General features: G+C 45.9%; 1 protein-coding gene across 3 annotated transcripts; it reads left to right on the top strand.

Annotated features, from left to right (window-relative positions):
- The first annotated feature begins 37578 nt into the window (after positions 1 to 37578).
- FNDC1 (fibronectin type III domain containing 1) lies at positions 37579 to 137038 on the top strand. 3 transcript variants are annotated; one of them, XM_060114998.1, is made up of 23 exons: positions 37579 to 37868; positions 63860 to 64054; positions 66385 to 66471; positions 66897 to 66965; positions 82921 to 83127; positions 87723 to 87821; positions 89330 to 89447; positions 91393 to 91580; positions 92300 to 92407; positions 95370 to 95558; positions 97004 to 99550; positions 101326 to 101426; positions 103578 to 103689; positions 105028 to 105414; positions 112950 to 113018; positions 114460 to 114603; positions 117448 to 117678; positions 122971 to 123079; positions 127903 to 127982; positions 130490 to 130519; positions 131290 to 131451; positions 132806 to 132928; positions 136282 to 137038. In XM_060114998.1, exons 1-23 carry the CDS (start codon positions 37760 to 37762, stop codon positions 136395 to 136397), a joined length of 5580 nt encoding a protein of 1859 aa, XP_059970981.1. In that variant the 5' UTR covers positions 37579 to 37759; the 3' UTR covers positions 136398 to 137038. The 3 variants fall into 3 exon arrangements, with proteins under 3 accessions (XP_059970981.1, XP_059970982.1, XP_059970983.1); XM_060114999.1 differs by lacking the exon at positions 66897 to 66965; XM_060115000.1 differs by lacking the exons at positions 63860 to 64054; positions 66385 to 66471; positions 66897 to 66965.
- Positions 137039 to 144179: the final 7141 nt, after the last annotated feature.

The raw sequence follows: 144179 nt of genomic DNA, 5'->3' as shown, positions 1-144179 counted from the left end.
GATTTTTCTCATCCTTCCCTGCTGTGGATATTAGCTTATGACAGATAGAGTCCTTATATTCTTTGAAACCTTTATATTGAGTTTTAACCACTAAAGATGATGGTCAAGATCATGGCACGTGGATTCAGGTATTTGGCTGCCGGCTAGCAAATTTCAACCATCTCCAACTACACCCTCAAAGGGGTGACCTCACCCCTTTGCTGACCTCATCTATCCTGTCATGTACGGGCACCTTCTTCCACGTGGAGGGATGAGGAGTGGCCTTCCCAGGCACCAAATGCAGTGTGGGATGCCGTGTCCCCCGGGCACGCTTGCTCTCCTGTACGCCAAGTGCGTTACCTACGTTTTCAGTCAACTTTCCCTCACGTTTGGAGAGCCTGAGAAAGTCGTCTTCATCTGCCTGATGAAGAAAATGAGCTCCGGTAACTTTCCCAGAGGATCTGCCATCACCCGTCCTGTCTCCTCCTGCACCCGTGTGCTGTGGCTGAGGGTTGCTGACGCAGCTTAATGACCCTCAAGCGAGCCCCCTCACTGTCCTGCTCTGTTCCCGGCCCCTTCTCCGCACCCTCCTCTCCCCTCCTCGGATCCTGATCACACCATACCCGGCTCTATTGCCAGGGCCACTTTCTGGGTACCAGCACCTCCTGTGGGTGATGCTGAGTCAGTGGAGATGGGGGCTGTGTCTGCAATGTCCCGTCAGGCCTTTTCTGAACTCCCATCTCCCCCCATCCTTTCACACAAGTCATGATATCAAACCTACGACACCCATCAGGATGACAGCTGTATGACCTTCATTCTCAAATGACAGGAGATAGTGAGGGAAGATCCTGTCTGCCATCAAGTGCTGTGGCTTCCTTCGAAATGCTTCCAGCACATGTGTAAAAGCAGAAACTACCTGTCTGCAGGAGCTGAGCTTTCACATTTAGGAAGGCGGCCTGCCGGCTCCGAGGGAGGAAGCACTCTACAGGGAACCCGTGGGCTCATGCAGCAGCCCGGCCTCCAGCACGAGTTGGGGACGCTCTCCATGTGTCTGAGTGGACACGAGTTCTGTGTGTCCACGGTGTCCTGGAATGGGGGCCTTGTGCCCAAGTGTGGGGTCTGGGGGTAAGGGAGGGACCACCGCGTAATCACAGGGGTGGCCTCCTTTCGCAGAGCGCGCTCTGGCTTTGCCACATACTGTCCACTGCCTGGAGCGGCCTCTGTTTGGTCATCCTCCCAGGGTCCTTGCCATGCTGCTTTAGGTCCCTCTAACCCCACTTTGTGCAAAGACTTTTAGGTAAGCCTGGAGACTTTGGCATCACTCAGATCTGAACTGGAGTCCCAGTCCTTGTCATCTTGTGACAAGTTACCCAACCGCTCCCAGTCCTGCTGGGATAATAACTGGGTCCACTTTCCTAGGCGAGTTGGAGGGTAAACGATGCAGTGTGGCGATGCGGGGGCGGCGGCGTATGGGAAATGCCCAAGAACGGGCAACTGCTGCACACCCTTTTTCTGCCCCTAACTTCCTGGGGTGAGTGGGAGCCCAGGGAGGGACATGGACACTCCTCCAATATGGACCAATTCAGCAAAGAAAAGATTAAATTTAAACATCAGTCTTAGACCTACTTTTCACTTTTGTGAACTGTTTCTTTCCTGCTCTTTGGCTCTTTTTGGAGCGTAGCCACATGATGCCAAAATGCCCAGGTGAACCAGTGAGCAGCCTGATGTTCTGCCCCGGGGGCGGCCAGTGCCTGGGGGTAAGCTGAGGCTTCCTCCGTCCGGTTCACCTTCGCAGCACAACCTGTCCTCCTGCAGGATGGAAGGTGCCCCAGAGACACAGACCCTTGAGTGATGGGCGATGAAATGAGAAGGGACCCATGTGGCACCTCCGCTCGGAGAGGCTCCCTGCCTGGCTCCATGGGTTCCCTGCAGGGGTGGGGGGGGTGTCTTCACCTACCTGGTGGCTGGCCACACCTTGCTTGAAACCTTGCCCAGTCCAGCCGCTGGTGCTGAGGGGCAGTGCTGGGCCAGGCTCCTGAGCTGCGGAAACAAAGCAGAGCGGGGCTGTCTTGGTCTGTCCCTTTGCAGGGAAAGCATCATTCTCAGGAAATGCCAAGTCCCTTGGAAGGAGGGAAAGCAAGGGGAGGCTCGCACGTCCACACCCAGACCGTCGGGTGGACCTGGCCTTAGTGCCCTCTCATGTGACACAGCAGGGAAAGGGGGCTTCTCACCAGCACCCCTACACACACACCAACCCCTCAGTGCAGCTGGGTCGGGTCCCTGAGTCCCTACTTAGGCTCTGCCCACGATGTGCTCTCCAGACCCCTCCTGCCCATTCGGTATAGTCAGGAGCCTTGATTTCTGGGCCCATTTTAGTGGCTCTAATGCTTAACTGAAGTTATTTGTACTTGCAGCCCCTTTCGTGTGTGGCAATTTGATAATAAGTAGCACTTTGGCTTTATTTGTGCAAAATACTGATCGCCAGTGTTTTCCCAGGTGTGCCCGGCTGGGTGTGCTTTAATGAGCTTTGTTTTGCATTTTACTGAGAAAGGCCACAGACCTCTGGCATATGTCCTGCTTTGATGGGCGGGGTAGGGGGGGAATCTATTCCGCTCCACTGTGCTTTGTCGACATCCCACACCCTCTATTTACTCCCACTTTGCAGGCAGTAAGGAACCCCTGTCAGGGGATGGGGCAATTGCCGGTTCCCAGACGAGGCAGCTACTGCAGGAGCGGAGGGGACTGAGCGTCTTCCTGGCACCCAGTGAGCCAGGCCTTCCGAGTCTGTGGTCCTCGTAATTTAGTGATCTGGTTCTTTCTAGGCGTATCATGAGATCTCACTGCAAGCAGAAATCCCTAAATATCGGACCCTCTGATAATCAAATGCAAAAACTCATTCCAAGGTCAAACAGAAATAAAGTTCATTGTCAACAATCATGTTGACCTTGCAGGATAAAGGGTGACGAGGAGGGGGTATGGTTTCTAGCCTCAGGTGAACTTACAGGGAAAATGAGGAGTCAGGATACATATGAACAAAAGGAGGCAGATGGCAACATCGAGGGGAATGGTCCCCAGGCAGGATGTGCTGGTGGGCTGGGTCACCTCTCCCTACAGCACCAGGTGCCCGGTCCATGAAGAACCCGTGTGATTGAACTGGAAAAAGGACAGAGGAAGTGGCTTCTAACCAGCCTGGTACTGGGAGTGAAGAATGAACCTCTCTCCTCTAAGTCACCCCGTCTGTGTCCCAGCTATGCCTAAATGCTACCCTTGTAGAGTCATTCCTTTCCAAAAGGTTTCCTGCCCCTGATAAAAGACAAATAACATTGCAAGATGCTCTTATTCATTTATGCCTCCAGGCTATGACTTTTCCCTGTCCCACAAGCAGGTTTTCATCAGAGGGGAAAGGAGGTGGATTTGAAGATGCAGGAAATGCGCTCTGAAGCTGAGTAGGTCCGACTTCACATCTTTGTATGGTCCGTTCAGCTCTGAGGTTCAGGTGAGGGTTTTTGGAAGATTCACCAAAATCTCATCATTCTTTTCCTGCTGCCCTTTCCAAAAAGGCAAACCAGTAGCGGAGGGAAATCCAGCTTTGTTAAGGAAGCTGTGAGCGTGAGAACGCGCTCACGCTGGGCCTGGCGGGACCTGGAGAGGCCCGTGGGCAGCCTCTGAGCTGTCCTGGGCACACTCCATGCCACTGCTGGGCCAGCCATCGCCCCCTGTGGGCGGGTCTCCCTTCGGAGTCATCAGCCAGATAGAGATCGCATTCTTTGTTTCACTCGGCCGAGCTCCCTGGCTGCAGAGGCGGTGGTGGTGTGGCTTCCAGCTGTGTCTGGAGGAGCACGGGTTGGCTCAGTGCACCAGCGGGCCAGGTGCTGGCCGGGCCCTGGGCGTCTGCGTGGAGGCGGCCTCACGCCTGTTTTCCACCCCAGCCTTTCTCCACCTGGCTTCATGACAGTCAATCCTGCTGGGATCCCACAAGGCCTCAGAGGGCCCGAAATATCCTGTAACTCGTGCCCTGGGCTGGCACGTAGGGTGAAATGAACAGGAGAGAGGGATGCTTGAGCCTGGGAGGCCTGGGCTGGAGCGTTCCCACCTGCCCTGACTCACCCTGTGAGCCCAGCCAAACTGTGAACCTTCCGAATGGAGCCTCAGCCTCCTCATCTGTAAAATGGGCATGCCCCAGGGTTTCTCCTGCTTTTCCTTGCCCCCATCAGGAATAGGATATTCGTTTAGGTCAGTTTTCTAAGCCTCATTTCTTGTGACGTGAAATACATTATTTTCTTATGAAAGGAAATGAAAATATCAGAGACCAGGTAGGAGATTCGGGGAGGTGTGGGTGAAGAGTTACTGTTCCTTTCTTTGCCCTCAAAATATTCCTACAACTTTGCTCTTTAAAATGTAAAGTATTCTTGTCTCAGGAACAGTATTTGGGTAAGTCTATTCTCTAAGACCTTCATCAGATAATCTGAGAAGGTGATGACCTGACTGCCTTGAACATGGCTTAGTTGTGTCCCCCATTGGATAATACATCCCCAAGGCAGGAACCGTGTCCTCTTATTCCATTTTCTCTCCCCAGAGACTACCAGCTCAGGGCCAGGCATGTATAAGTGCAAGAAGTTGTGGTTTAGTGAGCTGAATAGTTGGACTGTAAGCCCCCGAGGGCAGGGGCATGTCTGCCCCCCTCACTGTCTTCCCAGCACAGGGCTGACGGCAGAGTGGGCGACCAGCAATTTAACCTCTAATGAGTTTACTCACCAAACGCTAAACGCACAAAGCCAACCACAAGTGAAAAAATTTAGATACATACTGCTAGAGAGAGTGGAAGGGACCCAGACCCAGATAATGTACAGTATCTACATCAGACATAACTGTAGTGGCTTTCACGTGTCATACTTTGACTACAGTGTTGGAGAAAATGGGAGTTTTTCTGTTTGTGGTAGAGATTAAGGAGCCATCCATTCATTCTCACATACCTGCAAAACACCTGGCCCTTCCCTAGTCATTCCAGTCAACACCTGTGGAGCTCCATGCAGGATCCTGCACTGACTACTGGCAGGGGACAAAGGAGGTGTGTCCTGTCCTCAGGGAACTATATAAAAAGGCAAGTACCTGACAAGCAGCAGTGGGGAAAGTGCCTGACTGTGGAAAGGCCAGTGGGAGCTGCTCAGCAGAGGAGGAGTTTGTTGAACTAGAGCAGTCAGGGCAGACTTCCTGGAGGAGGTGGCTTATGAGCTAGAACTAGAAATACCAGCAGGATTGGGGCAGACCAGGCCACGCTCAGGCCCAGGGAATGGATTAACAATCTGGCTGGAGAATGAAATGGAGGAACAAGCTGCTAGGTAGGCGATTTCACGTGGACTGTATCCCACATTCAGGAGGCGACCGCACGAGCTAGGCTGGGTGGATACATTTTAGCTAATCCTGGAAGAAATCGTGGTATCAAAACCAATATATGTGCCACTGCCTTCAGACCCAGCTTCTTCCTCGTGTGTCCCAGGGCCCGCCCTCCTGCTCTCTCGTCCCACACTTCAGCACCACTGCCCTTTCTAAACAGGTGGTGGGCGGAGAAGGAGGTGCAGCGGAATGTCCTTGTGGTGACCTTTAAAACCTGAGGGTTTCTTCATGTTTCTAAACACACCTCTGCCTCCACCCCCAAACGGAAATCTCTATTCCAGATGTCCATCTGGAAGCTAAATCACCACAGCCCTGGAGGCTGGGCGCCTCCTTCTGGTCAGAGTTGGTAACTACAGCACCTAAATGGCCGTTTTCCAGACTTCTCTAGGGAAAGACCCCGGTGGAAGTTGCCCTTGCTGAAGCCTTCCTGCATGTCATGAACCTTCCTAGGGGATTATGTAGACTGTCTCGTGGTTTTCTTCATAGAAACCCTGAGGTTGGTACTGTTATTATCCCCATTTTAACCAAGAGGACAACAGAACACTGAGAATTCAGAATGTGCCTGAGTTTACATAACCAGGAATCAACCAAGTTGTGCCTGCTGACACAGAGCTGACTCTTAACAATAGAATGCAGGACTTACAGTTCTTATTGATACAGATTTGTACCATGGTGATGCTAGTTATTTAAGGACATAATGTGGAAACTCCATTGTTTGTTTGTTTGCTTGTTTGTTTGTTTTGCGGTACACGGGCCTCTCACTGTTGTGGCCTCTCCCGTTGCAGAGCACAGGCTCTGGACGCGCAGGCTCAGCGGCCATGGCTCACGGGCCCAGCCGCTCCGCGGCATGTGGGATCTTCCCGCACCGGGGCACGAGTCCGTGTCCCCTGCATCGGCAGGCGGACTCTCAACCACTGTGCCACCAGGGAAGCCCCAACTCCACTGTTTTGAAGGGTGCAAATCGTGCAACTCAACAAACTTTAAATACCTACTATCTGCAAGCCCCTGGTGATGCTACAGCATGAAGGACAATATTATAATAACAAAGTGACAATAACCCACAGTGTGGTATCAGTAATAAAACAAGTATTCAAATAACCACAATACAGAGAGAATGTTCTAGAAGAATGCTATGAATGCTATGGGAACACAGGGAGGAAACATGATTTCTGGCATGGAGCTGGGACCGTTGGAAGATCTGATGGAACTTGCTGGAAGCGTGGCCTTTAAGCTGGGCTGATGTTGGAGTCGATGATGCCGATGTGGCAGGAGTTGGGAGGAGGCGTGTGTTGGTGGAGTGAGCAGTCCTAGCAAAGGCAGGAGAGCAGAGGGTGTTCGGGAGGCCAGTGGATGAGTGAGACTGCTTGGAGCTTAAGTGAGGGAAAGTAAGTAAGAATGGAAAGTAAGGATGGGCCAGATCACTAAGGGGTTAAGGGTTTCAAATGATATTAGAAACATGGAAAGTTTGGGATCAGGAAAGTGATGGAAGCAATAAATATTTTTGTTAGGACAACAAAGCTGTGAGCAAAACCAGCTTTAGGGAGAGGCAGAATGTACCTAACTAGCAGGTAACATTTGCAAAGACCCTCAAAAGGCTCTATAAATAGAACATCTACCTACCTGCCTGTGCTGACTGGCACACCTGTCTCCCAGTCTCCCCCACCAACCTGACTCCGTGGGTGGCATTTCCACCTGGTGTACTTGGTGAGACAAAGACCTCTCAAGAAGGCCCCAATTAAGTTGCATGTAGTTGCTTTGGAGGGTTGAAAAGACAGGCGCCACGAGCACATTCATATGATAATAACAAAAGTATCAGCTAAGAGGAATTCAGCACTTACTCTGTGCGGGGCATGTTCTGGGTGTGGTACAGAGCCTAGTGCATCCTCCCCATAACCCTTTGCTGTAGGTACTATTATCCTCCCTGTGGTACCCGAGGAGGAAACCACAGCCCGGAGGGTCCATGCAGCCAGTAGGTGGAAGAGCTGGAGTTCATTCTCCCGCCTCCTCTGGGTGTAACTACCACTTAGCAGAAGCCTTGGCTCTAACTCTGGACCAGCAGGGGAAGCAGGGCCGAGGTGAACAGCACAAGCAGCCACATTAGGAAAGGATGTGGATGGAACATCCAGAGTAGGATGGCTCTCTGAAGGGAGAGAATGTCCTGCAGAGAGCAGAGGGGAGCCCGGATGGTCTGGTCTTGGGCGAACTTCCGGTGAGTGTGGCCAGACCCGGCCTGTCAGTGAACTTGTGTGTACAGTGTGCGTGCAGCGTGTGGGTGTGTAAACTTAGGTCAAGGTCACAAACCTCCGGACTGTGAGCTCCAGCGGGCAGCTGTGTTGGTCCTTGCTGGGTCCTCGGTGCGTTGCTCCAATCAACAGGTCTTGGATTTAAATTTGATTTGGTCTAGTTCAATTTGAAATTATATTTTTCTTAAAAACTTTCCCCCTCCTAAAGGTCTCATTGTATTAGTCCAGTTAATGGACAGCAGATCTGTAAGTAAACATTTTGGGCGTCCAGTGAGCTTGCGTTCACGTCAACGTGCACCAGGACAATGGCCTCATGAACACATTAGTGAGCAGCTCTAAGAGGGCATTTCCACCTGACAAGTGTTTCCTTAGGTGAGATAATGTGCAGGATGCATTCTAAGTCCAGGCAGGGTGGCTGGTCATCTGAATGGCGTGACGTAAGGGGAATTAGGAAGGGCTCTGGCAAGACCCATCACCCACTCTGACTTCTGTCTGTGCTCGGAATTCCCACATGAAAGATATATTTCTCCTCCTAATCACCTTGCCAGCTAACTCATTAAGGCATAATCACACCTGGAGCCTTTCGTGAGGTCAATTTTTTTGTTTGTTTTTTTTTGTGTGGTACGCGGGCCTCTCACTGTTGTGGCCTCTCCCATTGCGGAGCACAGGCTCTGGACGCGCAGGCTCAGCGGCCATGGCTCACGGGCCCAGCCGCTCCGCGGCATGTGGGATCCTTCCGGACCGGGGCACGAACCTGCGTCCCCTGCATCGGCAGGCGGACTCTCAACCACTGTGCCACCAGGGAAGCCCATGAGGTCAGTTTTTAGCTATGCCACTGGCTGGGGAGGACATGGACTCTCTGGGCAGAGCCTGGGCTGCACGGGGGCAGGGGTGGTGGTCCCACTATTGGGGAAGGGAAATTTCCCCCTTGCCCCTCTTCAGTTCTTGTGGCTGGATGATAATAAAATTGACACAAGACAGATTAGCAGGAGGAAAAAAAAACACATTTTAATTCATGGGCATGGAGGTCCCATAGAAATGAGAGCAGTCAGCTTTTATACTTTTTAGACAAAGAAACAGTAAATTTGTAAGGAACTGACAGGACAAAGAAACGTAGGTTTGGGTGTCCAATTAGTGGAGAATCTAAACAGAGTTTGGGCTTGGGGTACTAAATTAAAGAAGTAATGGGGTTTGTTTATATATATATAAACAAACCTATATGTATTTATAGGCTTCTCAGCCTATATATATATATATAGGCTTCTCAGCCCTGAATTCCTTAGCTTTGGTGATAAGGATGTCCTTCTATATCTGCATGCAGGGAGAGCACCTTTCACATAAGAGATCTATTTCTTGCTTTCAGGGACACAGAAAGGACGGTCAGAGCATCCCTCTTGCATTGGCCGTTTCTTAAGTAACTTCAGTTTCAAAATAACCAATATGCCATTGAGGCACACTTTGGGGCGGCCTGCCCTGGGCCCCAACACCAGCATATGGGATGGTCCATGTGAATGACCTCCCTGCCCGACATGGGATGCAACGACAGTAGCTCAGGAATCTGACACTGCATTGTTTATAAACACTTTTATGTATATTATCTTAGTTTATTCATACAACTGAGAGGCAAATGTTTTAAGACATTTAACATACAAAAACAACAATAACAGTAAAAACAAAACAAAACAAAAACTCCCTGAAATTCAGAGAGGTCACTTGGTTTTCCTGAGGTTACACAGCTGTAAGTAGTAGGATGGCTGTAGGCAGTCACCTACCTGCTATGATTTAATGGGTTCTTCTAAATTTTCCATATTAAATACTACATTCCATTAGAACATGATCCAGCAATTCCACTCCTAGGTGTCTACACAACAGAAATGAAAATACATGTCCACACAAAAACTTGTATATGCATGTTCATAGTAGCATTATTGACAATCACTCAAAAATGGAAACAACCCAAATGTCCACCAACTGGTGAGTGGATACACACAATGAGGTCTATCCCTACAATGAAATATTATTCAGCCATAAAAAGGAACAAAGTACCGATGCTAGCTGCAACAAGCGTGGAAAACATTATGCTAAGTGAAAGAAGCCAGTCACGAAAGGTCGCATATTAGGGGCTTCCCTGGTGGCGCAGTGGTTGAGAATCTGCCTGCTAATGCAGGGGACACGGGTTCGAGCCCTGGTCTGGGAGGATGCCACATGCCGCGGAGCAACTATGCCCGTGAGCCACAACTACTGAGCCTGTGCGTCTGGAGCCTGTGCTCCGCAACAAGAGAGGCCGCGATAGTGAGAGGCCCGTGCACCACGATGAAGAGTGGCCCCCGCTTGCCACAACTAGAGAAAGCCCTCGCACAGAAACGAAGACCCAACACAGCAAAAATAAATGAATAAACTCCTACCCCCAACATCTAAAAAAAAAAAAAAAAAGGTCACATATTACATGATTCCATTTATATGAAATGTCCAGAATAGGCAAATCTATAGAGGCAGAAAGTAGATAAGTGGTTGCCAGGAGGTGGGGAAAATGGGGGAGTTACTCCTAATGGGTCTGGGGATTCTGTTTGGGGTGATGGAAATATCCTGGAATTAGTGGTGATGGTTGAACAACTTCATATGTGAATGATAACTCAATTTAAAAATATCTGTTTTAAAACTATGTCCCTCATTGAATTCTTTATTCTCTGCCACATTGCCTGTATTTCTACCCATCAGAGAAGCTCCTCTTTAAAACGGCAAACACTTAACCACAGCCATCTGTCAGTGGCGCCTTAGAGAGATTCCTCTAACCTCCCACAAGAGGGTCAACACGGAGAGCACGACTGCTTGGAAAAGGAGTCAGGGCACCAGAAAAGTAACTCTGAGGATGGAGCTGTGGATTTGGCTGACGTGGAAACCTCGAGGCAGGCCGGCGCCCGGAAGGCCGGGGTCAGGGCCGCGAGACGGGATGAACAGTCGGGACCCTTACTGACCGTGTTCCATGGGGGTCCTTCCAGAGGACGTTGGCCGAGACGTTTTGAGCTGCCTCTGCTGAGTCACAAAGTTATCTACAATAGACACTTCTTTTGTTATTTGCCGTTAGAAGAGGACCAGGATAGCTGAGCCTAGCCTGTGCTTTGAGAGGTTTATAGCCAGTCTGCCACAGACCAGCCATGACCTCGGACAAGTTACTTCACCTCCATGCCTCCGTCTCTTCTTTGTAAAATGGTAATAACGACAGTATTTTGCCCATAGAGTTATTATGACTATTGTCTGTGTTCTGTAACCGGAGCACTCAGGACAGTGCCCGGCACTTAGTGAGGGCTCTATACGTACTTGAGATTTTATAGACTCTGAACAGTAGGTGCATGTTGTTGAAAAGCTTACTGATGGAAAGATTCCATTCTGTTGTCTTTCAGATTGCTTCTCATTTCGCATTTCCCCTATATTTGTCTCTCTGTTAAATTTGTTACAAGTTAACAAAAAGGAATGTTATACTTTGAATTATATCTTAATTCTGTGCCCCACTGGAAATAAAGTTTCCAAATGAGAGGCATTTTTGTCATTTTAAATACATTTTAAGGAAATCAGTTGTATGGGTGGAGGGTACAGAGATGTGATTTCGCTGAGCAAGGCTGGGGTTCTCCATAGCCTGTTTCTGTGAAGTTACAGTTTTGGAACGAGAAGCTGGTTGACCCTTAGATTTGAACATATGGCTTCTTTTCTAAGACACAGCCCAAGGGGTCTTCCCCTTTCGGATTTGCAGAACGATCCGTGTAAAGCACCAGAGCCTGGCTCGGAGTTTCCACCAGCAATGCTTGGATTTCAGACAACCACCCAGCTACAGCGCTCATTGCAATTTCAAGCCTTCTCTCACATGGAAGTGATCTTTCAGCGCTGTGATGTGTGCTAACAAGGAGTCAGGTCCCGGCAGGATTGCCACCATAAATCTGTAGGTGATCGTCACTGACACATGGAAGCAGGAGTCAGGGGGTGGGCAGGGTGTCCCCAAACATCAGAGTTGGTGATGGAGGTGCTGGATCTGGGTGTCACTGTGGACTGACTCTTCATTCCCCAAATGACTACACACTCAGGGTCACAGTGAGCCAGTTCCTGGAGTCAGGCCGGCTGTGTGGCTACGAGAAGCAGAAGAAGATGGCTGATATCAAGCCCTCGTTGGTGGAATGCTGGCTGATGAAATTACAGGCCCTAGACTACTTTTGCTTTTACAAGATGATTTTAAAAGTTGAATTCTAACCAGTCTTTTTCTTCTTGCAAATGAGTAGTTCGTTACTAGTTCGTAATCAATTTATTGACCTTTTCCCCAAAAAGGCTTGTGCAAGTATCATGGCCCATTTCCCTCACCCACTCTTCCTCACCTGACAGCAAACCTTGTTGATTTCTGCCTCCAAAATATCTCACAAAGCACCCCATCCTCTGGGCCACCATCCAGGCCCGCTGAATCTGGGCCAAGATCAAATCTGGGCCCCTCTGAATTTGGCTGAGGTGGTAAATTTAAACCTCTCATTCCTTCTCCTTCCTTTGCTCCAAGATATATCATTTCACATAAAATACTACAGGACTGTTTTTAAGAAAGAGATCCACTCCTTAAATGAACTGAAGTTTCATTTAACAAGTGTTAAATTAATTTAAGGTCAACAAACACTGTGGATTTCAATTTAACATCATTTGTAAATGAATTAACAAATCACAGTCATTTAACATCATATGTACTGGGCTGGTGCTCTGTATGCAGAACTATGATCATTCTTGACCATAAGCTAAGTTCAGAGATTTATGTTCCTGAAAATATGAAGACTTGTTTTTTCTCATCTATGCTAAATGTTTCTTTTTTTTTTTTTTTTTTTTTTTGGCGATATGCAGGCCTCTCACTGCTGTGGCCTCTCCCGTTGCGGAGCACAGGCTCCGGACGCGCAGGCTCAGCGGCCATGGCTCACGGGCCCAGCCACTCCGCGGCATGTGGGATCCTCCCGGACCTGGGCACGAACCCGTGTCCCCTGCATCGGCAGGCAGACTCTCAACCACTGCGCCACCAGGGAAGCCCTAAATGTTTCTTTTTAAGTGAACTTTAAAAATCACTTTGAGAGCACTGTATCACAATATTCAGTGTGATCTTCCCCCAGTACTTAGAGGAAGAGGGAAAAACAATAAACTAGGAAAGGGGCAGAAGACACCAACATATGGCGGAGAGGTTTAGATTTGGGGTTAGGATATGCAATACTAACTCTTAGCCTCAATAAATGTTCCCCTCCTCCCCATATAGCTTTAGTTTGAGATTTCTAATTAAATATTTCTTTAAAAACTTTAAAAAATAAGAAATATATGCTCATTGTAGAAAAATATAAAATATGGATAATACATAAATAGTGAAAATGCAAAACTGACAAAAATTCCTACTTCTAAGCTAATCATGGTTAACATTCCAGTAGAGATTATTCCAGACCTTCATATGAACATATTCCAGATATCTACATAAACCCATATTGGGTCAACCAATATATACCGTTATGAACAATGGTCTTTAAGTTGGAAGCTATCTTTAGGTCCCTCTGGGCAGGAGACTTGCCCTGCTCGATCTCCTTAGTATTTGAGGGCCCAGCGGACTTCACACTGAAGTCTCCCTGCTCACCATGCTCATTGGAGTGGGGACCACATCACGGCTTTTCCCTGGGGATGCTCTTGGAGACTGGGGGCCAGGCATGCTGGGGCTGCTCCAGGACAGCGAGGAGCTGAGTTTAGAGTCTCATGACCCAACTGGACCTGGGCAGCCAGAACACATGTGGGCCGCTCGGGCTGGGGTGCTGTGAGAAGCGCTGTTCTAAGCGGACTGCTCAGGCTGTACGCGCATGCGCCTGCCCTCGGTCTCCCTCACTTGCTCTCTCTCACTCTTTCTCTATCTGCAACTGGCTAGAAAGTAGTGAGTTCTCATTCCTTCCTTCGATCTCTTTGTCTCTTTCCCCCTCAACTTGGTTTGACCTGCCGAGTTCTAAAGAACTTCATGCCACAAGGGTCTATTTTCAGCAAATGTGACTTACAGGCTTATTCCTGAACAAAACAGGTCATCCAGCCCCTCTCACTGCAGAAGTTTCAATCAATTGTTGGACACTCTTACCCAAAAGAACAATGTGGGCCAGTGAGTGAAAAGCTGTGCACGGTTCCCCTTAGTGTCCAATAGAAAGTGGCTCCCCGAGCAATTGCTTTTTATAGCGCACACAGGTGGCCGTACAAGCCCCCCTCGTGAAGGCAGAGGGCTCGGCTCCCTGCCTTTGCCGAGAGCAAAATTTTCAGAGAGAAGAGAAGCTCTAATAAATGACTTGCTTTCTTCTGGTAACTTGAGAGCCTTAATTTAAAAAATTTGTTTTTTGGTGACTATCAGCTTTTTGACCGACTCAGTTCTAACTGGCAATCAACAGAAAGCATGTATTTCTTAAGAATTTTCTATCAGTAACTGTTGTAGTCGTTCAGGAGATCCTTCAGAATTTTAGATTTAGCTGCAACTTGACAGATAATCTGGCCCCAACTCCCAATTTTCTAAATAAAGAAACTAAGATTCAAAATCAGTAATTTCTTCAAGATCTCCAAACAGCCTGATTTGGTTTCGGCTTCCAGCATATTACAGCATAGTCTCTGCTACTGGATTTATCATTTGCATTTGGTAAAAAGACAGCATTCCATGCCAAGATGCACGTTCTAGATGACTTTAGTTTGCGTGCTGCACGTAAGGACAGGCATGGACCGCACATAGAAACCACTATGTTCATCTTTGTATAGACTTACACTCATGGTAGTTTCCAAGTACAGAGAATCTGTTAAATATTAAAAAATGAAGCCCCTGTCTTAAGGTCGCATATCAAAAAAATTATGTCTCATTCGTCTCTAACTTTCTTTAAATAATGTGGGAGGAAAAGAGCAATTTCAGGGCAGGAAAAGGGAAACTGAAATGAACTGGGACAGGTTCTCAGTTCTGAGAGTTAAAGACCTCTTGCAGACTTTTCTGCAAGGCAGTATTTCTGAGATTATCAATTGAAAGGTGAGGTCTTCTGAAATAAATGTAGCCTCTGGCCAATCAGTCTATGCAGGAGTCTATTCTGTGATAGCATTTCCATCCCTTTCTCTGGGGCCTGTCCTGCAGCTTGGGGAGAGCAGCTGTTTTACGACCTGACTGCCGCTGGCTGCTTGGGTCTGGCCGGGCCAATAGTTTTCCACACAGCTCCCGGCCACAGTCAATTCTTGCTCCAGGAATAACCCAAAATAGGACAGAGTTGTTTCCGAGGCATTTTGCAACTGGAATGAGGAGAAGAAACCGCCTCCTGGGCATTGGAATTGTGAGAGGAAAGGCTGGGGATGCCTCGAGGGACGACTTACCCCCATGTGTTCTGGGGAAGAGGAGGGAGTCAGTCTGCAAAGGGGAAAAGCAGAGCGAGGCGGACAGGGGGGACGGAGCGGGAGGTGGAGGGGCCCTCACGGCAGCCACTGGGTCCCATGGGGCCACGTGTTTTCTTTCTTTCTTTCTTTTTTTTTTTTGCAGTACGCGGGCCTCTCACTGTTGTGGCCTCTCCCGTTGCAGAGCACAGGCTCCGGACGCGCAGGCTCAGCGGCCATGGCTCACGGGCCCAGCCGCTCCACGGCATGTGGGATTCTCCCGGACCGGGGCACGAACCCACGTCCCCTGCATCGGCAGGCAGACTCTCAACCACTGCGCCACCCAGGGAAGCCCAGGCCATGTGTTTTCTGATTTTGATTTTTGTGAGTCTCTCCAGAATCCTCCTGGCAAATGTACATCTCTGACTCCTATAAATCAGTTCATGGTAAGTGGAGCAGTTAGGGCTGATTTCTATAAAATTACCCCAAATGTTCTCATTTACCTAGTTTGTCTGAGTAATTTTCTGCGAAAGGAGGTCTGGAAGACAAAGCAAATAAAAAACTATTCTTTGTGAGTTTAAACAAAAAAAATGGCATAAGCTACCAATAGCCTTGCTTCCTCAGCTTCCTCAGGCACCGTAGCCATTATTCATACCTCATCTGTGTGTGGTCCTCCGGTCTCTCATCCATCTGTGAACGTTTCTTATCCAAGCCCACAAGGTGGTGGCTCCATCTCTAGTGGCCCCTAGCTGTCTTTAATCTGGTGGTATGAAATAAAAATAGCCGGTACAGTGAAAACTGCATGTCAAGTCTCTAACTGTGGTTTATTTTACACATGTATATGCACACGTTCACATACACACGCATGCGTGTGTGAAGCCTTCAGCTGAATTATGATTTGCGGGTGTACCTGTCTCCTCAACGCACTGCGTTTTCCAGGTTGCAGATCACGTTGTGTTTCTCTCTGTAGCTCTAGGCTCAGCAGGATGCCTGGTATTTTGTAGATATACAGCCTTTTTTTGTTGTTTTTGAAAGAATGGATGGATGTATACTCATGAGGAAATCGAAATTCCAAGTTTATAGGAGCAACACCATAATTTCTGACAATTTAAACATTACCAAACTTGCCTACCCGAAGGGCAGGGTTTATCTCTCAATGTAAAACTCTGTGAGTAAACTAGATTTGAAGCGACTCTTGGAGCAGGCTTTGCTCTACACACGGATTTTGATTCTTCACCCTGGTCTCTCTGCTTGGCTCCTTTCACAGGGCATACACTGCTGTCAGGGTCCGAGTCACTCACAGTATCCAGGATCAGCCAACTCTCTGAGGGTCACACGGAAGAACAAGTTAGCTCGCGACTCCTTGTGTGCCAACAGGAGATGAGGTTTTCTTTTGCAGCTGAAGAGAAGAGAGAAGGTTTGGGCAGAGAAGTCTGGGTTGAGAGGGGAGACAGGCAGCAGCAGGATGGCTCTGGGGACTGTTCTAGAGAGAGCTCTGCAGGCTGATGCTGGTGGTGGGTCAAAGGAGCTGCTTCTTGAGACCTGCAGCCCAGGTGATGTGGTTTGGGGGCACAGAAGCACAGTCCCCCAAAGAATTTAGGGGGCATTCTCTTCCCTTCTGACCTGGTGCCCAGCCCAGCAGCAGGAAGCACAGGGCACAGGAAGTGGGAGGTCGTGCTGATGTTGCTGTCATGTACTTATGGGCAGAACAGGCTGGGGCGGGGGTGGCGGTGGGATGGGGCTGTCCCGAAGCCTGGGTCCTGATGCCCACAAGCCTCGCTGCTCACTGCAGGCAAGCGAGGCCTTGGGACACTTCCCCTCCACAGAGGATATCATTTTTTGGTTTGTTTTTCAGGAAGGTCAAATAGTCATAGAGATACATCTGATAAAGCCACATCGCCTCACACCATCATGAGATGAGTGCGTTTCAGGTATGATTGTCCCCATTTCTCCTTTCCTCCCGTGCCTTCTCCAAGGGTCCCTTCACTCATAATTAACAATGGCGTCTTTCCCTTCCTCCTTTCGTTTATTTTTCCCACCACTCAGTTTAGTACTTATTTCTCTCTTGTCTCGCATATTAGTCTGGTTTACTCATCTAGGTTATATAGGCAGCTCTTTGAGGATGGCGACCTGGTCTCACTTTTCTTTTCAATACCCAAACCATCTACCACATTCTGAGTACACAGCTGATATTCCAGAATTGTCTGTTACCTGAATGAATGGCTGGAAGCAGAGTGATTTTCTACAGGGATGAGCCCAGGAGGCAGTAAAGCAGTGCGCTTCCTTCTATCCGAGCACAGCCACCCGTGGTACCCATACCTCTTTGCTTTTTTCAAACGATGCCTCCTTTTCTCCTTCTACCGTACACTCTGTGTGCTCTGTGAAGATCCTAACTAGTGAGTTTTGGAGAGAGAATCTCTGAGAACTGTCAACTCAGTTTAGCTTAGAAATGTATTTAGAATTCTGTGAACAACTTTTTCTTTTCACATGTCTTTTTCTTGCACGCAGTAGGCATCCAGTGAAAGTTTTTTCAGTAGATGCAGATAAATAGAAAGAAACTGATAAAAAGAGAACACTCCTCTTATTTGAGTAAAAGAATGAATTCATATTATTGGTACCCCTATCACACTTAGCTTGGTTAAACTATAGCTTTAGGACCCGCGGGAAGACAAGGAGGAACAGTTGCCAGCAAGCTCTTTGCTTGGCAAGTGAAGGAGGAAGTGACTCCACGTCAGCCGCATCTTTACTGTGATGGCTCTCTATTTCCCTCTGGTGGCAGATCTGTGCACTGCAATGGATGTTTCTGAGGCTACCATGAGGTTAGATTTGAACAGAATGGACTTGAAGGGTTTTAGAGGTTTTTGATTCCAGTATTTCTCCAGCTGGAGTGTTGTGACAGATTCTGGAAATGCCTCTGAGTTCTCTACAAGATTAAACCTTTGTTTGGATTTCGGTGATAATCTGAAACAGGTGTGTATTCTGGGTTATGTGGATGGCCCCCTTCTAAGCGCTGCCCTGCTGCTCTGTTTTCTCATTTGTGTTTGTGCTCATGGTCAGGCTGGTGCCACGTATTCCTACTTCAATTGCCAAGGGAGGCCCAGTGAGGTTCGGGCTCCCTGTAACAATACAGGTTTTGCACGAAGCCACTACAGTAGAAGCAAGCCCCGTGCAAAAGACTCACACGGTCAATACTGCATTTGGAGGTGAGGGGGGAGGTGAGGCGCAGTGTTGTTTAGAAACGTGACATTCTCTCTCATGTCGGTTTTGCCGGTTGAGTCCCGTTGACTTGTGGTGTTGCTACTATTTATTTTTTAAATGTTTTAAACAGGTGTTTTAGTGATACCTAAGAGCTATAAGCCTAAATGGTTCACACCTTACTTTATCATTGTGTAAATTTATGTGTTACTCCAGAAAATGAAGTAATCCAACTGTGGGGTGGAGGGAGAAAATTTTCCCTTTAAAAGTCGTCCAAATGATACAATGTGGGTCCCAGGTGAGTGACGTCATTCTCCCAGCATCAAGCAGTAGTCGGGGGCGGAACCGGAAATGCCCAGAAGGGATGAGGCTTTCAGACCCACAGCCCTGTGTGCTCCCCACCACCCACCTGCACTATCTGGATTTTTTTTTTTTTTTTTTTTTTTTTTTTTTTTTTTGCGGTACGCGGGCCTCTCACTGTTGTGGCCTCTCCCGTTTTGGATCTTCGGATCACAGGCTCCGGACGTGCAGGCTCAGCGGCCATGGCTCACAGGCCTAGCCTCTCCGCGGCATGTGGGATCTTCCCGGACTGGGGCCCGAACCCGTGTCCCCTGCATCGGCAGGCGGACTCTCAACCACTGCACCAGGGAAGCCCGCTTCACTTTGTCAGTGGAGACCTGATCTGTAATCATTTAAAAATAATAGACATTGGGGTATGTTCCTCCTTTTCATGTTGATTAAAGTCAAAGTGTATTTCCCATTGTTCATAACACTTTTCTTAGTACTTTTAAAAAGTATAACATGTGATTCTTGCCCAAGAACAGTTTAAAATTAAATTTTGGGGGAAGACATATGTGGGATTTTAAAATATTTAATGATAGTGCCGCAAAGTAAGACAGTCAAGGAGCGACACTGTCCCCTTGGTCCAGCCTGCCAGGTGGCCCTTGACACTGCTTTCCTTCCTTGCATCCCCACAGTAACATTTTGTAAAGTCTCCTGGGAAGTCGAGAAGGAAACCCCCAACTCCCTCAGTACCTCAGGCGCATCTGCCGAGGGCTCTGGAGCCTCACTCTTGTCATCCGGAAGTGGCCCGGGAGCGGTCCTCAGGTCCACCCGTGGGAAGACGGCAGGATGGCCTACAGGGGGAGTTCAGTCTCCACTGAACCCGCTGCTCCCGAGGTCTGATCGCGTTCTAGGCTCCTCGGGAAGAACCCAGGCCCCTGCAGCCGGGGTCTCCTTCTGTCAGCAGCGTCTCTGCTATCGCATGGCCCAGTCTGCCAGGCTAAGAAAGCAGCAGCCTCCCGCCAAGGTGGGCCCATGGCCTTTGTCGCCAGTGTCTGCACGTGCGCTAATGTGTTGGCGCAGGTGTGCCTGTGCGTGCACAAGTACGGGCTCGTGGGAGGCGTGGCCGGGGTCCGGCCCTCCTGGGGAGAGGATGGGTTTTTCAGCCTGTGAGGAAGGGTTCATCGGGGACCCCGAGTCCCGACTTCGGTATTCCTGACTCCAGAGGTTATGTGACTCTAACCCAAATCCCCAAACACAGGCTTGTGGTGTTTCCTAATCCCAGGCTGATTAGCTCGAAAGCCAGTGAGTGACCTTTGAAAGTGCGGCTCTATCTCTCCAGGACCTACAGACACAGGTCCTCTATCTACAACATAAGGAAGTATGTAAGCAGAGGTTCCAGAGTCTGTGAAAACTAGGACAGTCCCCGTTCCTTTCATGTGTAAACTAGCCACTGTTCCTCACCCAGGGGCATTTTATGAGTTCTCACCTCTCTGCCGCTAGTCTAGGGTAGCCTCCCTCCTGGGTCGCTCGCTGGATGATGTCAGATCTTGTTCTCTGTCAGACTGGCCTGGCTCCTTCCTGGGGTACCTGTCACTTCTGCTGATGTCCCATTAGCCCAGACACTACATGGCCAAGCCCAGCGTCAAGCGGGTGGGAAGTAGACTCCACCTGGCAGGGCAGGAAGAAACTGCAAACTCACAGCCCAAAGGGGTGTGGGTCCAGGGATTGAGGCTTTGGGGGGAATCTCCCCCACATCCAAAGAGCAAGGATGAAGACACTGGCCCCATCTTCACAGGACTCAAGAGTCTGGGTGGGGGGCAGGCAGGGAGATATACAGTTCCCACGACCCAGTGTCAGAATGGAGCAAACCCAACAGTGGCCCACAGTGGGCTCCATGCGGTGGGTGGAAGCCCAGCAGGCAGCACCGGGAAGGAGACTCTACAAGGTGGAGCCAATGGCAAGAGAGAGGGGCTGGGTCTGCAGCCCCGGCAGCTGCACAGTGAGGTGTCTGGGATGGGGGGCTGGCTGCAGGGGATCCTGGTGGGTAGCCAGGAGGAGAGGTGGAAGATGAGGCCACCAGCTACAGCTAACTGACATCATTACAGACAGGGTGGTACCATATTATTATTTTTAGTCAGTCTCACATTCTTGCTCAGGTGACTCTTGAAATTTTAAATACTTATAATAACTCCAGCAAGTTTACTGGAAAGTTGTGTAGTTGGCATTTACTGGTGCAAGTGACACAGTAGGATGGAAAAGATGTGGATGAATTTATATCACTAGCCTAAGGATGAGTTTTTAATCCTTTTTCCATTTCAGATGCACGTTAGTATTTCCGTGGGAGTTACCTTTCTTATGCCAATTATATGGTCAAAGGGAAAACACATTTAAAATTTTGTAGCCGAGGAGGTTGCAACTTCAGCTTTTTGGATTAAATTCGGCACAAGAACTCTGCCAACATTAGGGGCTGAAATTGCTGGAGATGTGTTTATTATGGCCCGCAGCCACTTTAGCAGAAATGGAATTTTGTTTGAGGTTGTAAAGAAAAAAATGCTGCAGGATTTATGGAAGCACAAGTTGCCTGGGTATCTCTGGAAAGGGTGTGTAATGGGTGCTCGGGTGATGAGGGGCACCAGGCAGCAGCTTTGCTTTGCTCTGCACTTAATGACACAAGCCTGTGAAAAGTTCCCCCCTCTCTTCCACCCCCTTTCACTCTCTGCTGCTCCACTGTCTTCAATGTCCCTCTCTGTTCCTTTTCCTCTCTTCTTCCTTGCTTTACCCTAAAAGAGGAAGTAGCCGTTTCTGCCCCCTTGGGAGTCCCGTCCATAAACTTTAAACAGAAATGGACAAGATCTGCCTTGCGGTTCAGTTCAGGAAACATTATGGGCTACTTTTCCAGAGAGGCAGGCAGGATTTTTCCACAGGTGGTAAAAAGAACATGCAAGGAGATGGATCAAAAACTAGAGTTCTTCATATGATCTTTGAAATGAGAGTTTTTAATACAATCTTATTTTTGTGTTCCCCTCCCGCCCGAGTCCCCAGCAGGTATTCTGGGCTTTGTCACAGAGTGAGTGAGAGAGGGAGAAAGAAGCTGAGGCAGGGTAGTTTCCTCATTCTTAAGCTTCTGTTTGAGAGAGACAAAGAGGAGGGAGAGAGAGGTGCAGAGAGAGAGAGGTGCAGAGAGAGGAGATTTACAAAATATCTACTTGACTGCACAAAGGTTCTAGTACAAGGATGTTCACTGCAGCACTTTTTATAACAGTGAAATGCTGGAAACAACTTATAGATCCACTAATAAGACACTAGTTTAAAATTATCGTGGGGTGTGACAGCTTCCCAGCCCCCAGAATTTCTGACTCCGTCTGGGACGGGGCCCGAGAACCTGCATTTTAAACAAGCTTTCAGGTGGGCTGATGCGACTGACCTGGAACCACCCTTATATCACTCTGAGAACCATTGTTCTAAATAAGGAAAAAGGTGCTTCAAAGTTAGAAGTAATAATCTTTCCAACTTTTCCATATTTTCTAGAATGAGTGCTCCTTTAAAATATCCTATGCAAAATATTATAAAAGAATTCTGGAATTTTTATGAGACCAGTTTTTTCTTAAACTGAATAACACATCTGCATGAATAAATATTATTTACATACTACCTCCCAATACCTGTAAATTGAATTTCAGATAAAATTCATTCTCTACTCTGTGTCCTAGCACTTGCCAGCTGACGTTTGTGTATGTTGATGACCACTATGTGCATTGTGTGATATTTTGCAGTTCGAGTTGATAACTTCTTGGCCCAAAGCCATGGCTCAAAAAGTCACAGTACTGCTGATATTACACATGAAAGGATCTCAGTGAACCAGAGGGGTGCACACCCCTGTTTGAAGAGTTTTTAAACATTTTCTTCTCTTCCCTCTGTTTTTTTTTACACTCACAGCCACTGAATCGTGGTGTGTTTCGGCGTCCGCACTTGCCTTCAGGAGTTCTTGTCCACCTGTCAGGTCAGTGGGGCTGCTATACTGGTCAGTGCCCAGGATCTGCTCACATCCTCTGGGACCCTCTCCCTCCATGTCTGTGGGCTCCCCAACCTTTTTTATTATTTATTTATTTTTTGCAGTACGCGGGCCTCTCACCGCTGTGGCCTCTCCCGTTGCGGAGCACAGGCTCCGGACGTGCAGGCTCAGCGGCCATGGCTCATGGGCCCAGCCGCTCCGTGGCATGTGGGATCTTCCCGGACCGGGGCACGAACCCGTGTCCCCTGCATCGGCAGGTGGACTCTCAACCACTGCGCCACCAGGGAAGCCCATATTATTTTTATTATATTACACAACTGGTATTTGTTTATATTTACCTACATATTTCCAGAGTCCTTTGCTCACCTTCCGCCTTTGCATCTCAGACCTTTATTCTAAGCTCATTCTTTTAGAAGTTCCTGTAGTAAAGGTTTATAGGTAGTAGGTACTCTCAAATTTTATTTATCTGAAAAACCCTTTATTTTATTTGATTCTTAAAAGATAATTTTGCTGGACACACAATTCTACATCTGAGGTTATTTTCTCTCAAAGTCTGAAGATATTATTCCACCATCTTCAACCTCCTGTTGTTGAGAAGATTGCTGTTCAACTTAGTCCTTTTGTAGGTGTTCTCTCATTTATTTCTGGCTGCTTTTAATCATCTCATTACATTCTGTGTTTTCAACATCACAACAATGTACTTAGGTGTGTATTTTTTGGTATTTATCCAGGTTGGTGTTTGATATGCTTCATACATTGATTGGTTTATATCTTTCATTAATTTTAGCCATTATTTCTTTGAATATTGCTTCTTCTCTATTCCGTTTTTTTTCTTCTGGGACTCTTTTTTCCATATCTCTTTTTAAAATATATTTCCCTCTCTTTGTATCTATGTGCTGCAATTTTAGTAATTTCTTCTGACCAGTCTTCCAGTTCTCTAATTGTCCCTTCTGCCATGTCTAATCTGCTATTTAACTATTCACTCAGCTTTTATTATTCATGATAGTATTTTTCATTTATGACTTATTTTGGCTATTGTTCAAACCATTATTTATTTTTGATTCTGTTTTTATTCAATCATATAATGTATAATTATTTTATTTCTTTATTTATTTAACACAGACTTTATTGAAGCCTAATACTAACACAGAAAAGTACACAAATTATAAATGTATAAGTCAATAAATGTTCACAAAGTGAGCACATTTATATAGTCAGGACTAGATGAAGAAACAGACCATTACCCCAGAAACCCTCATGTCCCCCTTCTAATCAAGGGTAACCAATATCCTGACTTCTTACAACACCATAGGTGAGTTCTATGTATCTTTGAAATTTAATAAATGGAATCATTTAGTAAATACTTTTTGTGTGTCTAGCTTCTTTTGCCCAGTATTATATTTGTGAGATGAATTCAGTGTAAGCGTGTAATTTAAGTTTTTTAAAAATTTAACTTTTTTTTTTTTTTTTTTTTTCCTTTTTTGCGGTATGCGGGCCTCTCACTGTTGTGGCCTCTCCCGTTGCGGAGCACAGGCTCCGGACGCGCAGGCCCAACGGCCATGGCTCACGGGCCCAGCCGCTCCGCGGCATATGGGATCCTCCCAGACCGGGGCACAAACCCGTATCCCCTGCATCGGCAGGCGGACTCTCAACCACTGCGCCACCAGGGAGGCCCAAAAAAATTTAACTTATTTTTTTATACAGCAGGTTCTTATTAGTCATCCATTTTATACACATCATATACATGTCAATCCCAATCTCCCAATTCATCACACGCCCACCCCCACCCCCTGCTGCTTTCCCCCCTTGGTGTCCATACGTTTGTTCTCTACATCTGTGTCTCAATTTCTGCCCTGCAAACCAGTTCATCTGTACCATTTTTCTAGGGTCCACATATATGCATTAATATACGATGTTTGTTTTTCTCTTTCTGACTTACTTCACTCTGTATGACACTCTCTAGATCCATCCATGTCTCTACAAATGACCCAATTTCGTTCCTTTTTATGGCTGAGTAATATTCCATTGTATATATGTACCACATCTTCTTTTTCCATTCGTCTGTCAGTGGGCATTTAGGTTGCTTCCATGACCTGGCTATTGTAAATAGTGCTGCAATGAACATTCGGGTGCATGTGTCTTTTTAAATTATGGTTTTCTCTGGGTATATGCCCAGTAGTGGGATTGCTGGGTCATATGGTAATTCTATTTTTAGTTTTTTAAGGAACCTCCATACTGTTCTCCATAGTGGCTGTATCAGTTTACATTCCCACCGACAGTGCAAGGGGTTTCCCTTTTCTCCACACCCTCTCCAGCATTTGTTGTTTGTAGATTTTCTGATGATGCCCATTCTAACTGGTGTGAGGTGATACCTCATTGTAGTTTTGATTTGCATTTCTCTAATAATTAGTGTTGCTGAGCAGCTTTTCATGTACTTCTTGGCCATCTGTATGTCTTCTTTGGAGAAATGTCTATTTAGGTCTTCTGCCCATTTTTGGATTGGGTTGTTTGTTTTTTTAATATTGAGCTGCATGAGCTGTTTATATATTTTGGAGATTAATCCTTTGTCCGTTGATTTGTTTGCAAATATCTTCTCCCATTATGAGGGTTGTCTTTTCGTCTGGTTTGTAGTTTCCTTTGCTGTGCAAAAGCTTTTAAGTTTCATTAGGTCCCATTTGTTTATTTTCGTTTTTATTTCCATTACTCTAAGAGGTGGATCAAAAAAGATCTTGCTGTGATTTATGTCAGAGAGTGTTCTTCCTATGTTTTCCTCTAAGAGTTTTATAGTGTCCAGTCTTACATTTAGGTCTCTAATCCATTTTGAGTTTATTTTTGTATATGGTGTTAGGGAGTGTTCTAATTTCATTCTTTTACATGTAGCTGTCCAGTTTTCCCAGCACCACTTATTGAAGAGACTGTCTTTTCTCCATTGTATATCCTTGCCTCCTTTGTCATAGATTAGTTGACCATAGGTGCGTGGGTTTATCTCTGGGCCTTCTATCCTGTACCATTGATCTAGAGTTCTGTTTTTGTGCCAGTATCATATTGTCTTGATTACTGTAGCTTTGTAGTATAGTGTGAAGTCAGGGAGTCTGATTCCTCCAGCTCCATTTTTTTCCCTCAAGACTGCTTTAGCTATTTGGGGTCTTTTGTGTCTCCATACAAATTTTAAGATTTTTTGTTCTAGGTCTGTAAAAATTGCCATTGGTAATTTGATAGGGATTGCATTGAATCTGTAGATTGCTTTGGGTAGTATAGTCATTTTCACAATATTGATTCTTCCAATCCAAGAACATGGTATATCTCTCCATCTGTTTATATCATCTTTAATTTCTTTCATCAGTGTCTTATAGTTTTCTGCATACAGGTCTTTTGTCTCCCTAGGTAGGTTTATTCCTAGGTATTTTATTCTGTTTGTTGCAGTGGTAAATGGGAGTGTTTCCTTAATTTCTCTTTCAGAGTTTTCATCATTAGTATATAGGAATGCAAGAGATTTCTGTGCATTAATTTTGTATCCTGCAACTTTACCAAATTCATTGATTAGCTCTAGTAGTTTTCTGGTGGGATCTTTAGGATTCTCTGTGATAGCATCATGTCATCTGCAAACAGTGACAGTTTCACTTCCTCTTTACCAATTTGTATTCTTATTTCTTTTTGTTCTCTGATTGCCATGGCTAGGACTTCCAAAACTATGTTGAATAATAGTGGTGAGAGTGGACATCCTTGTCTTGTTCCTGATCTTAGGGGAAATGCTTTCAGTTTTTCACCATTCACAACGATGTTTGCTGTGGGTTTGTCATATATGGCCTTTATTATGTTGAGGTAGGTTCCCTCTATGCCCACTTTCTGGAGAGTTTTTTTTTATCATAAATGGGTGTTGAATCTTGTCAAAGCTTTTTCTGCATCTATTGAGATGATCACATGGTTTTTATTCTTCAATTTGTTAATATGGTGTATCACATTGATTGATTTGCGTATATTGAAGAATCCTTTCATCCCTGGGATAAATCCCACTTGATTATGGTGTATGATCCTTTTAATGTGTTGTTGGATTCTGTTTGCTAGTATTTTGTTGAGGATTTTTTGCATATATATTCGTCAGTGATATTGGTCTGTAATTTTCTTTTTTTGTACTATCTTTGTCTGGTTTTGGTATCAGGGTGATGGCGGCCTCATAGAATGAGTTTGGGAGTGTTCCTGCCTCTGAAATGTTTCGGAAGAGTTTGAGAAGGATGAGTGTTAGCTCTTCTCTAGATGTTTGATAGAATTCACCTGTGAAGCCATCTGGTACTGGACTTTTGTTTGTTGGAAGATTTTTAATCACAGTTTCAGTTTCATTACTTGTGATTGGTCTGTTCATATTTTCTGTTTCTTCCTGGTTCAGTCTTGGAAGGCTATACCTTTCTAAGAATTTTCCCATTTCTTCTAGGTTGTCCATTTTATTGGCATAGAGTTGCTTGTAGTAGTCTCTTAGGATGCTTTGTATTTCTATGGTGTGTGTTGTAACTTCTCCTTTTTCGTTTCTAAATTTATTGATTTGAGACCTCTCCCTGTTTTTCTTGATGAGTCTGGTTAATGGTTTATCAAATTTGTTTATCTTCTCAAAGAACCAGCTTTTAGTTTTATTGATCTTTGCTATTGTTTTCTTTGTTTCTATTTCATTTATTTATGCTCTCATCTTTATGATTTCCTTCCTTCTGGTAACTTGGGGTTTTGCTTGTTCTTCTTTCTCTAGTTCCTTTAGGTATAAGCTTAGATTGTTTATTTGAGATTTTTCTTGTTTCTTGAGGTAGGCTTGTATAGCTATAAACTTCCCTCATAGAACTGCTTTTGCTGCATACCATGGGTTTTGGATCGTTGTGTTTTCATTGTCATTTGTCTCTAGGTATTTTTTGATTTTCTCTTTGATTTCTTCAGTGATTGCTTGGTTATTTAGTAACGTATTGTTTAGCCTCCATGTGTTTGTGCTTTTTATGTTTTTTTCCCTGTAATTGATTTCTAATCTCATAGTGTTGTGGTCAGAAAAGATGCTTGATATGATTTCAATTTTTAAATTTACTGAGGCTTGATTTGTGACCCAAGATGTGATCTATCCTGGAGAATGTTCCATGCACAGTTGAGAAGAAAGTGTAATCTGCTGTTTTTGGATTGAATGTCCTATAAATATCAATTAAATCTATCCGGTCTGTTGTGTCATTTAAAGCTTGTGTTTCCTTATTAATTTTCATTTTGGATGATCTGTCCATTGGTGTACATGAGGTGTTAAATTCCCCCACTATTATTGTGTCACTGTCGATTTCCTCTTTTATAGCTGTTAGCAGTTGCCTTATGTATTGAGGTGCATGCACCTATGTTGGGTGCATATATATTTATAATTGTTATTTCTTCTTCTTGGATAGATCCCTTGACCATTATGTAGTGTCCTCCCTTGTCTCTTGTAACATTCTTTATTTTAAAGTCTATTTTATCTGATATGAGTATTGCTACTCCAGCTTTCTTTTGATTTCCATTTGCCTGGAATAACTTTTTCCATCCCCTCACTTTCAGTCTGTATGTGTCCCTAGGTCTGAAGTGGGTCTCTTGTAGACAGTGTATGGGTCTTGTTTTTGTATCCATTCAGCAAGCCTGTGTCTTTTGGTTGGAGCATTGAATCCATTCATGCTTAAGGTAATTATGGATATGTATGTTCCTATGACCATTTTCTTAATTGTTTTGGGTTTTTTTGTTTTGTTTTGTTTTGTTTTTTTTTTTTTTTGCTGTACGCGGGCCTCTCACTGTTGTGGCCTCTCCCGTTGCGGAGCACAGGCTCCGGACGTGCAGGCCCAGCAGCCATGGCTCACAGACCCAGCTGCTCCGTGGCATGTGGGATCCTCCCGGACCAGGGCATGAACCCGTGTCCCCTGCATCGGCAGGTGGACTCTCAACCACTGCGCCACCAGGGAAGCCCTTGGGTTTGTTTTTGTCAGTCCTTTTCTTCTCTTGTGTTTCCCACTTAGAGAAGTTCCTTTAGCATTTGTTGTAGAGCTGGTTTGGTGGTGCTGAATTCTCTTAGCTTTTGCTTGTCTGCAAAGCTTTTGATTTCTCCATCAAATGAATGAGATCCTTGTGGGTAGAGTAATCTTGGTTGTAGGTTTTCCCCTTTCATCATTTTAAGTATATCATGCCACTCCCTTCTGGCTCATAGAGTTTCTGCTGAGAAATCAGCTGTTAACCTTATGGGAGTTCCCTTGTATGTTATTTGTCATTTTTCCCTTGCTGCTTTCAATAATTTTTCTTTGTCTTTAATTTCTGCCAATTTGATTACTATGTGTCTTGGTGTGTTTCTCCTTGGGTTTATCCTGTATGGGACTCTCTGTGCTTCCTGGACTTGGGTGGCTATTTCCTTTCCCATGTTAGGGAAGTTTTCGACTATAATCTCTTCAAATATTTTCTCGGGTCCTTTCTCTCTCTCTTCTTCTGGGACCCCTATAACGCAAATGTTGTTGCATTTAATGTTGTCCCAGAGGTCTCTTAGGCTGTCTTCATTTCTTTTCATTCTTTTTTCTTTATTCTGTTCCTCAGCAGTGAATTCCACCATTCTGTCTTCCAGGTCACTTATCGGTTCTTCTGCCTCAGTATTTCTGCTATTGATTCCTTCTAGTGTAGTTTTCATTTCAGTTATCGTGTTGCTCATTTCTGTTTGTTTGTTCTTTAATTCTTCTAGGTCTTTGTTAAACATTTCTGGCATCTTCTCGATCTTTGCCTCCATTCTTTTTCTGAGGTCCTGGATCATCTTCACTATCATTATTCTGAATTCTTTTTCTGGAAGGTTGCCTATCTCCACTTCATTTAGTTGTTTTTCTGGGGTTTTATCTTGTTCCTTCATCTGGTACATAGACCTCTGCCTTTTCATCTTGTCTATCTTCCTATGAATGTGTTTTTTTCCCACAGGCTGCAGGATTGTAGTTCTTCTTGCTTCTTCTGTCTGTCCTCTGCCATTTTATATTTTGAATCTAATAATTCTAATATCTAAAGTATTTGTGAACCAAAGTCTTTTTTCTGTCTACACTTCTTATGGTGTGTGTTTCTTTGGAGATTTATGATCTCATATTTGATTGATCGTAAATTGTGGGTCTAGAAGTGGGATGTGTTCAGCAGATGACTCCAGGGGACTTACTTCTGAAAAACCAGGGCTAAACAGGCTTTCTACTGATTTGTGTTTTATATGAAAAAGGAGAAAATAAACCCAGAGATACAATCTTGAATGGACGATTCACTCTTGAATGAATGAATAGAACACAGGTCTGGTAGCGGCATCCACATCCAAGGGGTATCTTAGCCAAGGCCAATGTAGATAGTGAGAGCAGTGGGCCCTCGGTCCACCTGCCAGAGGATGTGTTTGCCAAGGTGATGCTCCTCCCTCAGGTGAGAAGCCCTGGCAGTCTCTTTTCCTGGAGAACCTTTAACAGTTCTCCAGTTGGTTGGCTCAGCAGTTTCAAGTTTTCCTTGTGATCTCTGAAACTTTGCATATTTTCTTTTTTGCTAAAAGTTAAAATCAGGCATCTTGCTTTTAAAAGTACATTCTAATGACATTTTCATGTTAGGCTCTACAAACCAAGCTAGCAAAGGCATAAAGAGAATCTCCAGCTTGATTAATTAACCTAATTAACCTGTTCAGGAGTTTGCTAACTATCACAATATGCAAAGCGACCACAATTTGATTGCTACATTTGAATCTCTGTTTGATATAAAGTTAATTAAACCATGCAGATAAATCACATTAAAGTGAATGATACATGATTGGATCTTGTACTTTCTTGCTACCAAAATATCTTTTTTCTGAAAGATAATTCCATACACTGTGTCTTACTCATGTTTGTGCCTCCAGTGTTTATCATAGTGCTTGACACATCGTAGGTACTCCATGAACGTTTGTTGAAGAAATGAATTATTTAAAAATGATCCTCTAGGGCCTACTGTGTTCTCCACATTCTTCATGGTTTTATGGGATATCAAATAAGAAGGGGAGCTTGCCATGAAGTCAGGAACAAGAACACATGATGATAAACTGTGTGATGCAGACTATAAGTGCTAAGAAATTTGCAGGGAGAAATTCTTTGAGGAGCTAGTCAGGAAAGGCTTCCAGGAGGAGGTGGCATAAGATTTGAATCCAAGCTGCAAAAAACATTTGTTGAAGTGATGGTTAGATGAAGGGAAAATGGGTTGGGGCTTCTAGGTTCAAGGAGGAACATGAGAGGGCACAGAGGAGGGGTGGCCTAGGTGGGTGGCCTAGTAGAGCACCGAAGGGGGAAACCCTGCATCATTTCCATCCATGGGATGCTATACAGGCCCGCTACATGCAGTGAGGCTGCAAATGGAATCCATCCTGGAAGGGCCCACTCATAGAATTTAGGAGCTGCAATATATATCATATTTATGAGCACACAAGAAGGATACTTGTCATGAAAGCAAACCAGAAGATTATAATCTAGTTTAAAAACATGCCCAAGGACACAGGATAGTGAGATACACTGACAGAGGCAATGGCATAAATAAGAAGGGGAGGCAGTGGAGGGTAGAACGTCATGTTTGGTGACCCTGTAGAGTAGGCATTCTGGGGCCTGTTCAGGTGGCATGTCCTCCCAGCAACATGGCCTCAGCTGGAACAAAGGTGAGTGAGCTTGGAGGAAAGATTCAAAGAGAAACAAATCATTGGTCAGTGAACCTGGGGATTTGCATGAAATCAGGGATGCTGCTACGGTATCAACCCATGGTAGCTGGCCTTCAGGTCGGCCCTTCATGATCTGAACCTCCTGGTATTCATGTCTTTGTGTAGTCCCCTCCCACGTTAAATCAAAGTTGGTCTGTGCCACCAACAGGATATGTTGCAAGTGACTGTGGGTGACTTCCAAGGCTGGTGGTAAAAGGATTGCTACTTCTGCCTTGGACTTCTGCATTGCCTGCTCCATGGAATACCAACTGCAGACTCTCAGCTCTCTGGGAGGCCCAGTCGGAGAGGAGCTGAGGTCCCCATCCAATAGCCAGCATGGACTTGCCAGCCACATGAGTGAGGCTCCTCGGAAGTGCATCCTCCAGCCCAGTCCAACCTTCAGATGATGGCAGTCCCAGCAGACATTCTGACTGCAACTCACAAGAGACCTCCAGCAGCCCCACCAAGGTGCTTCCAAATTCCTGACCCACAGACACTATGAAGAATAGTCTATGAGTATTGCTTTCAGCCACTAATATTTGGAATAATTGGAACACAATCCTTCTGGAAAATAAGCGAAAACACAAAAAACCAAGCCTGTCTCATCTCTGGGTAACCGTTCAATCATGGACATGAGACGGGGTCAGAGAAAGGCAGGTGGAAGGCGGCCAGATGTGCTTTCTTAGCACGATGCCTGGGCCAACGTCTGAAACTGCCAACTGCAACTTGAAGACCGACCTTCCTGAGCTCTTGTTCCATTCCAATTGATTAACGCCTCCCCCAGCCCCAACTGGGCTCTTTTAATTCCACAGGATTACAGTGGATGCACTTGATGTCCCCCTATGGAAAGCACACATAGGGTTAAAGCCTCCTTGGGGAAAAAAGAGAACAAGGGAAGGGCAGAGAGAGGTAATACTGAGAACAAGTCCTGTAAGCTTCAAGGGCTGACATCGCAGCCCTCTGGGTTGTAATTCATTTCTCTCTGACCTGGAGTGTGAGCTGGGTGAGGTAAGGGCTGCCTGACTCTCAGCCACATGTATATCCCCAGATCCTAACACATCACTTGACACAAAAATATCTGTTCAATGAAGGTTCTAGAAAGGAATAGATTCATGAATGATTTCCCTATAGCCCAAGCCCTAAGCCCATTGACAAGAGGTAGATGATAGAATTGGAGTATCTAGCTGCTTCCATGTACAGTATGTGTGACTTATGGTCCCAGGATACAGGTCTGTGGGCTTGTATATCATGGCAAGAGAAACATTCTCAGAATCCCTAACAGTTACTGTGCTAGACTGGATATCTGACATCTTAATCCTTTATGTTTCACTAATTCCCAGGATATCTGTACAAAAGAGAACTTGCCTTGGCACTGCCTTGCAGGGGGAACAAGTTAGAACTTCTGTGCAAAGAAAGTACGTTTCAGGCAGTGATGGATTTACAGCAGTTTGTTTAAGGAGTACCTTCCAAACCCTGAGAAGACGCATGATGTAATATTCAGGTCTTGGTGATGGTTGGCTCAGAAGGATCTCTCACCATTTAGGTGATAAGGAGGTGTCTCTGATAAATCTGTAGTGGACATGGGGCAGGCCGGGCAAAACATATTTTTATTTGCACTTTCTGCCTTGGTCCTGATGCTTTTATTGAAAATCTGATAGAGAGGGGGCTTTTGGAGATGCATGATATCGTGGCAAAGACATGCATTTGGGGTCAGACGTGTTGGACTCTCACCCTCACAGGTCACTAGTGTGGGTGGACAAGGCATGTGACCTCTCGGGGCCTTGGTTTTCTCTCTGTAAAATCAGAGTGATGCCTCTGAGGTTTTTGTGGGACGTGGAACAAAATGGTTACCACTCAAGAAAATTTGATGAAGCGTTATTTTATTTCATTGCTGGTTAGAAGCAACCAGCTTTTTTCTCCCATGTCAAGGTGGAATCTACCTCCCTATATCGATTTGCTCTTTTCTTTTCCCTTTCCCCTCTGTTGATGGAAACCTAGAGACTGATGTTTTCCTCCAGGTCTGTTGTGCCTGAATTAATGCTCTCCTCCCATCACTCCAAGCACTATGGGCATGCCATCTCTTTCATTCTACTTCTATGTAGAGTCTTTAAAAAGTTTTGTGCACATCACCACTGTGTAATGGGTATTGTACAATGTCCTGCTGTTGTCATGGCACAAAGACACATTCAAATATGGTGCTTAAAAAGGAATTCAAGGGGGCTTCCCTGGTGGCACAGTGGTTGAGAGTCTGCCTGCCGATGCAGGGGACACGGGTTCGTGCCCCGGTCCGGGAAGATCCCACATGCCGCGGAGCGGCTGGGCCCGTGAGCCGTGGCCGCTGAGCCTGCGCATCCGGAACCTGCGCGTCCGGAGCCTGTGCTCTGCAACAGGGGAGGCCACTACAGTGAGAGGCCCGCGTACCACAAAAAAAAAAAAAAAAAAAAAAAAAAAATGGAATTCAAGAGTCAAGAGCCAGACTGAAGCCTGAACAATATTTGATGTCAGATGACAGTATGAGACATGCACTGTAGTTGGTACTGGATGGCCATCCGAACTAGGTTTCTATTTCTCCACATGAAACAGGAAAACAGCATTTTAATCTATTTTGCTACCTAGGAATGCCATGACAACGTGTATGGAGAGTGCTGAACTCTCTGAATGTATGGTTATTTAAAAATTAACTAGAACCAGAGATAGCGTGCCTGGACACAGACTGATTTGTAAAGCTAGGAATAAGCCATAGAAATAACTTGGAGGCAGGCTAGTAAAGGATTGCAATTAAATAGCTGATGATCCGCCTGGTCCAAAGATGACATCGCTCTGTTTTGTTCTGACAAACAAAATAGAAGCAACAACCCCGAGCTTAAGAAATTATGTGAAAAAATAATAAAGTCTATCAGGACAAGTGCAACGATAGAGTAGACAAAGAAATGACCAGAAGGAAGGACACTTCAGAGCTTATATATATATATATATATATATATATATATATATATATATATATATATATTTTTTTTTTTTTTTTGGTATGCGGGCCTCTCACTGTTGTGGCCTCCCCCGTTGCGGAGCACAGGCTCCGGACGCGCAGGCTCCGGACGCGCAGGCTCAGCGGCATGGCTCACGGGCCCAGCCGCTCCGCGGCATATGGGATCCTCCCAGACCGGGGCGCGAACCCGTATCCCCTGCATCGGCAGGCGGACTCTCAACCACTGCGCCACCAGGGAGGCCCACAGAGCTTATATTTTTGAGATGATGACATTCAGGACAGATGACCATAGCTCTCAGGTCAGGTGTTTTGAGATCTTTTCAAAGGTTTTACAAACCTTTACAATTTCTCTTAGGACTTTTAAGATTAAACACACTCTTAAGTTTGTAACCAAATCACAATCCAGAGTCATAAATGTTAGGTATTTCATTTACTATCGAACAGCCCACGGCCAGTTGTTCTGATCTCGTCATCAAAACTCTAAAGTTGGAGGTGATCTTGCATGGTACTTTACTCTGAGATGTGCAAAGCAGAAAGTGGCTCTAATAACGAGCATGCTGGGGAGGTGGGTGAATGCACGTGTATTTCACGAGGAAGGAAGGAAACTACCCTCGATGAGCCTTCCCTGTGAGCTTCTGCACGCTATGCCATGTACTCATTTTCTTAAAACTAAACTGAAGAGTGAAATCCTGAAATTACAAAAGTCTTAATGGAGAGTCGATGACCAGGGTAAGAACAGTGTGACTTCTTGTGTTGCCAGTTCTCTTTCTCTGTTCCCTCTCCTCCAGTTTGTCAGAAAACCATCCTACCTGTACCTTCAAGCTGTACCGAGAGTCTCATTAGTTCTCATCCCCTCCATGGCTATCCTTCCAGTCCAAGCACCATCTTCCCTCACCTTGATGATCAAGCCTGCTTACTGGCCTTTCTGCTTCCACATAAACCTTGTCATGTCACTCTTCTGATCAGAGTCCTCCAATGCACTCCCCTGCCCCACCATTGTGGGATAAAAGCCTAAATCCTAATGTAGCCTGCATTGTCCTTACTACAATGTCCCCCGTCTTTTAAAACTTATCTCCTGCTAACATTCAATCACTGCTGTTTTTAGTGTTTTAGATCCCCAGTGCCCACAGCAGTGTCAGGCACGAAGTAGATACACAATAAATATTGGTTGAGTGAGCCAATGAATGGCAACTGATCTATCAGTATTTCCTGGAATTTACTGCGTGCTTGGTACTGTGATGGCCTTTTTGGGTGGCAGACAGGACATAAAGGTAGATCTTGATTCTCATACTCCTGAGGACAGGGGGAAGGTACTGGTTAGAACTCATGGGTTGCGAGGTAGAAATCCCACTCCAACTTAGCCAAAGAAAACTTTTGTCTCCCGGAAGCCATCTTCAGGAAGGGCAGAGCTGGGGCTGGAGCCCAGGACTTGCCCACGTGCGCGATTCTTTCTCCCTGATTGGTTGTTTTCCATGTTTTGACTTCAGTGTCTCTGGATGGTACCCTCGAGGCTGGAGCCAGACACACAGGCCCCTCTTGGCTACTGTATCAATTTCTTGTGACTGTTGTAACAATTACCAGTGTGTGGGCTTAAAACAACCAAAACTTATTCTCTCAGCTCTGGAGGCCAAAAGCCTGAAATTCTTTCCACTGGACTGAAATCAAGATGCTGGCAGGACTGTGCTCCCTGCAGAAGCTCTAGGGGAGAATCTGGTCCTTGCCTCTAACAGCTGCTCATGGCTGCTTGTGTGCCTTGGCTTGTGGCTGCATCACTCCCATCTCTACCTCTGTGCACACACTGTGGCCTCTTCTATACATCTCAGATCTCCTTCTCCTTCTTATAAGGACACATGTGATAGTATTTAGGGCCCACCAGATAATCCAGGATAACCTCTCCATCTCAAGATGCTTCACTTAATCACATCTGCAAAGACTTTTTCCCCTGCTCTGTATAAGGTAACATTCACGGGTTCCAGGGATTAAGACATGGACATCTTTGGCGGGGGGGTGGGGGGGCATATTTCAGCTTACCTCAGCTACCATCCTTCAGCATCCATGAATGACTGGAGGAAAAAAACTTTTTCACCAGCTCCAACGAGAAAAGTCCTGACTCTGACTGACCCTGCTTGGGCCACTGGCGATCCTTGGACCAACTGGGTGGGAAAGAGGGTGGCTGGGAGGGGACAGGCCCCACTGGAGCCGCTTGGTTGCAGTAGAGGAGGGGCTATTATTCCCGGAATAAGAGCAGGGAGGGAGGGTGCTCGGCAGACCAAGGCCATAGCTCCATTAAATGGCGGTGGGGAAACATTGCAAAACTGGAGAGTAATTAAACATTAAAATGGTTGCAAACTGCAAGAAGAGTTCCGGGAGCTCATAGACCTTGCAGGATGAACGAAGAACTGGGACCCAGGGGAATGTTTTCCCGAAAGGAAGGCCATAGAATTCTGCCTTTCCTGGGTGCTCACTGGGCAAGCGGCGCCTGCCAGGGCTTAACGGCGCGGATGTGGTGTTTCCGTTCAGAAAAGAGATGCTGTGTTTCTACTTCGTCAGTCGAGAATTCGTCTTGCAATCTTTTCCTCTGTGCAGAAGGACACAAGTCTGGTCAAGTTGGGGCCTGTCACGACGGAGGGCTGACTCGACCTTAGGCTGTGAGCTGCAGTCCGATGAGGTCTGCGAGGACGCTGCTGGGCGACGGCGGCACCTGCGCGCAGAGCGCGGACCTGCCCGGGCGCAGGCGTCCTGGTCGCCTCCGGGGGCTCTCCCAGTCCGCTCCGGCGGGCGGCGAGGCTTCCAAGGCGGGGAGCCGACCACAGATAGGTGGGAATCGGGAGGGAGCCCTAGGCCGTGTTAGCATCATAGAGACCGGAGGAAGCGAGGCCAGGCGAGTGCTCGGCCTTGAGAGCTCCGCGCTTACAGAACGCCGCCTTTGAAGCCAGTTCAGGCGCTCCGCAGAAACCACAGCCGGGAGCAGCAGTATCTGAGGACCTTAAACCCCCCTTTCCCGGGCGCGGGGTGTGGGAAGACCGGGGAGGGCTGCAGGAACGACCGCAACAGGCTGGTAGAGGTGAAGGGGCCTGGCTCGGGTCCCAAGCGTTGAAGCCAGAGGTATTTATTTAAAGTGACAGAGGGCATGCCTGGGCTTGGCAAGGATTGGACGTGATGGGCCATTCCCGCAGCCGGAAAGCCGGAGAGGTTAGACAGCGGGAGCGCCCTCCCGCACAGCAATCACCGCGTTTCTAGACCCGCCCAGCGGTTTTCCCGGGCGCTTGGGCACCCTGAGCCGCGACCCTGAGCCGCGGCCCTGCGCCCCGCCCGCCTCGGGCCATCACCCCGCCACCCTCGCCACCCCCTCAGCCCGCACGCCGGCAGGGGGCGCCCGCGCGCGGCTAAAAGGCGCGGCCGGCGGCCGGCGGCCTCAGTGCGGAGCGCGGCGGCCGCAGCGTGGGCAGGGAGCGAGCGGCGCGGGGCCTGGGCGCGCGGGCGCAGCGCAGAGCGCTCCGACGCACACCGACGGCGAGGACCCGACAGCGGCCCCTCTGCGCTCCCAGGCTCCAGCCCAGTGCCCACCCGGCAGCCGCCCGGCCCAGCCCGCCGCGCACGCCGGGCTCCCGATGGCGTCCGAGGTCGGGGCGTCCCCGCGGGCTCGGCTCCCGCTGCCCTGGGCGGCGCTGCTGCTCCTGGCCGCGCTGCTGCCAGTCGTCTCCTCGGCGAGGGCTCCAGGTATGCTCAGTCCCGGCCTCGGCCGCCCGGCTCTCCGCGCCTCCTCACCGCTTCCCTGTCCGCCTTCCGTGCGCCGCTCACCCGCCTGTCGCTCGGGGGACCGCCGGCCTGCTCTGTACTGGCTGCATGTCCTGTCACTAACCTGTGCGTCCTCATCGCTCGCGGGTCGGGGCGGCTGGGGACGCGGGTCCGGGCGTTCGGAGCCTCGCGCGCTGGAGGCGGGCCCGGGGACACGGTTGGCGGCAGGGGACCTCAGCGCAAAGCGGTTTCATCTTTGCCGTCGAACGCCTGGAGTCGGGAGACTCAGCAGTCTAACATTCCGGGAACATTCCGGCAAAGAAAAGAAGGGGGGAAAAAAGAAAAGAAAGGCGACCTCTCGGCGCTGCGGTGGGGGGAGGGGTGACGCTTTCCTTTGCCCAGAATTTCCCCGTGGGCACCTTCTTTCCTCCAGTTCACGTGCCCCGAGGCAGGGATGCCTGGTGAAGGACGGCACTCGGGAGACCAGAGGGAGGCAGAGAGGCAGGACTGTTCTAGAAGGGCACGGGGAAAGCTGTGGGCCGCCGCGGGGCGGTCGGGTACCTCGGTGCCCAAGGAGAAGCCGCGCTCTTACTTTGCATCTCGGTGGGAAGTTTGGAGCTGGGAAGGGGACATCTGTCTTGAGAGGAGGGAGAGGGGAGAGGGAGGGTCAGTTCGGGAGAAGCTCACCATTCCCCGAAGGATGAGGCTGGAGACGGGGTGGATGATTTCTTTGGGGTCCGAAATGTGAGCAACGCTTTTCAGAAAATGCAAGCGCGCTGTTTTCAGATTTCTTGTACGTTTCCCGCAGAGCAAGACAAATTTTTCATCCCTAAGCCGTTGGTGGCCCTTGTTTCCACCTCCTGTGCAGGCATTTTCACACTTGACACTGCGTGGCTTTTATTTATGTCATCGGTTTGTAGGAATCCAAGAAGTCGACATTTTTGTTGATACTGCTCACTCGCAGCTGGCTTATAAAAATTCAGATGCGATTCTAAGGAGGGCTACTTGCTTTATGATGCTATTTAGTGTCTCGATTGCCCTCCTACTACAAGGGAAAGGGGAAAAGGTGGGGGTCACATTGCCTTCTGAGTCTTTTTGGTGGGTGCATCATGCATAACGCTTGTCTCAGGATTATGCCAAGCGCTGGGATGCTAAATGCCACTTTTTCATAAAACGAGGGTCCAGCTGTAGGTTGTTTTCGTCTCTGTTAGCTACTTCTAGGAAAGCATTCACTGAATATTTGTATAGTACTTATCAAGAATGAAACTATTTTAAAGACTTTCAACTTCCCCACCTACAACCCGTGGCTTTTCTTTTTTTTCTAAATTAAAATTCTCTGAATTTGAAAGAGTTTTTATATCAAAAACAGACTGAAAGTGGAACCAGTGCCACACTGGCATTTTACAGCCTTGAACCTGTTAGGTTCCACTGCCACCTGCCCGATGGGTTTACATTTGAGTGGGTCTGAAGTCTGGGTGGCTTGTGATCGCTCCCGGAATCCTGCTGTCTTCTGCGTGCTGCTCCTTGGCTCGCCTTCTGCTCTGTAAATCACTGAGCTGTGGAATGTGGGAGCGGGAACGCTTGCTGGCACTTCTCTCTACTGTGTTGACGTGGGATTTGCAATAAAATGATGACCAGACTAGAAGCAGACAAAGGAGGACAAACACATTTTGAAATGCATTTCTACTGCATTTAAATGATAGAAGGAAAGGAAGCGACGTCACCTGCAGAGAGCTCCATGTGCTGGGGAAGAAATCAGGGGGCACGTAATTTATTCATCTGCTTCTCTGGAAGGCTTCCTGCCTGTCTTGCTGTAACAGCTGCAGTCACTGCTCCAGACTTGTACTCTGGTACTTACAGCAGGGCTGTGGGCACACTGCTTCCTCTCTCACTGAATGAATGCATGGGCTTAGCAAGCTGCTCGGGTCAGGCCCTCTCCTATCCCTCAGACCTTTGGTATCAGAATCCCTGTCATGAAATCACCCAGAGCCACCTTCCTAGTGGCTGATCCATCAGAGCTCAGAGGAGCTTTCCTTAAAACAGAGGTGATTTGCAGGGCAGGCTGAAGATCTAAATAAACCCTTCAACTTGGTGGTCAATTAAAATGTCAAACAAAATAAGCAAGTGATGCATGCTCCCCCGCTATCCCTACAATAAAATACTACGCAACAGTTAAAATTGTGACTGCACCTGCAAGTCTGATATGTTTTTCTAAAAACACGTGAGGACACACATACTCTCATACATTTATAATGGTTATCTTAGGATGGTTTTGGGTGATTTAAAAGCTTTTTTCTTTAAAGCTTGAGGAACCTTTCAGGGAATCTGCAAGGTCAAAGCGATTTTCAAAGTAATACTAAGATACTATTTGCCTTTTTCACAGTGTTGACGTCTGTAGTGAGGGTACAAAAGGTTAGTGAGAAAACTTCAACTGCGGGCGCTGTAGTGTGACTCTTAGCATTGGTGCCGTCGTGAGCTGGTAGCCACTGCATTTTTCAGGCTTTTGAAGTTAAGAAAGGATATGCCAGTTTCAATGAAGAATGTCCTTGGTGCAACGGTAAAAATTATTCATTTAACCAAATCTCTACCCTTGTATGCATGTCTTTTTAATATTCCGTGTGAGGAAAAGGGAAAGGCACGTAAAGCACTTCTGCTGAGTGCCCGAGGTCATCAGGAATCCTGCAGAAAAGCAGTTGTGTGATAGTTTGAGTTGTGAGCTGAACTAGCTGCTTTTTTTCATGGAACGCCACCTTTACCGGAAAGAATGGCTTCAGACAGACCAGTTATTTTGACTTGAGTATTTGGCAGACATCTCAAAAAATGAACAAAGGCGGTCTGCCACTTCTGGTAAAATAACTGCTAGTATGTCTTGCCAGTGAGGAAATTGAGCTCTCAAGTGAAAATTAGAATTTTGCCATGTCACCTCCAACGTCCTAAGCTTGAAAGCTTCCCAATACTTAGAAACTTTTCTAACAAGATAGGTGGTGGTATAAAAGAATGTGGTTTTGAAATACCGTGTTATAAAATGTGTCAACATTTAGATGCTCTGCATAAGCAAGTGAACTGGTAAATCCAAGTGACCGATGCACAGTGTTACAAAATCTTGCCTGGCTAAAAGGTCCATCAAAGTGCAAAATAGCCCAGTGGATTTTTAATGTAACAAAATGTGAAAAATTCTTTTTATGGTTTCAGATTGTACATTGCAACTAACCTTTAAGAAACTGCTACTTGATGAGTTTTGGTGTAGTATCAAAGATTTTCCAAAATTATCTGTAAGGCTATTAAAATACCTTTCCCATATCTGTATGAGGTCAGATTGTCTTCAGGTACTTCAGCCAAAACAACATACTGCAATAGGTTGAAGGCATAATTGGATAGGAGATCCCGCTGTCTTCTATGAAAGAGATTTGCCAAAATGCCAAAAAATGCCATTCTTCTCATTTTCTTTGTGTTTTGGAAAACAGTTATTTTTCATAAAATACAGTTTGTTGTGTCAGTTTGTAATGGTTTACTATTGCTATTTTTTTTTTTTTTTTTTGCGGTATGCGGGCCTCTCACTGTTGTGGCCTCCCCCGTTGCGGAGCACAGGCTCCGGACGCGCAGGCTCAGCGGCCATGGCTCACGGGCCCAGCCGCTCCGCGGCATATGGGATCCTCCCAGACCGGGGCACGAACCCGTATCCCCTGCATCGGCAGGCGGACTCTCAACCACTTGCGCCACCAGGGAAGCCCTACTATTGCTATTTTAACATGAATTAATAAGTACGTAGTTTAACCTCTTCCTAGATTTAATTTCTGGTCAGTAGATATGGATAGATAAAATCCACAAAAACACAAACTGTGAGATCCTCATTAATTTAAGAGTAGATAGGAATCTGAGAAAAGGAAGTTTGATAACCACTGCCGTATAGAAAGGATGTAGGTTCAACATCAAGGCGCCTGGGTTTGAGTCTCAGCACTGCCATTCACCTGCTGTGTGGCTTCGGGCCAGTTAGTCAATCCCCACTGGACCAAGCAAATGGAAAGATTCCTTCCACCTCTAGAAGCCCTCACAGATTTTCCTGTGGCCCAACCTACATGTAGCTCTGTAGGGTTCCCCTCCTATTTCTGTCCTCTTTGAGAGGAGGGGGTGAATACACCCTTTCCTTTTATCTTGTACATTGGAGCCCCTCCGCCCCCAGATGAAAGAACTGTTTTATTTGTCAACTGAGCACACAATTCATTAGTAGGAATTAGAGGTTGTAATAGAATTGCAGAGTGATAATTTATGTCCTTGGAAAGTTATCACTGGTCAGTTCCAGAGCATCATCTTACCAAGACCATTCATAGCTCTGTTTAAGACACAAAGGCCCGTTCCCTGAAAACCGGCCCTGTTGGGGGTGAGGGGTGGAGGGGTGTATTAGTTTCCTGTTGCTGTTATAACAAATGACCACAAACTTAGTGGCTTAAAATAACACAAATGTATTATCTTATAGTTCTGGAGGTTAGAAGTCTGCAATGGGTCTCAATGGCCTAACATCAAAGGTTTTGTTCCTCCTGGGGCTCTAGGGAGAATCTGGTTCTCGACTTTTTCAGCTTCTAGAGGTGTCCGCGATCCTCACCTGGTGACCTCTCCAGCAATGGCATCACTGCACTTCCATCCATGCCTCACCTTCTCTGACTCTGACGTTCCTTCTCCCTCTTCCACTTAGAAGCCCCCTTGTGATTACATCGGACCACCTCCCATCTCTGGATCGTTAACTGAATCACATGTGCAAAGTCTGTTTTGCTGTGTGAGATCACACATTCACAGGTTCTGGGGTTAGGACATGCACATCTTTGGGGGCCATTATTTTGCTACTGCAAGGGGTGAGGGTGTGGGTAAAGGGAGCCTAGATGCAAGCCTTTCAGGAAAGGCCCCATCATGATTTGCTGATTAAGGAGCAGAGAGCGCTCTTCATTGGTCCCTATGGAATTTAGGAATTTCTTGAGTTCTAATAAAACTTCTATTCAGAAGCTTTTATTTCAGTTAGAAAATATGGACGTGAGTATTTAAATGTATAAAGATAAAGGAGAGAAAAGAATATATATGTATGTGTATTCACGTGTTTAACCATAGAATATTTATGTTAGGATACATCTGACTCAATTGAGACCTTGGCTGCCTTTGGGGAGAACTGGGTAGCTAAGGGCAGGGAATGGATATTATTTCATTATTTTAAATAATTTTTAAAAATATTTATGTATTTATTTGGTTGCACTGGGGCTTAGATGCATCAGGCGGGCTCCTTAGTTGCAGCATGCGAACTCTTAGTTGCGGCACGCACTTGGGATCTAGTTCCCTGACCAGGGATGGAACTTGGGCCCCCTGCATTGGGAGCGCAGAGTCTTAACCACTGTGCCACCAGGGTAGTCCCTGTTGCATTATTTTAGTAGACATATTTTAGAGCATTTGGAATCAGGGAGATATTGGTTAAACACATGGTGAACATCCTTTTTTCCTAAGACATTATCCTTGTCTTAGTTACAAAGAAGACGAATTTAATTTTATTTGGGGGAATTGTGTCATTAGTATCATCTTATCAAGGAAAATTCTCCAGTATGGATCAGATGATTAAAATTTAGAAATTTTGAATAAGGAATTTTTGTGCCCCTGAGTATTAGGTGATGCCACGTGGAAGATGCGGAAGACACAATTTTCTCCCAGTTCCTTCCTTTTTCGGCTCCTGGCCCGGCAGGCGACAGCACTTGCGGTCCACGGCCCTTAGAGGGCGCTCGGGGCCTTCCCGCCGCGTTGCCCAGTTGCCGCCGCCCGCTGGCTCCTCGCGTTCCAGCCCCCGTCGCCGGGGCTTTACAGAGACAAGAAACTTAGGACACACGTTCATTTACCTGCTTTGGTTTTCCCTTAGTGTTTGCCTTTTTTTTTTTTTTTTTTTTTTTCAATTTTGCTACTCATTGGCGTTTCCTTCACATATTAAGCTGGGAAGGACAAATCACTCACTGAGCGTGGACATGCCTGCAAGTTAGCAATTTTCAGTTGCTCATTGGTGAGAAAGAATTTGAAGCCTAAACCTAAAGCTGGGGTCCGCGGCGCTTTAGCTGCTGGGGTACCCCTGTTATATCTGCAGGTTCTGGCCAAAGCTGCAGCAGCTGGAGGATGGGTGAGCACCAGGGACCCTGAGGGGAGGTACCTGCCTCCTGGGCACTGGAAGTCACTTTTGAGTGAGTTCTGTTGAAACTGTCTCTCTCAGTATCTCCCCTCCATGCTCAATGAATTCATTTTGTAACCAGAGAGAGTAATGCAAATCCTAAGACAGGTTTAGAAGTGCATGGAAGTAACTGGGGAGCTGCTCATTCTTCTCCTGTGGCCTCCTGTATGTGAAGGCCATGATAAAATTATAACATCATCATAATCCTTCAAGTACAGTCTAATTAATCCTATGTTCATCTTTATGAGTTCTTAGGTGTGCACTGACTTTCTTTTTAATATGAACTGGCAGTTAAAGGTGCCGCAGTTTACCATTTCCCTGTATGTCGTTTCATTTAATTTTCACTGCAGCCTTGTGAAGTTGGTAACATCCTCATCTTACCCCGAGGGGACTGGATTCAAGAAACGTTAACTGGTTTTCCCAGAGTCGGACATCTAGTTAAGTGGTTGTCCTGGGATTTGGACTCCAGTCTTCTGGATTGAGATCCCATGTTCTTCCTACAGACGCCCCGGCTCCCGCTGGCTTGGACGTTTCCTATGTTCCCCTTGGTCTCTTCGTTAGGCCGGTACAACCGTTTCCGATTTGCTCTGGATGCCCTTCCAAGTCTGTGCTTTGGTCACATTGCTGTTGAGAAATGATCCTGTCATACATGGAAGCATGTTAAACTCTGGGAGGGCTTAACTTCAGATGGGGTTTTAGTGAACCCTATTCCCTGTTACGAAATCGATTGGGCATTTGGATATAAGCAAGATCCTTACTGTGGCAAGTGCCCTTTACTTAGTGGGCCCTGGAGGCCAGTGCTCTGTGTCTAGTTTGTTACATGAACCCTTCAACCTTTAACACAGGGGTTCTCTGTGGATGTTGGATCCGTATGATGGAATTCATAACCCTGAACTGCTGGCCTTGGATTTTCACCAGAAGGCTCCCAGAATTCAAGTTTGATTACAGCAGAGGGTTAAATCAAGGAACAATGCTGAGAAACAGGAGCAGCTCATCTGTGGGGTTGACAGACCTCCACCCGGTGAGACTGTACTACTAAGGGCGTGAAAGTGTTTCAGACTTCTCAGACGAGATGTGTCATTTAAATGCTGGGATTTGTCTTTTAGGAATTATTCTCTGGTGTCACGTCTCTTCATTCACTCCAGTAGTCCTGACCCAGCCGCTCATTTGCACTGTGACCTTAGGCAGGTCATGACTCTTCAGACCTCAGTTTTCTCATCTGCAAAATTACGGGATTGGACTAGAGATCTGGAGAAGGGCCCCTTCCAGCTCTCACTTTGTGGGAGTTTCCATTGGAGGGTGTCCATTCATTCATTCATTCATTTAGCAAGCACAGGAATGCCAAGTCCCGTAAACACAGTCCGTCTGTGACAGCACAGGCGTGGGGAGGGGAGGGGAGGGTACAGACAGTGTGATGCCTGTTAGGACTGGAAGGTCCAGGACAGCTGTATTGTGTCGTCGCAGGCAGATGGTTGGCCAAAGCCAGCAGACACGGATCGGGGATGCCCCTGTGTTGCTCTTGCGAGAAGGGTGGACGGTGGGTCCCTGCACCCTAGTGCTGTGGCTGGAACCACTTGGCATCGCAGTAAGCAATCCGAGCAGGTGTGCAGCCACGGCTCCTGATTTGAGACGACACCACATTTGTCTGCATCTCCCACTGAAAGTCACCCGCAGCTGGACCACCCAGCGTGGGGCAGGGCCAAAGAGGCGGGAGACCTGCTTGGTCACATGTGGCCTCCTGGGAGCTCAGAGGAGCAACCCGAGCCAGGCCAGGCCAGGTGAGGGCGGCCCCGGCCAGGCGGGCCCTGCTGGCTGAGATCTGAAGAACCAGACCTGTTGACACCGATGGGTACTTTGGGTCGACAGAGGGGAAAGCTGCCGGCACGATCTCACGAGGGCAGCGCCACCTCATCCTCACAGCGTTTTATAAAACAAAATCCTCTACAGCGAAGGCTCAGGCTCTCCGGGCTAGCGATGGCCCAGCTGTGTGGTCGTCACGCTGATGCTTCCACGTAGAAAGTGGAGAGCGTGGGTGAACCTGTCACACGGAGGCCAGGGGCGCTTACTCTACTTATTGTAGGTCAGTGTAAAGACAGCTTTACGGGAGCATTGCCCCAGGCAGAAGGGTCAGGACTTCGGACGACATTGTGTGTGTAAAAGGTCATTTGTTTTAATGGTTTTTAAAAGTTTTTATTTTCAGAGAGTTGTAGATTCCCTCGCGTCACCCAGTTTCTCCCGAAGGTCACATCTTGCGTGACCGCCGTGCACTGCCCTGGTCCGGGGCTCACACCGGTGCAAGTCATCAACTGTATTCAGAGCTCACCAGTGTCGTGTGCTTTTGTGTGTGTGTTTCTGTGTAATTTCATCACGCGTGTGTGTAGACTGTGCAAGCACCACGGTCAAGATACAGAACATTCCATTAGAAGGACCCCTCCTGCTCTTCTTTCATAGCCACGCCCACCTCCCTTCTTCCCCTCCTCCTTGGCAACCACTAGTCTGTGCTCCATCTTTGTAATGTTGTCATTCCAAGAATGTCATATCAGGGACTTCCCTGGTGGTCCAGTGGTTAAGACTCTGAGCTTCCACTGCAGGGGGCGAGGGGGCTCTAATCCCTGGTCAGGGAACTAGGGCCAAAAAAAAAAAAAAAAAAGTCATGTCGTGTCAATGGAATTGTGTAGATAACCTTTTGAGGTTGGTAAAAGCCTATTTTTAAAAAGTATATATTTTTGCCCGTTCTGCGTGAGATCACTACAGTTAGTTTGCAAGTATTTTGTGTGTACTGAGATATTATGGTGAGTAATTTGGCATGGCAGGGAAGTACTACGCCCACCCTGGTCCAAGCCACCTTACCTGGATTATTGCGATAAACTTCTCTCTGGTCCCCCTGCTCCTGCCCTCTTCCCCTCCAGTCTTGTTTGTAAAACAGCATCCCAGTGATTCTCATGATGCATGAAGTCACAGAGCCTCCTACCTCTCTCAGATAAAAACCGAAGTCCTAGCAAGTTTCAAGGCTACACATGATCGTCTTCCTCACCAGGCCTTCCCTCACTATCAGCTTCAGCCCCTGGGCCTCCTTGCTGCTTCCCTAATGTGCTAGGCACCTTCCAGCCCCAGTGCCTTTGCACTTGCTGTTCCCGTGGCCTGAACAACTTTCCATAAACATGTATGGGATATCCCTCACCGTCTTCAGGTTCTTTATGCGGTATCATCTTCTTGTGAGGCCTCACCTGACCACTCCCCACCATTTAACAGTATAATCTTACCCTTACCCCACAGCACTTCTTATCCCAGTTTTATTTTTCTGCTCAACCTCTATCACTACCTGAGAGTGTGCGTATTTCACGTGTGTGGTGGTAATTGCCTGTCTTTCTCCTCTGGAACAGAAGCTCCATCTTGTCAGTTTTGTTCACTGAATTCTCCCCATTGCCTGGAACGCTGCCTGAAAATAGTGGGTACTTAGTAAGTATTCACTGAAAGATTGGATATGCTTTCTTTGGTATTAATGACATATGATATACATTCAGTCTCTTTATGTGTGTTGACCTGAGGCCAGCAGGATATGTGTGGTTGGTGGGCGTGGGGCAGGCCCTTTCATCCCTCTCACTCACCTGTGGAGTCAGCACACAAATTTTGAGGAGTGTTGGCTTGTGTTGGAAGTCCCGTCTGCAGCGGGAGTGAAGAATTTTATTTACACAGTATTCTTGTTTCCTAGGGCTGCCCTAACAAAGGGCCACGAACTGGGTGGCCCTTTAAACAACAGAAATTTATTCTCTCGTCGCTCTGGAGGCTAGAAATCTGAAATCTGCAGGGCAAGGTCATACTCTTTCTGAAGGCTCTAGGGAAGAATCCTTCCTTTCTTAGCTTCTGGTGGTTTCCAGAATCATTGGTGCTTCTTGGTTTGTAGATGTGTCACTCCAATCTCTGTCTCCGTTGGCATGTGGCATTCTCCCTGTGTGTCATCATATAAGGATATTGGTCACACTGGATTAAGGCCAACCCTAGTCAAGCATGATCTCATCCTAATTTGATTACATCTGCAAAAACCCTGTTCCTAAATCCCGTTCACAGGTACTGGGCATTAGGGCTCAACATTTCTTTCTGGAGGATGCAATTCAACCCACAACATATGGTATGCCTTCATACCAACACAGTTCCTTTACAGTAGGTGAAAGAATTCACACAACTTCCAGCACGGGGCCGTAGTTGAGAAGTGGGCAGATATGAGTCACTGTGTTGTATTGTGTGCTGAACTGTCAGCCCAGAGCTCCAAACACCTACGCACATTCAGTGAGCCTAATTCATAGATCCAGCCTGGCTAAAGCCTTCGTTCATAAAGTAAGTAATTAAATAGTTAAGTCAGGTCTTCTATGGGCAAGTAACTCTGTTAGGCTCTAAGGCACAGGCTACAGCACAGGCTACAAAGACTTTATAAAGAGGTTGGGATTGATGCAACAATAAATAATGGCATCAAATGTGATCAGTGTAGCAATACAGGAACATCTAGAACTTTCTGATCAACTTCCACCTGCCAGATAGAGTGTTAAGTTCTGAATGTTTTTACACTGACGCACATAGAATCATAAGATCAGCAAGAGAAATCACCAGATTTGTCCGAGGACTTGGCCTGGCGGGTGCACTTTGAAGTTGACACAATCTACGTTTTTCTCCTATTTAGTAACAATTGGGATGTGTTGCTGTCTTTCTTTGATCTAGGCTGTATTCTCTAGTGGAGTCTTCTAGGTGGTGTGATGTAGCAGCCTTGCTCTCCCAGGGTGTCTGAGTCCCTGACATTCTTTGTGTTATGGAAAGCCACCATGTTCTCTTGCTGCTGTAATACCTCCCTGGCCCTGCTGTTTATAATACTATCTTCTACCCTACCCAACAATTTCTTTCTATTATGTTCTGATAGACTGGGAGGATTGAAGCATCTTCTTACGTTGACTAACTCTCAGAATCCACATACATACCTACAGATATCCAAGCAAACCATAGTCAAAGGGAAGAGAAAAGAGGGGCAGAGAATACTAAGCTCCTTGACTTTCCCGAGACCTGGGCCGATCTTACTTTACGGTGGTCATGACGACATTTTGACTGTAACACCCAGGGAGAGAGAGGTCTGGGAGATGAGGCACAGGCTACTGAGTAGATTGTGTGTCTCTTGTAGAACATGAGGGGTGTCTGCAATGAGTTCCATAGGGTCTGATGATGCTCTGAAGTTGCAGTGAGCTTTCCTTGCAGGGAGCAATTCAGGAACATTCTGAGGGTTAGAGGGTAGGCTGGGTTAGAGCCTTAAGAGATTAAATGTCCTATTAGAATTCAAGTTGTGGAAAGCAGTGGCCAGGGCTCCACTCATGGGAGAAACCTCTAGCAAAGGCTGTCCTTGAATTCCACTGATGCCATACTTTGTTCTCCGATCCTCCTAGCCTGAAGAGGACCTTCTGAGCCCTGATAATGTTTATGGTTAGTAGCCCTCAGCTGATATTTAATGTCGGATGCCCTTGCTCTTCCTTTTGGATGCCAGTATAGTGCTTCCCTCAGGAGACTGAAGACCTTTGCCTTTCTTATATATCTGTGGTTACCTCACTTGTATCCCTGGGCAGTGCCTTGCCTAATAACCCCGCATCACCCAGTTGAGTAACACATTCATAGATGTTTACCCTTGAAGGTGGGGGAAACCTATTGGAATTTGGGTAGAACCATATAGTCATGGAAGGCACTGAAGACCATTTTAGACGCACAGTTGATAGGCAGATTGAAGAGGGGAGATTGGATCAGATTACCCGACTCTCAACTCTCAAGATTTAAAAATTCTAATAAGTATATTATGTAAGCGTATTTCCTGAGATTGAGGGAAATGAGGACCCAAAGCCCACTCCTGCTGTGTGAGGGGGGGGGCGCTGGCCAAGAGCCCAGGTACTGGGAATCCTGCCGGGTCATTTTCTATTGGGCTGTAATTGGTGACATTGGTCCTTCTGTATCTCACATTTATTGAGTGCTTTATGATTTTCTTTCACATTTTATTCTCACAAAAATCCTTGGAGGGTAGCTATAGAAAAGGAACGAATTAAGTTCGATATTTGCAGAGTGAAACATCGGTGGCATATTTGCTTGGCTGGGGGGCTTTGAATGGGAGTGGACACGTCCTAATAACAAGCGGAGAAAAAATGAGCTCTTCTGAGCCTTGACTTGACTTGACACTGACGGACCTTCCCTTCTTCCTGAAAATCTCTCCACTCCTGTCTTCCATGATGCAATTTGAATCCTGGTTCTCCTCTTTATCACTAATGTTTCAGATTTAAAGCATTTTGGTCCCAGTCATCCTTTAGACACCAGCGTTCTTTGGGTTTCATTGGAGATGCTAAGTAGGCAGTTGGATGCGCTGGTGCTCAGAGGAAAAGCCAGAGCTAGAGTTGTGAATTCGGGAGCCGTCAGCACATGGATGGTGTTTGCAGTCCTGGGACTGGCTGTGCTAACTTAGTGAAGGGTACGCAGAGAAGAGGGGGGGTCCAGAGCGGGGCTTGGAAGCACTTGCACGTTTTGAGTTCTGGCAAAGAGGGAGGAGCTGCGGAAGGAGACAAGTGATGGGGAAGGGAAACCAGGGAGTGTGGGGTCCTGGGAGGCGGGAGACTGTGTCTCCGGGAGGACAGGAGAGGTCCTTCCACGAGCAGCATGATTCAGCTGTCGCTGGAAGCAGCGTAAGTGAAGGAGCGAGAAGGCAGGTTTGGCAGCATGACATCTTCCTGACACTTACAAGAGCTCGTTCATGTGTCGCAGGGAATTCAGCTTCCACTAATGACTTACAGTTTTATACCTTTGGTTCTGATTTCTCTCCAGGCCTACATTTATTCCTTGTAGTTATAGTGACAGCTGAGAGGCACCCAGATACAGTAGGAAGAGCATATGGTCTATGATTTCAGATAGGCCTGAGTCTAGTAAGTGACCACGATCACTTACTAGCTGTGTGCCCCTGGCGAGTCACTCAGCTCTCTAAGACTCAGTTTCCTCATTTATGCAAATGAGGATACTGTTTGGGTCAGCAGATGGAAGCTTTTATATATAGAATGGATAAACAACAAGGTCCTACTGTGGAGCACAGGGAACTATATGTTCAGTATCCTGTGGTAAACCATCATGGAAAGGAATATATAAAAAAGGAATGTATACACATGTATAACTGAGTCACTTTGCTGTACAGCAGAAATGAACACAACATTGTAAATCAGCTGTGCTTTAATAAAAACAAAATATTGAATAAAAATGAGGACACCAAAGCACAGTTCACTGGGTTATTACAGAGATTCAAGAGCTAGTGGTTATGATCATGCAAACTCTTTTTAACCACCTCTGGATCCCCAGTACGTAGCCCAGAATCTGACACGTAGCAGGTGCTCAGTAAATATCTGTTGCAGGAGTAAATGAAATGGCTGGCACTGAGTAGGTACACAACAAATGTTCATTTCCTTCCTTCTCTTTTGCTTCTCTATTTTTTCCTTTTCACAAACGGTCCCACTGCAAAACTGAAAACTTTTTGCTCATTGGATGTGTTGTGCATTTTTCCATCTTCATCGATAGATGATTTGCCTCTGCCCAGTTGTAACCAGTAAGTGATTATCTGAAATAGTTAAAAATTTTAAATATGAAAACGTATTTCAGAAAGTGATTATCCCTAGCAATCTGGGTTGTCACTGGGTCCGTGTGGGGTTGGCTTCTGGTCATGTCTGCCTCCTTTACTCTGTTTCATACCTTTCTCTCCACAACATTTGCTTGGCCTCTCTTCTAAGGGTATTTTTTGGGGAGCTCTCTGAGTAAGATGAGCGGTGATTATAGCGACAGTAATACCCAAGTGTCTAACATAGTTAGACAATGACTTTCACATTTCGGGACAAGGAATGAACTTTCAGGGAGTTGTTTTTGGCTGGCATGTCAAGCAGTTTGTAGTAGGCTGAGTTTAAGCTGCACCAGCTATTTCTCAGCTGCGAATTGAATTTGAAGAATGTGCAAAAGATCCCACAAAAGCCTGGAAAATACTGGTTTCTTGTAGGGTCTCTGATGCCAGTCAACAGCAGGAAGGAGTCCTATATTCCCTTCTCATATCTAGGCATTTTCTTTTTAGGGTCCCTTGTTTTCTTACTGTCATAGATAAATATGTCTATGGAATTCCTCCAATTACATTTCCCTAAACCATTCTGGGAAGCTGGTGGTTTAGATGGGGAAAAATTCTTGCTTTTGTCTCTGGAATAGTAGCTTTTGCTTACATTGGTTCCTGAATAAAATGGCCAAGGGCTTTAAAACCTTAACTCCAAATGTTCAAATTCTGCCAGCTCTGCTGGTTAAGTTCACCCTTTCTGGCTGCATCATGATCTGGGTAGAAGTACTTACTCAAGCCCATGGCATACTGACAAATAAATCATTGACATTGTCAAAATTAAATTCCTCAGTGTGTGTGAAAAAAAAATAGACACATAAATGTATAAAATCACAAAAAAATTAAATTCCTGTAGTGGATCCCTTAGAAACAACAAACAGAAAGAAATTAAAGTTAAAGCAGTTCTCATTTAGAAATCAAGAGAAAAAGTGATTTGTTTTTATGGATCCAGAAATGATGATATCAGGTAGCCATGGATTGGACTGCTGATAACACGATATCTGGTGAGCAGTGGCTCAACAGGTGAGGGAATTGTTTATCTTACTCACCAATAAACTCGGGAGCAGAGAGGTTCTCAGGGACCTAGGATCTTTTCGTATTTCCACTCTGCCACCCCAGGCCAGGTCGTCATTCTCAGACTTGTTACTTGATTGATGTTCCAAGATGGCTGCTGCATCTCCAGGTATCACATTGGCATCCCAGGGAGGGGGAAATGGCGGAAGATACAAAAGGCAAAGGCATAATAGGACAGCAGATCCTGACCCTTTGATAATGCTTTCCTGGACGTGGCAGCAGGGACTTTCTCATATGTCATTGGCTAGAATTGACCACATGACTACCCTTAGCTAGAGGGGAAGCTGAAGCGTTAGGAATATTCAGTATCTCAGCCTCTCCTATAGAAGAAGGCAAGGGAGGAAGAAGAAGCTAGGCATGGCTCTTGGGTACCCAACCCACAGCGACTATACAGCAGTTTCTGAATTCAATGCACACTGCTAAACTGTTCTTAATTTGTTGGGAAACTTGGCTTGAAGGGGACTAATAAAAATTCAACTTAAAACGTCTCAGAAAACATCCTGAGGGAAAAGGCAGATTCATTTTAAGAGTCTCCTTTGGGCTTGAGAATTTGATTTTGGCTTCGCCGCTTGCTGTTTGTTTTGAAACAGAATTCTTTGCTGCTTCATTTTTGGGTCAATTTTTGTGTTTTTCTGCTTTGTAGATCTTTCCCAAGGTGCTGGGGGTCAGGAGAGAAGAAAGAAAGCAGATAATGAAGGGGATTAAAATGAGGTTAAACTATATTAGCAAGTATTCTGGCTTCCACTCTTCACCCCAGTATTCCCCCCAATACAAACAAACAACCTAGAATCTAGAACATTCTAAGCAAACTTTGTCCATCGGGAGCTGTTAACCCTTGAGGTGATGCGAGTGTTGGAATGATGGCGTTGTTTACCAGCATCAAGGGACTGTGGCTGCGTTGAGGGTGAAAGTGGCCTTGGCTGGGAAGTTGGGGGCCATCTCCTGTGGAGAAGGGGACAAAGGAGAGAGTGCTGCCCATGTGGCACTGGGCTCTTCCCTTGGGAAGTCCCCATGTGCCCACAGGAGTGCCTGGTGGCCTCAGGCGTGACCAGCTTGTGTGCAGCCCCCAAGGGGAGTAGTTTCCCGAAGCCAAGTGTGGGGATCAGCTCAGCCCATGACACGAGGCTGCCTGAAGCTGGCGCAGGGTGGAGGAGGCTTGCACAGAGCTGGATGCGGGTGCAGTGGTGCTGCCAGCAAGAGAGGGTGGAAATGGACTCAGACAAACTCTACTTAAAGACTAGCCAGTGGCTCGAATTTTGAGATTTGGATGGCTTCACCATTTGGCTTCTTTGAGCTAATGGAGAAAAAAAACATGATTCACAGTTGTATTCAGTGACCATCCAGCACCCTTATAAGCACAGTGGCATGTACGCATATGAATTTGGCCTTTTCCTCTGAATAGAATGATGCTTTGTTGTTATCAAAATACTGGAAAATGCCCAAGGGGCCGGGGACCTTGCAGGGAATTCAAGTTTAGCAGAGGCTGCTGGCGTGGTGAGCAGGATTGCAGTTGCACCCAGGGCTGGCCCCTCTGGGACTGATGCTCCAGCCACACACAAGAGCTGCCCGGGCCATTCCCGGGCCATTTGGAATCTTCTAGCTTCTCTACTCATACACCCTTACCAGGTAAATACGACGGGACATATTTGCCATATTTGGGGGCATGGGGTAGAATGTAGAATCCAGTAAGTCACCATTAACCTGGAGAAATTGACTGGGTTTTGAGGGATGTGAACCAGGGGTAAAGTCCAGAGAGCCCTGGCTACCCTTGATCTCCCGAGGGACCCGGAACATCTGCTTGCCTCAGTGTTTCTCTCTGTGTGAGGCGGGCATTGTGTGGATCCCCATGGTGGGGTCAGAGGTTCTGTCTGCAAAACTCTTTCAGCTCCCTGGAGTGTTTTTTACGTTTGAAGACCCCAAAGATCTAGAGTTTGGTTTCATTTTTTATTCAGTTACACCTAAAGAACCATGCCAACCGTGGGGAACACTTGGATTGAACCCCATGCCTAGCGTGAAATGTCAGAAGAGGAGCCAGGCCATTATTTTCATACTCTGTCTACCCAGCCCCAGATTTCCAGGTGGAAAACTCAATCAGCCACCTGTAAATTTTACTAGCATCAGTTTTACTTCGCACAGTAGCAAAACACCACCTACTTCCCCCCTCCCCTTTTTTTGGAAGGGAAGGGTCATAACTATTTGGCAAATAGAATTCCAACGTCCATTTGAAAAATTATTTAAAAAGCAGTCATTTCAGTGTTTCGCCCACATGTTGCCAACCATCTGGTTGTTTCTGCATTTCTGGATAGTCCTGTGCTGTCTGGTATCTTATGGATAATTGTTGAAATTTTCCAGCTTTCCTCGGAATCATAGTCAGATCTGTAGATCACATTGCTTCCTCCCCCAAGCTACACTGCAATTTCAGTATGTCCTAACCTTTTTTGGCGTATCGATTGGATTTTTGGTCAAACATTTGTGGTTACACTGAGATCTGTGTTTTCTTCATTTCAGAGTCTGGGAAGTATTTGGCGGTTTTCAGTGGAAAGTCAAACTTGAATTTCAGACAAAGCAGCAGTAGAGGGACTTGCACAAACCTGAAGGTTTTTTTGCATTGAAGAGCAGTCCTTGGTATACTTAAGAAATAATTTTAGCATTCTTGGGTTTTAAGGGACCAGTTTCTTTCCAAAGCTTTTAACATTCCTTTGGGGGTTTTCTCCGTAACCAAGGTTGTCCTCTCCTGCTTCTCAGCCTCCACTGCCAGACTGGGTGGGCTACAGGGTGCCCTCCGCTAAGAATGGCAGCCATCCCTGGCTGGTATTTGCCTTAATTTCTTTGGGTGTGTCTGCACTGGCAGCCTTTTGTGACCAAATGTACCGGCTGCTGGGGTAGCTTCAAAAAAGTTATTTTTGACTTCCATAGAAGACTTTGATTAATAGCCTCTTAATCCATTAGCTTCTGACTGCAAGTGGCGAAAACCCAGCTTGAACTAATTTAAATTCCAGAATTCGTGGCTTGTGGAGCCATACATTGGGAAGGGCATGACAATCCTGCTTAGGGATGCCCGGACTCTTTCTCTCCATCTCTGGTCTCTTCGCCGTATGACAGCAGGAACTGGTCACCCACAATGCCAACCGAAAGCAAAGGCAGTGCTCAGGGTCCAGCTCCAATGAGAACAATTCCTGTGAAGCTTTTGGGGTTGGCTGGGCCACAGGACCAGAGGTCTGTTACCAGGGAACTGGGGGAGGCTTCACTGGGTAGAGAAAAATAATATGTGTCCTTCACACAGCACATTTTTGGTTCCCTGCCTTGCAGAGATTTTAGGGTCTTATTAGGACTCTTTAGGAATGTAGGGAGCTGAGAGACTTTGGATTCCATTAATTTTAGTCCAGGGAATCCTGAAGAATCGACACCAATTCCAGTGAAAGATGGCAGAGATTGCAGTTCTGAGAGAACCCTGACCCCCTCTGGGCATTTGAATGAATCTCTTCTGGCTGAGGCTAAACAGGATAAGACGTAAGGGAATTTGGACTTCAAATCTTTCTGTTTTATTTAAGCTGTGAGGCTGAGAAGCCTTCACTCTTGGACTTTACCTTTTCCCTGGGAGTTTTGTAATAGGAGAGACAAATTGAAACGGGGACTTTTTTATGTTGCTAGTGTTATATTTTCAGAGTATCTTTATTTTGTCATTTCATCTCATTGCTGAAATCCCGTGGGCTATTTTGGACACCATGAGGTGGGCAACATTTGGGATTGAAATAGGAAAGGCCAGAAGTGGATTTTCAGGCTAGAGGTCAACTTGGCTTTGGACTTGGTTAAAGAATGAGCCTTCCTCATTTCAGAGCTTTTTGGGCACCCGGCCGGGGCGGGGGGGCAGTCCCCACCTACGACCTCAGGAAGATACATGGTGGGACAGTGATTAGTACTGGGGGAGGCTCTGAAGGGGAGGCAAGTGGTCCTGACCCTCGCTCTGAAGAGGCAGCCACACTTGACCTCAGGTTGAGGTCATGCCCAGTGGGGTGAGGGAACAAGCTTCTGGGGATGCTCCGGGACTTCCATTGTCCTCTCCTGATGTTTGCTTTGGCCTCTGTCCTCATCCTGTGCTCCCTACCCTCCTTGAGGCGTGCTGATTGGAGGGGTGAGTGGTGAGAGCCCAGTCTCCATTGGTCTACTTTCTCTACTTGGTGGCATTCACGAATTAGAAGAGACAGGCACACAGGTGTCCTCTTGGAGTAGGAAGGCTGCATTCGGCTCCAATCCTGCTTACCCATGGGGAGCGCTGGGTGGAGGCCCAGGCCTGTTGCTCTCACCCAGCCTGTGAGGCAGGTCCTGAGCTGGTCTGCTCTGCAGGCTCAGCTGTGTCCACCCAGAACTGGAGACCGGAGGGGGGACGGGAGCGGGGACAGGAGGCGCGATGGAGGTCACACATTAGATCCACCTTCTCCAGTGCAACCTCCTCAGTAATAAACCTGATAGTTGGATTTCTGACTCCTTTATCTACTCTCTTAAATTGGTTGCGCTCAGATGTTCATAAGGACCGCTTTTGTCCTCTACCCTTCAAACCCCGGCAGAGCTCCTTCACCCATTTCGTCAGCTGAGATAAAATTGTATGTGATTTGTTATTTATCAGCTCAGGAGGAACATATAGGCCCTTTTTCATCGTTGTCCATCACTGCTATTTAACGTCAATCTATACATTGTGTAGTACAATATGACCGTGAGTTTTGAGATACAAATCTATTTTTCAGATTTAATTTTCAAGTCAAATCAAACTATCGTTTGAGTCATTTCCCTCAGTAAGTATGCAGTAGAAAACTCAAAGAAGAAATGCTTATTTTTCTTGTAATGACTGCATCAGTTATTGTCTCAGAAAATATTGGGTTCTACCAATTAACATTCTATCGGTGGATTTTCCTGCCTCAGCTGGGGGGTAGCCTCCTTGTCTAGATGATTCTGTGAGAGGTTGCTCTGGCCAGTGCAGTCACAGGAATGAAAGGATTTGAGCTTGTTTTTCAGCAACTGTTCTGTTTCTAGATGGTAGGTGGGCCGTAAATCCAGCTCAAAGTATTCATTCATTCCTCTGATATTCGTTGAACTCTGTGTGCCGACGCTTTGGTGTAGCGGATTTGACTAAAGTCAGTCAACTTGGATGTGATGGATGTGATGGAGCAGGTACAGAGGAAGCTTGCAGGCAGGTTAATGGTGGTCTCACAACTTCTCCCTCACGTCTGCCATCCATCTCCCTTCCCTTCTCTTTTTGCCTGTCTGGAGAATGTAATGAAGTAACTGGAGGATATTTTTTAAAAGTAGAACAAAACAAAACAAAGAAACACAACACTTTGGATCCAGAAAGATCCAGCTACTATTCTGAATCACAGTCTTAAGCAGGATTTCCCCATGGATTGTGTCATTTTTTTGGATCACTTTTATCCTTGATTCATTGTATGAATGGATTCTGAACTCTCCTTCTCTTAATCTGAGAAGTAGCCCTTGACAGAGCTCCCTTTCTAGGAACGTATTTATTTTCGGCTGTTGCAGATAGGTGTGTACCCTTAAGGATGGGTGGTGAGTCTGAACCAAGAGTTTCATTTTCAACACGTTCAGTTTGGAACTCACATGGGCCTATCAAATAGGCAGTAGGGACTCTCCGTCTGGTATGGTTAGGGCAGAGCTGGGCATGTGGAAGTCATTGACTGTACGAGTAGTTGAAGCCTAGGTAGCACCTCACACTCCCCTCCCTAGACTCATCCTGAGATGGGTCCTCCTTACTTCCTTGGAGCCTAAGCAAGTTTTTTTTTCACAGCTTTTGGGTCTCTTGGGAGAGAGAGGGAATTCTGGAGGTGAGAAATGTGTCCTTGAACAGATCTGTACCTCAAGCCTTCAGGGGCTGGGTTAGTGCTGGTTCTTCTCCAGACTTTAGCATGCACCTTGACCTGGCGCTCTTACTGATGGACCCAGACTCCCACGCGAGTCTCAGCATTCACACAGGACATTGGGAAGTTGTCAGGATCAGCAACTAAAAGGCTTCTTCTGGAGTTAAGGTAGAGGTCACCAGCTGGCTGCCAGTGGACTGAGTCTGGCCAGCTGGTGTGTGTGTGTGTGTGTGTGTGTGTGTGTGTGTGTGTGTGTGTTCATATAGTGTTTCTTAAAACTTAAGTGAATTAGTATAAAATTGGGACACTTCACACAAAAATCAAGATTTCTAGCTTCTTAGAAAAAAATCCCCAGAATATTGGACAATCCGGATCCTGAATTGCTTTTGGTCAGCAGGTGCCAGAAAGTAAATTGTGCCTTTGGTCAGCGTGTACATTCCTTAATATGTCTTTGCTTATTTGCTTCATCTTCCTGTCCTTGGAGGTGTTTGGGTTGGGGACCCTCGGTTGACCTCATTAGTCTAAACCATTCTAACGTCTTTCTCTTCAATCCATTAGCCATTTAAGTGAGTACTGAGTGTGTGGTCAGTATCCGATGCCCAGAGAGGTGCCAGAGTGGGGAGGTGGGGAAGGGAGAGGTGAGGGACTGAGCCTTGTCCACTATGATAAATGAGCCCTGTAGAGGTTGGGCAGATCAGGCCGGCCGTGGGACCCAGCTCTGGACCCTGCCCTCCCGAGGGCTTTCGTCAGCCCTGTAGAATCCCTTGAGGCCACTCTGAGGACTCTCTGAGGACCGACATTGCGGAGCCCTTGGAATCTTGAAATCCATCCTTGAACAGATGTGGATCCATACGTGGACCCTTCAACCAAATTGGCCTGCTAGGGCCCTCTTGAATGAGACCTGGAGTTTGGAGCTTAGACCAAAGTAAGAACTCTGGGTGCTGACTGTCCCTACTTTTCATTCTCAGACGGACCAGTAGAGGTCTCATGGGAGCCATGGCATGGAGATATCTAGCTTGGCAATTACCAGGTATCTGAAATATCATCAAAATACCATTTTGCCACTCAGTACCTGGTAAAACATTCTTGAATCTGGATGAGGTTTACTGGTATGAACTGTGGGATGACTCTGTCATGGTGTGAAATTGCTCGAGTCATAGCAGACTCTGCTGGCTGCTGCTTCTGTCTCGAGCACCTTACCATCTGTCTCCATCAAAGACAGCCTTTAATGGGGGGTGATGGGGAAAGACACGGACAGGAAATTCTTTTTGTTTCCTCTGAAATCCCTTAGGGTGCAGCTTGAGCTCACGTCCTCATTTTGCCTTCTGTGGAGATGAAAAAACAGCTTGTCACAGCCCTAACCTGTCACACACACTCTGTGAGATGCCCTCCCAACATCCCCTGTATTGGGTCATGTGATTCCTGTTCTCTTGACTTTGGGTTTGTCCTTCTCTTTGGAGAAGCGGTTCATGGCATACATGGCTTTAAAGAGTAAACCCCTGTATCATCTTCATCAGATGAGAATACTGAAAACTATTACAAGAGGGTTCTGTGCTTCATTTATCTAGCAGACAGGAGGGTCTGTTCTAAGTTTCTAAGAACACTTAAAAATAAATAAGGAGCCAGTGTATGTCATGTATCAACTTTATGCTACCAGAATGCTGATCTGGAACCCAGAATGCTGTCTGCAGACCCTGAAACCAATTTCACGCTCCTTATGTCTCTACTTCACATTTAAGGAATGAAGTCATGAGACCTACAAAACGATGATCAGGAATAGAACAAACTGCCATGTTTCTAGCCCCAAGAATAAGTCTTCGGTCAAGTAATCCAAGTTCACACACATTGATCTGTACCTGCCTAGAATGGTTCTTCCTTAGATAGAGGCTGGTTTGATGAATACTCTCAGAGCTCAGGCACTTGGAGGGGGGAGGGGTAGGCCTGGAATGACCACAAATTTCCTTTCATGTAGCCCTCCTGTTCTTCTTTTCGTCCAAGCCTTTCTGAGGCATGGGTGATGTTGACTAGGCAGCATCAACAATGATACCAATTTTAAATATAAAAATTGATGAGAATCCAGGGAATGAAAATGTCGCTTAATTAAGTCACTGTAATATTTTGTTTACTTGGCCCAATTTGTGTGTGTTAGGGAGTTGGGTGGGGGGACGGGTTATGGTACATTGGTCTAAAGCCTTTGGAGAATCTTAAATTCAGGACTGATTTTACAAGCAGATTCACCCTAAGGCTGCCTCTAAGGGATGATTCCAGGGTCCCCAAGGTCTTCGTGTTCAAAAACGACCTTTATTAGGTAACTCTCCAAGGCCTAAAATGTCACCATTAGAAAGTCGTTCCTTTGGCCTAAGATTTTGTTATAAGAATGCAAGTATTGTTCACTGACTCCATTCCTTCCAGAGAGAGGAGAGGATGGGTACAGGCAGCAGGAAGCAAGGTGACTGTAGGTGAATGCAGAGCAACCCCCAGAGGGGAAAACGGCAAGGGAAGGTGGGACAGATGGCGGATCACATGATAAACACAGCTGGAGGCCTCACAGTTGGTTTCAGGAGACTAGTGGCTTCCTGAATTAATTCTCCATGAGTGTGGTCATTGGTCATTTATGAGCAGGGACAGGGTCTGAGGGTCTGCGAGCTCTGGGAAGAGCCTGGTTTTGCAGTTGGACACAGCAGGATCTGCATTTGGTTCCACCCCTGTTCCACACAGCTGTGTGACTCTGGGCAGTTCTCCTAACCTCTCTGTTCCAGGCCTTGCTTTCTTCATCTGCCACATGGAGGGAGTAAATAACACCTCCCAGGCTGTGTGTGTTAAGAGCACCTACTGCAGTGTAAGTTTCAGGGCAGAGGGTGGCAGGTGGTAGGCACTCAATAAGCCCTCTTTTCCTGTCCATTTCCCTCTTCCATTTTTATACTTGAGAGTCGTTTTACACCATATGGCCTTTTTCTTAGTGCACAAATGCTGATGCAGGCAGTTATCGAGTTGAGACACACTGATGGTACTTGATCATTGGCAAGAGGAGAACAAACAGACTCATGCGTGGACACGCTCGGAAACTGATGGGGTAAGCGGAATGCAATGATATGCGTTAGGTTTTGGCGACCCAGGGGGATTTGCCTCTTGTTCTTCTTTACTTTCCTTGTCTTATTGGAGCTCCTTGAGGTTTTGAATGTTCCCCTGTGCTGGGCTGATGCAACCATTTGACTGCGATTCTCATGTGACTTAGAAATTATTCCATGCTGTGTCCAAGGACAGATGTAAGGCAGAGCAGGAATGAACAATGAGCATATTTATAGATTGTTCCTCTTTTCAGACGTCAGTAATGATCATAAAGCATCTTCAGACCCAGGCCGTTGTGTACTGATTGAATCACTCGCACCCAGAGGAAAACGTGATGGTGTCAGGGCTTCGCAAGTCTCACATTTTCAGACCATCTGTCTGAAGGGAGGTTTGGAATTGAACTGTAAAGAAAAGCGTTATTCACTTATTCATTCATTTGTTTTCTTCCTTAGGAGAATCACCTAACCATGAACATCCTTTCATGGTGTTGGAGTCCTTGCTTTGTTTCCACCGATATTTTGGTCAGGGTGAAATATTGGATTCCTGGGAATGATTTCTGCTCTTGTGGGAAATGGGGATTGCAACTAGAAAAGGTCAAACACGTGGCAGAGAAGGAGGGGAGGTTTTTGTAGTGAAGCCTTGGGAGAAATAAAGGAAACTGAGGAAAGGGAGCCCCGGTCCTCAGACAAAGTAAATCCTGAAAAGTTTCTCGTAGGCGAGGAAGGGTCAGTGAAAATGATGGCAGAGTCGCCATGATTGCTAATTTTAAATATCCAGAAACTCACTAGAGTGCTGTCTTTATTGTCTCCTCAACTCAAAATTTCCCCGATGGTGTTAAGCGTCTTGTCTGTGCTTTCTCCCATCTCGGGTTTACAGGACCCTCACCTCTGACGTTGCGGAAGGAATGCTTTCTGGGGTCTGGTCCGTGCTCATCTTCTGACACTGTGTTTTTGTCTCCAAAATGGACATTCTTTCTCTAGTGCCTCGAAAATTATTATATTCATACTCTTATTTTTTTCATTCCTTGAACTTCTTCAGTGGGGGTTCCAGGAGTTCTCTCTTATCATTTTTACGCCTGAAGCAGCAGGGTAATTTTGGGAAGAATAAGTGATATATGTTAGACTCAGCCACACTTATTTTGTTCAGAATCTTCATTAGTGTTACAATCACATACTAACCAATCTATGTGTCATCACGAAACACTCCTTTTTCCCTTTCTTCTTCTATGAGGGTCTAAATTCATTTTTCTTAATGTTACTAAGTTTAAATGTTTCTGGGTTTTTAAGATGACTTTACCCCCTGAGAATGCCTTGCATCATTGAATAATCAGTTTCAGATCCAGATTTGCCCCAGAATTGACTGTTGCGTGAATATTAGCATCTGTTTATATTATGTTGCGTTGCAATATCGGTTACATTATGAGCTGAGATATTTTGTTTGACAAAATATTATGTTTCATTTTGGTTATTTTTGAAAATCAAGAACACTCTTTTGGAACTTCATAACTGGAGATAAAAATGTGCTTCTTAATAATTTGTCCTTCCCCTTCTGGGACAAAATATGGAAACATTTAAATTAGCTACATGCAGATAAAACCAGCGGGTTACCTCTCTTTCAAGGTGTTGACCTTGGTTTGTTTTCTTTGTGGAAACGAATGATTCTGTTATCTCACTTTGGATACAATGGCAATTCTTCCTGATCGTGAGAGTTTTATATTATTTTTCTCAGAGCTGTTTGAAAGATTGTCCAGCTGTACCATGCAAAATCCTAAGAATTTATTTAATACATGAATGCTTCTGGAGAATATGTCAAATTACTATTTTGTTCATCTTGCACTAGCAAGGCAACATGATCAAGCTGGAGATCGCCTAGCGTTTCTTTTGATTTATCTTACTTTTGGTTTAAATTTACCACCCACAGTTCCCTGAAATGCATAAAAGCTTGTAGGTTTGGTATGCCTGTTCTGCTGGCGCACTGTAATGATGTCCAAATGTGACGGTACTTAAAGTCTTCAGGATCAGACAGATGGAAAGGCATTTGCTCTTTTGCTAACAATGTCAGAGAACATTGGAAAAAATTCGTTCTCCCAATCTGCCCTTCCCATGAGTTGATAGTTGCGCTGTTTGCATAGCTGACCACCCACTGAAGCCAAGGCATGTGAAACTGCTGTCCACTAAAATGGGCCTGAAAGTCACGTGGGACCCACCCAAAGATGCTACCAGTAGACCCGTGGAGCATTACAACATTGCCTATGGGAAGTCACTGAAAAGTCTTAAATACATCAAGGTGAATGCGGAGACACACTCCTTCCTTATTGAGGATGTGGGTAAGTGAAACTCTGGTCTTGTTCCCTGTCAGAACTAACTGTACACCTACCTACACTCTCCTTCCATTCTCAGGGTGACTATTTGTGGGACAGAAATGGTACCCAGTGGTTCTTTGGGGATGGACAGCCAAGGTCAAGTGGCTATTAAGCAACAGCCTTCATCTTGCCCATGGGCTTCCCCAACCTGCCTTTGAAGTCCAGTATTCCTGGATCTCTCTCCACGTTGATGTAGGGAACAATTTTTAGTTTCTGGATGTGCTTTTGGAAAATACATCAACCCTTTTTTATCTCAGGAAATTGACAATTGGACAAGTCTGTAGCCTGATCTTGAGATTTCTAATTTATAAACCATTTTATAATTAGGGATTACTCAAATAATATGTCCCTGTAGGGGTGTGTGATGTGTCATGCTTTGCCACATGTGGTTCAAAGATATAACATTTCTCGCCATTAGATTTGATTCTGGAAGTTTGGGGTATTTAGCATTTTGCCTAAATATATTCTTTTATAAGTGCAGATGTAGGTGGTTTTGAACTTAGGCTTTGAGCTGCCTCCAGTGGATCCTCTATCTTCTGCTTTTTGGGTCCCACTGGCCTGAAACCCTGTTTATTCTACAGTCATCTCATGGTCCAACCTTAAGATGGATCATAGGAAGTAACAGAAGTCAGCACCTGTGACAACCAGGTTCCCCGCCAGCCACGTTAGCATTCTGCTGCGTTCCTTCAGTGGATCAAAACCAGCTTGTGGCTTCTTAGTTTCCTGGTCACCATCCAGTACACTTACTCCTTCTCCGCCTCCTGCACTGTGATATTAAGCTTTCTGGGTAGCAGAGCAGAAAGTGCACGGAGGGGAGACAAAGAGGGACAGATTCCCGTCTTCATGGTTCCAGCGAAACATACGTTTCACTGGATCTGAATCTCCTCCACGTCACTAGGGCCCCACAGAGTCCTACTGCGAGGTTAAATGGAGTTTCTATCCCACCAAAGGCACGAGCAGCGTCACATTTGCTTGCTCAACCCTTGGGTTGTTAGGGTTGCTGCAGAGAAGAAAAACATGCAGAAAGAAAGCCCTAGAACTCACTGCAAACTGAGAGTGTCTCCCCAGCATCTTTCTGATGAGTTAACTGAACAGAATCGGAGACACGTTGATGAAATTTCTTTGAAATACGATTAAGCTCAGAGCGAAGAGAGAAAGTGCCTGGCGAAACCTGGTTTTGCTTTTTGTCTGAACCTAGAGCATTTCCCAGTTAGTCCGGCAGGTCGTGCCAAGCCCTCAATGCCACCAGGCCCTGCCATGGTCAGGCAGAAGGCGGACCAGTCTTGAGCATAGCAGGGGTACCAGATGTGTGGCTGCCCCTGGGCCTCTGGCTTGAGAACTGAAGTTTTGTGAAAGGAACGTTCCTCACTTTGAGCAATGCAATTAACGTTATTGCCTTGGACAGAGCTCTTACCTCTCCAACCCTTCATGCCCTCAAATGCCCACAAACTTTCATCTCTTCAAGGAATTGGCACCTTCACTTACCTTTCATAAGATAATAATTCATTTGGAGGAAAACCAGCACTACTAGAGTTTTGCTTTTTGAAGCTGCAAGTTCAGGGTACCCTCCATTTGTAACACGGTGTCTGGGTTTCCTTTTGCATCCCAGCAACTTCAGGATCTCAGCCAAAGAGACCTTTGCTACGTGTCCTTGACCTGTAGATGCACGTCAAAGAGTGAAGCCCAATTATTTCAAGCTTAGCATATCCAAGATCCCAGGAAATGTTTTTCTAGACTTTTTGTTGAAATAGTCAAAGACAGCATGCATACATAGTAAGGGAAATATTTCATTATGAAAAGAGGAAAATTCCGTGTAGCTTTATTTATTGCAGTGAAGATTTCCCATGCACTAAATTTTATGAGTTACCCTGAAATTTTCTCACTATTTTTGGAGGTTGCCATTTGGAGTTTCCATTGGGAAATATTCTTTGTAGTTACTAACACTGTGGGTTAAACCAGTTATCTAGTGGACACTGCATGCCTGTTTTCTACATTGATTTCACATTAAAAAAACGCAAAAGCTTTTCTTGTTGACTATTCATGAATGCAGGTTTATTACACATGTCATGTACTTTGTATTAAATAAATTTTGTGTTCTTTTGGTCAGGTGTGCTTCAGTTGCCTGGGATGAATGTCAGTGATTTTGATTAAAGAAAAGAGAGAAAACTATAGTTAGACTGGTCACTTAATTCAGATTTTTATATTTGGTTATAACTGGTATAAGGAAGACGCTGACTTAAATTGTCATTCTTGGAGATTTGAAACGGTGGCTTGATATAAACCATATGTTTCAGAGCCGGGGGTAGTGTACTTTGTGCTGGTTACTGCAGAAAACAACAGTGGAGTGAGCCGTCCAGTTTACAGAGCTGAAAGCCTGCCTGGTAAGTCTTATCTAGAATTGGAGGCTGTATTTTTGTGACTTAGATTGGGAGATTCTTTGCTTCGTCAGGTCAATACAAATCTAGAATCATTAAAGAGTTCCCAAACAAGAAATTTTTAGACTTGTATGCCAAGCTGAAAGATTGAAAACTAGGAGAGATTTATCCCTTCTTTTAAAATAATTTTGATGTAGGTTATGAGCATTTTGTCTTAAATTTCGGAGTACTCATTAGAGTAAACTATGTATAAAAGACCAGACATGTGTGTTGTCCATACAGGTTAGGGGCCTAGTCACTTGTATGGCCTGAGCAGATCCTTTGGAAGATTGTTGAAGAGACCGTTGAAATATGCGTTTAGGGATGCACTGAAATGTGGACAGTCCAACAGTCCTCCTTTCTAACTATCAAGTTCCATTTTCCTAATTTAGGAGGTGAATGGATCAAGATTGATGGTTTTCCCATTAAGGGTCCTGGACCATTTACTGAAACCGTCACAGGTACTATTTGCTCATCCGGTTCGTGTCTTCACTGAAGCACCATCTCAAAAGAGGCCTGTGCTTCCGTCACACACACATGTGCTCACAAACCTTCATTTGGTTCCCATCGCTAAACTAACACACATGCCGCACAGTTTTGGTCGATCTGCTCTGCACTGGATGGTCCAGACTGCAGCCAGTGTTGCTCACTCCTCACTGCTCTTTCATGTTCTGGTGTGGGGGCATGTCTTCGTCTACATCTGGGGATGCTGTTGCGCTGTTAACAGGCAAATATGGTGGTTGAGATGGTAGTCCTGGCCCGATGAGGATATTTACAGCTCTTCTACCTGTGGATGCAGACGTGAATGGGGCCCACCAAACAGTGGCTTTTATTGGCTAATATGCAGCCTCAAGGCTTTTTGTCTTTTCTTATCCATGGGACATTTTGTGAGATGTTAGATAACCTGCCTTCCATCTCCGCTCCATATTTGTATATATGTGTGTTTTATCATTTGGATGTTGATGTTGTCTGGCCATATTGTTTTACTTGTTGAGAGAAGTGTTGACGTTTCCTGTGTGCTTCATGAATATATTTGTTTAATGGTTAAACGATAATGCAAAATGAAAGCAGTTATTTCAGAGTGTGGTTGGGTGATATCCCAAAGGCAGTGAGGCAAGGAGCAGTGTTTTTAAATACATCAGTCTGGTATTGTTGTTGAGAGGAAGGTGAGTATGCGGAAACCAACGACCCTAATCTGCTGCTCAGGTCAGATGTGATGGGTGTAGGCAGTTTTCAAAGTCCGCTTTATACAAAAAGGGAGTGGAAGAACAAAACAACCAGAAAAGGAAACTGGATTTCTAGGAAAGGTGATATGTTCTTGTTTAAATACGTTGGACGTGAGGGGATGTAGTGGCGATGTCTTATAGGTGATTGGAGATGAGGGCCTGAAAGTTGGAAGTGAGAAGCAAGAGGTAGGCATGGGTTTGGGAGTCATGCTGTAGAGGGAGAACTAAAGTAGGGAGAGTGATGAGTGGGTGAGAATTAGGAGAGACAAGAGTAGAAGCCAAGGATCAAACCTTGGAAGACATTGACAGTAAAAGAGTCAAGAGGGTAGTACACCTAGAAAATGTGCAAAATAGGAAAGGACGTTTATTTCAGAGGTTGTCTTCCCCTAAAGATACACATGTAAACATTCACAGACACACATAAACCTTTTACTGACAGATGTACTGTGCCTTGTATTTGAATTTTATAGTTTGTATTTTAAATAACCATTTTATTTTTATCATCTTCCTGATAGAGTTTTCTGAATGGCAGTTTTAGAACAAGTAATTTTCTTACTTTTTCTTAAGTAGTTAATTTCTTATGCCTTCTTTAATAGAAACAGGTGTGTGTGTGAGAGTGGGTGTGCATGTCCTTTCTGAGTAAGCACATGGGAATAAACCCTGGGAATTGGGAACCACAGACAATCATGCCCCAGCTCACTCTTGGTTTTATGGACTGTGAGATCCTTTAACCTTTCTCTGCAGGAGACTCTGCAGGCCCTACTTGCCAAAGAATGCTCTGCTATAATACATAACTCTGTATTTGCCATACATTATGTTAAAAAAGATGCTGGAAGAAATTGCTAGCCAAAACCTTTTGCAGTATATGATATAAAGCAGAACTTTAAAAAAATGCATATCCAGAATGCATAGACTTGGTTACAGTGCTCCAGAAAAAAATTACATTTCATTGTTAATGAAAATTAAAAAAATAATTTATGAGAAATTATCAATAAGGGATCAACATGCATCTGTACCTTTTTTAATATGGCCTGGAAAATATGCTATGCTATTTTTCTGAGGAAATTGTTAATATATGATAATCCTGTTAAACAAAAGAAGTACTATTCTGAATTCCAGGTATCTTCATGCAAAGGAAGGGATTTGTCCTAGAAACGCAGACATTAGCATCTGCACCTGGTGTGAGGCCCCAAGGGTTGGCTCTAGTGCTTTGATCAGTAATACCTCACGTTCTTCCGGTGTTTATTTGAAAGCAGAGGAAAATCCGTTCTTTTATTCTGCTGGAAACAGTGGTTTCAGTTCAGATTTCAGAAGGCCTCCTTCGCTGGCTGGAATCTATCTTGACCTCATTGTCTTTACTTAAAAATAGGACTTTGATTATTTAATTAATTCATTCAGGGCCTGCGGCTTTCCAGGCAGAGTTCTGGGTGCAAAAGACGCAATAGTGAATAAGATAGACAAGGGCCTTAATGGCCTTAATGAAGACTGTATTCTAGTGGGAAAGAAAGATAATAAACCTGTAAGCAAAAAGTAATGCATACAACCTGTATGAGTTTGATAGGGATGCCATAACAAAATATCACCGACTGGTTACCTTAAACAATAGATATTTATTTTCTCACAGTCCTAGAGTCTAGAAGTCCAAGATTAAGGTGTCAGCAGATTTGATTTCTCCTGATGTGTCAGCAGGTTTGTCTTTCTCTTTGGCTTATCTTCCCTCTGTGGGCATGCATCCTTGGTATCTTTGTGTGTCCAAATTTCTGCTCCTTCTAAGGACACCAGTCAGATGGGATTAGGGCCACCTTAGTAATAACCTCATTTTAACTTGATCACTTCTTAATAGGCCCAGTCTGCAAACACAGTCACATTCTGAGGTAACTAGGGTTTAGGTCTTAAACATAAAAATTTGGGGGGTGGGGAGACACAAAATTTAGCCTGTAACATAATCATAAATTCTTTGAAAAACCAACAGCTTGTGAAATAGAACAAGCAGGGTGGCGGAGCCTAGGAGGTGCCAATAAGATGGCTGAGACCCTATGGGGACTGTCTGAGAAGCCACAGGAGGGGAGGAAAAACGTGCAGGGAGTCCTGGAGGTGGGCTGGACCTGAGTGATTCTCAGATGGTCACTCAAGCAAATGTGGACACTCTCAGAAAATGATGGGACTAAGCAAAAATGCAACTCTAGGGCAGAAGTTTAGACTTCCTCTTTGGGTAGCTCATCTCATCTTTTTGTTAGAAAGTGTTCTTAGTATGTAAATGTAAAATCTCTCCTGTTGAGATGTAAACCCATCTCCCTTTGTTTTGTCCCCAGGGAAGAGAGGTTACAGGTCCCTTCACATATTGGAATCCTATTATTTAGCTTTTCCTGCAGGCTTTTCTGAAGTTGTTGTAGCTCTTTTCCTGTGACGGGATCTGGGTAATCTGCTCTGTGCAGAACCAGGCACTGGGAGTCAAAATGAGGACCACGGTCCAGGATGAGGACCAGGGTCCACCTCTGCTTCCAGCCAGCCCAGGGACTCAGAGGGCAATTCATCTGCTTTCACTTGCTCTTCATCTGGGAAATTTTAGCTCTCAGTAGGATCACATGTACTTTTAATAATGTTATGGTTTTCTAAAAACCTAGTCCTTTGTGCTTTCCTTAAGCTATGGTGCCCAAACTAGACATAAAATAAAAGTCGGATTTATGCCTCATATTTTCTTTACATTCATTATACTTAGTTCATGAAGCTTACTACTTTTTTTTTTTTTTTTTTTTTTTACAGTTAAATTAGAGCTCAGACTCAAGTTCAGCACAGAGTTCACAATTCTCTTAGGCCATTTTCAACCAACACTGGCATGATACCTGTGGTCCAGCCATTCCTTTCCTTATCACAGTCACCCCCTGGTCCCCAGGTTGCTCCCTGAATCTAGATAGCTTGAGGGCACTTGGCTTACTGTGCGCTTGCCACACCCACGTCCTGGACTGCACCCACCTCCGTGGCAATGGTCCATTTGATGGTCTCACTCCTGTCACTTAAGATGAAGTTGCTCCCCTCCGCAATCTAGAATCATGAAATGCCCCATCATCTCACTTCTTCAGTGCCCTCGTGTCAGAAGCTTGTTTCAGATCCAATCAGGCTTTGTGTCTGTAGACCCTTCCCCCTTCCAGAGTCCAGAAGCCATCTCCTGGCTCATTTCTTGCTTAGTTTATCTGGGTCCCCAGAATTTCAACTGCACTTGGGTCAGCATGGCCATGCCAGACACCCCCCTCCCCCCAGCTCTCTGGTTTTCCCTCCTGTGTGCTAACTGCTGAGCCTTGTGGGGACAAATAAAGAGCTAAGCTGATACGCGTTGTGACAGCTTCTCAGAGCTGGTTTTCTAACTTCATCTGGGCCCTCGGCTCCGCTTGGCATTTGTCTTACTCAGTTTCCTTTCTTTCTCCCACAGGGGCTAGTCCAAAATTTGGCCACTTTCTTCAGGCTCCTTCCCCCACCTGCCTTCCTCTCACTTCTAGCAAGTAACCTTGTTTCCTGCCTCCCTGGGAAGTAAAGGTCATCAGGGTGACATCTCTTGTCTTCCCTCTCTTGACTTCCAAACCTTCACGGCTCCCTTCCCTCCTCCTGGCTCTGAGGAAAGGTTGCTGTTCTCTTTAAGGCTGACTTCAGACACGTAAAGCTTCTTTGCAAGCGTGGTTAGACCCGAAGGCTGTTCTGGGGTTGGATTCAACTTTGGAGCCTCCCCTCCCCCATAGGAACTGGCTCAAAAGCTGATTTGAACAGGTGTCAAATTATTTGACACTGAAACAGTGAAACTATGAAACCCCGAAAACCAAAGCTTGGCCTCTTTCCTTTCTTCCCTGGCACTCCTTTCATAGGAAATGTCTGTGGACATATCAGGAAGGCGTGCCCCGAGCATGCGTTTTGGTCTTTTCTATCAGTAGTTCATCAAAATGAGCACCCATCTCCAGGTACATTTTCTTGCTAGTTTGTTTATATAGATGTGACTGATGTGGAATTTGAACATTCTAACCCATTGTCTTGAGATGGGCTCCTTCCCTAATCTCTTACCTTAGAGCATAATTAATCCATCAAACCATAATCATCTCCACTGCACACTCTTGCAGCCCAGACTCAGGCTCAGCCAACAGTGAGAGCTGATCTTCTGAGCCCTTCAGCCATACAATGATGGGGCTCCCCAGGAAGGCTCCAGGCTCGGTTCTAAGAACCTTCTCAGGTTCTAAGCTTCCTTCTAAGGTTCTAGGGTTCCTTTCAGCTTTGAAATTTCATGAATTAATGACACTAAGTCACTTAAATGAGTGATCCTAAGCTTCGCAAGCAGTTGGGAAGCATTCCTGAGAAATGGTTGTTTGCCTTAGTCTCCACCCTACTTGGAGTGTCTTAGGTCAGCAAATCCAGGAAGCGTATTAGCCAAGGAAGAAACACTGAATTATAGTTTCTGGGTGTTGGGGTTGTGACTGAATACACAAAGGTGCCCAGGATAAAGAACTGTCTCCAGTGATACACTGGAAGTGGCACCCTCCCCTTCTGTGGATGCAAATGGCAGGCTTTCTGCCAGATGAGCCAAGGAGATGGGTGTGTTAACTCACTTAAACTGATGTGTGTGTGTATGACTCTGGGAAAGAGTAGCCTGTGTGGTACAGCAATAGGCGAACCACAGACAGCACTGCCGCCCTGGGCGGTCGTCAGATAATCCTGGAGCCAGATCCTGGGGCTGCTGAGTGTTGGACTTGAGCTTTAAGTGTAGCCCAGTTCAAACTTTCTAATTATGATCAAAGACTGTCCTCTTTGCACACACTGGTTTCAATTTAACAATTCTTTGGCCCACAGGGAATTAATAATGTCTGTGATATTATATTTTCAGTAGCTCTCTCATGCAATTATTAGTGGGGTTTTTTTTTGTTTTTTTGTTTTTTTGTTTTTTTTTTTTGCGGTACACGGGCCTCTCACTGTTCTGGCCTCTTCCGTTGCGGAGCACAGGCTCCGGACGTGCAGGCTCAGCGGCCATGGCTCACGGGCCCAGCCGCTCTGCGGCATGTGGGATCTTCCCGGACCGGGGCACGAACCCGTGTCCCCTGCATCGGCAGGGGGACTCTGAACCACTGTACCACCAGGGAAGCCCCAATTATTAGTGTTTTTTTAAGTGTGCAATTCACAGGGCAGACCTGGTTTGTGGTTCCTGGCCTGGATGGCGAGCTCTTCCGGGGCAGGGCAAAATGATTTACTCATCTTTGTATCTCCAGAGCCTGGGCCCAGCGCATAGTATGTGCTCAAGACATGTTTGTTGAGTGAAATAAATTTGGAGGCTGCTTCTGCTCCACACCTGTGCTCTGGAGGACGCACAGTGTGTCAGGAGGTCGGGCACCCCCATCTCGTTTAGCTGCTGACTCTGGGGCTGGCCCCGGGCAGGCCACTGTGTCGTCACTTTGTGGTGCTGTCATTAGTCAGAGATCCTAGTTCTTGCCCCCGTTCTGGCGGGGCCTGGGGGAAGGATGGCGTTGAATGCATTTGGAGATTGGAGTCCCTCAGGGCTGGCTGCTCTGTGAAGACACAGTCAGATCCACCTGCTGTGGGGTTACCCCTCTCCACGGTCATCCTGGGGCTCAGGTCTCTTTACGTGAGTGCCTGTTTCAAAGCCGCCTCTCACATCAGAATGCGGTTAGACTTCACCAACCTTAGAGGCTGTTCTTTAGTCATAAAAAGTAGGCAGTAGAGGCTTGTGTGCAGAGCTGTTTAACGTCATTTAGCCAGACGTTCTTGGGTGGTAACTCGGGAGTTTCAGCCCAAACAAGAATGCCGTGGGAAGGACTCGGCGCTGGCCAGCTGCCCGGAAGAGGAAGCAGTGGTGATCAGCCTTCCAGGACAGCAGGGCTGAAACCCACATTTTGTGGTGTTTCGTCTCCATGTCTACACTGATGAGTGTAAATATCTGTGCACGGACTTTCCCCTTCAGTGAATTGTTAGGAAACGAGCCACTGTGAGAGAGGCCCTTTCCTCCCATGGACGGGCGCTTATGTCAGAGGCTGATGAGTGGCTGCTTCGAGTGGGCGGGGCAGGGGCTGTGGACAGCTGGGGAGATGAACTGTCCCCACTGTCCCCACGTGTGTGGCCTTGAATGGAATGTCGGCCGACCTTGCTCTCAAGTCTTAGAGGAACCTGCAGTAGTTAATAAACCTACCGGCCCGGGGGCTGGATGCCACTTTCTGACTGCGTATCTGTCACCAGCTCTTCTTTCGATGTCTGAGTGAAGCAGAGGGTGGGAGGGGCAGTGATGTCACTGAAGAGGGTGGCAGCTTCTTATATAGGCTCCCTGCAGCCGAAGAGGTCAGTCCTGAAAGAAAGCACTTTCTTTTCTCAGTTGTCAGCCTATTCATGTATTGTAACTGGATCTTTCATTTGCAAATGACATGTTGGATGGCGCTAAAAATTGAAATCATGAATAGCCTTTCAACAGAAAAAGGTCTTTCATACCCAGAAAACAACTGCATTGCTGAGTATCCTACTCCCAAATGAAACAAATGCAGAAGAGCTTTAGACTAAAACAAACCAGACCAAAAAAAAGCTTTGAATAATTTTTCTTAGAATTTTTAACACACCTTCCTCCTAGCTTACATCGACCAGCAGGCTCTGTGTCCTCTGTGGGGTGAGGCAACGCCAGGTGTCCACATTTCAGCCGTTAAGGAGCTCAGGAAAGACTGCTTGCTTCCTTTGCTTTCTGTGGCCCTCCTGAGTCCTCAGGAAGTGTGGCTGAAAACTGAAGCACCACCAGATGGGCCCAGCAGATGCTTCTAACGATGTGCTTTCACATCCCTCGTGGAGGAGGCTTGGCAGCGGGTCATCTGCAGGAGGTCCCCATCCTTCCTTCCACCCTGAGTCAGGTGAGGCTGGGCCAGGGACGGGGAGCGAGTGAGCTGGGCCCAGGCAAGGGCTCACCCTAGGCCCTGGTGCAGGAGGCTCAGCACGTCAGCAGCTGTGTCACTGTTCCAGGCTTGTAGTTGAGCCACTGCCCTGAGTAGGACACAGAGACCTTAGCTCTGCCTTCATGGTGGTGGAGAAAAACTATCGGCTTAACGTAGGGAGAGACGCCCCTCAAAGGGCTTATGATCTGTAAGACTGAGGGATGTGTCCATGCAAACAGTTAGAGGACTGCTGATTTTCTGTTCTGGTAGTGGAGCACGGCTTCATCGCCAACTTGTGCAGAGTTTGCCTGTGTCGTTAATGTCCTGCTGGCTGCCATCGTGGGGCGACCTGGCCTTCGCAGCCTCAGTCCTGTGCGGTGCCACTGATGGTGTAATTTTCACTGATACTCATAACACCACAGGGGTCAGAGTCAGCCACTGATTGACGTTTTTGGATGACATCCTGAAGCTGCTGACATACCGCTCATCCCTGGGGCTTCTCAAACTGGCTTCTCAGAACTCGGGAGAACACGGCACTGCCAGGAGTCCAGGAAGGCATGAGATAAACGACGCAGATCCTACGGGAAGTGGTTTCTTGATGGTTGGTCACTTAAAATGTTATTTTTGACTTTAAAACAAACACCAAAATATTACAGAGTAGTCTATAAAATTCAAGTGCAATGTTGAGATAAAACCGAGATTGGGGCTAAATTGCCATGCTCCAGGCTTCTGGGGATTGAGCTCATTTTCTTTGCTGTTACATAAACCTTGGTGAAGTGTCTGGGGAGCTCTGTTCAGTGGTAAAGTGAGCCAGCAGTTTTGTTTTTTTTTGTTTGTTTTTTTTTTTGCGGTACGCGGGCCTCTCACTGTTGTGGCCTCTCCCCATTGCGGAGCACAGGCTCCAGACGCGCAGGCTCAGCGGCCATGGCTCACGGGCCCAGCCGCTCCGCGGCATGTGGGATCTTCCCGGACCGGGGCACGAACCCGTGTCCCCTGCATCGGCAGGCGGACTCTCAACCACTGCGCCACCAGGGAAGCCCGAGCCAGCAGTTTTGTGAAACAGCCAAACAAAACAACATTGTTAAAACGGAGTGGTCCCGGGTTGGCTGAAGCATTTGCTTTGTTTCTGAGACAGTCCTGCTGGATTTTGAGGACCCCACTGGGGGCACAGATGCTGGCAGCCTTGTGCCAGCCTGTGCGGTTGGCCTCTGACTGCACTGCCCCTTTCTATACCCCACGTTGAGTAGGATTCCCTGTGGCTTCCTCATCTGGTGACAGCCTGGCTGTCCCTGCATGATCCTAGGAAGCAGGAAAGAGGAGTCTCTGTGAAACCTGGACAGGGGGCGGCAGAAATCTTAAACGGAGGGCACTTAGGTTTGTCTGTATTAAAAGTTAGTTTTAAATGCTTTATAAGAGGCTTCCCCAATTCTTAACATTATTCATAATTGACATTGATTAGCTCGGGGGAGATCAAGGTTGTTTTTTTTTCTTTCAAGACCTTCTCTCTTCTCCCAACCCCTCAGAAAGCAGCAGCGATGGACGGACTCCAGGCGATGGTTTAGGGGTGCTGTTCTGGTGTCTCTGAAGGACGTTGAGATGCGTGCCTGTCACACTCATTCTCCCCTTGGTGTCCACAGTGCCTCCCAGCATGAGTCAGGCAGCCAGGCCATCGGGGTAGCTGCCCAAGTACTTGGCTCTTCATCAGATGGTCGCTCCTCAGAGACGGAAACACGGATGAATGTCAGGGAAATAGTGTGATGAGTGGATCCTGACGGAACAAATGGACCCACCTGCCCTGAAGAGCAGCCAGGCCCTCGGGAAGGAACTTAGCTGGCATCTTCTGAAGCAGGGGTGCTCACGGCCTGAAAGTCTTAGATGGTGACGCCTGGCTCTGCAGACCAGTCCTTCACCAGAGGTGTCTGTGAAGCACCAAGGGGGACCTCGTCCCAGACAGGCGCCACGCTTATGCCACAGCACGCTGCTGGCGACGCCCACACTGCAGCCACCGTGAGTTTCGGAATAACAGTGCAGAGAACCAGGGCTACAGCTCCGACAGACCTGGGTTCCGATGCCAGCTTAGTGCCTTTTGCTGCCCGGCTTCAAGATTCTCCCTTAATCTTTCTGAGCCTCACTTTTATGTCTGTCAGTGGGGTGTTTATTGGGTTATTGTGAGGATGCTTGTCAAATGACTTACCTGGTAGGGATCCAATAGATTAGGAAGGTTGGTGATGCTCTGACAGATGCTGTTCCAAAATGAAGCCACGAGATTTCCTTTCTCCTTGTTAAATAGCTGGGCCTGTCCAAATAGACAACAAGTCGGTACATCGTTAAATGTACTGAGGTCCTGCAGAGCTTTGGGACTCATCAGACGTGTTGCAGGAGGATTGTGTGTCAGAATTCAGCCAGGAAGAAGGAGCCCTTGGCAGACAGACGCTGTGAGGTGTTGCTGACCTGCCCCCTTGTCGGGGGCAGGGGACCCAGACTCACAGTGAAGGCAGCAAAGCGCGTGTCTGTCTCCTCCGGCTGAGAGAGCTCATGTCACCCCCTCTGACGCATCGTCCCTCCCCCTCTCCTGCTCCCTCTCCACTTCCTCATCATGCTTATTCATCAAAAGCACATACAAGCTCTGGAATCTCACCCAGACAGATAGACGTGGGAGGGGGGTGTGTTTTCACAAGCCCTCAGGTGTTCTGATGCGCAATGCAGCCTGAGGACGGCGCCTCCTGGCTGGAATCCCGCCCACCCTCAGACCAGTGTCCCTGGTGGCCTTGAGGTCTGCTGCCTGGGGAGGGCAGGGAGGCTGCCTGGGGCAGAGGCTGGGCGAGCGGAAGGCACCCGGGATGAGGATAAGGACCATCTTCTCAGAGCTTGGAGGTCAGCACAGTGGGAGTCAGGTTGGTCCGTAAGTGGGTCAGACCACTTACTCTGCGAAGCTCTAGACTGAGTGACCCCTCACATTCTCCTGGAAAACGAGGATGTCCTGCTAGCTGAGACCAGGCCAGGGAAAGCGGTCCCAGACAGCAGTGGCCGTGTACTTTTATACCAGTGAAGAGGAGGGACCCGCTCAGATGGTAACTGAGATGCTGATGAGGGCAATGGACAGTGCTTTCTATTTATGGTGCAAAAAAAGTCACCTGGATGGAGACAGCCTCATATTTGTAGAGGCTTTGGCAATAAGTCCATCTCTTTTGCTCACGTCTGGTTCTTTGGAACCCATGTTTTTAGTGCCCACTGTGTGTCAGGCATCACGAAAAGCTTTGTGATACACCCACAGCTCACTTTCTGGAAGGAGCCACCCATCCACCCACTGAATCTGATAAATGGGTGATTTCATTTTTATCATGACCACAAACACAACAGGCACTTACTGTGTGCTTCATAGATGCCAGTACGATGTGAAATGCTTTACGTGGATTCGATTACAAAACCCAGTGCGCTAGACGCTAGTTTAGAGAGGAGGAAATTCAGGTTCGGGAGGATTCTCAAAATCACACGGGAGTGAGAGGTACACTCAGATGCAGACCCCTACTTCTGAGCCTGCAGAAGCCTAGTTCAGAAACTACACGTTTAACTAGCATTGAATTGTAAATGGGCAAAGCGTCATGTTGAATTTTGGATTTTTTTCTTTGTGATAAAAACAGATTTTAATTCCCTCCAGTTTCAGAGTTCTTGCCAATTTGCATAGCTGGCGATACAAATCGGGAGAGACATTCTTCTATTTATTTATTTTTATACATTTATTTATTTATGGCTGCGTTGGGTCTTCGTTGCTGCGTGCGGCCTTTCTCTGGTGGCAGCGAGCGGGGGCTACTCTCCGTTGCGGTGCGCGGGATTCTCATTGCTGAGGCTTCTCTTGTTGCAGAGCACGGGCTCTAGGTGCACAGGCCTCAGTACCTGTGGCGTGTGGGCTCAGTAGTTGTGGCTCGCGGGCTGTAGAGCGCAGGCTCAGTAGTTGTGGCGCGTGGGCTTAGTTGCTCCGCGGCATGTGGGATCTTCCCGGACCAGGGCTAGAACCTGTGTCCCCTGCATTGGCAGGCGGATTCTTAACCGCTGCACCACCACGGTGTGTAATCACTGTAGTTCTTCTGTGATCGACCCGTTCTGTGCAACGTCTACCTGGCTACGTGGTACCCAGAGTGATGGACGGAGTGTGTCCTGCCAAGTTTAAAATACACTCGGCACTGGTGGATGTGAACTTGACTACTCTTGGCAATTGTGACTTCCTGTTTTCAAGATAAAAGATTTACAGGGATATATTAGAAAAATTTCAGAAGGCTTCTGTGAGGCTATCACATACGGCTGAGAGAAAACAATCTCCTTGCGAGTGAATTTGAACCATATGAATAGTTTTTCTTCATGTGCGCATCAGCTTAAAAGAGGACTCCCAGATGATCTATAAAAGATCTATAAAAGCTGTTGAAAGTATGTATCACCAGAATTTTAAAGGAAGGAAAATTTGAAAGTACTTGAAAAAAATTGTGGTTGGCTTTTCTAAACTCAGAGATTTGAAGGATGGAGGGCTGTGTGTTGAGGGATGACATTGTCACCTCACTCTGGTTTCCAGAGTCAGTGGCCTCTGTGCAGTCTGGGGACAGTTGTCTGGGACAGTCTTGGGGGAGGGGCCTTGTCTGGTTCCTTAGCTACCTGCTGAGTATACTGTCTGATCCATTTAAAAAAACGCATACATGCAAAGGTAATGCCTACTGTGCAAGGCATTACGCTCTCACTCGGAAGGGGGCCTGTCCAGCTCAGAACCCTTGTCCCACATTCATTAGCAGAAGAGGTTGAGTGTTTGGTGGGATGGCTCGTGGGTAAGGGGAAAGCATGAATGGAAGAGGCGTAGGTGGACGAGAAGGGAACTTGGCATCAGTGGCTGAATACAGGTCGCTGCTTGGCACTTAGCCGTGTGGCCTTGGGTCTGTTACTTCACCTCTCGAACCTCAGTTTTCTCGTGGGGATTATGACATCAATCCTACTCACCCGGGAAATGTTGGAAGGACAATTAAAATGAACCATGCAAGAGCTCGTGACAGACTGGGAGGTGCTGTAGGGAGGACTCAGTGTGGGTGGCTGTACTAGCCTCAGCCCTGTTCCCAAAGCTTGCTCAGCAGGCCTCGCCTCGTTCTCAACCCCTGTAGTGGAGGGTTAGATAGCAGGCTGGAGCCTGGGGGAAAGCCTGTACAGTCCGAGGGGGTGGCATGGCTGACGTTGAGTGGGCCTGGCGTGGGTCAGGACCTCAGGCAGAAACCTGTGCCGTCTGGGACCGAGCTCCTTGTCCCTGGAAACTCACGCCTTCCTCCTCCTCAGGGACCCTGTCATTTTGGGGCATTCCAGTGGTCTTTTTCCTTTTACTGTTCAGAATTTTGCTATTGAGTGTCAGGGCTGTTTGTCCTGGAACCCAGCCCTACGACACTCCCCAAGGTCCCCCAGTAAAAGTGCTCTCTCCACGGACGCTGGTTCCACTGTAAAATGGGAGGCTGGAAGGGTCCCAGGACAGGGTCAGAGCCACAGAGCGGGGAATGCCATCTCTGGTCAGTAATTTATTTTTCAGCTGACTCCTGCGAGATCCATGCATGTGTTTTCGGTAGCTTTGCCCATTTTGCTGGAGATCATCCCAGAAGTCCCACGCTGATGTGCTGCCTTCTGCAATGGAGGGGAGTGTGGTTGTGTCCCATGGGGCCTTAGAACAAGAGCTGTGCAGGGCAGCCCTGAGGCTGGTCACGTCGGTGACAGCACCGTGGACACCCACCACGTTGACTGCTGCTGCTGGGGAGATAGGCTGTGGCCGCCAGGTTGGTTGGGGGGAAGCTGCCAGTCCCACTGGGAAAACAGGCAGAGCAAATGGCCTGTGGCAGCCTGAACAGGAGTCATTTCTCACACCCGCGTCACTGAGGTTCCCTCGAGGAGGTATGAGCTTTTCTTAAAAGTAAAATAAGCATCGTATGTTGTTGGCAGAGATCATTTTCACCGTATAGACCTTTTAAAAAAACATAGCCCTGACCCCTGCCCAAAGCTGGACACTCTGGAACCAAACACCAACCGCAGGGGGTTCACCTTGGAGAGGCCGTGGCATCACTCGTGAGAGGGGCTTCTGTTAAAACAGTTTTGTGGGTGGGGATAGTTTGTATCGGGGGCACACAGAGTGAAACATGACTTAGAAGATGTAAAGAGAATGAAGCAAGGTTTTTTGCTTCCTTTAAAATTTCTTCTCTCGACCTCTATTCCCCTGCTTATGGCTCATGTCAAGTTTATTTCATAACTTTGCATAAATCTGAAAATGACACAAACTCCATTCCTGAAAAGTTAAACTCGGTTGTGTATTTTGTTCTGAGGAATGTGCTCCAAAAATGTGCTAACTTCAAAAACCAAACCAAAGCTTCATTGAGAATAAACATGCTGCTCCGTTTCCAGATTTTGCTTTCCATAAATGGTTTTTACAAGATATTTTCCCTATTTGTGTTTAAAAAACTATTCTTATCCTCACCCCACACAAAGTCTGTTCAGCAGTGACACATGCTGATGGGGAAAATCCATGTCCACAGTCACCCACAACGCTTAACAAGATTTGCCAGCCTGTACCTTTCTAGAAACACTGGATGTCACATTGTTATGAGTATGTAACAGGAGATTCCCACTAGGAACTCATAAGAGTAATCAACTCATAGGATTAATTCAGGAACTCATTCGATTCATCAATGCTGTGCCATTAACGACTTGGACTATTGATACTGAACACTTTGGGCAAATCATTTTCTTTTGAATTATAGCGATAAGCATATTTGTCATTTCCGTAATTGCTCGGTGGTCCCTAATTTTTATAGAGGCTAGACCTTGAAATGGAGAGCCTACCCCTGAAGTTGGAATAAAATTGAAATTGTAGTATAACCCCAGCGAAAGTGGTTACACTCACATCACCAGGGTGCAAGACAAAGTTTTGTATAGTTAGTTCATTGACTACATTATTGGATTAAAAACAAAAAAAATCTCAGTAATCCCTACTTTGTGTACTGGGGAAAATATTTGTTGAACCATTATATGATATTCTCTCAGTAGCCTTTAGGAATGGCGGTGCCCAGTGACTGATTAGATAGCTCTAGCTAATATCCAAAAGGATATTCCTTTTGGTTCGATTCAAGACATCGGAGCCAGGTGTCTGGCTTTTCGGAATAACCATCTCCAATGGCTATTTACTATGCTATTGAAACTCACTAACTCAGAACATTTGTTTTTGTATTTTGTCTTAGTGTTGAAATGTTAGCTTAGGTGGGAATTTTCCAGTTTAATAAAATTAGTCAGAACTGATGGCGGGGTTGATATACAGAAACTCATTAGGTAACTGGATCCCCAGAAAGGGCTAGAATGTGACCCACTGTCAGAACCAGGCAGTTTAGTTGTTACATGGTCCATAGCCCTTGTTCCCAAGCTTATCAGCTCTAAGTTGACGTAAAAACAAAACGTTGAACACTAAGTATTGGCCACTGGAATGCCTTGCCTTGAGAATGTTAACAGTGAGAGAGATGCTTTTTTTTTTTTTGAATTTGGTTGTGCTGAGTCTCAGTTGCAGCGTGCCTGTGGAATACAGTCCCCTGACCAGGGGTCGAACCCGGGCCCCCTGCATTGGGAGCATGGAGTCTTAACCACTGAGCCACCAGGGAAGTCCCTAGAGCGATTCTTGAGATTTTCAGTTTAGTAAGAAGAGTTCTCTAAATGGATTCATTTAGCAGGAAGGCAACAACAGACATGGTGAATAGCAGCTGGGTTTGTCTGAAGGGGCAAGACCTGGACATGTAAGAGAAATTAAGATCAAGACCAGAAAGCGGTATTTAGTTCTTAGTGATTCACCATAAAGACAAGGAAAGCCCATTTTTTTTCAACTGTATAGTGGAAAAGCTTCCAGGAGGGCAGTTAAAAATAGCATGAAAGTGTTTGCTGTATTTCACGCTGACCTTTTGCTTTCACTAGAAGATATATAGTTTTGGCTTTAAGGGGGCAAGAGGAAATAGATGAAAAGGAACATTGTAAAACATCCAAGATTTCTGGCTGGCAGTCTCACACACAGTATGTTTTCACTTTGAGTCCTTGAGATCTCTCCGTGTGCAGTGTGGGGAGGAACGTGGACACGGAGTGTCGATGCCCTTGGGGGAAGGATGTTCTTACTAGAACTGGTTACCAAAAATGGATGTTTTAAGCCCAACTGCTCATTGTGGTGGCCGGTCTTTGGATACGCTTTCCATCCTTGATGGTGAGCTGCAGGGTGTGCTGTTTAATGCTCTCTGTGTCGTGTCCTCTTTAAGAAAAGGACGTGCCCAACAAGCCCTTGCGGGTCCGAGTCCGCTCCTCCAACGACCAGCTGTCCGTGGCATGGAAGGCGCCTCACCTGTCTGGAGCTAAGAGTCCACGCAGATCACGGGGCTTCCTTCTGGGCTATGGAGAAAGTGGCCGGAAGATGAATTATGTTCCACTGACGAGGGATGAGCGAACACACGAAATTAAAAAGCTAGGTGAGTTCCACGTTCATTGCTATTCGATGTTTTAATGATGTTGGCTGTCATTTCAAGGTTTTGAAGCCTGTTCATGACAGAGCGTCGTATTCCAGTTGTAACGTTCATCTTCCAGGTATTAACAGTTATTCAGAAGCTCATTCTCTGTTCTATCCTCTGTCTATGCCTCCATTCTTCCCACCTTCTGTTAGTGGTGGGACAGGGCTGCCCAGCAAGTGCCCTTCAGCGGCTTCTGGACCCAGTTGCACTGGGTCACTTTTCTGGACGTGAGGGGGCGGGGCTCATGCTTTTCCATCACAGCTCTGCTTTCATTGTTTTGCTCTCTAAGCTGCGTCTTAGATCCTGGGATACTGGACCTTGCGTCCCATCGAGATGAAATGTGGTGGCAGCTGATGGAGCCTGTGGACCAAGCCTGCCCTCCTTCCTCTTTGCAAGCGCTCACTGGGTGAAGGAAGCATCAAAGCACAGGCCATGGAGGCTGCGACCGGGAGAGGTTATGTGCTTGGTTGCTTGGTTCCAGGCCTGATCTCTGCTGGCCTTGCTCCTCGATAGGCCTGGACGGTGGACCCGGACCACGTTCCCAGGGGCGCAGCAATGATCCCTCACGCCTGGCGCTTCCTTGGGGGTGGAGACACTGCAACACTCGTGCAACACTTCTGCTTTTCTCCCTTCCCTCATGCCCCCTTACCTACGTGATGAGTTTGGCAGGAGGCGCCCGGCAAGCGTGGCCCGGTCCCTCCCTATCGCCTCCTCTGGGGGAAGCCAGGCTGCAGAGTACACACTCTGTTTTGCCCCTCTGTGCCCGAGTTGTGGAGGGCCCAGGGCTCCTGGGGCAGCAAGGTCTGTCTGACTCTGGGCTTTGGTGTTAGAACGTACACCTGCCCCGTGTTCTCCAGCTTAGTTTGTACGAGCCATAGATAGTTTGGCCTCCACTGCTTATTCTTGTTCACTTTCTAATTGGAGCAGTGGTCAAGCAAGGAAGAGGGTGTGATTTATTGGGCCTTCCCAAGACTCCAGTGGGAACGAGGGTCTCTTCACGACGCGGTCATCAGGTGTGGCTTGGCTCCCAGCCTACACAGTGAGGGGCTGCAGGCTGACCTGGGCAGATTTGAGCTGGTGGAGACACCGAGCGGGAGGCCAGGCTGGACTCGCTCCCTGGAAGATTCTCCGAAGTTACCTTCGCTGCTCTGCTCACACACCCACTGTTGGAAAAGTCTGTTGGGTGCTCATGGCACAGGGTCAGCCAGGCATTCTGTGGGCTTTATGGGGTCTCCATGTGGTGGCACAGGCAGCGGTGAGCCAGGCATGGCATTGAAGCCTCAAAATAGACTCCAGACTTTTTCCAGCCAGAAGAGACTAGCTACCTGTCTGCTCCAAAGCCGCACGGAAACAAGAGGGATCGTGGGAGCGAATGGAGAAATCCGAGCTGTCCGTGCTTCGTGAAGCCTGACTTCAGTATTAGCAGTGAGACCCAGAGCTAGAGGCTCAGCACCTGGAGCCACAGAATAATTTGGGGACTCTTCATTCATTCATTCCTGGGCCTACCCCTTGCCTTGAGTGGTTGTACTGTGCAGGTTAAGTGGCTCTGTTTTGGTGATTCAGGCCAAATTCTACCCAGGATATCAGCAGATAAGTAGTCACTAGTTTTGCATTCTTTTTTTTTTTTTTTTTGCGGTACGCGGGCCTCTCACTGCTGTGGCCTCTCCCGTTGCGGAGCACAGGCTCCGGACGTGCAGGCTCAGCGGCCATGGCTCACGGGCCCAGCCGCTCCGCGGCATGTGGGATCTTACCAGACCGGGGCACGAACCCGTGTCCCCTGCATCGGCAGGCGGACTCTCAACCACTGCGCCACCAGGGAAGCCCCTGCATAGGATTTTAATTCCATTGATGACCAAGATGCCATTGAAAGTGTGGTACTGCAAGGAATGGCCAAATGTTAAGGAAACGTGGAGAAAAGTGGTGGGCCTGTGGTCCTGTCAGCAGAAACCCTGCCCTCGGAGTCATTCATTAAACATGTCCTCCTGGGCATCTTCCATGTCAGGCATCATGCTGGGTACCAGCTCCCCGGCGGTCCCTCACAAGGGCAGACGGTACCCAGAGTGCGTAGTGCTCACCGTTGTGAAAGCAGCTGGAGAGGGAAAAGCAGGCACCAGAGGCAGGAAGCTCTGGGCCTTCTGCGGGGGGAGGGAGGGCGCCAGTGTTGAATCCTGTGGTCAAAGGAGTCCCTGGGGGCATGGGAATACAGAGGGAGAGGAGGTAGCCAGCCCAGGTGAGGTGGGAGCCGGACAGTAATGAAGAATGAGCAGGTGTGCATTTGGAGTCCTTCAGAAAGTTTCCACGGACCTTCCGAAGTAGTTTCTGCCACGTTACACCGAGGTTGGGAAGTGAGCGAAAATGGTGGCTCTGACAGGGAGGGTTGGGGCTTGGGGTCCTGTGGTCCCTGGGCTGGTGACGCTGCCATCACTTTGGAAATTTTATTTCTGCCCTTTATTCAATCATCAGGAGCACAGAAAGAAGTGTGCTGTTATACCACGGTGTCTCTATTATATTTCTATGAAAAAGAGATGGACTGGTGCATACCCAGCTGTCAGGGGCTTTCTCAGGCCCGGGGTCAGTGCCCGGTGAGCCCTGGGCCCCGCCCCTCCTCACCTGCATTAGTAAGAGCCTGGGGTTTGGAGCCACACAGAGCTGGGTGTGAGACCAGTCCTGCATTTAGGCCAGGACCTTGGGGTCATCTCACCCCACTGAGCTGGTTCCTCAGCTGTGAAAGGGGCACAATGAGAGTAGCTTCCTCGTGGGGCTTTGTTGGCACTAAATGAAGAACTGATGTGCAACGCTTAACGCAGCACAGAGACTAGACCCAGTACGTGTGAAACCACTGTTACAGTTTACTGCCGTGTAGACTGTTCCTTCGAGATCATCTCGGGCCCAGCTGACTTGGAGAGCACAGCAAGTCAAGAACCTGGGCGTTCAGCAAATCCAAGAACTTTAAGAGATGCATCGCAGATACGTAAAAGAGTCAGTCATGGGAAATTATTCTTTTCTTGGTGGTTCCTGATCAATGATAAGCCACTGCTTTTCACATTTAGTTACTTAGACACGTTCCTGGGTTGTGTTGAACGGCAGAGTGTTTCCTTTGTGGACATTTGGTGTACTTGCCAATAGCAGCAAGAAATGAACAGACCTGAAAGGACTCCAGCGTTGAGAAGCTCAGTTTGATGTTCTATGAATTCAGGCGTTACAAACTCGATTCTTCCCTTTTGTAAAACATATATTTCAAAATTCTCTGACAGAATAAGACGTGAGAGCCTCAGTCTAACTAATTTATTCATGTCACAGTATGAGTTTCACCTGCCCTATGTGTGTGTGTGTATTCACACACACACACACACACACACACGGGAAGGAGCAGGTTGTCAAGTATTGCCCCTTCCCTTGAAATGTGATTAGACTACAGAAGTTTACTTTACATAAACAGGGCTCTCAGTGTGAGTGTTTTTGAGCATGGGTCTCCTTTTATGTTTAACTTGACATGCTGTTTGTAAAAATGACAGGTTTATTTTCCCACTGCCATATGGAAGTTTGCAATTCCTGCAGGCATGACACCAGTGTTAGAAGTTTCCTTTAGGGTCTTAGTGCCGCCTTGTTAATGTGCTGAGGTACTACCTGATGATATAACTATCCGCGTTAGAAGTATGTCAGGTTGCCTCATTTTTATTCTTGAATTGATCAAGGCTGTTACAGGAAGCTAGGTCGATAGAACCTGGGTTTGGGCATTAACAACTTTAGATTTAGGGAAGATTATGAGTCCTTTTAGGGGTGTGACCTCAGGCAAATCAATCCATTTTTATGGCTTTGTGTCCTTATTTGTAAACTAAGAAGGTCAAATTGGAAGCTAGCCAAGGTTTCACTGGGGTCTCAGACTCCGTGATTCCATAGCACTTGAGAGTTGTAAGTTTTAGTTCATTATTGTAATTTGTTTCCAAATAAAGTTTTCAAGTCTCGGGTAAGTTGGACATTAGTGGGCCCAATGCACAATTTGGGGGGTGGGGTGGAGGTGAACTAACTGAAAGAACAATCCAGAAATAAAGGATGAATTTAAACTCTTCCATTTGCCCTTAGTTAATCTTCGGAGACCCCGTTCTGAGGATTTCAGTTCGAAGGGCACAGCATCCCATCCGGGCTGCAAGCCTGGTGCACTGGCTCTTCTTGTCTCTCTCCCTTCTTTTTGATGACAAATAAAAACAGGGTCATTCCCTCCTCTATATTTGGAGGTAAAAAAAAATTAGGGAATTGTGTGGGTAAATATTCCATTCATTTCTTTTTTAAACATTGTTCATCTTTCTTTGATGCTAATGAGCTAGAAACCCATTTTTCAGGAATTATAGGTAAAAATCCCTTCCACATTTCCTGACATAAATCGTGTTCTTTTTGAGTTTAGTTCCTACAGTTCTTGTTCTCACCTGTAGTTTTCCTGAATAAGTAGGAATGCCCAAGAGAGATGAGAAGGTAAAGGGGGAGGAACACAGATGAGCAAGGGTGTGCTTTCCAGAAAACCAGCTGCAGAACCTCATCCCTTGCTTGTTGGTCCACAGCCTCCGAGTCAGTGTACGTGGTCTCACTGCAGTCCCTGAACTCCCGGGGTCAGAGTCAGCCCGTCTACAGGGCTGCCCTAACAAAGCGGAAGATTTCAGGTATGTCTCCAAGGACGCGTCTGGTCAAGCCATGGTCTAGGGCTTGTTTGTTTCTAAATGATGCTGGCTGAGCGACAATGCACATGGATTTTATTGAGTATAAAAGGAAACAGCAGGGCAGACTTGGTCACATTTTGGAGGCATGTGTGTTTCTTTTCTACTCAGAGGCTAGAGTGTTCTTGTGATGAAATCTATCTCTGTGTATGTTTGAATGGCTTCAGATCTGTCATGATAGGAGTGCCAAGCATTTATTCCATTTAACAGGCGCAGTCTGATCCATGCATAAACTGCCCTTGGTGAGAGACTGGGAACAAAGGGAGAGGAAGAAGAGTAGGTGTGGAGGGGGCAGCATGCAAGAGATGCACTCACACTTTATTTCAGCTGAAATTGCCTAAAAATCGCATTGAGAAGAGTGAGAAAAACTGTAATAGTGTCTTGCTGGTAGCCTGATCATTGGTTACTTACTAAGGGATACTTTTTTCCACATCCATTCAACAGATATTTTTTATATCAATCATATAGTAACAAATTAAATATACCTTTTCTGGATCATGTGCCTTAATTTAAAGAGGGAACCTACAGCGTAATGATTTTCATGAATTCACAATTTATTTGAATTATACAATATAGCATATATCTATATATTATACTTTTATACTGATAATTATTATAATGGTACGTTGTATAAGAAAAATCCCACATGTATGTTGTTTCACTTTTTAAATTCTTTAATTGCTGCTCTAGAAGTCCCTGTATCACTTTTCTAACAGGCTACATATTTCCACCTTCCCCTACTTGTACTGAAAGCCACATCCTTTTGAAACATGATCCCTGAAAGATGAAAAGAAAAACACAAAACAAATGAAAACCCCCCAAAATTCCAAGAGACTAAAAGCAAAACTGAAGACATCTTGTGAGTCTCAGTGTTACAGATTGAACAAAAACTATAAACTTTGTGACTTTACTGTATTCCATTGGAAACTGGCAAACTGAATTCTCTTTTCTGTCTGAGTATTACTTTTAATCTGCCTTGGAATCACAGATTCTAAATTGTGAGGACCTTGGACTCAATGTGACTTGTGCAATCGTTGAGCTAGAATTTTTATTTCATGCCATGATTGCCCAGGAAATGCTCTGAATTGACCCTTTCTTCCCCTAAACTTTTGCCTCCTGTAAAAATTGCATTATTTCCCAGAAACTCACAGTGTATATTGAGAAAACGCTGAGTGATTTGGAGTATCTCTGACCAAGGGCAAAGCACCTCCTTTTGTGCTACTCTTCTTATGTCGATTGAGTTAGGCAGCTTAGAATGTGTTTAAGAAGAGGAAGAGTGGGGATTTTGGGTTTTCTGCATTGACCAGTCAAATAATTGCTTGACTTTCTATTCATTTCATTTTATCTACCTCAAGCATAAGCAATTAAAAAAAATAAACTCTGGGGACCAGAGGGACTCAGGGCAGAGCCTACTGTTGGGGACAGCCTTTCCATGTGCACAACTGTCATTGCAGAAGAGGATGAACTGGATGTACCTGAAGACATCAATGTCCGGGTAATATCGTCCCAATCTGTGCTGGTAGCCTGGGTGGATCCTGTTTTGGAAAAACAGAAGAAAGCTGTTGCATCAAGGTACCTTTCCTTCTTTCTTTGTCTTTATTTTCTATATGAGAGACATGGTTTTTCCGGCCCTGAAGAGATGTGTATCTATTTGAACGATTGTATTTTTGGACATATGTGAACGCTGACCTCTTTCGTAGCTGATGGGTAGACTGTTGTATGACAGTCTAGCTAATCTCGAGTGTGGTACACATTGCCCACAAATCAGATTTGTGTAAGACACACAGCAGGACCTCACCTCTCATGTGTTCAAAGTCTTAACTTGTGTTTGGAATTCTCCTAGATTCTGTTTCTTTCTTTGCCCCCAGTTGTGTTTTGCTTTGTCTCATGAATGTTCTGTTCACGCACAGGGGATGTGGGTCCATCTTGGGAGGAGTCTTACCGTCTTCCTGTTATCTGGGAAGAGCGGCAGCAGGAAGGGTCCTATGTAGAGTGGTGGACGTCTGTCTGATGCCTTGCACACAGTGGTTCTTCTTTAGACAGTCTTCGGACACTGCACTGCTTCCTGTCCAGCTCCTCTGTGTGTAACAAAGTGCACATATTTTGTCTTAAGCCACGATCTTATGCTATTCTGGTTTTTACATTCATTTGCAATAGCAATGGAGGAAAAACCATAAGGTTAAAATAATTTTTGTGCTAAAAAGGCCACTGGTGAATGCCATTTCTAGTTAGTGGTAGATTAACAGAGTCACAAAAATTTTGTGTGTTAAATGACTAAGTAGTGTACATAGCCAAGAGAAAGCCAAAGATTTGGTGGTCTAGTCACTATGTATTAATTTTTGAACCTATTTGCAACCAGGAAAAGTGATTATACTTTAGAAGATGATTGGAATATAATGCTGAGTGTGTGTGTGTGTGTATATGATATATATTATATAGAGAGATATTATACATTGGATATGTATTAGCTATATTATTTGTACTAGATAGAGCTTCTGTTACTGTCTGCTAGTAAAAAAAAGACATCTGCTTCTTGTCAAAGACCTCAGAAAATGCATAGTGATTCTCTCCCAAGCCATAGGGCCTCCCCCAACATGAAGTGTTCCTGATTACCACTGGACTTTGATTTCCAACATCTTGATGAAAACAAGAGGGCTTGAGTTTTCTTAGCAGAACTTTTATTGCAAATTGGTATGCTGTGTCTGCAACTGAAGTCTTATCCTAACTAATTAAATATCGTAATGAATAGCACACTTTTAATGCATCAAATGCTTTCTACTGTAAAGTGGCCACAAAGAAAACTTCTTAGAAAAGCAGTGCAGTAAATGTCATTTGCAACTCTTAATGTCAAGTGTTGAGGATGTCTTATGTCGGGGATTGCCCAGTATGACCATGTTGGGCCACACCGTACTTCTCTGCCTGATAATCACACAGCAGAGTTCCTTTCATAAGCGCCTCTCTCCTGCTCTGTTACACATTTTTGTTCCATCTCATGGTAATAAGTCTACTCAAAACCACATGGTGCCTTTCCTTATAGAACTTATAGAAAACATGCCTGCTTTGGCATGAAATGAGTCTTCTTGTCTTTCTTTTCTGGAGAGCCAAGGTACTTTGGGCCAGTTCTGGTTCTTAATATTGCGTCTTACACACAGTGTACACACACACACACACACACACACACACACACACCCCTAATAAGGCCCTTGCCTCAGAAAAACAGTCTCCCTTCCATCCCTTCCTTTTAATCGCTGCTTGACCTTTTGAGCAATAAGACATTTTGGTGTTGAAAAGACAATAAGGTCCATCTCTTCTGGGCTATTTTAGACACATCTCCCTGGAACTTAAGTAGATCTTTGAGCCAATAACAAAGTCAAAAGTTTAGAATTTTCTCCTCTTTGATTTCTCTACTTACCTCCAAAAGTCATCACTGTGGGGAAGGGAAAACGTCAAGGAATCCAGTGTCCAGGTGCAGAGAATTGGTCAGAGGGGTGTGCTGTTGCCTTGCATTTTCTTACAGACAGTACACTGTGCGCTACCGAGAAAAGGGGGAGTCCGCAAGGTGGGATTACAAGCAGGTCTCCAACAGACGAGTGCTGATAGAGAACTTGATTCCAGACACCATGTATGAATTTGCAGTCCGCATCTCACAGGGTGAACGAGACGGCAAATGGAGTACATCTGTCTTCCAGAGAACACCAGAATCTGGTCTGTATTCAAAATAGCCTTTGGACTTTCAACTTGGGAATTACCACTAAAAGAAGATTTAAAGACAGTTTAAGACGCCAGTAGTGATAAAGGGCAGCAGAGGCATTTTTCAAAGTAAAATTAACCCTAAATTTTGGAAGCGTTTCTATGTATGAACACAAAGAAGTTTCCTTGGGTCCATGTTGTATTCTTCACTGGCTATTTTCATGAGCATGTTATTCTGACATGTGGAGCACATTAAAACCACGTGGAGCCTCCATAAATCCCCAGTGTATGTGTGAATGCCCCTGGACAACACATGGCTCTAGAATAGAGGAGAGACTCTTCTCTTTTAAGGCTGAGGTCGTGTTTGATTTGGGGGGAGAAATTTGTTCTATATTTAAGACTACCATTATTTTCTTTTAAACTGTATCTTTAGAAACCTTATTCAAAAGAAGTTGAAACTGGATTTTCATCTTCTTTGTATATTTCAATTTTCAGCAACGAGGGAAATTCTGAATTCCTAAAAGCATTTCCCTATGTATGTCTAACCTTACTATATGAGTTGGTAAAACTGATATAAATCACACAAAGAGCAAGTGGAGAATTTTCTCTCGTGTATAATAAAAATTAACACAGTAGCTCTGCAATAAAAAATGTGTATGTAGGGACCACGTGTCATTTACTTTTAGAATACCCATAAGGGCACTTTTAAACCTTGGATCCTTGTCCTTTTGTAGCTCCTACCACAGCTCCTGAAAATTTAACTGTCTGGCCAGTCAATGGCAAACCTACGGCTGTCACTGTAGCTTGGGATGCACTGCTTGAGACCGAGGGGAAAGTGAAAGGTAGGAACCTCATTACTTAAAGTATAAGAAACACGTGAGAGTGAAATACCCCAAAGAGAGCTGTGTACATTGACTCTGATAAAAACGGGTTCTAATCGCAGGCTTGGTGACTGCACAAGCAACAGGGAAGCAACATACCTATGTGGGGTGCTAATGCAATGGACAAGGGTATTTCATGAGGGGTTTTCATTGTCAGTAAGACCCAGGTCATCATGAAGAAGACTTTTCATCTTCCCTCTATGCAGGTATTTTGATGCTATTATCAAGAGGGCTGTTTTTAATTGTATGGATGTGACATCATAACCTTTGACCAAACAAAATGACACCCCGTTTTTCACGCTGTGGGCCTTTACATGGTGCCAGTAAGATCATGGCAGGTAGGAGTGAGCAGAAATCCCATGGGACCATAAATGTCTCGAACGGGACTATAAATATTTAATGGGCTTGAAAATCAAGTAATAAAATAAAATGTTAAATAGACTTTTTCCCTATTTGTCAGCATTTTGAACAATTGATTTTGGGTGGGGGGCGGTTGAGGAAAATATTACCTTAAAATAGAAAAAAATACTATAGATTAAAAAAAATGAAAATAGCATAGAATATCCACAACTAAATATTAAAATGGTCTGTTGAGAACATTAAATAAAAGCACAGATAATTTCTTTTTAATGTAAATACATTTAAGAACCTTTTGGAAGTCTATCTGGAGACACTTAAAATGGTGGTGTTGAGGGTTCCCCTGACATCACCTATACAAATGTACTCTAAGGCTACTTTTTATTGTTGCTTGATTTTGGAAGAAAACTATAATATGGAAAGTTTGTGTAAGCTTAAGAAAATTCAGAAAATTATCACTGATCGTCTTTGAGAATTTCTTAATTGAAGAAATTGGGTGGTTCTGTTTTATAGTCAACTGTAAGTTATCTTTTCTGACCTATAAGGATATCTTTTCACTGAACGGTAGAAATTACGGAAGGTAGAGGTAGGATAGGATGTTCTAAACTTAATGCTTTCCCATGTTTTTAAAGAATATATTGTACTATTCTTGCTCATTTTTTTCAGTGGAATAAATCAGAAACAAATGAAGAGAAAAAATAGTTAGGATACCCCCTTTTTTTTTTTTAATTTATTTATTTTTGCTGTGTTGGGTTTTCGTTTCTGTGCAAGGGCTTTCTCTAGTTATGGCAAGCGGGGGCCACTCTTCATCGCGATGCGCGGGCCTCTCACTATCGCGGCCTCTCTTGTTGTGGAGCACAGGCTCCAGACGCGCAGGCTCAGTAGCCGTGGCGCACAGGCCCAGCCGCTCCTAGGCATGTGGGATCTTCCCAGACCAGGGCTCGAACCCATAGTCCCCTGCATTGGCAGGCAGATTCTCAACCACTGCGCCACCAGGGAAGCCCCGGATACCCCCTTTTAATCGTTCTTTTTATGACAGTTTGAACATTGGCTTCTGTATCATTATTGTGATGCTAAAAAGACTTCTGAAACTCGAATAAAGACGTTTTAGCTGACTACCTTTTTTATAAAAAAATTATGAAGTTATTAAAAAGAAGTTATGGCTCCTTTGGTGACCTTATTACCATGCCACTTATTTTTTTCCTCTTTCCCACATCTTAGTTTATATTTATAGCTCTTTGGCAAAAGAAGCTCCCTGGTAGTCAATTAAATATTGCCAGAAGTAATAAATAGCTACTGAGTTTTTATGTCCGAAAGAACTCATGTACCTCACTAACCTAAAGGTGTAGTGGTAGGATTGTAAATTCATAATTATCCTGGGGCATTTTTTATGCCTGAGAAATAGAAAACATAATAAAAGAATATACTTGGACATGGTTAAATTTTTTCCAGATGAATTGAATCCACAAAAAAAATCAGAATTACAAAATTTTGTAGACAGTGGGTTCTTTTAATTCTTACTTTTGACCACCACAAATGACTAGTTTGTTCATTTTCAATGAGAAAAGAATGCTGGTTTTTCTTGTTTTTTGTTTTTCAGACAAATGTACTTTTTAAAGATTAGAGCTTAGGGAAAAGGAAAGATCATCCATGCTCCCCTAGGAAGTATGGTAATTGCTTGGTCATTCTGTAATTTAAATTATTTTTCTTGGTTAGCTCCTACTCATATTAATTTGATAAGTTTTGTAAATCTTGAGTTCATTGGCAGGAAAATAGGCATGACAGTTTTTAGTTGAGGGTGAAAATTATGCTTTAAAATGTGGCTTCCTTATGTTGCAGTATTTCCATATAAGCATAGAGATATATTAGTCCCTTAGACTGAATTTGCTATGATTTTCAAAGGCCCAGGGCATTATATATTTATCAATATAGCCAATTAAGGATGGAGACATTAAACATCACATAAATCCGTGACTCAGCAACTTTTCCTCACAGTTTTAAATACTGTGAAAAATCTTTATCCGAATATATTAAGAACTTTTGTAATTCCTACAAAAGTGAAATTATATTCCAAATATGGAATTTATCTGGCTTAATGCACAAATGCAGATAGCCCAGATTAATAAAATGGAACTCTTAGAGGCGTCAGCAGCTATTCAGAATCAGTTCCTAGAAATTGTCATCTTTTTTCCTGTGGTTTCATGTCTTCTGCATACAGCCTGTCATAGTAAATTAGTAAATAAACACAATGAAGAAAAAACCCAAACACAAGGGTAAATATTTTTGGTAAATGTATGAAGACTGGCCTCCTGGGGTCCATATATTTAGTTTGCTGTAAATGGAAAGTTGCCAGCTGACTGACTCCGTTGGCCTGTCTGGTAGCCTGATTGAATTGCCAGTTCACCTTCTACTGTGTCTTTATGCTCCAGCTACTGACTTGGCGTGCATCGCTAGAGAATTAATTTTAGTAATGCACGTTCTAATTCATCCTGCCCATACAGTCTGTCTACTGGACACAGGACTGTTTTCAGTTTCCTCCTTCCAACCGTCTGCCAAATCATTTCAGAATACATTCTTTCATACGCCCCGGCTCTCAAACCATTTGGAGCAAAGTCCCTCACCTATCCTGGAGAGACTACTTCTGCCCTAGTGGATGGTCTGCAGCCTGGGGAACGCTATCTTTTCAAAATCCGGGCCGCAAACAGGAGAGGATTGGGGCCTCATTCCAAAGCCTTCATTGTCGCTCTGCCAACAAGTAAGTAAGCATTGTGTATTTGTGGCTTTTTCTCTTTCTTCATTACTGCTAATTGTGGTGTGTTACTTTGAATCATACTCTTGGGTTTAGAACTGCTCTGTTGATGAATTTTGGGGTTAAGGTACCCTATTGATGTCTATAATATTTTTGTGGTCCCTTTAGAAATTGGTCTCCCCAAATGCTAAAATGTTATTGATGGCTAATAACATTGATTACTATTATAATAGTAATTATGAATTATGTAGTAATTATGTGACTAATATATTCATTATGTGATTCATCTTATATCATTGTGTAATTTGGGGCTTATGATGACAGGGAAAGAACATTTTTACAGGCAGAATGTGACATTTTTAGTTCATTTTAATGAATAAATGGCACATAAAATTTTTATCGTTTGTATGCCATTATTTTGGGGTGCAACCTTACTCAGAAGAATTTCAGTTACCTTGTTTATCTGCTCAGTATCAAACCCCAGCAGGTTAACAAAAACCAAAATTGGAGTGGGATGTTTCTGGACTGTGTTTTCTTTCCTGCTTGTCTACATTTACACCAGATATTGGGAGCTTTCTCCTTCATTATATGCTGTGAGGATCCACAGTATACTGCATTATTGCACGGTTCTATCATTAAAAAAACCTGAAATAGATGAAGTTTGCTCTCTCTGGATCCCCCATTGCTATATAAGTCCTTCTCCCCTTACAGCATCCCTTCCCGCATTCCATCCTGCTCTCAATAAAGGGTAACTTATAGGGTACATGTAATATAATGTTTTGCCTACCCCAGGGGTCTTTTTATTTTAGGCTTTATTGTGGGATTACAAATGTATCCATTATAAAAGGGATTTTAAGCAAGAAAAAAGCAAGTAAGGACATGTTATGTGGAATAGGGGACTCTTTGTCATGCCTCAAAAATTACAAATTTGTAGCTCGCCCCAGTCATTTGCAAATTACACACAACACGTCCCTGTATAGCTTTCAGTATAGATCATTCAACATTTTGAGCCAGGCTTGTGCGTATTTCTTGCCTACATTGTAAAGAATGACTATAATGCACTTGTAATATCTTGACAGTTATATTAAGAAAGTCCTATATAAGATTTTGTGCTTACAAAATCAATGAAATACTTCCAAGTACTCATTTCAATTACTTCCAAGTACTCATCACAAGCCTGAAAAGCCCGGCTTCAAATAAGACGTGGCATACACAGCCTGAGTCAATTTATAGAAACTCAATACACTTCTTTTCTAGGACTATATTACTTTAAAGCAAAATAGAACTTTAAAAGAGATTGCTATAATTGGGAAAGTAAGTGTCATGTCTAAAGTGTCATGTCTAAAGTTATCAATTATTATTACCAATTTTAAACACCTCCATACTGCCATCTGACTCATTTTCATATTTCTTCTCTTCTTTGACATCAAATTCTTTAAAATCTATTACAGCCCCTACCAGTGAGTCTGATGTTCATCAGAAAGCAGACACGGAAGATCCTCCCAAGCCTGAAGAGCCCGAGCCTTCCTCATCTTCACCCAAAGCTCCAGCTTCCTCAAAACACACTCGTTTGCCTGTTTCTCCCCAAGGGAGAAATGTCAAGAACCTGCTTCTTGACTTGAAGAACAAAATATTGGCTAATGGTGGGCTGCCCAGAAAACCCCAGCTTCCCCCTCGGAAGAGTGGAGGGGTGGATCTTCAGTCAACAGAAATCACCGAGGAGGAAGCACTGGATTCCCGAGGGCACCCACCAACCTCGCCCTCGGAGACCCAAGGCCAGAAGCACCAGCAGAGGCCACCAAGTAGACCTGTTCACCCGGTCCTGCCTGCGGGGCGGGCTCCAGGGAGAGCCCGAACGCCGGGGCTGCCCCGGAAGGACGGCGCGGAGAAGCGTGGCTCCTCGCCCCCCTCCGCCTCTTCGGTCCCAGCCACACCCCCTGAGGGCCGCGCTCACCGCCCTTCCAGCTCTGATGACAATGACTCCGAGGGCCAAGAGGAGGAAGGGCCAGCCGCAGGCTCCCCGCAGCTGCCTCCCAGGAGCGCAGCGCACGCCCGGCCCGCCCTGGCGCCCGGCCGGCACCCAGCCTTGGGCGCCCTGCGCGACGGAGGCTCCGCGAACCACGGCGCCAAACCAGCCTTGCCCGCTCGGAGGGCGCCCCACTCTGAGGATGGGGAGGAAAATTCCAGGGCTTCAGCCCCACCCGCGAGACTGTCTCCATCCCACGCGGGGCCATCTCGGCTGCTGCCCACCCAACCACAGCCCGGGCCCCCGCTCTCCAGGGGCTGGAAGGATGGTCACGATGCCCCAGCCGCCAAGTCCACCCCGCCATTATGGGCTACCCAGCCCTCCTCGGTCTCCTCTCGTCTCTCCTCAAGGACACAGGCCTCTGAAGGCGGAGATGAGTCGGACGGCGGCGGTGACAGTGATGCTGAAGAGAAAGGGAAGGAGGCTGAAGCCACGGCCCCGACGGTGCGGTCCCGGGCGCCTGTCTCTGGACATTTCAGTGCGCTCAGGAACAGGCCCTTCGCTGCCCCCGGCAGATATCCGCACAGGCTTGGTGGCAGCCGAGGACCCCGGTTACGGACCTCCAGCTCCCCGCCGTCCACCGTGGCCCCCCGGGTTCACTCGAGGGTGAATTCTCACCCACCTTCTGACCACAGGCGAGGCTTGGGCGGCCATGAAGACAGCGAAGAAGAGGCAGGGGACGAACAGCCGCTCCCGGCCACCGTGGCGAGTGACCACGCGTCTTCCTCCTCTGGGCAGCCTGTCTCCCGGGGCGCGGACCACCTGAGAAGAGGGCCCCAGAGAGCGGCGAGCCTGCAGCGGAAGGAGCCCCTCGAAGAGAACCCCAAGTCCGCGGCGACCTGGGCAGGGGCGCATCCTCAGGCCAAATCTCCGCCCTCTAAGGCGCAGGATGTTCAACAGAGCACCGACGCGGGCGTGGAGGGCGGCTCTCCGCAGACGCAGCTGCCTCCTGCGCCTCGCTCGCAGCACCACCGCGGGACCCGCGTGCCCCGGAGGATGGGTGCCGGGTCCGCCGCTCCGGAAAAGCAGCCTTCATCCGCCGTCTCTGCGTCCCAGCATCAGCCCCGCGGCCCGCAGAGCAAGGAAGAGGGGCGTCCGCCTTCCAAACCCCAGGCCGGGCGTCCCCACCCCACGTCGCAGGAAAGCGCCTCCTTCTCAGACCCTTACTCGTCCAGAGGCAGCCCCCACGGGGGGCTCCCCACATCTCCCCAGAATCAGAGCGAGGATTCCGACGACAGCGCAGAAGCGGAGACCCGGGGCATCCGGGCGCCCGCATACTCGGAGGCTGCCAAGGTCGCCACCCCGTCCCTTCCCAAGCACCGCCAGGTGGAGGCTCCGGCAAGAAGCGCCAGCGACAGTCACCTCCGCAGACCCCTAGGCAGGCCCGGCAGCCTCCACCCCCAAGCCCGCCCCAGGGTCCCCGGCAGAGCAGGGCCCCAGGCGGTGGGAAAGGCCGGTGCGTCCCAGGCCGCGCCACCCAAAAGGGAGCCCCTGCCGTCAAAATCGCAGCAGTCGGTCTCGGCCGAGGAGGAAGATGAAGACGTGATGTTTTTTAAAGGAGGAAAGGACAAGGACAAGGACCCACTGTCTTCCTCTGTTCCAAAGTGGCCCTCCTCCTTCATCCCCAGGGGCGGGAAGCATGTGGATGGGAGCATCGCTAAGGGGGAAGCAGAGCTTGCGCCTCCCAGAGTGAGCTCCCCGCAGGACAGGAACGCCACCCCGGTGAAGCGTCCTCCTCCTCCACCTCTGGGCAGCTCCCCGAGAGCCACGCACCTCCCGCCCAGACAGCCCCCTCGCAGCCCTGCCACCCCAAGTCCCACGGAGGCCCCCCCGTCCCCGCCGCGGTTCACCACGCGCGCCCCGGCCATCTACTCGTCCACCACCCCTATGCTCTCCTTGCGCCAGCGCATGATGAACTCAAGATTCCGGAACCCTTTCTCACGCGCGCCTGTGAGACCCCCTTCCAGACAAGGTAATTTGTTTTTAACTTAACATTTTCTTTACGGTTCTCAGCAGTGTTCGTAGAAATTCCTGAGAGCCTTTTATTTTATCGAGCATCTGCTCTGTGCAAGCATTGTGTTAGGAGCTTTGCAGATGTAACATGAGCGCATCCTCTTATCCATCGCCTGGGTTTGCATTGCTTCTCCTGGTCTTCAGATGAGGAAACCAGTGCTTAGGGGTCTGAGTGGTTTGCTGGAGGCCAGACAGCTGTGAAGTGGCTGAGCTGCAATTCCATTCCCAAACACTAACTCCACAGCCCTCGGCCATTCCGCTATCCCATACTGCTTCTTTGAGGTCCTTAACGTATGCTCTAAATCTGAAAATATGTCGTAGCCATGATGCCAAACTCAGGTTCCTGTGTTTTACGTTATTTTTAGTTGTCCCTGTGCCAGGGCATATTAAGGAGTCCACAGGAAGGAGTACCTCTCTGTGTGGGCTGGATCATGTGCTTGTTCTGCATATAAAACCCTCAGCTGAAAATACCCTGGGACAAACTCAAATGTCTTGGGTGAGGATTGCTCAGACATTGCAATCAGTGAATGTTGCTTCAAACCTCCAGAAAAGGCATGTTAAAGACGAATGTCACACAGTGGAGTAGCAGGCCGATGTGTGACTTAGGTTGAGGACAGCATGTAGGCAGCTGTGAACTAGAGTCTACATGGACCCCAGGGCAGGATCTAAGGTATTTACCCGAAATCTGCATTCAGTTAACTGGTGCCTTACCCTCTCCTTGCATGGCATCAGGGCTTAATAGAACAGTTATGAACGAATGTATTAATATTTGTTAATCTGTGCAATATGTTGTTAATTTAGCCCAGCGTAAAGACATAGAACAGTACCCCACGTGGAGTTCAGTTTTCCATTAAAACGGACTCTTTTGCACAAAAACCTAAGACCCTGACAATAGAGGTAAAACCCACATTTCCTTGTACATAGAAAAAACTCAATAAATTTTAAATGTTCATTAACTGTTTGAGCGAGAGAAATGTCTCTGACCCGCAAATAGCTGTCAGGAAGCCCCGGCACTTTATCTGGTAGGCCAGGCTGGAGCAGAATGCTCCCAGTGGAGGCCTCAACCAAACTGCAGCTGATCAGAAAGGGCATGAGGTGAAGAGAGAGGGCAGGTGCAAGGAGCAGACAGACAGCAACTAAGGCCAGCCAGCTGGGCCTGCCACTTCCTCTCTGAGCAAATACTTCTCAAGCAGCCCCACTGAAGTCAAGCTTTGAGTCAGCTCTGTGGGCTTATGCTCTGCAATTGACGATCGGGACCCAAGTCAGCTAGAAATAGTGGGCGTGTTAAATATAATGTGTGGAGGAGAGCAGGACAGCATCTCGTACACTTTAGAGAGAATTTTCCCCATCCTTCCAACTCTCCTTCCCTCTACCTTCCAACTGGCTAAAATAAAGCTACAGCTACTAGCTTTAAGGTCTTAAGCCTTATCTGGAAAATTTACTTATGCTGAACATGCTTATTCCCCCAGTAATGTCAGAAAACTGTGACTTTACCATACTTTTCATAGACATTCATATTTGTCATGTAGAAGTCACAATTTAAGACTCATTATCTAATATATTTGAGCTATTGGTTTAAAATTCTGTTTAGTGTTCCTGTTTGAAAAGGTGTGTTACTACATATAGCTTGGTATGAAGCCAACTTTCCAGGAATGTTGAATTTACCAGGTTCTGTTGTTGGATTTTTTTTGTTTCTGTTTTGGTTTGTTTTTTGTTTTTTTTTGTACTGTGTAGGTTATAATGGAAGACCAAATGCAGAAGGGAGAGTACTTCCTGGTAGTAATGGAAAACCAAGTGGACAAAGAATTATCAATGGCCCTCAAGGAACAAAGTGGGTAGGGTAAACTTCTTTACACATACCGATTATTTTCATGCTGTTGGGAAGAGAAAAATGGTGGGCATTGTATAATAAAAAATGAAGCGGTCTTTTTTTTTTTTTCTCTAGTTTTAACCACTTGTATGTCAATATACTTATACTATATTGTTTCTTCCAGTGCTCAGAAAAACCCTTGATTCTCCTGAGTTAATTAGTTTGCTTTCTTCTCATAACTAATTAGGTCAGACATGGGCCTTTGTTCCCATTTGCCTTGATTGGTTAGGAAGGTCACACAAATGTTTGGGCCAACCAGTTACAGAAAACCTGAGGCACAGCCTCTCAAATGAACTTCTGTTTTCCCACTCCTGCCTGATAGCTTTATTTTATTTCTTGTTATTGTTCGATTAAAGAGTATACATATTTCTTGTAAATTGTCTCAAATCCTTTGTAAAAGGAAGCAGGGTAAAAACAATTGAACAAACCCAAAATCCCTGAATCAGATAGGCAGTTTTTTTTGTTTTTTGTTTTTTTGCGGCACGCGGGCCGCTCACTGTTGTGGCCTCTCCCGTTGCGGAGCACAGGCTCCAGACGCGCAGGCCCAGCGGCCATGGCTCACGGGCCCAGCCGCTCCACGGCATGTGGGATCTTCCCGGACCGGGGCACGAACCCGTGTCTCCTGCATCGGCAGGCGGACTCCCAACCACTGCGCCACCAGGGAAGCCCCAAATAGGCAGTTTTTATCAGATCACCTTTTGAATCTTCCAACAATTTGACCAAAATAAAAAATAAGAATTAGTGCTTTATGTATGTTTAAGCTAAATGACTTTAACTTCCTGGGGTGAAGATAAATGTTTAGGAGTTTTTGGTGGGTTGGGGGTGACAGGCAGAACACCTTACGATGTTCAGAGTTTTAAAATATTTTTTCGGAGACTCAAAAAATTATTTATAGTAGAATTCCCAGTCAAAACTTCCCATTTAAAACAAAAAGGTTTAGGAAAACATACTGAAGAACTTCAAAGAATTTTCAGTCACAGGTGACCTAAAGATCCATTTTATCATTTCTCAAAGGAACAGAAATTTAGGGAAGGAAGAATGCATATTAAAGCAAAGTGTCATTATAAACAATTTTGAATTGAAACGGTATGGAGTAGATTTCAAAAGTAGGGTTTATATAAATAAGTTTTATTTTAATTACTGAGATAGCACCCAACAAAGTGGCCTGCGTGCAGGGGCTCCTCCCATGGCCTGATTGTGCAGAGTCAAGGTTTTCAAACACAGGTGAGCATCAGAATCCCTGGGGGGCTTGTCAGTGCGGTCTGGGTAGGGCCAGGTAATTCTCATATCCGACAAGTTCCCGGGTGAGGCTGGGGCAGCTGGTCCAGGACCACACTTTGAGAACCAACAGTGTAGAGCATGAGTTGGTTCTTAACAGAGATAATAATACCTTTTGTTCAAGTTTTATAATTCCTTAGAATATGAAAAATTTGCATGCATACTGTACTAGGCAATTTAATTACAAATTAAATTGGTTTTGTTATAGCAACTTTGATTTTTCACACTAACAGCCAAATAGAAACATGTCATGTTCATGGCAAGAAGTTAAAACAATTCAGAAATATATGAAAAAGATAAGCATCCCAAACCACTTCTTAGAAATAACCCCTATTAACAGTTTGGGATATAATCTGTCCAGAATTTTCTCTCTGCACCTTTAAGTTTATACACACAAATGAATATACTTTAGTTCTGCAACCTAATCAGTCCTATAATCTAAGTCTGCATCAGGATATGTCAATAAATATAGAATTTCCAAATCCTTTTCATTGGCTGCATAGTATTTCACTGGATGGATGGGCCATAATTTATTTAATCTCTTTCCTCTCTTGATGAACACTTAGGTTGTTTCCTACTTTTTACATACTACAACATATTAAATGGTAAAAGTATTTTGAACATCTTTTGAATATTTGAGAAACTTAAAACAATTTACATATTATATAGATAAGCAATTATAATATGAAATGTGACTGTTTCGTACTTTATTCTTATTAAACCTTATGAATGATGCTGACAAAAATAATGTTTCCTATTCACATATGTTCATGCAGTTGGATTAAGGTGAACATTTTGAAATGTTCAATATATCCTTTAATCTGTGTCATGAATTTAGGTCGTGGATCTTGATCGTGGGTTAGTATTGAACGGAGAAGGAAGGTACCTCCAAGATTCACAAGGAAATCCCCTTCGAGTTAAACTAGGAGGAGATGGTCGAACCATTGTGGGTAAGTGAGAGTGTTTTTTAAGGAACAAAAGTGTCCTGACTTAGCTGTAGAGTGACATCTTCTCTCTTTCTCCTCCTACTCATTTTTTTTTTTTTTGCGGTACACGGGTGTCTCACTGTTGTGGCCTCTCCCTTTGTGGAGCACAGGCTCCGGATGCACAGGCTCAGCGGCCACGGCTCACGGGCCCAGCCGCTCCGCGGCATGTGGGATCCTCCCGGACCGGGGCACGAACCGGTGTCCCCTGCATCGGCAGGCGGACTCTCAACCACTGCGCCACCAGGGAAGCCCCCTACTCATTTTTTTTTTTTTTTTTTGCGGTATGCGGGCCTCTCACTGTTGTGGCCTCCCCCGTTGTGGAGCACAGGCTCCGGACGCGCAGGCTCCGGCCGCGCAGGCTCAGCGGCCATGGCTCACGGGCCCAGCCGCTCCGTGGCATATGGGATCCTCCCAGACCGGGGCACGAACCCGTATCCCCTGCATCGGCAGGCGGACTCTCAACCACTTGCGCCACCAGGGAGGCCCCCCCTACTCATTTTTAATGGGGGCCCTTGAGCCATGTGGAAAGGAGGTGCCTCAGAAGGGGGCAGAACTTAGCTTCTTCCCTCATCCAACTGTCTTCTTACAGACTCCACCCTCTAGAAAAGGTGGCTCTTGACTTCATTCTTGGGATTGGGCAGCCGAGAGCAGGAGTCAGCAAAGCAGCTTCTAAAGCCAAACCCTGTCTGCTGCCTGTTGTTATATAGCCTGGGAGCTCAGAATAGTTTTTACATTTTTAAATGACTGCCAAAAAATCATAGAATGATAATACTTGTGACACGTGAATATTATATTAAATTCACATTTCACTATCCATACATAAAGTTTCAGTGGAGCATAGAAACATGCATTTGTTGGTGTACTGTCTGTGGCTTTTTTGCCTTGTAGTGGCAAAGTTGAGTAGTGGTGTCATAAAGCTTAAAATATTTACTCTCTGGCCCTTACAGAATAAGTTTGCCACCTTATTGTCCACAGTAACACTTAAGTCTTTAGGGGTAGGAATGAAGAGGGGGAAAGAATTACTTTCCTTACTGGAGACTTCGAGTTATTGCAGGTAATGGGGCATAGCAATGAAATATTTATATATTTATATAAGGTGGTACAGAGTCATGGATAATATAAATAGCCTAGAAATTTCTGGATAGCAGCAGATACTGCTCCCTCACCTGATGTCCCTTTAATTATTTCTTGGCCTTTTACTGATGAAAATAGAAGCCTCTGAGAAGACATTTTCCGCTTGCTTTTTGCTTTCCCTGTGTCCTTTCACCTTGTTGCACAGCTTTTGTTTGATTTTTGTTTCAGATCTGGGAGGGACCCCCGTGGTGAGCCCCGATGGCCTCCCCCTCTTCGGGCAGGGGCGACATGGCAAACCCTTGGCCGGTCCCCAGGATAAGCCCATTTTGAGCCTCGGAGGGAAGCCCCTGGTGGGCTTGGGGGTCGTCAAGACAACCACCCATGCCTCCACCGCCAGCACGCGACCCCCGACCACCACGCCCCCTCGGCCCACCACGACCAGCACCACGCGCCCAGCGACCACCCGAACCACTACGCAGTCAACCACCACTACCACCACCCCCGAGCCCACCGCCCGCATCCCCACCTGTCGCCCCGGGACCCTGGAGCGACACGACGAGGATGGCAACCTCGTCGTGGGCTCAGATGGGATCCCGGAGTGCCACCCCGAGGAAGGTAACCGTCTTCGTTGTACCGGTAACTCACGTGATGGCACGCTGCGTTGCCGACTAGGGCCGCAGAGACTGCGGGGCGGTGATTCGGGTTGCACGGTGGAGCTGCAGCTGCAGGCGCTTGTAGTTCACGGGGTTTACTGACCACGCTGTTTCACAACTAGGGTGGTCAGACTCAGCAAACAAAAATATTGCGTGGGACGTGCTTACATGAAAGCTTCTCTAAAATTCAAATCTAAGTGGGCATCCTCTGTTTTATCTGGCAGTCCTTGTCACCACCCCAGTCAAAAATCTGGCTGAAACACGGGACATTGTTAGTTTGGACCAGTGCTTCCCAAAGTGTGTCCCACTGGATATTAGTAGATTAGTACTTGTTATAATAATAATTAAAATATAATAACAATTATTATTATATAGTAATTTTTTTAAAAAGGTTCTGTGATTAGCTATGTGCTGTAAACAAGGTTAAAGGAATTTCTTACTGTTGGACTCTAACCGTGGAATAGTCTCAATGTGAATTTTCAAGTAAAGTAGCATTTCCCAAGCACGTTTGATCAGCAGTCCCTTTGGAAAATGCTTATCCTTGTGTGGCAGCAGGGGCCGTCCACTGGCTAAGACTGAGCCCTTTCCCTGCTCTGGGACACCCAGCCAGGGCTGTCCTGCGCCCCTGCTGTGTCATCCTGTATTTGCCTCAGGCTCGAGAAGGCAAATTCACCCCCTTTCCCTCGGGTTGAAATGAATTGCAATGCAGACTGTAAAGCTTCTGTCTTTTTAAGTTAACGCAGAGCGAAGACCCTTCATTTCAGGAAATCACACTCATGCCCCGAATTCTTACATAGCATCATTCACCTCATAAACCCAATCAGTTTGAACATGAATGCTGTCTCCAAACTGGGAATTCTGTTTGAAGTTAGTGTTTCCACGAACAAGTTCCAAAGAAACAGGAACATTTGACATATCTGAAAAATTCACACCAAAGAACAAGGAACACACTGGAGAAGAGGATGATTGGGAAGAAAATTCTCACACTACCAACTAACCCAGTGAGTACGAATTGGAATTTACCTTTGGGTTTCCGGTATGAAAATATTATGTATCTTCCTTACTTCTGCATAGGTTGATGTGTTTAGTTTTTTTAATTGAAGTATAATTAGAACAGATATTTGTTTAATAATTGGTTGTAAACAGAAGAGTGACTATTTTGGATTTGGTTCTAATTACTACTACTATTATTATTAATATTTTACATTTTCTTTTGTCTCCTCTGATGTAGGCCTTATTGCATGTTCTTTGCATTTCCTTTGTATTTCGGGGCTTTTTAGTTGGCATGAAAGTCAATATTTTTCTTGGTATTTTTGTTTCTTCTTTTCTTTGCAGATCATGATAGAGATGTGTATTTTTTACTTCACTCCTGTCCATTTGTCTGATAGCCTAGCCCAAGCCAAATTAGTGTCCAAGTGTTAGTAATAATTTATCTCTAAAAGCAACTATACTCCAATAAAAATAAAAAAATAAAAATATATAAAAAAGAAATGCAATGGTAGTAAAAAAAAAAAAAAAAAGTAGTAATTTACCTCTAGACAGCATTCTGAAAATAAGTACAAAGTCTTGGAAAAAAAAATTAAATTTGGGGAGAGCAACCTATCATCCTCAAACAATATCATAAAGTACTATAATTTATGATTTTAAAAATACTTCTGTATGGCTTACCTTCTTTATTTCTGCTGCTCCACTAACAACTTTATTAAACATTTCATTCCTAGTATTAATTCTAATCATAGTTGTTTTTATTAAAAACATCTTTAATAATAGCTTTCTTGGGACAGAAATCACATGCCATCAAGTTCTCCCTTTTAAAGTGTACAGTTTTTAGCATAGTCATAGAGTTGTGCAACAAGCACCACTATCAAATTCCAGAACATTTTCATCACCTTCCAAAACAAACCCTATACTCATGAGTCGTCACGCCCCATTCTCTGCTCCTCCCAACTCCGGGAAACCACTCATCTACTTTCTGTCTCTATAGTTGCCTGTTCTGGACATTTCATGTAAATGGAATCATGTGAAATGTGTCCTTCTGTGTCTGGCTTCTTTCAATTAGCATAATTTGTTTTCAAGTCTCATCCACATTGTAGAAGATGTCTGTACTTCAGTCCTTTTATTGCTGATTAATATTCCATTGTGTGGAGAGACCACATTTTGTCCATTTATCAGTTGATGGATGTTTGGGTTATTTCCACCTTTTGTCTATTATGATTAGTGCTGCTATGAACATTCGTGTACAGGTTTGTTCTTTTTTTTTTTTTTTGAATTCCTGTTTTTAATTCTCTTGTGTAGAGTTGCTGTGTCAAATGGTAACTCTCTGTTTAACTTTTTGAGGAACCACCAAACTGTTTTCCAGAGCAGCTGCACCATTTTTATTCCCACCAGTAATGTATGAGGTGTCCAGTTTCTCTCCATCTTCACCAACACCTGTTATTATCCGTCTTTTTCATTCACAGTGGGTGTGAAGGGGTATCTCATTGTGGTTTAGATTCATAGCTCCCTAATAACTAGTGATGGTGACATAGCTATTTTTTATACTTTCTGTGTATAGGTTCTGAAATTGAAAGTGAGCACGATTAAGTCTTGTGTCTAGATAAACCCTGATTTAGTGAATTCATTTGATAAGTGTTTCTTTATCATTGTACAGTGATTTCATTATGAGAAATCCCGTGTGGTAATTTGAAGAGGATGGAGTAGCTCTTGTTTTTGTTTTTCTGGCTTCATTCATAATTTTGGAACGTAATGTCAGCAAATGATCATTAATCACCTATTCCACATGGGTTGGGTTCTGTGGGAAACATAGAAAAGTCGGTGACATAGCCGTGCCTCTGAAACCTCACAATCTAATGCACAATCTACGTGAAATTACAGTCGAGAGAAACAGCTCCCTCTCGTTAGGAAACCAAGTTTTTTATCTTTATGGTAGAGCAAGATGGGATAAAGATCCGTTTCTCCAGGCCTGAGGCTTTGGTGTCTCGTGTCTCCTTTTGTTCTCTCATCTCTGTTGTCAGGTCTCATCAATTCCCACCGATTCTTCCTCCGTCACATTTCTTAGACTTCATACCTCCATTGCTAGGCTGACCCTATGGACCCAATACTCAAATTATTACTCCTAACTGGGCTTCCTTACACCAGCCTCCATGCGCCTCCTATCCAGATGTGCAGCTCGACACACATTCCTTGAATGAGACTCCAAGCCAAGCATGGCACTTGCCTGAGAAATAGAAAGCATAGTCCCCGCTTCAGCCACCACTGGAATGCAACTGTCAGGGTTAATCCTGGAGAGAGGTAGAGGTGGAAGGGAGCATCTTAGGGGGGAATTAGCTTCTAAAGACGGCATGTAATTAGAAAATCACAGTCGAAATTATTCACTAAAATCCTCTGCATTATCTATAAAGTACAGTAGAGTTTGCCATTTCTTAGTTGAACACGTTCCAGTGGCCTCGACCTGCAAAAACGCATCCTGTAAATGGGACAATGAGATGCTGATGTCAGCGGAGCGACAGTCCCAACTCTCCCCCTCACACTTCACTCCCAGAACCACCTGTACCATGTCTCCCTGCCTCTTGCTCTGCTCTCGTGTTCATGTTTTCTCTCAAGTACTTTTTTTGTTGTATTCGGTGTACAGTGGGCCGTCTGTACCGTGGGTTTCACATCCACGGATTCAACCAAACTTGGATTCCTTGTACTACGCTCTTTTATAAAAAGGACTTGAGCATCCACAGATTTTGGTATTCACAGGGGCTCCTGGACCAAGTCCCAGTGTATATCTAGGGACAACTGTAGTTCAGTTTATAATGTACACCCACAAGTGCTGGGGCTCCATGTGTATACAACCAATATTTATTTACCAAGCAAATTTTGGCCATGGCACTTTGCAACCTAGTAACCTGAAATTGCTGTTGTAGGCATGATGATTTAGAACCTGTGTTGTGATCCCTGAGAGAATACCTGCCCTTCCAAGAGTCCCCTCTTCAACCCCCATATAGCCGACCATTTGTCATTATCTTCCATTGGCCAAGTCCTAACATTTTGTTTCTAGCACTCCAATTTTAAAATCATCTTTTCACATCTCTTAGTCTTGGCTCCCCTGGTTATATCATGCCCCTCTTTCCCTTGAAAACACTGCTTTAAAATAGTGTTTTGGGAATAACCTTGTGTCATTAACTCATTCCAGTAATTTAAGCATTTGTTATAGAGGCCATATTGTTTGCATATTCCTGTAAGCATAGATGCATATTATATGCTTGTTTCCAGCATATTGGTGCTCTTTCTCTCTCTTACACACACACACACACACACACACACACACACACACGCACGCACACTTTTTTGTTTGCTATGACTTCTCTATTAAATAATAAACTCCTTGCAGTAGAGGCAGCGTCCTCTGCTTCATCTCAGATTCCTTATGGTACCTAATTATTCATCTTTGGATATCTACACCATACCCCAAGCCATAGGCATTCTCTGTTTTCTACTGAGAAGTCTTTTACCAGCGATCCTTGTTTTTCAGGTTTCATTTCGACAGCAGATCTGATGGTATCGTGTGTGTCTGGAAATGTTACGAGCCAGCTGAACGTCTTCAACAATTTGTAACATGACCTTGGGGCATGTTTTAGAAGAACATCAATCATTGTGGAAAACAGTTCCCTCCTGCCACAGCTCACTCTCAAGACAGAAAATACAAACAGAATAATTGAAAATTCACTTGAGCTGGACCAACCAAATAATTTGCAAATATCCTTGGGTTTCAAACAGCTGGAATTTACCTTCTCTCTAAACTTCTAATGAGAACCTTTTTTTACAGTTTTAAAAAAATATCTCTGGAGCTAAGACCCGAACATTTTGTGCTCATTTTTTTTCATGACTGTTTGGATAAACTACTCAAGAAAATAAACTTGAGTACCACATGGTTGGTGGCTGGCAGCTACTTTTATATGAAGAGGTGGAAGCTTTTGACATTGATTCTGGCTTGGCTTATAAAACATCCAGTTTTATGTAGCTCCAAATGCTTCAAAAGCATTCAGGTGGGGCAAATTCTGAGGGTCAGCTTTTCCCCCCAAATTGTAAATCTATTTCATTACATCTGGAAGTTTCTTTTACTTGGAATCAAGATGGTGCTATTTTAGAAAAATTATACCTGACTTTATTTGGTCTTAAAACAAAAAGAGGAGCACGAAATCACTCAGTAGGATGTTTACGTTTGCCAGAAGACTTAACTGTCACTCATCTCAAGAAGTGATCCAAGTTTGCAGGTGAAAGGCATCGTTTCTGTGGCCGGGTGCTGGACCAGAGCGTTTCAGCTCCTCAAGGAATTGTATTTAGTATCAGGAATCCATGAAGGAAACCCTATACTTTGCCCCTTTCTCGTTCACTCCGGGATGCAAACATTGTACAGTTTATTCATTTTGACCTGACCAAAAATAATAATGAAAGGAAATGAACCCGAGCTGATAATGAGGTACAACAAGACTACATTCTTGAAAGTTAAATGGACACAGGGAGGAAAATGGTTTCTGGGAAACAACAGCCAGATAACTCCACACGTTAGGTGGTGTCAGCCTGAGAACTGTCTAATTTAAACCAGCCCAGAAGTCATTCCTCTTGGATCCAGACATATTGACATTGGAATGACCTAAAAAAAAATCGCGTCTAATCGTTTTTCTCGAAATGCCCATCCTGAAAGGCGGATCATTTACAACTTCTCTTTGTTGACTTTCGTTGGTCCTGTCAGAACATCCCCCACGTCACCGCCTCCATGGTGAGGCAGGTGGGGGGCGTGTCACGGGCCTCGGGTGTATGCGGGGCTCTTCATCGCAGAGGGGCCAGACAGGCGAGGCAAGGTTGCCACTGTCCTCGGCTGGTGGAGTTTGTTTCAGCAGCATCGCATTCATGAAGTTATTCAAAGTAGGCTCAGACAAGGCTAGTAGAATGACTACGTTGGTGTATTTCTCAGGAATGATCAATGATTTCCTAGCAAGAAACCAATTCAAAATTGGTGCCTGTAATATTTTGAGTGAAGGGGGTCGGTATACTTTCTAATTCAATCCCCCTTTCATTATGCTGCGGAATGATGATTCTAATAAAGTGCCTTAAGGTTTACAAGCAAAAGACTGGTTAGTCCAACTTCTAAACAGTGGCGGCAGTTTGATGAAGTATAAAGAACATAGCCTTTGGAGCCGAGGCCTTCAAGTCCAATTCTGTTTCAGCTCTTTGTCCTTTACCAGCTGTGTGTCTCCAGGCATGTTATAAATCCTTGGTGTCCCTGGCTGAGAAGTGGGTATAATGAACCCCATTTATCTTATGTGAGGATTAACTCGAACCATATATATGTGACAGTGCCTGATGCCCAGAAGGCAAGTGATAAATCCTGGTTCCTGCTTGCTGTCCCCTCACACCTACTCTGCCTTTTAAGTGTGCCTTGAATTGAGAGTTCTATATAATTGCTGTGGCTTCAGGTCAAAAGGAAGAAAGGAATTCCTCTGAATTTTTAAGGTGCCTCAAAATTTTTACCAGCTACAAAGAAACGGTCTCCTTTTTGCAGCTGCGTTTTCCTCCCACAAGTCGAGAAGTAATATATTGATCTCCTCCCACCTTCTCAAAAAAGCTTCTGCTGAAAGGACCCAGATGGTGGACGCAAAAAATGTGTTTTTTGCCTTCACTCACCTTTCTTAACCAAGTTGTCGTCCATGCTCGTGATGTCAGTTCAGTCATTAATAATAGTCATTTTAACAATGGTTCTTATAATTAGGGCTTTCTGGAAGACATCAAAAAATCACATATAAAAGTGTATTAATTGCATTTAGAGGATAATTTTGCAGTCATAATAGATCTCATGGGTTTGTAAATAAAGCCCTCCCCATTTGTAAAGAAGTTTGTCATCACTGGAATATTATTTCCAAACTTCATATGCAAGTTAAGAAGTCTAATCCGTACAGATTTATCTCCTGAGTCGGTGAGAGAGGGTGGGAGCTTAGAGGGGCAGTGAAGCCAGATTGGAAAAGAGGAGAGGCAGGAGGTCACCCTGCTTCTGGAACATGCGAGTGGCAAGATCCAGGGGTTGGAGAGAATGAGGGTGCCATGAACACAGGAGCTCCCGGAAGGAGGGTTTTTGTCCCCATCCTGGGTACCAGCTGCCGCTCTCTGCTCTCCCAGAATGCCTGTTCTCAGGCCTGCAACATCCCGGGTCAGGGGGAGCCTGGGCACCGCAGAGGTGGGAGGAAGGTCAGAAACAGCCCCTTGTGCTGGTCGGGAATGCTGGGGAGGTATCTTTGTTTTGATCCTTGAGGGCACCCCAGTGCCCTTTTCTGAGTACAAAGGAGAGAAAATCTGGGTTCCAACTCCCTTCCTTCTGAGGAAGCTGAGGAGCCCCTGGCAGGGGGCGCTTATTCCCCTGGAACCGTCATGGGGCTGGATCACTGTGCCCTCGGCGTGATGCTGAGAAGAAACCCGGGGGCATTTGCTGACCCTTCCCCTCTCGTCCTTCACTAGATGAGTTCTCAGGATTGGAGACCGACACGGCAGTGCCCACGGAAGAGGCGTACGTGATCTATGATGAAGGTACTAATGTTTTTAGACACATAATTTGGATAGTTTTCTGATGGGAGAATCTTATTTTAATGACTAAGTGGATGACTTCAATTTCCGTTTCCTTCAGAACTCAGGGGTGGGTGGCAATGCTTAGGGAAGGGTGGTTATACCGTCCCCCTCCAAGTTACCCCCCACTACAGGTTAACCTAAAGGAGAACAGTGTGCTTGATACACAGATGCAGCTTCCAGACAAGTTCCCTGAGCCCCCCTTTCCCTCCCTCTCAACCCCTCCTTCCTCTAGAAATTCTGGAGCTGCTTCCTTCTGAGCCTCCTGTCCCCCATCCACACTGTTAGTAAAGTGGTTTAACCAGGTCTCCGCCTCCAGCCTTGACCCTTCCCATTCTCATTCTTTCCTTTCTCTCCTTTTCTAATTACATAAAACAATGCAGTGCTCTAGATGCGCTGATTTTCTTTTTTTTTTTTTTATCATAGCATGTTTTCAAGTCAAGGTAAGTTTCTAAGATAAAGAATACACATGCCTTGCATGACATCTGGAGCAGTCACTCCATCAATGGCAACTAATCCTGTCATTGTACTTATGACTCTGTGATTGTTCTGTGTGTTTTGTAAGTTGCCTCCAAAATTGAAGGAATTCATGTGGAAATCTTGTCCCCCCCCCAACAGTGCTGGCCTTTGACACTCGGGATATCTGTCCCCACTTTTGTGCTCTGCCTGCCTGCTGCTGTCTGTAGTTCCAAGGCTCTTAAATCACGAATGTGGGAATAATGTCACCTTGGATGCAATCACGATTGTTTCATGTAGTGGTTTAATTCCCCAATTTTCAAAAAAATAAAATAAAATAAAATGAACTTAAAAGAAAAACAGCAGATGTGAGAAAGCAAAGGAAGCTTTCTTAGCATCTTTGAAAATAGCACCTTTCTTATGGTTTGGAGCTGTTGACAGGGAACAGAGTTTTCTTTTTTGTTAACGGATTAGTTCTCTGAATAGGATTAATCCTACACCCCTCCCCAGAGAAAAGCCCGTACACAGAAGATAAATTTTTTTAAAAATCACGTTTCTTTTCTCATGTGGATTTTTTATGGCTTTAGAAGGGAAAATTATTTAGGCAGAGAATGGTCTCGGACCAGTAACAGGAGCCTGCAAAACTGGGTGAATTCTAGGGTTCTGTCCAGCTTTGATGCTAAAAATCTCATTTTTCTGGTCATTGTGTTTCTTTTTTTCCTTCCTTTCTTTTACCAGGAGCTGCTTTTCCGAGCGGACTGAAATGGGAGGAAACACTGTTTTGTTAGCAACAAATTCTGTTCAGGCATAGCATTTATCCTACGGAGTGGTGGGGTGTGCACGCGTACATGCTTTCGTGTAGAGATCAATCTTAAGAAGGTATCTTTTGATGGCACACAGTGCCCCTTTTCTGGAAGTGCCCAATTACAAAACCGTCACATCGTTTCAGATTATGAAGTTGAGACCTCAAGGCTGCCGGCCACCACCCAGCCCTCCACCCCTGCTGCCACTCCTGCTGTCATCCCCCCAGAAGGCTCCATCACTTCCTACCCTGAAGAAGAGTTCGATCTGGCTGGAAAGAAACGCTTTGTTGGTAAATAGAACTTCCTGAATCAGAGAGCCATGGGTTTTAACTTTCGTTCTTTGAAGAAGAGCACAACTAATCCCTTGGATTGGCCAAGGCAGCGCATTTGCAGCGGTAGCTTATGTTCCCAGATGAGTTTTCCATTTGGGCTGATTCAGCGAGTCATTCCTGTTTAGATGCACATGAACTTGCTTTCTGCAGAAGTCAGGAGTGGGGATGAATGCAGGAGAACGTTTGGTATCCGACAGAATAGAGTTTAGAGAGGCTGCCTTGTGTGGACAAAGAGGAAGGAACACTTTCGATAATCACCAGTCCAGGGAATATGAGTATTTTTATTGTAGCCAACTTTACTGAGATGAGACTTCCACTAGGCCTTGCCTGCACTTCATTAACTTCTTCCTAGAAGGTGAGCAGTTTACTGAATTGAGCTGCTAGAGTTTCAAAGAGCTGAAGCTGTTTTCCTTCAGTTTTTTTTAAATTAATTTATTGTTGGCTGCGTTGGGTCTTCGTGGCAGCGCGCGGGCTTTCTCTAGTTGTGGTGCGCAGGCTTCTCATTGTGGTGGCTTCTCTTGTTGCAGAGCATGGGCTGTAGAGCGCAGGCTCAGTAGTTGTGGTGCACGGGCTTAGTGGCTCCGCGACGTGTGGGATCTTCCCAGACCAGGGCTCGAACCCGTGTCCCCTGCATATGCAGGCGGATTCTTTTTCTTTTTTTTTTTTTTGCTGTACCCGGGCCTCTCACTGTTGTGGCCTCTCCCGCTGCAGAGCACAGGCTCCGGATGGACACGCAGGCTCAGCAGCCATGGCTCACGGGCCCAGCCGCTCTGCGGCATGTGGGATCTTCCCGGACCGGGGCATGAACCTGTGTCCCCTGCATCGGCAGGTGGACTCTCAACCACTGCGCCACCAGGGAAGCCCTGCCGGCGGATTCTTAACCAGTGGCCACCAGGGAAGCCCATTCCTTCAGTTTTTTCTTCCACTCTTTTTTACATTCTTTTCCCATATAGGTCATTACAGAGTATTGAATAGAGCTCCCTGTGCTATTCAGCAGGTTCTTATTCGCTTTTCTATATATAGTACTGTGTATGTCAATCCCAACCTTCCAATTTATCCCTCCCTCTTCTTTCCCCCCAGTAACCACAATTTTGTTTTCTACATCTGAGACTCAACTTCTGTTTTGTAAATAGGTTCGTTTGCCCTTCAGTTTATTTCCTATAGTTTTTGTTAGCCTCAAGGACTTGTGATCTAGAAATTGATTTTATTCTTCTTTCTCAATTATTAAAACAATTGCAGGAGGATATTCTGTTTCACTAAACTGTGTTTCATTCCCTTTGGGAGTCCTCTCTTCCCATGCCCTTAATGAACTTTGCTAACAAGACAGATTAACATATTACTAAGTGAAAAAAAAATAAGTTATTACTGAGTGGAGACAAGCAACAGCTTAAACTAATATCACACTTTTCTGTTTCCAAAACATATGTTCTGCCATTAGCAGAGAACAACTCTTGCCAGCCAAGATGTAATATTGAGTGTCTGAACCACACGTACTTGAAGAACAAGAATCTTTGTGTGTGTGTGTGTGTGTGTGTTATCTGTTTGAAGTACTTTTAAAATTTTTTGAATTTTAAGAATCTTAATTAGAAGGAGGAGTCCCGAGGCAAATGGTAATGCTGGCCCATGACACGCAGCAGCCTGGCTGAATCCACCGAATGTGCTGACTTTTCTCTCTATAGCTCCGTGACAGAAATAGAAATGCTTTCAGTGCTATTATTAACTGCTCCAAAGAACTCTTCAAAGACTGAAAGGCTTACTATTGTCTGGCTATTTTCATATGCCTATAACTCTATAAAGCATAGTAGACGACTCCCCCAAACTTCCTGATGAGATCATGAACAAGCTCCAAAGGCCTAATTTTATACAGAGTATTGGAATATACAGGATCTAAAAATTGCTTTCAGTCCTCACAGCCACTGAGAATGAGAACCTGTATGAAAAGATGCAATGGAACGTTTAGAAAGTTCTAGAAATTGTTACTTGGGAGCACTTGGGGGTCTTGAATGTATAAAGCTCAAATCCAATTCCTTGGATTTTCTAACTTCTAGAGCATATGTAATAAGAAGAGCTGTGGACTAGAGGGAAAAGCTTCTGTTTGCCCCCCTACTTTGGGGGCCCTCTGTCAGCATCCGTAGGCTCAGCTGGAGTGTGAGTTATCAGTTCTTGTCCTGCCTTAATTCTGGGGCCCGTGTATCTACTGAGATCACGTGTATAGAGAAAGCTTGAGCCTATCCATAAATGTGAGGTAGCTGTTATCGTCCTGAGCGGTAATGTTGTAGAAGCGTATTCAGGCCTGGCCTGTGCAGACATTGCAGGTAGTTATGTGAGTCCCTGAAGTCCCAGGGAAGGCCACCCAGAACTGAGGCTAAGGCTCTGTATCTTGATCAGTGTATGGTTTTTTCTGGTCCCAAGACAGCCTAGGGTATGAACTGAGTTGAGAGAACTCTAAGTCGGGCTGATTCACACCCTTCTAAGTTTTGGGGCATAGGAATGGCAGAATGCTGCAGGCTTATGTTACATTAAATTGTAGCTCAGAGATGTTTCAAAACCACCGAGGTCATAATCACTGATGTTGATGGGGCAATAAGCTGTTTTGACACCATGATGTTAAAAGATATAAATATATAGATCCATACAAGAGAGCTAGGGATGTGCGTCTGAGTTTGGCATCAGGGCTGATGACCCTGGATGCTTAGCAGGAAGAGACTGAATCGGGGGGTCTACTCCGTGGAGCAGACATCATGTTTCTGCCTCCAGAGAAAGCCTTCAGCAATCTGACTGGGTATCTTTGTTCTTTTCCAGCTCCTTATGTGACATACCTAAATAAAGACCCGTCTGCCCCATGCTCTCTGACTGATGCTCTGGATCACTTCCAAGTGGACAGCCTGGATGAAATCATTCCAAACGACCTGAAGAAGAGTGACCTGCCTCCTCAGCATGCCCCCCGCAACATCACTGTGGTCGCCGTGGAAGGCTGCCACTCATTTGTCATTGTGGACTGGGACAAATCGGCCCCGGGAGATATGATAACAGGTGTGTCCAAGGCAGATGCTCCGAGTTCCTGTCAACCAGTAGGTGGGAAATGCAGACAATAAGGGATGGATGGATGATGGATGAGTGGATGGATGGAAAATAGATGGATGGAGGGATGGATGGATGGATACATGAATGGATGGATTGGATAAATGAATGATGGATGGATGCAAGGATGGATGGATAGGTTAAATGGATGGACAGATGCCTGACCTGGATGATGAATTGGATGGATGAACGCAGATGTCTTCTTTTAAAAGGATGAAATAGGGGCAGTACGGGAAGCCTTTGTTGGGTAGTATGAAGAGCACTAGACGGAAGTCAGAAGTCCTGAATCCGAGTCCCAAATTGGTTTTTATGACTTTGAGCTACCTACTTCATCTCTCTGGACCTTGCTTTCCTCCTATGCAAAATGTCGTCACATCTCTTATACTCTGTAATCCTGCAAACAGCCAGGGAGTCAACAGAGCCACATGGAAGACGAGATCCCACAGCACGGGTGATGAAAGAGCTCCTCTGTGCACTACCCGGAGTCACAGTCAACCCTGGGGTCGTGACTCAGCCTCTTCCCTCCTTTCCCTGTCTGCTGGGTGCTTCCAGACCAGTCTCCATGTCCCTGAATTCCTTAGACGGGCCCCAGATGTGATGGAAAAGTGCCCAGGGATCTTGAGCCTCCTAGGTCTTGGCCTGTGAGATGTTCATGAGTTCATTTGATTCTGCCAAGGATATATTTGAGGATAAATTTTTGAGCTAAGTTCTTACAGTAAAGAATTAATGTTTTTTTGAATAGACCCTTCTTTTGCAAAGGATTCTTTTTGGGTCAGTTAGTTACATAAGAGGAAGGAACATATGTGTGTGTGTGTGACTCGGGACTGGGGATGGTGCTGTAAGTCAGAGTTTGACATATTATCTGTCACTATTATGCTAGTGTGGTTCACCAAATTCAAAATTTTTAGTGCTTTTGCATTATGTCCCCAATATTATCTCTTGAAATGATAAGAAAGGGCTTCCCTGGTGGCGCAGTGGTTGAGAGTCCACCTGCCGATGCAGGGGACATGGGTTCGTGCCCCAGTCTGGGAAGATCCCACATGCCGTGGAGCGGTTGGGCCCGTGAGCCATGGCCACTGAGCCTGCGCGTCCGGAGCCTGTGCTTCGCAACAGGAGAGGCCACAACAGTGAGAGGCCTGCGTACCGAAAAAAAAAAAAAAAAAAAAAAAAAAAAGATAAGAAAATATCCAAGCACATCCAAAGAACAACTTTTCTAATGGAGTTTGCACAGCAGCCCAAAAACCAGGATAAGGAACACAGGAAAGAGTGCCTGGGTATTGTGCCAGGGAAGTTGGAAGGGCCAGGGCACAGCGAGGGTACAGATCAAGGGGCGGAGTCTTGGTGTAACTGTAAGTGATGGTCCCCCCCCACAACCTGTGAGCTGCAGAGGCTGCAGAGGCCAGCTTCTGTGAAGTCCAGCATGTTCCTAATAGAAAACGAATAAATCAATGGAAGGAGGAAAGCTTGTAGTCAAAACAGCCAGAAAATCCTTTTATTAACTGAATATGATTTTATGAATGGCAATTTTGAAAAGCAAGCAAGTAAGCATACAGAAAAAAAAATAATGGAAAATCTTATCTTAAGCTATTTAGCTTTTGATCTCTTGCATAACAGATGTTACTTAGAATAAATATACCACTGTGACCTCAGCCACGGGGCTTCTGAAAAACAGAAGGATGGATACAGGATGAGAGCGCCAGCCACCTTAGACATGCCTCAAGGGCTGCAGCGTGAGGAGCCTTCCGAGAACTCCCGGTAAATGTCACTGGACTTAACTCCGGAGCAGTTCCTGTATCATCCCATAGAGGGAGTGCTTCTGAAACACATGCTCTTGTTAACTTCACATCCCCAGCCTTCCAAAGCTCCCTGGAGCCTTTGAAGTCATCTCATCAACACATACCCTACACCTAACCCTAAACCAAACCTCAGTGCCCTAATCATGAGTACTCATGCCACGAGCATAGATAATATGGCTGAAGTATTTATAAGGATTCGGGCACTCCCAATAGAAGGTTGTGCTGATTCTGCAAAGCTGTTTACTGTGGAATAGTTCAGCGCACGACAGCCCTGCAATAGGCAGGGCTGTTTAGACCCCAGAGGCTAAAAGAGAATATCGTGGGAGCTCTTCCTCAGCAAATGAATCAAGCACCAGCTCTTTTAGCTGTAGAGCAGCGAGGCAAAGTGGATACACAGATACCTCCTAGACCCAAACAGAACATCACACTTCTGGGCCCACTGCAGGGCATCTGGGTCCTAGTAGCTCCGTGAGATACTGAGCGCTCTGCTAGTTTCCACCAGCTGTACTTTCTTGCACAAGCGGTTGAGTCAACATGTAACCAGGTGGTATCCAAACGATATGAAACTCCTGCAGAGTGAGAAGGCCTGCGACCCGTTGCTTTCCCTGATCAGTCGCAGTGAATTGAGGCAGTTACTCCATCAGGAGTGACTGCATAGGAAATCACCCACATGATGGCCTCTGAGTTTTTCAGGACAGGTTTTTTTTTTGTTTGTTTGTTTGGTTTTTTTTTTTTGCGGTACGCAGGCCTCTCACTGCTGTGGCCTCTCCCGTTGTGGGGCACAGGCTCCGGACGCGCAGGCTCAGCGGCCATGGCTCACGGGCCCAGCCGCTCCGCGGCATGTGGGATCCTCCTGGACCAGGGCACGAACCCGTGTCCCCTGCATCGGCAGGCGGACTCTCAACCACTGCGCCACTAGGGAAGCCCTCAGGACAGGTTTTGATAAGAACAGAGAAAGCAGGAGTTACACGTGCTCAGAAAGCACATTAGAAAAATTCAGACCCAAGGATAAGCAGAGAAACCTGCGCAGCATGTGGGACGAAGCACAGGGTTCTGATGGAGTTGATTTCAAGGCGGATGAGCCCGGCAGACCCGTCAACACAGGGCTCCTCGGGCCCATGTGTGAGGCTGTTCCTTTGTTATATGCAGCATGTGTGGCTTGATGTGGCCGCCCTCAGAGGAGGAGGGAGCCCTGTGGAGAGAGCAGCACCCTTCCCAGGTCCCCATGAGATATTTGTTGACAAAAGAGAAGAACGAATTCCTCCAGAAAGCAGCGTGGAAAGGCTTCGGAGCCCAGTGCCTCTGCTTCTGCCCCCTGTGCACTCGGTAATTCACTGTGTGACTCTAATCCACTCTTCCCATCAGCAGAATAGGTCTTAATGGAGGCGATCAGAGAGAACAGGTTGCTAAATAAAGTTGTTGGCCTCTTAGACGCATTTGATGCTATTGATCTTTTCCTCCCTGACCTGCGATCCAGTTCTCTCAACCCGAGTCTCCCTCACAGGCTCACCCTCTTTGACCAAACATTAGAGATCGGACTTGCCGAAGGCTTGGTCCTAAGTTCTCTTTTCCTCTTACTCTGTGTCCTCTCGCTCCATGATTTTACCCACGCACACGGTTTTAATTCATCTGGGAGAGGAGTCATTGGTTTATAGCTCAAGGCCCAGCCTGCCTCTCCTCTGAGCCTCAAACAGTAAAATCATGTCTACTTGACATCATCACCGGGATGTCTCCAAAGCATCTCACACTCAGCGTATCCAGAATCAAACTCAGGATCCTTCAGAGCCCCAAACCCGCTCATCTGGGCTTTCTATCTCAGAGAAGCCCTCACTTTTCCACGCATTTTTGCAAGCTTGAAGCTTTGGAGTCATCATAAAACCTCCTTTCACTTCCCCTCCATATTCAGTTCATCACTAAGTCCTGTCAGCTTCACCCTTCAGATTTCTCTTGCATGCATCCATTTCCTTCCATTAACACCACGGAACCTGAGTTGTCACCGCCTATCACCTGGATATTGTGACAGCTGTCTAGCTAGACCGTCCCATCCATGCCCCACACCCTGTCGGTTCTCCGTTTTGCACCAGAGAGATGAAGACAGTCTTGTTGTGTCACCCCTTCGACGTGTTCCCTTTCTTCTAGAATGAAAAGCAGAAGCCTTCGTGACCAAAGGGCTCTGCATATGTTTTCCATTTTGTGCTTCCTCAGCTTCATTTCTTGTCGCCCCCTCCTCCCACCCTGCCACTCGGAGGCTCCGCCTTCTCCTGGTTCCTCCCTCTTCAGCATCTTTGCCCAAGACTTCCCTCTACCTGGAATCCACCCCACCTCCCACCATGCATCTTAGCTACTTCCCATCCTTCAGTCATCAGCCCCATTTCGGGGCCCTGGGGAAGCTCTGCCCACCCCGTATCCCCCGGCGCGTGGGCCGCTCCTTCTTAGTTCTCATCACGGCTGTATCATCCTGTTTGCCTGCCTGCCTACTGCTCCTGGAGTTTTAGATAAAACGAGTCGCCATTTGACTTCCAGCACTTAGTGCAGTGTCTGACACATAGAAGGCACACAGTAAATATTTGTTGAATGAATTAACGAATGTGAACTTGGACCAGATTTTTACCCCCTCTCTAAGACTCAGTCTCCTCATGTGTCAGAATGAGGGCAGGGAAACCTATGTCCAGGAGAATTCATCAAAATAAAACTTAATCCAAAGGATTCGGCATGATGTCTGGCACGTAGAAAGTACTTGACAACGATTTCCTTCCAACGTAAGTAAAGAATGTGTGAAGCTGTGACAAGAGCTTCGCTTGGCCTGATGAGGCAGCCTTGAAGTCTGGGCAGGTGTCAGGGCTGAGGGCCCACCCGCTGAGGCCCATTAACAGCAGATAAGGCAGAGAAAAGAGCTTCCTGACTGTTGTCACTAGACATCGAGGTCAAGGGCAGGCAGAGATATTCAACAACTAGAAACTGAAGGAGAGCCGATAACAGTAGGTGAGGAGATCACCCGCCGTGAGTCTGGGGTCTTTCAGCCACACACACGACGTTCACCATCACGGTTTCTTCGTTTCACGTGAAGGACAATTGTATGTATCTCTACCGGGAACTTCTTAAAAACTTGTGTGGAGGTCACTGCTCTTTTCTTCTGCTGCGCGTTCACAGGCGTGATCAGTTCTAAGGAGATGAGGAAGGCCAGGGAACGTGGGAGATGAGGACGCGGAAGAGAAGTAGGGAACGAGCTAGTCATCAGGAAGAGTCTTTAATTTCGTCATCTGCATCTGGTTTCACCAGCGGGTACCAGCGTTCTATCCCGTCTGACCCAACACACTCCCCTCTTGACTTCTCGCACAGAGCTGCCTCCACGCCACTGTTTCCTCCCCATCGTCCTCCCCTGGGTTATGCCTCTGGTGTGATGTGGTTCCTTGTTGCTCATTGGGTTCTGCCTCCCTTCCACTTGTAGGTTACTTGGTTTACAGTGCATCCTATGAAGACGTCATCAGGAACAAGTGGTCCACCCAAGCTTCATCAGTAACTCACCTGCCCATTGAGAACCTGAAGCCAAACACGAGGTATGATGTGTCGGTCATTTACAAACAGAAAATGAGACCTATGTGCCTGGTCATGGATATATCCTTAGGTTGAAAAGGAAAGGATTAATCAAAAATGTTTTTATGGTTTCTTTTGAATTCTCTAGTTAGTTCTCATAGACTATCAATGAGTGCTCACCATATGTCATGTATTTTTCTTAGGAGAAAGCACTGTGGGCACCGTAATTGTTAGATTATTGTATTTCTATTTTGTTCCCTATTTTCCGGAGACTAAAACTACCCACCATTGGGGAAGGAAAGGCTGCTCTGTGTGTTGAAAGGGGATTGATCTGTTTGCACTCAAACCATGGTGGCTTAGGCAGCACAAGCTTTGTACGTGACATTGATGGAGCAGCAATTACTCAGACTCTATACTGTACAAGTTCAGATCATTCAAGAAAGATGTATTCTACCCATTAATAACGGTTACAAGAAGCATGTAACCTAGTTGGGGCAGTGGCTCGCTAGCCAGAGGGCCATCTGAGAGGGAGCCCCCAGTGTGAAATATGCAGAACTTGTTTCGAGGGTACAAACAGCATGAGTGTGCATTTCCTCTTTTATACTATGTAGTTTTGCTGGTAACAGCCATCAGGAAAGAACACAATGGTCGAGCTGTGGTATGCTTGTAAACTGGCTCTCTGGGAAGAAAAACCCAAAACAATAACAACTGGTTTATGGTATTTGCCAATTTCTCCCACTGTGGCCAATTTTGAGCAACTCTGGCTCTGCAGAATTCCTGATATTTAATGATTGGCTCTCTGAAGCCTGTAGAATGGCTCTAGCACACCGTGTCACGTCAAGCCACTGTATTTCCATAGCAAAGTGTTTTACGTGAAGTGACTTGGACCCAGGGTCTCCCATTTCTTATAGAGTCAGAGGAACACAGAGGAGATTGGAACAAAATACTCTCCTTAAACAGAAATGTGTTGAAAGGGATAGAAACTGGACAATGTCCTTGGGCACTGAGAGACTTCTGCACTAGCGGAGAACTTTCCTCAGGGCCTGCTAGTGTCCTGGGCTCCCTTGCACTGCGCTTTCACAAACTGTTATAAATTTTGAGATCCAGCAAATAAAACACAGGAAACTGAGGGAGCACTTGTCTTAGCTCTTCTTCTCTGATAGTAACGAAAAGTTGATTCATTACGAAAAGAATAAAACTAAAGAAAACGAAGTCAACATCCCATTTTTTTTATTGTGGGCAGAGTGAATGTTTTTACAGCACAGCCTCAGTATCAGCTGAAAGAGGCCTTAGGGATGTTTGGCCTCATGGCTCCTTGCAAATCCCGGTCTCCTGCACCCTCCGCAGTCCAGCGTTCCTGTGGCAACTTTTGGTACCAAACTGATGCTGAGTTGTGAATAATATCAGGGCATGGTTATGTAGGATGGTTTATTCATTCTTTCAGTAGGTATGACTGAGTGTCCACGATCCACCAGTAGGTGCTAACTGAGTGTCTGCTCAGGCCAGGCACCGGGCTGCACACAGGAGAGAGCAGTGGGCGTGGGGAGCACGTGGGGCAGGGGCACACAGTACACCGTGGCCCCTCATGGCTCGCACAGCCTGGTGGAGGCAGATGGTTTATAGACGCGTAAGTATGAACTTTCCCCAGCCAGTGTTGTGAGCGAGAAGTACACTGGGCTCTGAGGGTATGATAGGGGGCTTTCTGCCTGAGCTTGGGGGTTAGCGTGCAGTCACGTGAGCTTCCGTGGGGAGTAAGATAAACAGCACTTCACCTGGAGAAGGTGGATGAGCAGGTCAAGTTGCTCCAGGCAGGAAAGGTGTTGGGAAGCTGGTGGGTTTAAGGAAGAGAGGGAGGCTGATGTGGGGGAGTGGGGGGATGGGGAAGTGGGGAGGAGAGGAGGCTGGAGCCTGGGCCAGCCGGTCCCAGAGGGCCCTAGTGTCCCCTGAGGCTTGAGTCCTGCGTCCACCCACACTGGGCGCCCTGATAGACAGGCTGGGAGCAGCAGCCGCCCCTGCCCCGTGGTTCGTGCGTCCTGCGGAGGGAGTGGGCTGGCTGGAAAGCGGGGCGTGTGCTTCCTCCTACAGAGGCTTCCTCCGCACCCCCCACAACAGCTGCTGAGCTTTTACAGCCCTGGAAGCGTGCCACGATGTAAGGACGCTCATTTTTCCCCGCGTTTCCCCTAACGCAGGGCATCTCCAATGGGCTCACTGGAGCGTCCACGTGCTTATCCCATGGAGGCTGCATCTCCCCACCTTCTGTACAGTCCTCAGGGCTTCTCAGGTCCCCCTTCAGAGTCCTCGTAAGAGACGCAGAAGTCGGTCCAGCCCAAGAGGAGACAGGATGTAAAAACTGGCTTTGGTTCTTTAGAACTGAATCTTCTTTTTTGACAAGATTAAGTGGGCATTGTCCACCTTATTCACCCAACTCAGCCCTGAATCACTTTCTGGAATCTTCATATTTTAAGTCCATACCTAAAGTACAAAGATTTGTCACCATGGAGGCTATTCAAAAGAAGGTGCCAGAAGCTTATGTAAGAAGGCAAGGCATGGATTGCTTTTGTTACTTGGGTGAGACAGAGACTCTTCAGGGTATGAAGTATCCATTTTAGTCCGTAGAAAAAGTTTAATGTGGTTTTCGAAAATAGGAATTTTACTTCTTTCCTAATCCCATGTTGTTTTTCAGCTCAGCATATTTAAACTTACTTTGACATATTAGGCGAGTTCAAGTGGAAATACATCTTTAGAACTGGGCCCTGTGGGCTTTGTGGAGGACTGGAATTGTTGTGTGGACAGGAGGGCAGATTTGGAGAAGACGTAGGTTTCAGTGGTAAAACCCAATGGTTACAACCGAGAAATCGCAATAGCCTCTCTCAGCCACTTGGTCATCCCTGTGCCATCTCCTCAGCTGCACAGGGCGTTTCCCTCTGTGGAGCTGGGGAAGAGGTACCAGCTTGGCTCCAGGGACGGCTTGAGAAATATTCAACAGAAAGGTCCCCGGTAGCCTCTGAATATCAGTGTCACTCTCTAGGTTTCGATTTCCTTTTTTTTTTTTTGCGGTATGCGGGCCTCTCACTGTTGTGGCCTCTCCCGTTGCGGAGCACAGGCTCCGACGCGCAGGCCCAGCGGCCATGGCTCACGGGCCCAGCCGCTCCGCGGCATGTGGGATCTTCCCGGACCGGGGCACGAACCTGCATCCCCTGCATCGGCAGGCGGACTCTCAACCACTGTGCCACCAGGGAAGCCCTCCTATTTTTTTAAGGAAAAAGAAGTATCCGTAAAGTTGGACTGTTATCATTGATGTATGCCCAACCCACTGTTTGAACTGCCAGCAGAGTCTGCCTTAAATAACTCCATGACCGCTGAGTTAAAAGTACGCACAACTGAGAAAACACGAAATGCTGAGTGAATTGAGATTTGGGAATTCCTATGTTCTTAATTGTGCATATCTTTTTTATACAAAAAATGAAATTTAAAAAAGGATTCTGTCCTAAATGAGACGTGAATATACTTTCTTGGAAAGCTTAAAAGAAGGCTTGATTTTACCGAATGGGCTTTTCTTTGCTTTCTGTTTAAGCAAACCCCAAGTCAAATATCTCTGTGTAACTGTGAGACCAGAGGCTCCCTTGGGGTTCTCAGAAGCTCAGAAACTCAGAAGGCTTGGTGCCAGGACAAAGGTGCCGCGGACACATGCCTTTGCTCTCTAAATGTAAATAATTCTCCGTTTAAAAATTTAGGGTATCTGAATTAGTGCATGTGATCTGTGTGTCTGACAATCAAATATAGGATTTTGTAGCATTGAAGTGTAGCTTCTGCTGGCTGGAAACCAAGACTCCTTCTGAACTCTCTGAAGTGGTGGAGAGCTTCCCCTCACAGGGATTTTTTTACCCGCCTTCTTTACCTGGAAGTATTGATAGTTAGGGACTAAGAGAGCACAGATAACACCTGGAATCCCAGAGGGGAGGACAACACAGAGATGAGCAGTAGGTAGAGTGGGTCTTAACTGTGTTGGTTTCCAGTATTTTCTTATCACCACTTTTGGTCCTATAGCTCATCAGAGTCCAAAGTAAGATGCTCTGGGACTCCCAACCTACCTGGCTTGTCATTCTCCCTCTAGATGAACAGGCTGATTCAGACAATGTGCTTTCTAGCACATTCTTCGTTCCAAGAAAAAGATTAATCCACAGCAAAGCCTCTCCAGGCCTTTTCCACTTCCCCTTCCCGGACTTGCTTCTCTTTCCTCGAGGCACAGAAGCTGGAAACTCAGTGACTTTAAGGCTCCCGAGCCAAGCATAGCGCTTGTCCTGCACCCAGAACGTTGCTGTCATGTTAGTTCCCCTGAGGAGACCAGCCTCAGGACTGCTTAGCCTTCTCCCTGCCAACAATGGGTTTGCATCGTCACACTGTCAAACATCCTGCTTTTTCACACACAGTCCAGTGATTAGAATTAGGTTACGATTGGAATTCTGCTTGGTAAGTGTTTCACCGCTCCAGCTTCTCTCTCGCGTCAGTAGAACTCAAGACGGGACAAGAGGAGACCATTGCATCCAAGGACAGGCCTGCGCGGGGCAGTTCAACCCTTGATGCTCTAAATAACACACACAATCTAAGTGACCTGTTTGCCCAGTATGCCCCTCTGTTCCCGTTAGTCACATGTATTGTTTTGAAAAGTTATTCGAAAATGAGAAAGTTTAGAAATAACCCGAAGAAATAGCAGTGGTGTATGCATTTGTGAAAAATAGGACTCGAACCCTGCCACAGGGTAGGTGCTGAATAGTTTGGGTGTTTGTCTCATTACACAAAAATTAAACAAGGTTCTCTTTCAAAAAATGTTTTCTTCCAACTTCAGGTATTATTTTAAAGTTCAAGCCAAAAATCCTCACGGCTATGGACCTATCAGCCCTTCGGTCTCATTTGTCACAGAATCAGGTATGGGTGACTTCATGTTCTTGTTTTTTTCCTTTTCTTAAAAACAAATAATCTGAAATCATGTCTACAATAGAATAAAAACTGAAGAAGTTAAATCCTCTTCTCTTTAATCAGTTCATACTGGATGTCATTTTATAAGATAAACATGATTTTCTTTCTGCTAAGCTAAAAGTTGGATAATAAAATTTAAAGTAATCTTCCTTGGAACTGCCTGGGAAGTGAAAAGGTCAAATTCCAATGAAAAAGGGGGGAAAAAAATCTAGTTTTCAACTGTGTGGGAAAGATAAGTTTGAATCTATCAGTAGAGATTTAGTTACAGAGATAAATTCCTTTTGTTTTTTAATTACAAACAGCTGAAGAGCATAAATGTCATGTGACCTGAGGGCCAGTTGCTTCTTTCAATTAGTCAGATCTCTAAGTTGCTTCCTTTACTAGGAGACAAAAATGTCTCTACTTAATATGGAGGGTCTAATTAAAATTCTGTCCGTCTTGCAAGCAATATCACTCAGAGGATGTCCCTCCTTTGGGATGCTGGTGTGCAGAGCTCTCAAGCCCTTCAGTGAAATGTCCCCGTGGTCACGGTCTGAGGCAGTACACACAGAGCTGGCCCATGGTGGCAGGTGCCGGCTTGGCAGCCTTTCTGTATAGGAAGCCAGGCTGGAGAGTTGGTACCCATGGTCCCAAGACAGGCACTTACAGAAGGCCAGCTGGGTCGGCTCCACACTAACGTGGCTGTCGCTTCCATTTGGTTAGATTATTTCCTAAGAGCAGGAGAGTAAAACAAGCATTTACACTTATAGCTAATGGTATGTCGCCTTATTTTATAGACAGCAGATGATGTCAGAATGAACGGTCTGTACAAAGGGGCAGCACAAAGCAGATTTGGGGGGATGAAAATGTGCTGTGTGTGATTGTGGTGGAGTTCCATGAGTCTATACGTGTGTTAAAAATTCATAGGATGGGGCTTCCCTGGTGGCGCAGTGGTTGAGAGTCCGCCTGCTGATGCAGGGGACACAGGTTCGTGCCCCGGTCTGGGAAGATCCCACATGCCGTGGAGCGGATGGGCCTGTGAGCTATGGCCGCTGAGCCTGCGCGTCCGGAGCCTGTGCTCTGCAACAGGAGAGGCCACGACAGTGAGAGGCCCACGTACCGCAAAAAAAAAAAAAAATTCATAGGATGTGTACCCTAAAAAAGTAATTTTACTCTATGATAATTAAAAAAAAAAAAAAGGATGGCCCATGTTTACCTGGCCTGTATTTTATAAAAATGAACTTCTTCTAAAGCAGAATCCCTTATAATGTAGTTTCATATTAAGTGGCACTATTTGGGCTAAGATATAGACATGCTTTTTTTTTGTTTTTTTGTTTTTTTGTTTTGCGGTACGTGGGCCTCTCACTGTTGTGGCCTCTCCCGTTGCGGAGCACAGGCTCCGGACGCGCAGGCTCAGCGGCCATGGCTCACAGGCCCAGCCGCTCCGCGGCATGTGGGATCTTCCCAGACTGGGGCACGAACCCATGTCCCCTGCATCGGCAGGCGGACTCTCAACCACTGCGCCACCAGGGAAGCCCTAGACATGTTTTAAAACAGCTTTATTGAGGTAGAAACGGAATACAGTAAACTGTTCATCCTCAAAATGTACAGCTGAGGAAGTTTTGAGGTCTGTTTATACCCTTGGAGCCATCACTGCAGTCATGCTGGTGAACAGCTCCATCACCCCGATGGTCTCTTCCTGCTGCTGTACAATCCAGCCCTCCCTTCCCTCCCCGTGTGCCCATCCTCTCCCCTCTTCTCAGACAACCACTCATGGGCCTTCTGTCACTATGGATTCATTTGTACTTTCTAGAATTTTGTATCAGTGGAATCATACAGTGTGAGTTCTTTTGTCTGGCTTCTTTCACTTAGCGTCCTTTTGAGATCCATCCATGTTGTCATATTTATAAGTAGTTCATTCTTTTTTATTACTTAGCAGTATTCTATTGTATGTGCCACAGTTTGTATCTATTCACCTGTTAATAGACATTGGATTGTTCCTACTTTTGGACTATTACAAATAAATCTGCCATGAGCATTCATGTACAAGTATTTTTAAGGACATATGCTTTAATTTCTCTTGGGTAAATACTAAGAGTAGAATGGATGGCTTGCATAGTAGGTGTGTGTTTTTACTTTTTTAAGAAACCACTGAACTGTTTTCCCAAGATGGACACATTTTAAAACATAATGAGTGTTGAATTATTTTGTAGTACCCAATGTCAAAATATTATCTTCAAGGACCCACACCTTCTGTATAAATAACAAGACAATATAAATGGAAAAGAGTATTTCTTGAAAGGAAATGCCTAGAAAATAAAAACTAAGGGAATGTCTTGGCATCTGTCAAATGAATCTTACACTTTCTTTATCTATTCTAGCTTGGTTAGCTCTTTTAATTACAAAAAAAAAATTTCAACAGTTGCATGGTTGTGTGATGTAATAGTGAAGTCAGTTATTTATTTTTCATTCTACAGATAATCCTTTGCTTGTTGTGAGGCCACCAGGTAAGTTTCTCTTCTTGATAAACTTGACATTCTAGTAATCAAGTTGAATATTGAATATGAGATTCTTATGGTTACAAGTAGACATGCTGAACCATTTTTGTATTTTCATAATTTTCTGACAACTTCTATGGTTTCTTTGCACCCATCATCCTAATCTAGGGAAAAGCATGTTCTGGAATTTTTTTAATAGGGCCATAGCAGCCAATATCTATAAAAACCATTATGGGTGGCCAGTATCTATGAAAATAGATAACTTTATTTTCATAACCCCTTTGAATATTTTAAATTGCTGAAAAGATAGCAAAATGCATTAAGTGTACGACAAAATTTTACTTTGTTTTTCAAATAAACCAAGAAAAACCTATTGCTTAAGTTCAGGGCTGGTCTTATGAGTGACAAGAACAGGAGGTGCCTGTGCTGAGGGATTTTGAGGGTGGGGAGGTAGGGTGACATGCCCTGCAAGGTCAAATTTGCCATTATAGCTTATGTTCCTTGGCTTAAATTAGGCTTTTTCTTACTCTGAGAATCCTTTATAGAAATGCAAATACGTTAACTGCATTCAGGTACAAGGAACTCACCACTTGTACTTCAGTACAAAGAAAGAAGAGAAAAGACAGACAGAGAGAGACCACTGGGAGGTGGGAAAACTGCTCAGAAAAGCCCTGAGAGAAGGGGAAGTCCAAGTGAATAAAACAGATTCTCTGGTATTTTGTGCAAGAATAAACACTGTGAAACGCCATGACTTAGAAGGTGTGCTGTGTGTCGTCCAGGTGGTGAGCCCATCTGGATCCCATTTGCTTTCAAACATGACCCTGGCTACACGGACTGCCACGGCCGACAGTATGTGAAGCGGACGTGGTACAGAAAGTTTGTGGGAGTCGTTCTTTGTAATTCACTGCGGTATAAGATCTACCTCAGTGATAACCTGAAAGGTAGGTCTTTAGGGATGGTGTGCTATGGGAAGGTGTGGAAAGCTTTTAGTTTATCAGATGCTAACTTGACGTAGCAGGTGCATCAGAATGCATTTGAGGTATGGACCCATCACATCTCAGTCTGGCTCAAGTGCAAACCAGCTTTGCAGGCTCTATTCTGGAGTGACTAGTATTTACACTGGTACCCAGGAATATATGTACATATTTTAAATCGACTACTTTTTAGGAATGAAATCCAAAATTCTGTTAGAAACTTAAAGGCTGTTTTTCTTTGTTGTTAATCCCATAACATTAACAACGAAGAAAAATGGCCTTTAAGTTTCTTTAAGGTATGAGTGTAAGCTGGAAGTATTGAGGAAAGGTACCGCCTATGATTTTTGCCATTGGAACAACTTTACAGAGAAACAATGTGGATGGTGAAACATATATGAGGTGCACTATTTGTTCTGTGTCCAAAAATCACATTGTTTTCATCATGGTAGGGGGTTAAAGCAAAGAATAACATAAGTATTTACCTTGAACTACTAACATTTCAAAATGCCATTTCTACCCTGCTGGTTTTAACTCACCCACCTACCCAAAATTGTTTTGTATTTCAAAATTTGCACAACTTTTAATTTTCCTAGTACATACATTTAAAAAGAAAGAAAACGTTCCCTCAGCTGGTTTATATTTTGTCATAGGTTGCTAGTGCTCATCATTTCTAGATAATGTCAAACTCTCCCCAACCATCCCCCGCTCTTGCAATGTCTCCGTGTCTATGCCTCTCCCTACAACCGGTCTGTTTGTCTCCTGCTGCTCTTTTTTTCCCTCTTGCACACCGTGCTTTTGCTCCTCTGGTTCAGAATTCCTGGGAGAGGTTACACAGCCATGTCTGGTATCCCAGGGTTGAGAGAAGCAACTTTGCCCTACTGTGCAGCTCTGGTTCAGGACCAAGGACAGCGCCTCATGCTACAGACACACACCCTACTTCTAGTTATGTATGAAACGAGTTTCTTCTATTTTTCTAGGTATTCATGCTTTTCACAATTATTTCATAATACAGTCTCTGCTTATCAGAGTTTCCTCCTTTTTTTTTAAGCCAAAGAGTAGAAAGGTCTCCCATCTACAGGCTGAAAATGCCTATAATCTTAGTAGTTTCCATTTAATGAACACTTGCGAAGTATTTAGCACACCCGATCTTGCTGAATCCTTATAACACTTTGAAATCGGTGCCATTATCACCCTCTTTCAAACATGGAAGGTATGACGCACAGAGTTTAAGTCATGTGCCCACTTCAAAGCTTGTGCAAATCCCTCAGCCAGCTGTGGCAGTTCTCGAGCCGTCACTGACGCGTCGTATTCCTTTATGCAGATACCTTCTACAGCATTGGGGACAGTTGGGGAAGAGGTGAAGACCACTGTCAATTTGTGGATTCACACCTGGATGGAAGAACAGGGCCTCAGTCCTACATAGAAGCCCTCCCTGCCATTCAAGGTAATGTGAGCAGAGGCCCAGGGTACTATGCCGGGGGGTGGAGAGGAGGGCTGATATAAGGAGAAAAGTCACTGTAGCTCCGCATTTGGATTACCATTTGAAGATGGATATTAGCAGAATTTTGGAGCATAAAAACAAGGAAGAGGGGGCTTCCCTGGTGGCGCAGTGGTTGAGAGTCCGCCTGCCGATGCAGCGGACACAGGTTCGTGCCCCGGTCTGGGAAGATCCCACATGCCGTGGAGCGGCTGGGCCCGTGAGCCATGGCCGCTGAGCCTGCGCGTCTGGAGCCTGTGCTCTGCAACGGGAGAGGCCACAGCAGTGAGAGGCCCGCGTACTGCAAAAAAAAAAAAAAAAAACAAGGAAGAAACAAAATACTCCTACCACATGCTGGGTTTAGGGTGAGCCTTGGAGAGGTAGGGACACACAGGAATATAAGACCTTACCCCTACTCTCAGGAAACATGGTCAGTAGTTGGGAAGGGAGGATAAATATGTGAAAGTTAACTAAGAGCAAAAGCAACTTAAAGTACAAATAAGGACAAGAGTTATGTCACGTGATTGTCCCATGGTCAGGTAATTGTGCAGATTATAGTTACTCTCTGAGTTCAAAGGGCAGGGGCTGCCGCTTGAGGCTTCCAGGGAGGGTTTTCAGAAGAGGCAGACTCTGAGCTGAGTCATAAAAATACATGCAAAGATTAGAGGGCCTTCCAGGTGGAGAATGCCATGACAATAGTCCAGAGAAAGAAAAAATAAACAAATACAAACCAACCACGATATGCTTCAGGAGATCACATATCAACTATTTCATGATGGCATTGCAAGGTGAAGATAAGTGTATTAATCTCAAAGTTAACAACTTGTAATACATTACTAACTGCCCCAAGCCCCCAAATAAACAGAACAACTGAATGAAGTCCAGCACTTCTAGTGATCTGGCATTTTTTAAGATATAAGATGCTCTGATCTTTAACATTTTTTAGTTTGGAAAAAAAATACCATAGGTGGTACAAAGATTACCCCTTTTCAAAAAATTAAGATACATTAAAATACACAAAACAGTAAAACAAGTATATTAGGCAGGGTTCTCCAGAGAAACAGAACCAATGGGAGAAAGAGAGAGAGAGACAGAGATGGAGAGAGGGAAAGAGAGAGAGAGAACAAGATTTATTTTAAGGAACTGGCTCTATGATTGTGGAGGCTGGCAAGTCCAAAATCTACAGGGTGGGCCAGCAAGCCTGCTAGAGACCCCGGGAAGAGCCAATGCTGCAATTAGTCCAAAGGCAGGCTTCTGGCAGAAGACCCCTCTCTTCAGGGAAAGTCAGTCCTTTCCTACTAGGGCCTTCAACTAGTTGGATGAGGCCCACCCACATTGTGGAGAGTAATCTGCTTAAAGTCTGCTGATGGAAATGTTCATCTCATCTGGAAAATAATTCCACAGAAACACCTAGAAAAATATTTGACCAAATAGCTGGATGCCATATCCTAGCCAAGTTGACACAGAAAATTAACAATCACAATAAACATACATAATATACCACATCTCTTAATTGTTTCAGGATCTTGCAGTGCCCCAGGGTTAGTATTAAATGCCTTATTTGTATTTCACTGTGTTTCTGTGACTGTTGTCATGGTTTTGGCTCTGAACAGAGGTGCTGGTTCATCAGAAACTCACTGGCGGAATGGCAGGTAACCTTTCATCTGACAAGAGGACACAGGGCCAAAGGGGTGAGAGCAGCTGTTGAGTTGCCAACATTTTTTGAGGAGGTTGGAGCATCACTTCTTCTTGAAAGGAGAAGTGGTCAGAACTGCTGCAGGATTCTTTCCTCTGAGAGATTTACTTGAAAGATCTGAAAGTCTACCGCAGATTCCAAGAAGTACATCTTGGAGGCCTGAGGTTCTAGGCAAGTCAGGGGCCCCAGATTCTGTGGGAATCTTGGTTAAGGTTGCTTGCGCAGCTCAGGGCCTGCCCTACTGGGAGTGCTCCATTGTGATTGACTAAAACGATCTTCCTCTGTGGAGAGGGAGGGAGGATTGATGAGCACCCTTTCCTACCTGTGTCACACATGTGGAGACTGGATTATCCCCACAAATCATCCTTGGGATAAACCTCAGAGGGTGGGTATTGTGACTCCACACAAAAATGGCCGTATTTATTTGGAAGTAACTTTTGTCGCAAGAACAACTTATCAGAAGTCTTCTGTCTGAAAGGAGGTTGTAAGGATGAGGATCCTTCCTGTTGGTTCAGGTGCTTTTGATGCTACGATACAGACACCAATTCCCAGTGTGGGTTCTTTTCCCGCACCACCAAGCAATTCTCCAACACCAGTGGGAGCTCTACAGTTCAACTCTGTTCTGAAACCATTTACCCAGAGATAGCATCAGATGCCATAGTTCTGGACCTCAGTCCTACTAGACTGCCCCTCTTCATCCACTTTATTTATTTATTTATTTTTGCGATATGCAGGCCTCTCACTGTTGTGGCCTCTACCATTGCGGAGCACAGGCTCCGGATGCGCAGGCTCAGGGGCCATGGCTCACGGGCCCAGCCGCTCCGCGGTATGTGGGATCTTCCCGGACCCAGGCACGAACCCATGTCCCCTGCATCAGCAAGCAGACTCTCAACCACTGCGCCATCAGGGAAGCCCTCTTCATCCACTTTAGATGCCAATCACAAGTCCACATTGTCACCTGTCTTTCTTGATAAGGACAGGCTATAAATCAGAGGTTCCCATGACCCCCTCTTTGGATTTGATTAACTTGCTAGAGGGGCTCACAAAACTCAGAGAGACATTTCACTTACTAAGTTTCGGTTTATTATAAAAGGAGGTAACTTGGGAAGAGCCGGGTGGAGGAGATGCATAGGGCAAGGTGTGGGGAAGGGCAGGGGGCATCCACGCCCCTTCCAAGCACCACCCTGCCTGAATCTCCACGTGCTCGCCAACCTGCAAGCTCTCCAAACCTGTCCTTTGGGGGTTTTCTGGAGGCTTCATTACCTGGGCACAGTTGATGAGATCATTGGCCATTCGTGATTGAACTCCATCTCCAGCCCCTCTCTCCTCCCTGGAAGTTGTAGGTAGGGCTGAAGGTTCCCCCACTACAATCACACGGTTGGTTCCTCTGGTGACCAGCCCTCATCCTTAGGTGCTTTCCGAAAGTCACGTCATTAGCATAAACTCCGGGGTGGTTGAAACAGGGTTTACTATGAATATAATAATATTCCACACACCTGTATAGCTCTTGTCACTCAGGAAGTTCCAAGGGCTTCAGGAGCTCTGTGCTCCAATGGAGATGAGGACCAATTATAAATCACAATATTACTGATTATTCTTTCCTCTCTTTCCTTTTACCTTCCAGGCTACTATCGCCAGTACCGCCAGGAGCCAGTCAGCTTTGGCAACATAGGCTTTGGGACCCCCTACTACTACGTGGGCTGGTACGAGTGTGGGGTTTCCATCCCAGGGAAGTGGTAACCACAGGACGGTCGTGCTGGAAGCTTGCCCTGCCCGGCCCCCTCGACTAACTTGCACTAGGGCCTGTGAGCAGGAGAAGAGATGGTGTCCCAAGCCTCACTGTCCCCAGTGTCAGCAAGGCCATACGGTGGACACTGGACACTTCAGGCATCTTTGATCTGGAGCTCAGTCCTACTTCTTGGTTTGGACCACACACAGAATTCAATGTTGCTGTTAACTTTGCTTCTCCACATGTTTTGCTTATAATAGCTCATCCCAGAGACGGCAGATATACACAGCTACCAGGACGCCTGGTGTGACTTTCATACTTTTTAGGCACAAAGTTCAGACACTTTGATATCTCCCGGGATCACCATAAACACGCGGTGCTTGCTTTGTGGAACACCACCCTTGTTCTTTTTTCTCACTGGACCCCTCCAAAAGTAGCTAAATTTAAGCTTTGGATCCCTTTCTGTGCAGTAGAACTGAATTACTAAAAATGCCACCAAAGGAAATGTAGCCTACTTAAGATTTATTCTGTGGACTTACCCACCACTAGACCAATTGTATCAAATCTTACTTGTAAATTCTCAATTTTGATATATATATATATATGTATATATGCATATACATATCCACACTTGTCTGCAAAGACATTGATTAAACTTGCTAAGTTTGTACTTGTTCACTAGATAAATGTGTGTGGGACTTTTTGGAGCAGAGATGCTGTTTATTAACATCTTTTTAGAAGGGTCCAAAGAATAGGTCTCTGTGTAACACGGCAAGAATGGCAAGGTGTGTGTTCTTTCTGAGAATGCTGCTGCGCTGTGGGACCGCTTGGGATGCCGCCATGCTAGCTGTGAGCCAGTGGCAGACTGAGTGATTTCCACCTTCCATCCTCACCTGAAACATGGACTGGTGGTCTCTGTGCGGACATATCCAGTACGTTTCCAGATTAAGATGTTAGGTCCCAGATGATTTTGAAATCCAGTTTAAAAAAACTTCTTTCGCCTTTCCTGCCTAGCTCAGTATCTACTCCTTGAAATAGAAGCATCTTACCCCTCTCAGCTGCAGCATGACAGGGTTTATTTAATGACACTTTAATTCTTCTTAAAACGAGGTGTCCTTTCCACGTGAGTGGCACCTCCACGTCCTCAGGCAGCTCTGGGGAACGAAGGGTTTGTCTTCTAAGTTTCAGGGTAGAAGAACCAGTAGTGGGAACAAGCCAGAGGCAGACACACTTCTGGGGCCTGGGGGCTGTACCACTACGTAAATGATGTAATGGCAGAAAGCATTCCGCCAACTGGAATCAGTTATTTTCGGTGCCAGCAGCGTGTTGAGGTGAAGCCTGATGTGTCCGGTAGGTTTGAAGATAAAACAGGAAACAAGTCACTGCGGGATTTTTGTGATGGGGCAGCGGGAGCTGACATCTTCCCCAGTGGCCACAGTTCTCTCTTCTACGGCAAACGACAGTGAAGAAAACGCAGGCGTTCTGACAGTCTGGGAAAATACTAGGATAGGAATCTTCTGGGTTTCTGGGGCTCTTGTACATAAAAGGGGAATTGTTTAAAAGGGTGTCTAAAAAACACCTATTTTCCACACTAACATTCAAACATGCTTCACAATAACAAGCAAGGATAAGATCTTTAAATATAAGTGAATTTTCCTAATAAACCCATCTTTGTTCTGGGGCCTCCCACGAAAGAGATGGGGGATCAGATCCAACATAGAGATGCAGGCACCTCTCCTCCGTGATTCACACTTTCATACATTAAACGTTGTGTTCCCCGTCAGCCTCGCCCTGAAAGGTTTTACACTCATTTCATACACAAAAGGACACGTTTCCCTCAGAAGGACTTTATCCTTACTTCCCAGAAATACAAAGATTTCACTGGTGTTCATTCAGGCAATGTGTTTTGAGCCCCACCTGGAACCTTAGACTGTATTTGATTCTGGAAAGCTGAACTTTTATTACAAAGAGATGTTTGCAGTTCTTTATAGAAATTACTGCAAATCCCAGATGATAGCGCAACCAAAACAAAAACACTGAATTTATGCAAAAAGGTGACAGTATTCTCAATACTCTCTCCAAATTAGGTTATGCAATAGTTCAGATGAGTCCACAACGGTCACATCAAGTTTCTAGTGCTGTGTGGTCCTGGAGGACACGTTTTAGGGACTCCATTGGCAACGGGATGCCAAGAAGGGGGCATTCAAGATAGTAGAGGGTCCGGAAACCATTCCATGTCAAGTTAGAAGAGTTGAATTACCAGATGAGCCTTGTTGGAAAAAACTGAGATGTTCGTCGCTGAAAAACCTTAAATATAGCTGGAAATGTCTAAACCTGCAATTTGAGGCCCTCAGCCTGTTTTTAATTGGCCTGTGAGCTCAGAATGGTTTTTCTATGCATTTAAAGGGTTGTAAACAAAACAAACAGTCCAAGCAAAAACACCAATAATGTGCAATGGAGACCATACGTGGTTCCAAGGCCTAAAATATTTACCCTATAAGACAAAGTCTGTATAGCTGTAGATTAGAGTTTTCTTGAGGTTTAAAGAAGGTTTTATCAAAGTCCAGATTTTAAAACTAGCACATGCTACTTAACAGATGTTTGTTGGCTCTTCTCTGACTTGAGTTATATTTAGTATCTAACTAGCAAATCTGAACTCTGCGTTGAGCAGTTGATCCGGGTCCCCCAGTTTCCTGTTGGTCAAGCCCTCTGTGCTGTGGTCTCGGGAAGTATTATGGTCTCTAGGGGACTCCATGCATATTTAATATAACTATTTGGTTAAAACATCATTTCCAGCTTTTACCAGATGAGTTTTGACTTATTTTTCCCCCCTTTTGACCTATTGAAGCCATATATTTTGGTCAGTTAAGGAGGGTGGGGAATTTGAGAATGTGGTGATGGATGGGGTTAAAACGCATTTGCCTCTCTGCACAGAACACAGACCTTAGTCACTACACGTAATGATAACCCCACTGGTGGTCCAATGGTTAGGACTTTGCACTTCCACTGCTTGGGACATGGGTTCGATCCCTAGTCGGGGAACTACTAGACACCGCATGCTGTACAGCACAGCCAAAACAAAACAAAAAAATAAAGATGGAAACAGAAGAAAAGGACTGTTCAAGGATACACAGCCTCAAACTGGGTGGATCAGGCCAGAATGAGCCTTGTGATTCAGAGTGGTTCCTTTCAGTATATATAGTTATCTTAAAGTCAGGTAGAAAAGTAAAACTCAAACAATGCAAAAATCCTTCCTCAATGAAAAGCACAAATGTATTTCTTACAAAATTCTAAAACAACAACAACAATAAAACAATTCCACCGATAGAATTAGCCCACACTTCTGCAACAGAATACAGGTTGTAGATGCCTTAAAATCATCTCCTTAAGATGTAACTATTTTGCAATTGGAGACAAGAAGTGAGTCTAAAAATATCTTCCCAATCACCCCATGTCCCCATTCTCAGATTAGGCTGAGTCAGGAAAATTGTATGAAAACTCAAAGTGTACTTGTCATGGATGGCTATCGAGTTTAAATATTAATTGTAAGATTATCAATGTACACATTACATTTAAAAAATCATGATGAGAGCTAAGCACATAGGGATTTATGATAAAAGGGAAATAAAATCAACACAGAAATGGAGGCTGATAAATTTAACACACAAAAAAAAATCCTTGGTCCAAATTGGGAAAGCAGTTCTCTCTCAAGCAGAGATTGTTTGTTGGCCAAGAACAGAAATACCCTCAAGGGTTAAGGAAAGTGTTTACGTGAGGTTGGACCACGTGGTCTCAGGACAGGCAATAACTTGCAGGAGGTGCTGCCGGGTCGTGGAGGTGAGCGAGCAGTTGTCCTTGCCTCCCTGTCAATGAACAAATACGCGCCCCTCCAGCCTGCCAAGCCGTCTTGAGTCCTCTGAGCTCCCTGTGGTTTTCTGCAACTGTTTGTCAGACCACGCCCATGGTCTTCACGCTCCACCCCCCATCGCCACTCCCCTCCATCCGCTTCCCCTCCCACTTCGGGAGACCCCACCTCACTTCACCAGGCAGATGGCAGATCTCCACGCACCTGCAGCTGCGTCCATCCTGCCATCCTCACAAAGAGCTGCCCCCCTCCGGCCCAGGACCAGACTCTGATCTGTAACTGCAGTGTCTCCCTTTTGAAAAATCCTTCCCCAAAATTCAGACGAGCTCTAGTGCTTCTCATTTAAAAATTTTTTTAATTCGAACTAAAAAAGTTTTTCAACACCCGTGGTCCCCTTCAGCTACTCCCTTCACACTGTGCTGGCTTTGAGCTCAGGTCCTGAATTAATCACCCCCATTCCATCCCCTCACCCCCCACTCCCCTGTATTTCTTACACGGCCACACCCTGGCCTCTCGCAGCTCAGCTCTCCCAGGTCTCTCCTGGTGGCTACATCCAGTGGACACTGATCAGGCTATTTCTGTTGTGATCTTTTGGCGGCACTTGACAGCGTGTCCTTCTTGAGCCATCTCCTACTTGGATCTTCCCTCCCAGCTCCAAAGGCATCCGAGCCTTCCTGGTCCTTGTTTAAGGGGCTTTGGTGTTTCAGGGTAACTCTGGCGACTTTCTCCCCTGGCTTTTCTTTCAAAAGCCTAAACACATAAAGAGATTATTTGAGGTGGGGGAGGAGGAAGGTGGGTATTATGGGCTCTTTGTGGAGTGGGGAGAAGACGGGTAAGAGCAGTACAGGAGACATCCCCCCAAGACGGGGGGAGGACGCTAGTTGGGGTTCTAGGATGATCAGGGCCCCACAGACCTCTCTCTCTCCATCTCCCTGGGAATACAGCGGGGTGAGGATGACCGTGGGGAGCTGATGAGGCTGGACCTGGGTGAAGGGAGGCTTCCAGCTCACCCCACCCGAGCCCATCCCACCCCACGGGGCTGGGAGCAGGAGGGTGTTTGCCTTCCAGGGCCATGGAGGCCTGGGTGGTGGACACTGCATTAGTGACAACCATGCCTCTCATTCACAAAGCAGATGTCAACTGAATCCAAAATACATGCCGGACATCCTTCTAGACCCTTTTCCAGGCTGCAGCGTGCCCAAAATACATACAATCCCTGCCCTCGTGGAGACTGTATCCTCGCGGAGCAGGCAGAAGACACACAAGCCAGTAACCAGGTGTCAGCTGGTGGAAGTGAATGGCACAAATAGAGCAGATGACAGTGTCATGAGCAAGTGGGGACCTAAAGCAGCGAAGAGGCTCCTCAATGGCTGGAGAGGAGGGAGGTGGGCATGGAGGGAGCACCAGCAGCACCTGAGGCCGAAGGGTTTCTGCTTGGCCTGTGGGATCTCAGACTTGACTTTTAAAGGCAATAAGAAAATAATGCTCATTTTCTGGTCTTTGAATTCAGTAGAACTAGCCTAGTTGACCCATTATGTTGCTGAAACTTTGACACCGTAAAGGAAAACGTCTTGTTCCTGTCCCACCCAAGGGAGGGCTGACCCCAATCCAAGTCCACCCATCCAACTAATCACCCATCTTCAAGATCCACACATCTAGGGGAGAGGAGAGGGACAGCAGGGGTCTTGCACCCAGAATCACCCAGCCAGGCCTCGTCCCTCCTCTCCACAGTGACTGGCTACTGACTTTATATTTGGGTGGAAAAAGGGTCCTTTTGTAATTTTCCCAGAACAAAAGGCATTTAACCTCATGATGAGCTGAAATCTCCCTTCCAACAGAAAAATTAATTGGTGTCTACCTTTTCTGGAACTTTGCCATACCAATGTCTGCTACTCACTGAATTATCAGTTTTATGAAGGCAGAGGCTGTAACAGAGCAGGATCCTATGGGGCCTTCCCAGAACAGATGCCCCCCCCACCATGTCATCTGCCTGCCTTTTGACTGTAGAAAAATTTTAGTCAAAGAATAAGTTTAATCAGAGAAGTGAGAAATTGCAGAAAAAAGGAAAACAGTCAGGCAAGACACAATAATAATAGTTTAGCCATTAAACAAAGTCAAGGACTTTTAGTTCCTCCTCAAGAGCTATAGGCAATATCCTGAGCCATAACCTTTGAGCTGTTTTTCAGATACTGAAACCCCCACCAGGTGGAAGAAATTAACTGTGTGCTGCCCACAAGCACGGAGACCCCAGACTGGCTGGAACCAGAAGGTTGATGATGTTGACTCCCAATTACATCACCACCAGCCAATCAGAAGCATGTCCACGAGCTGATCACACACCCCACAATCCCCCTCCCTCACCCTGTCTTTAAAAACCTTTCCCCGAAAGTCTTCGGGGAGTTCGTGTCTTTTGAGCACTAGCTTCCTGGACTCCTTGTTTGGTACCTGCAATAAATGCTGCACTTTCTTTCAGCACAACCCAGTGTCAGTAGATTGGCTTTACTGTGCGTGACCAAGTGGACCCAAGTTTGGTTCGGTAACAAGGCCACATCCGTTATTTCATTTACTATATCACATCCTGCCATCTAACACAGAGCCTGGTGTTCTGTGCTCTCCTGAGTGCATTTCTTCTATGTGTCCTACTTTGTTCAGTCTGCTGGCCCCGTTCACTTTGTTTCAGAGAATTTGAGGCCAAGATCATTTTCTCAAGGAAGTCCCATTGGCATGGAGAAATCTGTCCAGTGTCTGACAATGGTCCTCTGTTAGCTTATTTCCAGTTCTGTGACAATGTTTTTGGTTTCTGTTATTTTTTTTCCATTTAGAAATTGGAGATGAGATACACTGTAGGTCATTTGTAACATAGAACCTGGAATATAAAAGGTTGGTAAATCAAGCTTATTTCGTTTTTTTCTTTCTGATAGCAGGGAAACTTGTAGTTGGGCAAAAAAAAACAATTGAGCAGGGGAGGAAAAACCCATGCACATAGGGGTCCCAAGAAGTTTACTCCTTCCCCTGTCTTCCAGAAGGCTGGTTGATGCCAGGTAGTAGAAGGGGCCTGGGTGGGACCTGTGTCTCAGGCTAGGGAAGAGGTGGTGAGAAAGATTCTAACGGTGGATCTCTATGTTGACATCTTGCCTTCCTGCTCCTCTCTGGCCTGTCCTTCATGTCTTTGCAGTCTACTTGTATTGGACAGGACCCCTCAGAGCACCTGCAATTTACACTTCAATCCACTGTCCTTTCTGAGAAAAGCAGCTTTGTGAAGGAGCAAAAGTTGGCTACACTGTCCAATTCTCATTGGACAAGAACAGTTCTGGAACTACAGCATGACAGTAGGGAATGTTGAAATGCATCCATCAGATTACATATCCCTTTACGGAGTTGATAGGTAGGTAGATAGTAGAAAGATAGATGAATGGATGGATGGATGGACAGAGAGAGAGAGAGAGAGAGAGAGAGAGAGAGAGAAGGGAGAATAACACCATCAAGATTTTCAACAGTGATACCAAGAGAGAGGCTCAGGGAGCAAGAGAGACACCAGAAGAGCCACGCTGATCTACAGGTACCACATCTGTTTGGTCCAGATGTTTACTCTCGATCAGAAACCTTGGTTTCTGCTCCACAAATTCTTCTCTATCCTTGCTGTCTGCAACTTTTGTCCCATTTCTTCAAAGATGATGCAGCCATTTGAGCAGATATAGACCTTATACATATTTCATTAAGTAAGCAAACATTTATTATTTACTAACTTGTAGAAGGCCCTGGGATGATAGATTAGTGTCCCACCAGTAAACAGATGTCACCTTCAAATTAGGATAATTAAAGGAGGTTTAAGAAAGGGATTGTTTATGTAGGTGCAGGTGGGGAGCCACAAGGAATAGTGCACCAGTGGGCTGTTGCTACCTGCAGCCTGGAGGGCCAGAGGGAAGAG

Source organism: Mesoplodon densirostris, chromosome 12 (assembly GCF_025265405.1).
Source record: "Mesoplodon densirostris isolate mMesDen1 chromosome 12, mMesDen1 primary haplotype, whole genome shotgun sequence".
Lineage (NCBI taxonomy): Eukaryota > Metazoa > Chordata > Mammalia > Artiodactyla > Ziphiidae > Mesoplodon > Mesoplodon densirostris.
Note: the sequence above shows the minus strand (reverse complement) of the source record. Positions and strands in the feature narration are given on the sequence as shown.

What these genes read in the sequence shown, in the direction of transcription:
- FNDC1 (XM_060114998.1), top strand. Translation starts at nt 37,760, where the DNA reads ATGGCGTCCGAGGTCGGGGCGTCCCCGCGGGCTCGGCTCCCGCTGCCC. An exon ending in CTCCTCGGCGAGGGCTCCAG is followed by an intron (nt 37,869 to 63,859) that starts GTATGCTCAGTC and finishes CTGTTTGCATAG; the next exon opens with CTGACCACCCACTGAAGCCA. An exon ending in GACCGAGGGGAAAGTGAAAG is followed by an intron (nt 92,408 to 95,369) that starts GTAGGAACCTCA and finishes AAATCATTTCAG; the next exon opens with AATACATTCTTTCATACGCC.